This window comes from Limanda limanda, chromosome 14 (genome assembly GCF_963576545.1).
Source record: "Limanda limanda chromosome 14, fLimLim1.1, whole genome shotgun sequence".
Lineage (NCBI taxonomy): Eukaryota > Metazoa > Chordata > Actinopteri > Pleuronectiformes > Pleuronectidae > Limanda > Limanda limanda.
This window is the reverse complement of record NC_083649.1, coordinates 25365125-25509303: the sequence shown is the minus strand read 5'-3', so window position 1 is coordinate 25509303 and position 144179 is coordinate 25365125. Positions and strand designations below refer to the sequence as shown.

General features: G+C 39.5%; 1 protein-coding gene across 1 annotated transcript; it reads left to right on the top strand.

The window, feature by feature from the left end:
- The first annotated feature begins 37477 nt into the window (after nt 1-37477).
- On the top strand, nt 37478-142859 carry ntm (neurotrimin). Its single transcript, XM_061086189.1, has 8 exons — nt 37478-37650; nt 107078-107310; nt 122879-123004; nt 135478-135606; nt 136820-136940; nt 137403-137554; nt 140066-140101; nt 142759-142859. Exons 1-8 carry the CDS (start codon nt 37478-37480, stop codon nt 142857-142859), a joined length of 1071 nt encoding a protein of 356 aa, XP_060942172.1.
- Nucleotides 142860-144179: the final 1320 nt, after the last annotated feature.

Below are 144179 nucleotides of genomic sequence, written 5' to 3'. Positions count from 1 at the left end.
GTGATGGGACATACAAATGAGCGATAGACACCCCTTGCCGCCCCGGCATTCTGTCCATTTTGCCCATAGCTAGATCCACTATAATGTGCTCTCCTCTCTCATCCAGCTTAACCTATATGGTTTCACCATGTGTGTGTGTGTGTGTGTGTGTGTTTGTGTGTGTGTGTGTGTGTGTGTGTGTGTGTGTGTGTGTGTGTGTGTGTGTGTGTGTGTGTGTGTGTGTGTGTGTGTGTGTGTGAGTGATAACTCTGCCTCACTCTTAGACACAGATAGAAACTGCAAAACTCATTTAATGTCGGCGACATACTTGTGTAAATAAACACTTATGTAAAGACAGGCCTTACCGCCACTGCTTAATGCATGTAGGCATTTCTATTTCAGTATTGTCAAATCCATCCTTATTTTTAGCCTCAACAGGTCAAGCAATGTTTTGCCCTGCTTACCCTGCTGGCCCACTACTGGCATAGTGTCATATCATATCCCGAAAGATCACAATGAACACCAAGTTATTCTAAATGTAAACATTTTACAACCTCTAAACAAATTCTTATCAAAAATTAGGTATAGAACTCGATTTGTGTCCTCATGTTCTGTCTTGTGTGTCTACATTGTGTGCAGAAGGGATGTGGGTCTGTGAGTATGTTGGTGCTATCTTCACACAGTATGACTCATCATCTGAGCCTTTAAACTTTCCTTGTCCCTCCTGGGTATAATATGTCCTCATCCTTGTCCCCAGACTTTTTGAGGGCAGATGATCCTCATTAATAGTGTCCGGATGGAGGGCATGTGTCTTTGCAGCCTCTTCAGCCTTGACTCTGAGAAGCCCGATCCGACAAATCCTCTTATAAAGAAATCATTCTCCTGCCATCCCATCCCCGTCCCTGTTCTCATCAGACATCAACAGCTGATTTGTCCTCCCTTATTTGCACACGGCATTGATCAGGTGAAAGCAGCGGGGAAACTAGGACAGGCGGTGTGCAGGAGTTGTAATAAATGATGAATATCCATCGCCAGGCATTTTAGCTGGGACCTGACACATGAGGTATGGCAATCACAGTTGATATCGCCTCACCGGCATGCAAATGAAGGGTCAAGTTGCCATCCCATCAACTACAATAATTGAACTGTCATCGAAAAACGTCTGTATTCCCCCAGTTCGCTTCTTGTATTCCCCCTTCTCATATATTTCATGAAATTCTCATCAGCTCCAACAGGGTTTTATTTCCTGTCTTCATTTACTGAAATAGCTTAAATGCTGTTGAACACTTTGCTGACATCGAACAAGATCTACAGCCATGTTATATCAGATGAAAGAGTAAAGGCTCTCAACCGTAGACTGTGAGCAAATGACAGCACCTCGGGTTATTTTTACTTCCAAATGTTCAAACCTGACTCTGCTGAGTTACTCAGTTACTGATGCCTCATACAGTTCACAGCTGTTTTTTACACTGTTGGTTCAGAGTCCAGGTTAAACCTCAAGGTAAGAGATAAGCTGCAGCTGCGGTAGATACTTTTAGAACGATAACATCATGATGCCAAGGCAGAATCTGAATTCCGTTGCAAAAAATATCCAGTGTCAAAGAGTTTTATTCTTATGTATTACATGTTGTATCCTTTGATAAACACATTTCTAATGGTGTGTTTGTGAAACTGTGGATTGCTGGAGGGTCTAATCATTTGCAGGAACAAAATGCATGCCCTCCGGTGAGCCAACACAATTAGTTTGGTTCAGTTGTTTCTCCATGCAGCCATTTCTTTGTCACACAAAAAACAACAACATTGTGACTTTTGACATTTTCTGAACAAATCTCTGGTGCAATATGTGCTGAGGTCAGTGGTGTAAGGTGTTGCCACTTGTTTCTATTTCCCAGCTGTGTATGGAATCAAATCGTCTTTCACTGGAAGTTGACTCGAAAAAAAAACAAAAGAGCAATTGAGAAAACAAGAACTAAAATCCTTCAGGTGACCAGAATACTAAAAACCTTGAATTTGAACATAATCAGAGAACATGAATATCATTTGATCCTTTCTTAATTGTATTTTTTTTAGGGAAATTGGAATCAAAAAGCTTCTGAAGTTATTGAAAGTAAATGAACATTTCAATTGTTTTGTATGACATATAACCTTTCAATTTATATCATCAGTTCAAAACTATTTAGGTCACGTACAATATCAAAAATTGGAATATCATTGATAAATTTAAAACAACGCAACTTCATATTACAACATTGCAACTCAGTGTAGGTGACATTAAAAGATTTGAGCAACACATTGAATCATCTTTCGGTGGATATCTACATACAATATCTTTGTACTCAATAAAATGCATACCCCTGTACATGCATGCATACTATTTGATGTACTACGAGTTAAACCTAGTAGTAAAACATTAGGAGTACTTCTGCAGTGATATGTACGTGTCCCAGAAAAGAGGTTGAAAGATCTTTTATGTGCACAAAATGAAGTTCAGTTGAAGGGATTATAATTCATCTATGTGCATATTCACTGAAAACTTAAGAAAGAAAGAGCGACAGGAAAGAAAGAAAAAACAACGTTAACTTCAAAACCCCTATTTCCCCCCGATGTTCTGTCATGAGAATAAACCTTGGAATTTGACTTCATGAAACAGATTTATAAACCCCGGATGTTTTGGATGGTAAGCTATGTTTGAGTGCTCCTATTCATCTTGAAACAGTTCACTTCTCTGCGCTCTTTGATACCTACATCTCTACTGGGTTATAGAAAATTCATTCTTTATCACAGTCTCATAGAAACCATGCAAATGGAGCCACTCACTTTGTGCACCATGTAGAATAAGAACTGCAATATCCAAACCATTGGATATCAGATAGTCAAAAAACAACTCTGGGAGTTAAAATAAATGCCCCATGCGAAAGATGAACAGCGAGACAGAGGGGCATCAGGTAAACACTCACAAGGAGAGCTCTCAACATCAGAGTGTGTTTGAGAGGTGCAGTATCTCCTCACTGGATTCCATCACAGTTACAGGTCACGTAGCTGACAATGGGCAGATTTCCACAGAGAGAAGGAGAGGGAGCAATAATTAAACAGAAAGAAATATGCCTTCAAATTATCATGTAATAAGTAAGTTTAATGTCCACAGGCAGCAGTTTTCTTACCATTCCCATGTGCTCTTGGTATTTTCATTAATCCTGGGGCCTCAGTCTAAAAATATAGGATAATTCAGCTGTCATTTACTCTGAATAGTTAACAAAACGCCAACAAACTGTTGTTAAATGATGCCTTTTATGATTATAATGGGAGGCTCTAATTGTTGCTATAGAAAGCCCCTCTGGTAGAATCAGTCCCATTCCTCTTCCCTGTCTTTTTTAAGTAACTACTATGTTTTTGTCTTCACTCTCTTCTCTACTATTTTCTTTCGAGTGCACTTCACAAGATAAGTCTCAAATGTAGGCAAGTTTCCCTACCGAGCCCTTCAGCTCTCCCTTTTGCTCTTAGATCATCTGCCACAGTTTAACAATACTTATCTACCACTGCTTTTCTTGTTGTAGTTCTCTCATAGGTCGTCTGAACAGCAAGAATTGGGGTCAGTTTGTTTTACTTCCTAGTATAGATGCTGATGTGTAGAAGTAGATAATACACTTCTGTCAGAGGGGAATATACTGCAAGGACTACGCTCAGGAGAAACGTCAGCGTGATAGATGGCCACAGTCCATCATTAAAAGACATGAAAACTTGGAGGGGTCTGGAGGCTTGGCCATGTGTCTCCATGGCACCCTGCAGAGCTGCCTGCATTACCTCAGCAACAAGTCAGGGTGGAAGATGGATGCGAGTGTCATTGTCGCACAGAGCATACCAGTTGACCAAGGAGGAGTGTGTGTAGGGGGGGTTCAGTCCAGGTCTGGGCTGCCCACAGCTTTTTGTATGTCTGTCTCATTTCACAATTCATCAGCCGAGCGTGACTGTCAGGCAAGCCTTCAGCTCTAGCTATCCATCAGGCCCTGTCACCCAGCCATCACAACTGAGAGATGAGGTCCCAGCATTCGAATTCCATTAGCCCCATCAACCCAGGCTATACCGCCAGGCAGCCCAGTCAGCCAGCCAGCACCTTGTTCAGGACTCAAAAGATAATAAAACCGTATCAGCGAATCAGAAACAGCCCGTCTCCTTCCAATACTGCTGCCACTCCCTCCGACTCTTCCATGGGATCTCTACTTTATTAAAGCCACATTGATTGACATTTCTTTTTGTTTTTGTTCCTTATTTCTCTCCTCAATGAAATATTTCTGCCTCTCTCAATTATTTTCTCATCCACATCAACCCAGACACGTTTCCCTGGATCTGTGAAAAAATACAGCTTTAAAGGTCCAGTTTGTAAGACTGAGTTGAAATAGATTGAATCTATTGGAATAAATTGAACATAACATCATCCTACTGATGCTTTCACAAGTGTGTATCATCTGAATTGTACAAATTGTTGTTTTCTTTACCCAAGAATGGGCCCTTTAAATTTTAATACTTTATATTCACATCAGGAGAAGGTCCTCTCTACGGAGGCCTTCATGTTTTTTACAGTAGCTCAGACTGGACAAACCAAACGCCTTTTGAGTTTTTATGACAACTGAAGTTTACCAAAGGTTCTTTCTCATGAGTGGAAGGGTAGGGGGAGGTGAGGGGTATTCAGCTGCAACATTTAACTTTACCACTAGATGTCACAAAATTCTACACAATGCACATTTATATTTGTTATCATTTGGTTGCACAGTCATTAAACATTTTATGATTAATATTGTTAATCATTTATAATTATTTTAATCAGGTAAATAAGCGGGTAGGCCGGGTGAAGAAGAAGAACACATTCTGAAAAATAAAATAAAACTATCATTCTGAGGACAATCAACTCACAATTAGAAAAGTCACTTTGTCTTATTTGTGACCTTGTTCCACTTGCCACTGTGTTCTATGTTCAATTGTGCATTGACAGGGCATTGATCCGAGTGACTACTCCCCCTCCATTTTACCAACAATACCCAGAGTGACAGGATTATGTCCGGTCACACTGCCTTCTCTTTCTTTAGCCAAAGTATTTTCAGTGCACCCTGGATTTTTTCATAGGTGGAGAAGATGAGCAATGTTGTCTCATCTCCAGCATTGGCATCATTGCCTTTCTCCTTAATCCTTCAGGCAGTCAATTTGCAGCCAGCGAAGTGTGAAGCTCTATAATGATGGGTTATTGACCCGTTTGCTGTTTGGCAACGAGGACTGAGGCAAGCTGAAAGGATAGTTCCTGTTTTTCCATGTGATATTTAGATGGCTCTGGTTTGAGGCTAATGTAACTGAAACTGATAGTGTGGATGTGTGATAATGGCAATGCAAACATCAGCAATTGTTTGTCAGTGCTAATGCTTGATGAATTGTACGCATTTCCGTCTTTTTCTAAAATAAATTGGGGTTAAATTGTTCTAGTAATGCAGGCCACGTTGATTTAGGGCTTGTTCTGTTAACTTTGGATTAGTTTATTCTTCTCACCACCCTGTATCATAAAGCCAACCTAAACAGTTGTAAACACAAAAAAAAAATGCAGCAGTTATCCATGTTATGTGTTTGCAATCATTCTGTGATCAAATTAGCTGGTCAAGAATGATGAGTAGTGTAGAGTAGCTGAGAATGCATGGCAACATCAGAAAGAGACACTGCATTCCAGTCCCATTAGAAAAATCAGTTGAATAAAACAAATAAATTTACAAAAGTAAAAGTGAGTCTTGTTGAAAAAATTCAGCAACCTGTGATGTAATCATCAGATTTTAAGAGTATCAGGAAAACTGTTTACAACCTTCACTGCATTTCTCTCCATTAGGCTTTCTCATTCTCTTATACAATTAAAGGTTTATTTATGTTGCAAGGAAAATATTTCAAAAACACAGTCAAGGACATACTGACAGCGACTAAAAATAACCCATTGACTGTTGCCATCACTTAAAAATATCAGGTGATGCAAATAAAGATTTCTTATCAACAGTATGTCCATCTTCACTCCAAAATCCAAGCAGATCAAATAATTTAAAAAATATTCATTTGAGCCATGCAATTGTATCAAGAACAAATAACATAATCTAGCCATCCTAGAGAGCAAGTTTTTTGTGGCACGTTTTTTTACAGTCTGCTTTTCTCTCTGTCTCTCTGTCTCTGTCTCTCTGTCTCTCTGTCTCTGTCTCTCTCTCTCTCTCTCTCTCTCTCTCTCTCTCTCTCTCTCTCTCTCTCTCTCTCTCTCTCTCTCTCTCTCTGTCTCTCTCTCTCTCTCTCTCTCTCTCTCTCTCTCTCTCTCTCTCTCTCTCTCCATCTCTCTGCTTCACATGAGGTTCTTGTGGTTATTTATCTTGACACGAGGGAGGGGAAGCCTCAGGGTGGGACTTGACAGGGATTCCTCTTCATGATTCCTGGCATCTCTCTCCATTCCCCTGCTGTCACTGGAGGGGAATATAAGGGAGTCATAAAAGAACACTGTCATGTTGCTGTCTCAGACACTGTATGGTTCTGAGACGTCCAGCAACAATGCTGTCTGTGAGCTGCAGAAATGTGTTACGTGTGTATGTGTGTGTCTGTGTTGTACATATTTCTTAGATGTGGTTTGTGTGAAGACAAATTGTATTTCTGTGTTTACCTTCCAGTTTGAGTTTTCTAAATAAGTTGTCATAATAGACTGGGCATCAAATTAAATGCTAAATAAATACTGGTTGAATTCAACTTGTTTAATTCACATATATTGGGTGATTATTTGTAGTACTCATGTATCACACATGTATGTATCAGAGCCCAATACACAATTACTGTATAGTGATTATAATACAGGGAAATATATTGTGTTTCATTAATATTAAATTAAAACAGGTGATGGTCAAAAATTGAATTGCACATCGAGTGGTCATCAAGACTAGAAACGCTGAATATAATTACAGACCATAAAAGCACCTAATGTTAAAAACTTGAGTCGGGGTTCTGCCCACGGGAATCAACTGGAGTGTATCAGGTCTGTCAGACATGTGTGAGACAAATCAGTACTATGCATGGCTTGCTGCGCTCAGTGTCGTTACTTTACACCTCATTACAGAATAGTGATAATAATTCCCAAACTCGCTCTTTTGACGTTGGACACAAATTCGAAGCTTCAGATCAAACATGGATGAATTTCAGAGGGGTACAAAACTAAATCAAGCTAGTAGTTTAGCAAGATAATTTCAATTTGTCTCTCTGTGAGTATAATTAAAAGGTTGGTAATAATCGCCACAGAAGAACTGTATGCACACAACTACGATCAGTTCAATTCTACCACTGGCTTACCTTTCCTCCTCCATGTTTCTTCTGGCTAATGTTATCATTTGTTTAAAACCTGTCTGACCACCTGAGTGCCCATGCTTCTTGCTTTTCTTGAAGAAAAAATAAAAATCCATCACTATTAATGTTGGATAGTGACTTTTTTAGTACAATGCTTCCAAAAAAAGAAAGAGTAGAGAAGAAAAAGTATTAGACTCAAGATGTGATAAACCGGAGCTGAGCTATAATACTCCAAATATTGGTAGTCAACTGTTAAAAAGTCTTTGGCAATATCTTAATTCAGACTTGGTTAAAGAAAAAAAATATACAAGCTGCATCACTGCTAAGACTTATTAAAAAGATCCTGTCCTAATGGTCAATAATTATTTGACAGCTTCATATTAACATAGGTTAAGGTAAGCCACCTATAACTCAGATCAAACCAAGTAGCCTGTAGTGGGCCGCTTGACCTTGAGGATTCATGAATACGGACAGACCGCAGCCCACTGAGTCAGATGGCGTGTATCTGTCCATAATAACATATTTGCTTGATATCAAATGCAAAGCATTACATGCTACAGGATATTTATGGATCCCATGAATTCTTCTCTGTAGAGATTAGGAATTTCTGATTTACACTTATATAAATGTTGAACAAGAGCACCAAGCTTTTCTTTCATGTATCAACATGGCTTTACAGACTGGTTTTTATTAACTACTAATGAACAGTGGAACACAATTATCCCTAATTGGTATAAAAAAAGGAAAAAAGCAATATTTATATGTTAATCTAGTACTATTAGGAAGTAAAATTACAACATATATTTGGTTTGAAAGTTACTCACGGTGCACGAGTGTACTGTTTTATATTAATGTCACTAGCAGCTTTTAATATTCAAAGATGTATTACAATGGGCAGACCTCTGCTTTAGGAAATTGCATGAGATTGCCGTGTTTCACAGTTTCTCCTCACTCATAATTAAACCTTTTTAACTGCTACCATTTTTGAACTGTAAGTCTCTTCTTTTCCTTCAGGGTCTAACTCTGCTTATTTTAAAGCAATAAACTCCAGCATCACATCCATTGGTCCTTACATTTGTGCACTTAGTCCGAGTGACCTTTACAGCTCCTGGAGTTGTTACTTAGTGCAGGTGACTTTCCTCAGCAGGACTGCATTCAGTGATCTGCAGCAACAACTCCAACTGCCCCTGATGACTGTCTGACATCCAAGAAGTTCTGCATCTGCCAAATGGCCCGCCTTTGTTGCTACGCACCTTGAATTTGTAATTCTATATCTGTCGCCTTGACAAAACCATCTTAATTCTGTCGATTGTCTAATAAGCGCTGTTTTATGTAAATAGTCTCTTAGCTTAAAAGGCTGGGATGGTCTCTTTCAGCAGCGGCAAACCCTTACTAGGTCAGGAATATCAAAATCAATTAGCGACTGAGCCAGCTGCTGTGATGTTGGGATGTGTCTGGAGGGGACAAATGTTCATCTCAGCCCCTGTGATCCATCAGGAATCCAAGGCTTACCGTGCTCAACCACCCTGCAACCTTTTACGGTCCACATCTCTCATTCTGATGGCATATTTTTCTTTGATCTCTTCAAAGAATCCCTCAATACACCCAACTATGCAACAGAATTCAAATCATTTTCAGAAGTGTATAGTCAGAGGTCTGGCCCAGCAAAACACTTTCCAAGAAAGTGGAAATTAAGAAAATATGCTCAAACAGAAGGTTAAATGAGTTCTAATGTAATACTGTGGAAGATATTGGCTTGTTTAACAGTTGTCAACAATGGATATTGACAGTGCTGTCAAGCATCGTGCGTGAGCAGTGGCTTGGAAGGTTCTGTGATCAACTCAGAAAAGACCAGCATGATTATGAAACACAGCTGGGGGGTGTTGGACGTCACCTTGGTCTGACTTTGTTTATGGATCGATTGCAGGGAGATTGCACATGACTTCATATTTTTAATTGAGCACCGTTGTAACCTCATTCACCCAACTGTAAATGCCAGGAGCCAGCAAAGCAGGGAAAAGGGATTAATTGGGCCAAGGTTATGGGAAAAGGCAGCATGTATTTATTGTATTGAGAATGTTGAGGGGGAAAAATGGGAAAAGAGAAAGTGTTCGTCTTCTCAGTGACTGCAAGCATGAAAGATAGATGCTATTTGTGTGATGCCATTGAGTTCTGACAGCCAAAGCTGGTTTCCTTGTCAAACAAGGATGGCAGTGTCTTTTTCTTCTCTACAGCTGCAAATAAAAAAAAAGCACAGTGCTGGGTTTCATTTGCAGCATCTAGAGTCTAGATGAACTGTGGTTTATGCATTATTACTGCCAGGGACAGCGAGGAGGGCTTGTTATCTCAGCAACAAGTGTAACCTCCTCCAGGAAATTCACCTTGTAATGACTACTGATTATGTGTTTGTATGGGATGTTGAAACACATCCTTGATAGTCCACCGCATGTATGCCAAATTATGGATGGACTAAATCCATCCCCCCTCTTTCTCTCCCTCATTTAATGCATAATGGGATGAGCTTATTAGTTTCAGATTAATTTGAAGTCCTCAGTAATGTTTGTAGCTTTAAATACATTTTGTGTGGATGACTAAAGCAATTTCATAATTAGATTTTTCCTTGGTTATCTTCAAGAGAATCATATTTCCATATGGTCCGTGGTCCCTGAATTATAACAGATACCTGAAGTTCATTGCAAAATCCTTGTATATGCACTTGAACTTTGCCATTTGTCCTTGTCAGGTTGATAATATCATCGGCCATGATGCTGGATATGCTCTTGGTTACAACCATTATACAGTAAAATGGCTCATTTGGCTGTCATCATTTCCCATCTATAAGATGAAGTGGTTACCCTATGCAGTAAAATTTATATTTGTTAGCCGTGTAGTAAAAAAAACTGGCATATTGTGTCCCATGCTGGCTGAATTATGAAGAGGATTGGGTTTACAATAAAATATGAATTATGTTGTTGACTCCTCCTGTTGTGTACTGGGGTTGTTACTATTCTCTGCCGTGTTTAAGTAATATGGGGATTTCACTTAATGCACTGCAAGGGCATAGACATATCTTCTAATATGGATTATCAGCCTGCAGAGTTTACAATAGATCCTACACAATAAACTGTTGAGTTCTGCTGAAAATCATTTTCTATGAATCAACTTAACATAGAAAGATCGTTCTAACAGCTATTTCCAAATGGCACATCATGTTGCAGAGGGCTATTAAACAGTGTTAATTCATTGCACCATTATCAGGCTTCCTCACAGCTTTAATTATGGGGACAGGTCCACAGAATGAAACTGAAGAAGAATGGACATTCAGGGACCGAATGTGGCCCCATGCAGAGCTGACTGAATGAAAACTGAAACGCATACAATGAAATGACGCAAGGCAGACATTCTACAGCTGTACATTTGAGGGGAAATGTAATTAACAAGTCAAAATATCAAGGGCTTGTTAGGTACAATTCTTCATATAGAGCAATCTTGCATACTCACCAACGCACTACCCTGAGTAACTCACTTTCTAATGTGCACCAACATGCTGTGTGAGACCATACCATTGGACATTGTGCCCCAGCTGGGGCCCAGGTAAATCTGGGTGAGGATAGTCCATATTATATGGCTCTACCTACATCTTCTTGAAGGATCCTGTTTCGGTTAATAATTCCTTTTAATTTAATGTTTTTTGTATATTTATTTTATATTGTAATTGTGTTTAAGTGGTGAATTATGAAAGTGCTTCCATTGTAATTTTAGTATTAGTTCAGTATCTACTTTAGTATCACTTTAAGGTTTTATAACCAACAATTATGTCCAGTATTAACAGCTCTGATAGTTATCCTCTGAGCCCAATTTAAAATAATAAAATGATGTCTGTTGTGCAACAAACCTTACATGGAAAAGGAGGGCCTTACATTTAAAAGGGATAGTTCGCTGAAAAAACAAAATTCACTCCTCATCTACTCACCACTATGGAGGGGTGTGTGAAGTGTTTGAGTCCACAAAACACTTCTGGAGTTTCAGAGGTAAACTTTGCTGCAGCAGAATCCGACAACACAACTGAAGTCAATCGTGTCCTCTTCTTCAGATGTAATAAAACAGCAGAAAAAAAAAACATGCCGCCATACTGCTTTTATGGTGTCATCCAAGTGTCCGCAAGCCCCGACATTCATATTTGACTCAAAACAAGCAGTAAGGAGGCATGTTGTGTTTTTGATGTTGTTTTATTACGTCTGAAGAAGGACTCACCATTTACTTCAATTGTATGTGATTCTGCTGCAATGCTGTTTACCCCTCTGGACACAAACACTTGACCCACCCCTCCATTGACATAGTGGTGAGAAGATCATTTGTGAGTTTTCATTTTCATTATAGTGAACTATCCCTTTAATGCTTTTTTTGTATATTCCCTTTAATAAAATACTTATTAACTATCAAACCTGCTGTTGTTATTTAATTAACAGTTTCAGCTTTAAAGAACTTCAGGGGTAATAATAAAACTATGAGTATTAGGGGTCATTAGGGGCCCAACAGCTAATTGTTTTCCCAAGGACCTGTTTGGAGGTAGAATCAGCTATAATGAGCAGCTGCATTTTCTCTTGTTGAGATTACGTATGCTGGTGTCAGGGGAATGCTCAATGATTACGGATATATTGGCCAAAATATGTTTGCTGTAGGCTTTATTAAAACACTTCCTCATAATAATAATAAAAGCTGTGCGGACATTACATTACATTATTATTATGATTCTATCAGAGAGAGATCAGTGTTGCCGGATTTGACCACAGGAAACCGTCTGATCATAGCTTCAAACCCAACCTATCCCAGCAGTAAAACAACTGTAAGAACCTAACCTTAAAACTAAATATGGAACTTAGCATTTGACCTGTTCATCTGTTCTGTTTCCCAAAGCTGTAGCTGACTGCACACTAAGGAAGGGTTGACTCTTTCAATGAGGAATAGTTATACAAGTAGTAGAATAAGCCAGAAATTGGCCTGAGAAGAATCGGAGGAACTTTAGAACCTCATTGACTGAATGATCTTAAATTCTTAACCACTGAAATGATTCCCAAAACAAACATTTCTGCAACACTGAGTCAATATTCCCTCTATGTCATGATTAAACGCTTTTAGGTCAGTCCGATCACATAACTTCTGAAAAACTCATTTTGTCCATAAGCAGCCTCTCAACTGTGACTGATGGATTCACCCCATCTGCTGAGGGTTTTAGCCTGTTCATCCTTTGTACATCTTGGGCCGACATCAGACATATTGTCAGAGCGAGAATGGCTATGCACCAGGTTTCGCTGGCCATCCCCTGCCTCTGTGTCCATATCTGAGGGCGGATAGCTGGAAGAGCACTCTGGAATTGTTGTCCTCGCTGGCTGGCCACATCTTTTATTATCTTGTGTGTGTGTGTGTGTGTGTGTGTGTGTGTGTGTGTGTAAATGTGAGACACAGTTACCACCAAGTAGGGCCAGCTTCAATGTGTTTGTTTGCCAAATACTTCAGAATTATTCCTTTTCAGCATGGGGCAATTATGAAGCAAGTGTATTTACAATAAAGCTGTGGCCCTCCAGCTCCAAAAGGCTGAACAAAAAAATTATTCTCCAGACAGTCAGATGAGAGGAAGGCAGCGTTCCTATGTAATGTTTCTACATTAATGTCTAATGTTATTATTCTGCTGATGGTGACACCATGGTACTATTGCCTTAACAATTGTTTTACTAAAAGAAACAATAGACTGAGTGATATCAAATTGCGTAGAGCATTCGTTTCAGTACCTGTGTTGGGAAATAGTCGACGAAGGACTCACACTTAATGTTACCAATAACGGCAAAAGGAGAAGGAGTGGGTGAGAGAAGCTGCACACAGACTCTCTCCTCTAAATTGACTTCAGTGAGTCTTCCCAAGGACGCTGCGGACCTGTAACCTGCAGAGTATGCAGGTATTAATCTTGTATTGCCCCCCCCCCACCACCACCACCACCACCATATTTCTGTTTTCTCCTTTAACCCATTAGTTACCCTTAAACCCAATGGGTAGGTGGAGAAGCAAAAGCAAAGTCAAATAGAGCAAGATTCGTTCTGACTTCTGCATATCTTCTTTCTATCTGTGGATGCAAACGTCAATCTGCTCCACATTAGATATCAAAGCAGTGCTCACCCCTCATCCCGGTTTGCCTCTGAGACAAGAAGTCCCTGGCCGGTAGCAGGAAGAAAGCACAGCTCCCTCTGAGAGCACAGGTGTCACGCGATGGGAAACCACACAGATGCCCCTGGGGACAGCCACGGCTTTTTCCTATCTGACACAGACCTAATTCCTCTTCTGCTTAACGAGCCACTTGATCATCCTGCCAACTTGTGCCGCCAGATCAATCGGAGCAGTAGCAGGAAAAAGCACGGGTAACATTTCTTCCTGCTGGAGATATCTGCGGCTGCTTATCAACAACGGGCAACAGAGCAAGACAGGCACTGCTGACCCCAGTGCCCCTTGTTTAATATGGTGGACTGGAGTATGAAACAATAGCTTGTTACTAGTAGGATAGGGGAAATTGAGATTTTTTAGCAGAGATGGATGACAAACGCCATTTTGCTGTAATGCATGAAAAACACTTTCTGTAGCAAATGCGTTTTGTACAGGATCTGACTTAAATACACAAGAGGAAGTACAGATATTCTCACAATATTGTTTTTTGGCCAACTTTGCTCCACTCAGTCACTGTATTTTTTGAAGCATTCAGCTTTTCATGCATTTTCAACACAACAAATGCACAATGTTGTGCCTGCTTTTATGCATTCAGAGTTGAGGCCTTGAATGCCCTCATATTCAGCTAGAAACCATTATGCTATTGAGTGAAAATATACAGCCTTGACCCGAGCTGTCCATAAGCACATCAGCACATCTCAGCATTTACCTTCTGTTGTGCAAAACCAAGGTTAGCATTTCATTGGGAAGCTCTGTAATTTATCAGTGTAGTCAGATCTACAGGGGGGTCAGTTGGATGCTTCGTTTGAACTTTAAAGCTAGAGATATACATTAAGGTTTACCCGCTCGCTGCTTTCCAGGGATCTAAGTATGGTCTCCAGAGATGCTACTTTGACACAAGACCTGGAAAGCCATTTCTAACCAAGATTGATTTGGCCTGCTCTTCTATCCAGCACTTTGCTTTCAGTTCAGGTGGCTTAAGTCGTGCATGTTTGCAAGTCCTTGTTATTGGCATTTAAGTAAGATGCTGTGTGTGACTTGTCAATTCTTGTTTGCTGAGATAATTAATATGAGAATGGAGAAGCACAGGGATTATTTGCGTTCTGTTTTCATTACAAAACAGAAACACAATCTCTAGACCACAATTCTGAGCAAATATAGAGCACATGCTGACTTTATAAGCATTTATTCAGCTGCATTCAGAAACAGCCAAATGCAGCACAATGGAGTTTTCTTACATTGCAACACACATTTTCAAATTAGAAGTGAGGGCAGATCAACCTCCCTTTAAACAATTTGTATCCTCCAATATTTTTGTCCTTGTTACTTACCCATAATATTTAAGGTTATTTTTTTCTATACATTCCTCCTGCAGCTGTTATGTCCACAGAGGAATCAATTTACAGGCCGCAACAGGTAGCAGTGAATGTTTTTCGTTGTTGTGTTACTTCTAAGGCTATCCACTACATGGGCTGCTCTACCTGTGTATACAGAAAGACCTGCAGAGACTACTCAGGTCTGGAGAAATGGCAGTGCCATTTATTCCAGGTAAAAACACACAGTTGATAGCATCCCATAGCAAACCAGGAAGCAGTCTAATGCAGCAGAACTGAAATATATAATCCCCCTGAAAGTAACAGCTTCAGTTTGTCATTTTGTGTTAAAACAGTTTTAGAGATGCGCTGATTCAACTGCATGTTTGTTTTTGAAGATGTGAAACTCTATTACACAGAGAAGAGTGATTTATTCCACCTTAACTGATACCGCCACAAGCTGCAGCCTCCAAAATCATTATATGTGACTGCATTGGTTTTGGTTCATAGTATTCTTCAAATCACTGTGTGTGCATGAGAGCATGTGCGTGCGTGTGACATCTCAAGATCCAAACTTTGAATAGAACTTCTTACATTTGGGAGATGAAGTAGACGACTGCTCTTCAATAGCAATGGCGGATCCTATATCGTGCTGGCACCTGATAGTGGTGATGGACCACAATGGAGGTGGCGGCTGATGGTGGATCCTGACGGCGGCAGTGGATCATGACTGTGGATTATGGTGGCATCGGATCGTGATGGTGGATCATGATTGTGGTGGCCTATGATTATAACAAGACTGCTTGATATACAATATGACTCCTCAGATACTCGACCATTACTGACAATATGTATGTTTTCTAATCAATGCTGTAAATACTCTTATCTTTCTGATGTTCTCCATTACACGTGGCACCTATTGCTCTTCTGTCCATCTTGGGAGAGGGATCCCTCACATGTGGCTCATTGAGGGTTAAGGGCAGAGGATGTCACACCTTGTTAAAGCCATATGAGACAAATTGTGATTTGTGAATATTGGCTACACGAACACAATTTGATTGATTAATTGACTGAATACCAGACAGATTATATTGGCTGGCTTTAGCTTGAATCACACAGCTTGGAATATGTTGATACGTGAATAACTGCGTCGATTTTATATGCTGTTTTATAATCCATTCTCTGTGTGTAACCTGAAACAACGCCTCCTCTCTGCAGGTCAGAGTGATTTTGTGACAATGTCTTCTCTAATTTGTTATTCATGTTTAGGGTGGCCTAACTCTTCCCAATGATGGCAACCTCATTTTCCATCTCAACATGCTTATATGACAGCAATGTCCCAAGGGAACATTGCACCTTCAAACCTTCATACCAAGGTCTTTTATAGGGGGCTGCAGTGATATCTGACCAGCCCTCATTAGCCTGGCCTTATTTCTTAGACTAATGCCACTTTACTGCTTTTAGTTATTTTCCTTCAACCCCTGAAAAGGACCATTGCTTGAGGGAAACTTTCAAAATCTGTACTTAGTAACTGGCCATATAAACGGTGTCAGTCTCTGTTCTTCCTCAAACGTTTGACCTATTTAAATGAGTGTTATGACAGATCACATGACTCCAGCTCTGCTTTTCTGTCAGCGGAACGCCACTGTCACAAATTTCTGAGTGGAGCGTTTGTTTGTGCCTTTGCAGCAGTCAGTCATGTTCACAAGGACTACTGTCCTCTGTCAAGATACCTCGCTTTCTCTGCTCTCCAATCCTTGATCGGCACATGAGCAGCACACTGTTTCAAAAAGGGGAGCTTTAATTGGTCCGACAACTATCAGCAGTTGTTGCGTAATTTTTATGGTTGCCTCCCACCAAAGTATCTAGTTGTTACGATAATTAGATTATACTGTATAAGATTGGCATCCCTCTGATAAGGCTCATTTGTAACAGTTTATGAGATGCAAGTAATGACTTTTTTTCATAAAACGATTGTCACCTGTCAGCCATCCATAAGAAAAACCGGCCTACACACCCTTTACAAATGTTGCCTGATCAAGAGACCATGAGGTTTGGTATTTCTCACAAAAAGTCTGTATTTTCATTGTGAAAATGCTATGCAATGCTCTTTAAAACTGTTACTGCTAAGACATCATCAATTGTTTATATGTAAATGTCCTCAGATGAGATGTGATTGGAGACAAATGCTAAGTTCACGTTCTGTTTGGAGAGAACTGGATCAATAAAGTGATGACACAAAATTGATAATAGCTCTGTTGTTGAACCAGTAATTATGTGTTTAACTTTAGGGAGATAATTTAAAAGTGGAGGGGTGGCTTTTTTGGACATGGTTTCATGTCTGCTGCCAATTAAAGCCTTTATAAAATAATAATAGATATCATGTCACTTAAATAAGCTGTTTATTTTGGTTTAGGTGGCCACAAATGACATTTGAAAAATGTAATTCATCACTTAGCCTACTGTAAACAAACAAGATAATTGTTATAACTGAAGCTTCATAGCCACTTGCCTTCCTTTGCTATAAGCAGAATGTTTAGCCCTTTTCCATCAAGGGCCATTTGAACTTTTAGAAGATCCCACAAGGGCCATACTGAATGATCAAATTACTATATCGCAGTATCCTCTTTCATGTGATGGTTGGGACTGTTTCTCTTTGGTGAGGTGTCTGATGTCAGATTGTACTGATGATGATGAGGAGTAGGATGATGCAGGTATCAAAAGATATTGCCTCTTTCGTGGGAGTGATTTGGACAGGGACCAAAGTAAAAAGTCAAAGTACAAATACTTTTTTCATTCTAGATAGTTGTTATTACACTAATGAATGTCAAAGTGCGAATGTTTGTGTGGTTGTAATAAAAAATAGGTCATGATTGGAGGCTGAGGCAGACTCACCATTGATCATGAATGATTCCAAATGCACAAGATGGAAGCATTCATGTCTAGAATATTTTGGCTTCATTTCTGGATAGTGGGAAGAAATGAAGACACATCATTCATCTTTAAACACAGTATAGCTATTACGTGGAGCATGTCCAATGCACCACAACAAACATACTTGTCTTCAGTAAAACGTCAGCCCACATAGCTCTGTAGGTTGCTGAGACAAAATATCTGCAAACAATATAACAATCTGGTTGTTGTGGTGCTTGTAGATAATGTTAATATGTATATAGGTAGAGCATTGTTTTTAACATTAAGTTACTGCAGTTTATATGTGATGTGCCTTAGGTTACCTCTTCAAGTTGGTGGTTTTCTTCTTAGTGGTTTTGTAGCTTCAGAGATTCTCTCCTGACAATACTACATTTACTTTTTGTCTCTGTAGTGTTATTTTTTAAGTTGGTTTGTTTGTTGCCATCATGTTCATTCCTTTCACTGCATGTTATGCCATCTCATACAGCCTGTGCGTTTAAGCGCAGTTAGGTCCAGTTGTCTGTGTATTCAATGTTGCATGGCTGATGATTCAAATGCACAGGAAGACATATGCAGTGCAGCCATTTAAAGGATATTAAGATTATGTTATTGTTTGAAAATTCACAAAATTAACCCTAAATAGAATGCAAACTGCCAGATTCATTGGAAGACAACAAAACAAAACAAAATTCCAGCCTTAAAATTAAACATAAAGGTAAGGGTCAGGTTTAGGTTTTAAAAAAGCAAAACATAAAGAATGACAACTTAAAGCTTTAAATGTTTTAGGACATGCTAGATGATTGTGTATCTGGTTGAAAGCAAGATAAAATGTAAGACAATAGGATAAGAGATTTAAGTGACATCTACCTTAACCAGAAGTAGTCTGTTCCAAATAAGCCTATTTGGAAGGAGCTTTTTGTTTGGCCTATGTTGTAATGCTGGTTCCAGCTTTCTTCCTGAAAAATTAAAAGTTAACTGTTTTAATTGAGCCATAGCAACTAATGACCCGGGGCCTCATGTATAAAGCACTGCGTAGGATTCATACTAAAAATACATTTGTGCACAAATGTCGAAAAATGGCTCACGCACATTGCACATTCTCCCGTCAAGTTTGGTTTTATATATCCCAATGTTTGCGGGAGAAGCAGCGTACGTACAAGTTTTAGACCCCGTTTTTTGCGTACGCAAAGCCTCTCCAAATTGCATAAATTCAGTAAGATACCCCCTTGAACCCTTAAAGACACACAAACAAGTGTTCTTGATGCAAGCCACATACAGACAGACAGAGATCTCTGGAAGTTTTAAATAGATGTAGTGTTTTATATAGTCCAATAAATAATGAAAATAGGTCAGGTAGATACTGAAGCCTTGAATATGTTACGTTTTTCTCTGCGGAGACGAGTTAGTATGCAAGTTTTCAAATTGCAGCTTTTAATGGGTTGATTTTATTCCATGATTCTATGATGGCAAACCTATTGTTTTTTCCACATGTGAAATTTGTGTGGGCACGACACTATTTCAGAAATGATGTGGCCCTCTGTTGCAAATCTCCTGAATCAAGGGTATTTGATTGGAATATATCTGTAATGAGCATATGCCTATGAATTATGCATCTCTGAATTATAATGAATCCCATAGTCATTGACAATGGCAACAATCGCTCATTGTTTTGTTGATTACTGCTGCTGCTGCTGCTTCCCCTGTATCTTTGGTGGAAAACCTCACACTCATTTAAGCATTCAGTTTGCTTGAGCAAACTGAGGCAAAACACATTTTAATCAATGCCATCAATTACACACTCCAGGATGACTCCTGAAGGTTTTCTGATGGAGATTCTTTCCCATTTTGCTCAGTTCATTTAATTAATATGACTTTTATTCTTGGTTTTCTCAAACGATCAAGGTTATGAACACGATTCAAACTGCGGTCGCATTTTGTGATTTTGGTAACGATCAGGGTTGGATATCAGTGGTTTTCATCCAGTCAGAGAATGTGTAAAGCCAATAATCCAGAATGTATCTCAGCTCCTTATAGACTTATTATCCCATAACCACAAATCAGTTCCTTTGCAACATCTTGACTTTTCATGATGTGCACTGAGTGGCCTGTGAATGCAACTGAACTCGTTTGTGTGGAGAAAGTGGGTTAGGCATTTTTAGGTTCTGCCTGGCTGGGGGGCCTCCAGAATTTTAGGTGGGGGGGCCTCATGTCCTTTAGATAGTTTTAATATAGAGGCTGGGCCTTTTGAGACCAACTCAGTGCATGTGTGTATCAATAAAATGTAGATCAAAGTGATGGATTGACTGCAACAAGAGCTTAAATATTTAATATAGTGTCTTTATAGTCTCAGAATTCCCAGAGTGGAGTGAAGACACTTTTATTGTGAAATCGACTGTGCAGCTTTATTTGACCTCCACATGTTATTGCTTAGGGACCAGGAGACGCCAGCAGTCTTAGATGCTCAAATTCAGATTGTATCAACTTGACCAACAGAGAAATCAATATTCTTACAGGTCTCGTGATGTACAGTTATGAATACAGTGTGGAATTATTCTCTTGTAAGCAGCTAATAGATCAGAGTCCAAGGACAGCTCTGTGCAGCGATTGAACACACTGATGAAAAGAAGATATCCCTGAATCACAGCTGCAGCAAAACACTGGATTTCCTAAACCAAACAAGTTGTTCCAAGCCGTATGTAATTCACCCCACAGATGATGGGTTTTACAGCCTTTTTCGCCTGTATTCTATCCGGAGGGGATCTGTAAATCTGTCAGGGAGTGAGTCAATTCCATTCCCCCTGCTGTAATCTCATTTGCCTCTGGTGCCAATGGCGCATCAAATGTCGTCACTGGCTCCTGTGGTTGGGTGCAGTGCCTGCCCGCCTGCCACGCTGCCGAGTCAAGCCTGGGAGTAAATCCCACCTGTCTCACATGAGGTGCTCCATCAACCACAAAAACCCATTATCCTAGAATGTTTTAAGGGGCTAATGGAATCCTTATCTTTATTTTGCACTGGAGGTATTTAATTACATGCTGTAGTAGAAGTCTCCCCCCCCCCCCCCCCCCCAGCTCTACATTTATATCTGTTCCTTGTAAGGTCCCAGACTGTTTGTAAAGATGTTCTACGGTTGACATCTGTGTTTTGCCAATCACAGGATGTAATCAATTAACAATTCAATTATACATGTATATATATGTGAATATGTATCTATATATAATAAGTGACTATGTAGGTTATATCTGCAGAATTATGGGTGCTATGAATAACCACATTGTAATACAGACTCAATAAATAGCATTTGGCATTTCCCTGCAAATATGTGGTGGGGTACATTCATGCACAAGCTTTCAACCGCTTATTCAGTTGTGTGTGTGTGTGTGTGTGTGTGTGTGTGTGTGTGTGTGTGAATGTGATAGAGAGAGAGAGAGAGAGAGAGAGAGAGAGAGAGAGAGAGAGAGAGCGAGAGAGAGAGAGACAGAGAGAGAGAGAGAGAGAGAGAGAGAGAGAGAGAGAGAGAGAGAGACAGAGAGAGAGAGACAGAGAGAGAGAGAGAGAGAGAGAGAGAGAGAGAGAGAGAGAGAGAGAGAGAGAGAGAGAGAGAGGGGGGGGGGGTGACATTAACAATTAAGTAAGATAAAGACAGATATGGGATGTAAATGAAAAGTTAGAATTACTGATGTTGTCTCCAAATGTTTCCAAATTGTCCAAGAGAACATGTTTGATTTCAAGCTCTTCACAGTCAGAAGCTGCAAATGTTGTGTCTGGAGCTTAGTTAAGCTCCCTGCTCCACTGTTGAGGAGAGAGGAGTAGTTGCTGGAAGTTAGTGTGATATAATAATCACGATGAATGTGACCTAATAATTATGTATGTGAGAGGTTGTGTGGGTTATGATAAAAATGCTTGTTTTATTTCCCATGTATGTTGAACATAGTTACACAGTAAATATATGTGAAATCTATTACAAATCTTTGCCTCCAGCAGAGGGATCCCTCACATGTGGCTCTCTCAAAGGTTTTTTCCCCCCCGATAATGTTTTTTTTTCAGTAGTTTTCCTTACTCTTGTTGAGTGTTAATGGCAGAACATGTGGCACCTTGTTAAGCTCTATGAGACAAATTTGGATTTGTATATTTGGGCAATATAAATAAAATATGATTGATTGATTGATGAGAAAATGCTTACATTAAATCAACTGAGCCAAACGCTGACATTCATTTGCTGTATGCCTTCTGTGTAAAAATTAGGCATCTTGCATTGTCACTCAACATTTTTGTTGGATGTACATCATGCAATGCACAATGAGAATGTAATTAATTCGGGGAAATTGGCTTGATTATTCAGATTTTCCTTCCACCTTCACACAGTGATCTAGCCCAAATGAGCAGTTTGGGCTGACAGTAAACATTTTTTCTTCCTTATGCAACTTTGTGTTATTGCTTTGTTTTCTGCAGACATTGTCACATAGCTTTCTCTATTTTAACAAGCAAGACACAAGCTAGATACAAGGATATTTCTCTTTTTCATGTGCACAAATACTGCAACCAGGGCAGATAGGGAGAGCTATGTGGAGAACATAGGGCCAGTGTGGGCGCAGGTATCAATAGAATTTTAAACAGTGTAGACGCTACTTCAGGCACTATACTGTATGTTGGAGCTTGAGAACGGTCTTCTTGCACAGCCTCATATCTTGCTGGATGAGGAACCACACCAATAATTTACTCACTGTACACTGACTCACCTGACGGGGGCATTCAAATTATGGGCCAAAGATCACATTTGTTAACTCCTTGTCCGCAGTGGGACTTCATTGGGAATCATTTCCAGGGTTTGAGGTATTTGCTGTCACCTTGTTAAGGAAATAATTTAAGCTGTGAAGGAGTCGAAGAGTAACAGTTGGATAAGCCGGTGCTGATTTCTCCTCTTCTGTTTTTCTCTTCAATTAGATGTCATTTGTAGTAGACTTTGTGATTTCACACAGATGGTGTGTGAACACCCAAGGACACCACACAACACAGATAAATTTAGACCCCATTAAAGATGACTAAAGGGAATACATTTAAAGGGGCTGGGAACACTTAGATAGCTGCCACTGCTAACCAGTAATCTCTATTGTGTCAGAAGTAGAGAAGTCAATCAGTGGTAGAGTAGCAGGAAATTACTGTAATCTAGCTCTTTTTTTTATTATTGAAGATTGGTCTTGCAAGAAAAAATGGCAATACAAAGTCAGAGCATGTCTTAATACATGTATATTTGTTATTTACTTTTTAACTTAAGATAACCAGTGTATTCAGCTTACATTCTGTTTTCTTATGCACAAATATGTTTTGAAATGTGATAAAACCTTTGGTAAAGTAGTAAGGAACAATTATGCAATACATATCGTACCAGAATTAACTGCTGTGAAGACGGGAGAAAAATAAACATGTTGTATTTTCTAAGGCCTTGTCATAGAATATACAGCTCTTACCATCAAAATGTAATCTTTGTCCGAGGAGTTTTCCCCTGAAAGATATAACCTTCCAGTAAAAATATGTCTATTCATATTTACTTGCTGATATTGGGGTATTGTTTGGATTTCCATGGCTGTGGCTCTCACCTTTGACCTTTTCAAGAGTGGTTTCGAATGAGTGATAATCGAGAAATTGAAGATGTTTTGGAGAAGCACCATTTAAAATCTACCCATCGTAATACAATCTCCACAGCTTCTTTCGGTACAGTAAAGTGGGCTACTGTACTTTGGTGTAAAAAATTAACCATGTTATCATAAAAAGGAAAACAATCAATGAGCCACAAAGAGTGAGAACGTGAACAAACATTGGAATCATTTGGATAAAGTGCTTAAAAATTGCTTAATGAGATGCAAAACATTCAAACTGATTTTTGTTTTCCAGGTGTCAGTTCACCTACTTAAGAGAATTAGCTCTCATGTGCTTTTAATGACTGCACCATTAGCAGTGACTGGTCCCCACTGGAATCAATTTTGAGTAGTTTGAAAGGAAATGTCAGTGTTCCATGCACTGCCCTGTCTCTTGTTTTAGCTCAATTCATAACAACTGCCTGCATTGAAACTGCACTTTCAGTTTTACAATCTAAATGTCATCCAAGCTGAAGGTTATTGTTTTAAATTGAAACACTAATCTTCTTATTGGATGTTCTGCTGATGGAGCAACAGATGCAAAGGTTACTTTGCAATATGGTTTAAAAATATATATTCAGTCTGAGTTTAAATATAGCATTATTAAAGTGGCCATTTTTATCCATGCACACAAACATGTTTTGGGAAGGATGAAATGAAATAATGAAATTGCTCCTTAATGCATAGAAAACAAAAATGCCTTAAACAAATGTAAACATTCTCAGATTTCTGATGTAATTTGTCCAAAACTTTAGGAAACGACAAAACACATGCAAAAGTAAGACTGTGCCCCAGATTTCTAATCTACTGTCAAATGATGCTATTTAGTCTTGTCACAGTTCAGTACAGTATAAGCTACACTACGCTGTAGACCTGAAGTATCCCCCTATCTGTGCACTCAGTGGACTCAGCCCAGACACGTTATTAAAAAAAGAAGAAATTCTAGACTTTCGAATTTGTGGTTGCAAATGAGATTTAATGACTGTGAGAATATATTGCAACAGGACTGATTAAAGGTGCCTGTTGATTTAAAGCCTCTTAACCTGAACAGTCCCACTTTAATGAACCACTTAATCCCTCTGGGCACCGCCGTCCAGCGCTGCTGAAGAGTCCAATGTGATGAAGGCAGATCCAGCCTGACTCCTACCTGCAAAGCCATAGTATGTACATGCTGGCAGGCTGAGGGGATGTGACACACTTTGGCTCCTGTTTCAGCACAATCCCTCACTCCCCCACTGCTTTGACAAGCAACATCAACTTAAAGTTCGGTCGGAGGTTGGCATTTAATCTCAATGACTCCTCTGCCATGGCACAAGATGCAGGTAACGCTGCAGCTGTATCATCTTTAGATAAGAGAGCGGAATTGATGGGTTACCTAGAACTGTCCAGATTTTGTGAGTGAATGAGTGAGTGTGTGTTGCTGGGTAGGTGGGTGTGGGTGTGTGGTTTAGCACTGCTGACATGCTCCTACTATCATGCTCTTCTCACAGTTTTACTTGGCTCCTGCTTATATTCTTTACATCAGATGCACATAGAGATACGTAGAGTTTGGGCACATGCAGCCAACGTATTTCTTTTTGTCCAGTTGTCTAACAGAAATAACTGGTTCAGATGGATCAGCATAGTCAGTGAGGAGAGCTGAGCCAAGCCAAGTGGAATTTAATTGATTTGTTTTTCTTCATCATGCTTAAATCCAACTTTACCAGTTCACTAAAAAAAAAGACCAGTACAGACTAGTTGTCACTCGACCAGTGACGAGACAACATGGTGTTCTGGTGAAAGTGCACTGCAGTTCATAGATGCATTCCTTTATTGGTATGATGAATGCAATGCAATGATAAAATGATGTGAAGAAAATCTGCATGCAAGGGTAGTTTCAGTTCCCTTTGCAGATTTACCGTAAGAGCCTGAATGTGCAGTTTCATTTGCATACTGTGCTCTGTCAGTGCTTATTAAAGCAAAGGTGACTTCATGAGACTCTATGCTGACGTTTGTATCGTCTGACAGTAAATAGGGCAGCTGTGTTTCTTTATATTGCTTTGTGTTTTGGTAGCATGTTGCATTTATTGTTCATCATTTCTACTGCAACTGGGCAGTAAGTACCAGGGACGCTGACTGGGGCCTAAGTGTGTTGCTGCGAAATATAAACAATCGGATTGGATCATGTGGGAGGGAGGCTTTAATAGCAAACATGGTGTTACATGGTCCGCAGTCAAGGTCAAACACAAAACACTGCATGAGCGTCACAGCACACAGTACGTTCTCCAACTCAGGGAAACCTGGTAGAAAAAACTGACCCTTAGATCAGATAAGGTTGTCTCATTTGATTTAACCAAACACCCCACGACACAATGTACTTACAACACAGTGGTTACTATACCTTGTATGAAACATCCACAATTGGTTTGTGTTACAACATCATAACAAATCATATGTCAATCCATATTGATGATATTGATACAAACTATAAAAAACCTGCTCTACGTGTGTACTCACAACAACTTAATATTTTACAAGATACTGATACATTTTCATGAGCCAATACAACCCTATCTCAAACAAGCTGAAGTGTTAGTCACATTATGTTCTCAGAACATAATGTGTTCAGAAATTACATAAAAACATCAATAAAAAGTGCAGGGAAACACATCAGTTTGATATGTAAATAAGTGTTTGTGAAGCGCTTATTTCAAACTGATTGTAGAGTGTCGGTTCTCTCTTTACCCAGAGGTACAGTTCCGCACTGCACATTACTGTAGACTTAAGTTTGCATTTTTTTTTCACATACAAATAAATTATATTTTCCTCTTGAATATGCATGAAAGTCCTCTGCCTACAAACAATAGGGGGGGAATCAACCATTTTGGGTGGCCATGAGGCTTTGCATTTTTCTTTGGTTAATGTATTATTAGTCACAGTAAGCTCCTTTCTCCCATTCCCACAGGAAAGCTGGAGAAGGCTTGATTTTGTCAACAAAAAGAATATAACCTCATAATAATTAGACGTGGGCACTGTGCACCTTCCCGCCTTAAGCTGACTATTTATAAAGCTTTACTGTAAGAAAAAAGTCCATAGTGCAGCAAAAAATGTGTTTATTAAAGTGCCTTTTCTCAAGGGAAGTATGTTTATGTGTGTGAGCGTGTGTTTGTGGGTGTGAGTGTGTGTGTGTGTGTGTGTGTGTGTGTGTGTGTGTGTGTGTGTGTGTGTGTGTGTGTGTGTGTGTGTGTGTGTGTGTGTGTGTAGTGCAGCTCTCTTTTAAAACAGTTGTATGAGTATAAGTCTGGATAAAAATGTGGAGATTAATAAACAAACAAGCCCACACTATTGCCATTAATAATTACTGAGCTGCTCCCCAGCTCTCCAGATTATTAAGACATTGTAGATAAAGTGCTTCCTTCATATTGTGTGTTTATGCCTAATATTGCGTTGACCTGTGTGATTTAGGGAGTCCTTCGCACTGAAGCCTGACTTGTTCTGTTTTTTTGCTCCGGGCGACCATATCTACTTGTTTACATTGACATGTTGCAGCGTGATATATGGCCTCCAATCCATTTCCCTGAGCCACACAGCTCTCTATATGGAAGCAAACGACAAAATGAGATGCTTGCGAAAATGCTGCTTCCTCTGTGGCAAGGCGTGGGTGAATGGAATGTGTTTTTCCACCTTCCCAGGCGAGGATGCTGATAGCTGGGGCCATGACACTGCAAAAGTGCACTTAACGTGCCTTGCAGTCCGGCGGCCATTGCTAAAGGGTGATGAAGACTACTTCCCCGGCATCAATCTCTTTATTAGAAAGTAATGGTCACTTCCACTCAGTGATGTCTAACACCTAAGGGCCACTTGGGTATTGATTGCTTGAGCCCCCCACCCCCACCCCCCGCGATTAAGATCTTGGCGAATGCTTGCTCTTGGTGAGTGCTGGGGATGAAAGGGTGGAACAGAGCGCGAGCCTCCAGGCACGATTGTCCTCTGATTCAAAGCCAATTGGAAACCTCTCCCTGACCACAAGCAGCTGTCTTCACAGCCACTCAACCACAGAGCCTCTCCCACAGCTGTTATCGCTACTGTTTGTTGACTCTTAATTATTGTTTTTCTCTAAGAGCCCAAACCCCTAGTCAAGTGCTGCCTGTCCGCACATCTGCAAGTGCTCCAGCACAATTACTTAGACATGCAATCACTTGCATACAATGGCGAAACCTCACAAAAACACATTCTCCCCCCCCCCCCCCCCCCCCCCCACTCTCACTACAGCTCTCTGGAGATCCAATTATTCTATAAGCTTAATTCCACACTGGGAGAAATATGTGTGAATATGTGTGATTAATGTGTGAACAATTTGTCAGGCATTGTACATCATTGAGATTTTCCAGGTATTTTTGGCGTTTGATCACAAACAGTGGGTCAAGGTGTCCGGCTGACTCCCTCACTGAGATCCTCACACCGGTCTGCAAAGTGATATTTCATTAATGCCAGTGACCAAGACCTCATTACCTGAGCTTCCCTTGTGGACAGAGAGAGTCTTAAAGATGGAGGACGGCCATCTGGAAGTCATCAAGAGAGATCACAGTGCAGAGCAGCAGAGATAATGGTTTAACTCGCTGTCCAGAATGCCAGTGTGATCCATTTCATGCACATCTGGCCCGTGGCTCACAAATGTGCTGTGAAAGGTATCGCCTGCTGTGGCCAAACTGCCGTACAGGTGTGATGCATTGACTACATGTGTACATTGACTACAATACATGTATTTCTTTCTAGACATTATAAGAACTCCTTCCATGTTACATCCGTGGATGACAATGCCATCTTTGCTGATTTAGTTCCCTATGATACCATGGTATTTGAAGAAATTCCAAAGCACCTATTATCCAAACCCCTATTATGAACCTGGAGTGCCACTGAATATAAATAGGACATTTGTTTTATAAAATCCTAATTGATGGGTTAGCAGGGGAAATTAGATAGAACAATTAAAAAAGAAAGCATGCGGCTGTCTAAAGTGCCACAGATTAATTAGACCGGCACTTACAAGAGCAAATATACATGTTCTCAGGAGAAAGCACATTGTAGAGAGAAGGATAAAAAGACAGACGGTCCTTAACTATCAGTTTACATTACATAAAGGTAGACGGTGCTTGTTTTTATGCCTTCTAAAGATGGTACCTATATACTTTTTCAATTGCTTCGTCAAATACAAAATAAACAATGCAATGTTTCAAATGATTGAAAAAAAATATTAATGCTTTTATTTTATCTGCCAAGTTGTTCTCACAGCATTTGAATTATGGCAAGTGAAAGGTAGAGAAAGATTGCTGTCTGGGTTTGAATGTCAAAATGCCAACAGTGACTGGAAGCATTTGAGAAGATGGATATTCAAATTTAATTGCAACCTTTATGATGTGAAACCTGGAGCTGCGAGCTTTGCATCAAACCATCCACCTGGACGCACACACCCTGTAACTTTCACACAGGACAAACACAACTTCCCTACAACTTTATTGGCAAAACAACTTAGTGGCATGTGGTTCCTAGAGATGGTGTTGTGTGGCAGATGTTAGAGGCTTATATTTCAAAGACACTGAATCAGTCTCTGGACTTTTCTCCTGGATTACTAATCCTTGATGGTGATGGCTCAGGCTATTAGTGAATAAAAAGGAAAACATTGTCAAACTAACATCCAAGCATTTGGGTCAAAGTCACTGACCAAGATTTAATTTTGACAGATTGATGAGGACGCATCTTTTAACCCATGACAGCAACTGATCTCCATGAGAACAACAATCCTGACTGCTAATCGAGACTAAGGGATGCTTTTTGAAACCACTTTGCAGATAAGATTGTTCAAAACTAAAATTTCCAAGGTGAAGGATGTGTGTCAAACTGCAAGCCCAATTTGTTTCAGAGTGGACTTTGACCGGACTCAACGAAACACTGAGCTCAGTGGACGCTGCAGGTTAGTTGATGCTGCGATTTGAACTTTGCATAGAATCTCAGTTGCAAATAGCTGCAGATCAGGTCATTGTTCTGTTTGTTGTACTTTATGTTTTTTAATCTCTGATGACTGTTGGGCAAGGCTAGTCAGGGCAAGTTTATTTTACAGCACATTTCCATAAGGTAATTCAAAGTGCTTATCATTTACGACAAAAAGCAAATGTGAGGCAAATCAAAAAAAGAAGGATTTAAAATGAACTTAAAAGAGGTACCTAGAGAATAAAAGTCAATAAATAAATGAAGAAATAAATGTTTCACTGCATTTTATTTGCCAAAATATAAATTAATTACAAATCACACTGTTAAACCAGAGCTGATTCACGGATTTGTGCCAGCCCCATGTTAGCCTAATGTCCACTTCCTGTCAAACAGTTAATGCCCTTGTAATTGCTAATAACAAAAAAAGAAGAAGAACAATCGGAATAACTTTGTCATCTCAACTGTACCTGACAGCAGGTCGAATGCTTCATCTATCTTCTAATTCCACAAACGTCCGTCTCTCTGTATGTGAAACGCACATATCACAAACCAGTCATCTAATCAGTTTGACACTTGAGTGTGTATTCTTCGTGTTCCTAGGAAGAGCAGTGTCAAATTTGATATGATTCAAAGTGAATGAACAGGTGGCCAGTGTTCTGTGATAAACTATAGTCAGCATGTGGGTCGAACTGCAGGGGTTTTTTTTTTAGATGAGAGAGACACAGACAGTCATGGGAGTCGCTGCTGATCTCCATTATGGCAACAGCATTCACATAATCCTTTCCTGTTTAGTCTTCAGAATAAAAGCAGCTTTTGCTGCACCTGAATTACAGATCCAAAGATTATGACAGTATCTTAACAGACCTTGGAGATAGCTGAAATGCAATATATGCAAAAAAAATAACAATAGTTTCTGAAAATACATTGAGGTAAACAAGCACTGCACTAGTGTCCTTTAATCAACCTTGACTAAAGTGGTTCTATTTTCATCTGTGTTAGATCTTTTTGGCTTGATTATCTGCAGGATAAAGCGAAACGTACCAACCAGATGTTCACCTTACTTGGAGGAAGGATGGAGCATTGGCCAGGGAAGAAGGCATGTTGGTGTGGAACTTGTTAGAGGGGCAAATGCAGGTCTTTTTTTTAATATCTTGCCATTACATGGTGGGAATTGTGTTTGCTCCTGATTAATAATGTTTGGATCTGAATGTAACACTAGACATATTTATGATGTTAGGATGTTTGACCTCAGTTGGCAGACCATTTTTCCTTTTGTTACTCTATAATTAAGTTATTAAGATAGATATGTGCAGCGTTATTTGGCCTTGTCAGCTGTCTACTCAGAGCCATTTTAATTTAAAAATAAAATTCATATCCATTAAACCCCTGGCCACACTGCTTTTATTTTGAAAAGTGTAGCCTTCAATAGTTGCAAACATTTATGTGACATATTCGACAGAGAAACATTGAAACTGCGGTGGGAGACATGTTCTCTGGCTCTATTCTGCGTTGATCCGCGCACAGAACACAGAGAAAACCATGGAAACCTCTAGAAGAGCAGCATGGCTCCCGCCGCTGAACCGCAGCCGGTGTGGCATCTCTTAACTGTTAACATAGACGTGGAAATCAAAAGAAAGCAGTTCCGCAGCCGTTCTCTGGCCATTCTGCAGCCGGTGTAGCCCGGGCATAATGCACATAAAAAACGGGATCTGTATATGTCTATGACTGGCAGCCTTTTTGCTTTGGCAGCATTCTTGCAATGGGAGCACCTGTGTGCATATCAGCAGTGCTAGAGTACAGATGAATACTGGGAAATGCTGAAAAGCAACTGCTGAACCCATCACTTGTTCTCTGCTGAAATGACTCTGTAAAATGCTCTTCTAGTCCCCAGCCCAGCATGATTGGCATGTGTGGAGGAGTGGTCATTAATCTGATATTGATGAATAGCAGTCAGTCTAATGGAAGGCTGATGAGCAGAGACATCATGACACACTAAACACTGACGGCATTCATCTGTCAGTCTCTCTGACGAGCCCTCTCCATGTCTCTCTTTTTCACTCTGTCATTCATTACAATTAACAACAGATATATGCTCAGTTGTTGCCTTCAGGCACACTGGGAATATTGGTCTTTCTCAGGGGCACCGAATCTCTTTCACCAATCGAATGTCAGTTTAGCTCGTCGTGGCAAAGGGCATGCGGCTGTGCTGAGGAAATGTGTTTTTACACACTGCTTCACACGAGGTCAGGCCAGGAATCTGTCCAGTCTGCTCCAGTGGAGTCGCTGGAGGCTAATCACTATACTCAAGGACATAATCACGTTTTTTCAAAGTACGTGAAGGAGAGTGCCATTTACTTTCCTCAACCGGCTTCTCCCTGTCAACCTCTGATTCAAACCAACCAATTAAACCTGTGTGATTACCTTTCATTGAGCCAGGCATCATCAACATCGTTGATAGGGTGTGCTTCTGTGGCCTTTCTCATATTGTTGTCTTTGGAGAACAGCTAATATATATAAATATATATATATACAATACTAAACATGATGGGACATTCATTTAATTAAATGTTCCATTTTCATGTTATAAACATGCAATTCAGGGTCCCATGTATTGTTATTTTTAGACAACTAAAACACCTCATCTTATTTAGAAATAGGTCATGGCTTAGTTTAGATGTTAAAAAAGTCAGTCAATGAGTTTTATTGGCAGACACTATGATATCACAACACAGAAATGCCAATGTATAAACACACAAATCTGTAAGAGAAATGTTTAAAAAGTTGCATGTTTTTTCCAGCATTCGGTCCAGTATTCCATCTTTAGCTCTGGTTTTGGTCTCCATATCCAGCTCCGACTGTCTGCTGGTTGCTGCTAGGCGGAGGACTGTGTGTTACACCTTTTTTTATGTTTTCTTTCGTACAAAAAATATCTCCCTGCTGCAGGCCCACATGTGGGTGAGCTTGACGACTTTAAAACCCAGAACAATGAGCTAACACTCTGTAGAACTGTGTACACAAATGTATATCATAGGCACAATCGTGTAGTTTGTCCCATATTCTGCAACTGTTTTGAAATTAGGTTACCCCCCCCCCCCTCTCATCCCCCAGAAACACGCATACAAACACAATAATTGCATTCAATGAAAAAAAGCAGTTTCTATTAATTTGCTCAGGTGACAGCCATCCCCTAATTTATCAACTCAGCATGCACTGATCCTAATAGCGTTAGTGACCGATTGACAACATGCGTGTTTCAGTTGGGGAACATTAGATGTCACCACATGAGGCCGAATCTTGCTCATCCTTTTACCTAATAACTTCAATCAGGTGCCATGAGAAGTGGTGAGGAGCAGTGGTATTTCCAGCATGTGTGGAGGTGCAGCCTGGAGTGTGAGCTGCAGCACTTTGATGTGACTGCATGGCTTCCTGGGAATGTGCTGCCTGGAGGCTTGTTGTTCTGGATGGTGACATCTCATTCTATCCTTTTCAAGATCTGGACTATAAAATACCTCAGATGATGTCACGCCTGGAGCACACCCACTTCCTCCTGCTCATAACATACTGCTTAGTGTTGGAGGGGTGGAATTTTGATAACACTATAGTATCTATAGTATCCAAATGATGTCCCTACAAAGTAAAAATGACATGTTATTACATTTGGAGTCTCTAATTAAGAGACCACACAATTGTAGTCTACTCAATAATGCTCGGGAGAGAAGTTGTCCAAGCGTTTTGGAGTCAGAAAAGGTTTTGGGTTTCACGTGGTAATGAATGCAGGTTGTCATATTCATGTCTGTGATGGATTTTGACACTTATTGGCCAGGCAAAGCTTCTACAGGCCTTTTAGGCAGAAAAAGGAGTCAAACAAATAGCAATTATTTTAATTCCCACCATGTGGAGTTCAAATTGTAAATAACAATGGCATAGCCCAAGAAAAGGTCAAGTTGTATGTTCAGCATTAACATGGTGACATTTGCAGGTCTTGTAATTCACATGAGTATGACTTCATTACATTTACTTGACAGTGTGATAAGTTGAGGTATAAAGTGCTGACAGGCAATATAGTGGGTATTGAAGTCCAGGTGAATGCTGGGATTAAATGTGTGAGAGCGGTAGCAGTTGTGAGTCCAGGACTGAAAGGTTTCACGACTTTCTTTTTGTCTCAGTAGGATATTCTTGTGTCACGTTATTACTGGGACAAGGCAGAGGAGGCTGCTAGGAGGCTGCTGACAGACAGACATACTCCAGTAATTTGGTATTAAGAGAAGCAGTTTACCTTTCCACATTTTATTCCTACAGGCATTGTAAGTGTAGATCAATCATAGACACATCACTTCCTTGACCATGTTGTTTATTTGATGTATCTAATGATATAACAGAAGCAACGTTTAGTGTTAAAGGTATGAAATCAGTGATGTTTTAAATGGTGGTCTTTAAATGGGAAAATATATATTGTGTGATTTTGTGCTTTAACACAATATAAATAATACTAAACATGCTGATAACAGCTATGTAAAGCTCAGACTTCAAGACAAAACATGAAAAAACTGTGATTTAGTATTTTGGTTTTGTGAAGTTTGCTTGGGCTTTCCAATTTACTCGCTTGTTCTTTTAGTATTTCCATGGGCCTTGGGCAGAACTTTATTAGAAACAGTAGAGAAAAGTTACAGGGAAATGAGAGAGAAAAATACAATGATGGCTTCTCACCAGGTTTGAGGGCTTAATGTTGCGGTTCACGTAAGTATCTTAACCTCTTTAAGATATGCAGCCCAGTCAGAGACTTCTCCTATGGCATCAAGACCATTCAATTGGTCAGATTTGACAAGTATGTTTTCCTTTACACTTTAATATACAATGTTACATGATAGTTACCTGTCACACACCTTTTTTTCAAGGCTTCAGCACACATTGCTCATGCGAACCAGTCTAATCCTTCAGGCTGGTGCAGTTACTTATAGATTAAAGTGGCATTGTGGAAATGTATGGGTATGAGACAAGGAAGCTAATTATAGAACGTGACTCACTGTTTTAAAAATAGTTTGTTGAGTTCACCAGCATTATGGTCCATACATTGCAGTCTCTTTCACACTGTGTCCTCAGCCACTTACATCAAGCATCGCTGTGGAGGTTACTTACTTTGTTAATATAATGTAGAAATGAAACATGTCACCTCAATTACTCTGTGCTGTTCGCAAGGGCTGCCATGGAAACCATTTGGCCTTTTGTCCTTTTTTTTGTTTCAATGTCACATTGATGAACAGCTTGTACCTGTTCAGATGATGGGTTGTTAACGTGGGTATATGTATCCATGTCCTTTCATTCACAGTAGGGACTTCCTGCTGTTGGCTTGTTGCTGTGTAGTGTGACGCATAGTTTTGTTCACTGTAGTTATGGGAGAATTAACACAGGCTTCTGGAGTCTAAACCTAAAAATGTGACACTCATGATTCTTACCCTTTTTAACCATCAATATTTCCATGGCTTACATCATGAACTTGATGAAGTGATTCCACAGACAACAGTCAAATAAATTAATAATCAAGCATTGAAGCTCTGATAAATGGGCTCAGAATTAGCTTCACAAATATTAAACACTCGTGAATGGATCTTCAAAAATAATTATAAATGGTTTGTGGCTATAAACCAACCCCTGTATATTCTGCCTTTATTTTTTTCCTCCCCTCACCTGTGCAGATGTTCACAGTTTCTTTGTGGAAACTCACCACTCATCACCGTCATTATCTCACAGACTTTATTCACAGTCTCTTTTTTCTCCTCGAACAAATCTGAACTGCAAACTTGGATTCGTGCGGTTTGATTTTACAGTTTAACAAAGGTTGATTTACAGCTACAAACTTTGTTTACAAGCTCAAAATCTTTATGATCCTAATTTGAGCCCATACTTATGCATACAGCATAACAACTGGCAGAAATAAAAGGATGCACATCACAAATTTGAACTGTAAATGTTGAGCTCAGGCTTACAACTGCAGAATCCTTAGCCAACATACGTATATAATCCTCTCCGGCTAGCAGCTGTTCCTGTCACAAGTATGGCTTCAGGAAACGAGTAATGAATGGCTCTAAGTGACACAAAGGTGCAGAATTGCAGGCACTCAATGTTCAGGTTTATTTCTGTATACATCTTGTCTTTATCACTGTAATTTGTTGTCCAATAATGAAATAGAGATTTGATTTGACAATATGGAGATGTAATGGAAATGTCCCCTGCACCACTGCAGCCAGGTTCATGTACTGTAGCTTTGACAGATGCTTTGTTTTTTAGCTCTCAACTGATAAATACTTTTGTTTACGTTTTATCTCTGGAATAGAAAGCTATCTTCCGATGCCATATTCAATGTACAGTATTTAACTATATCTAGACTACCTCTGCATGCTCTTGATAGTGTTTTTCGCCATTGTCAGTGACATGCATAGAGAAAGACATATTCACGCTAAATGGAATATCATTGATTTTTTTACCTGCCCCTTTTCAGAATATCTGAAGGTAAAATGTGCATTCACACTTATACATGAGCATATTTATGTTTGACAGCACTGTGGTGGGCAGGTGGCAGGTGTGTTTACAATGTTTGTGTGTCTGAAAGACGTGTTGGTGTGGAAAAGAGGGAAACATTATTGTTTACATCACTGCCTGGAGCCGGAGACATTTGAATATATAAATGTGGGCGGAGTCATAGGTCTCACATGAAGGTGCACACTACCACAGAGGGAGGTGCTTATCTCCTCATGATGCCATTACTCCACATATATTTACTTAGAAACGCTTGCATATCCTTTAAAACAACAGCCCCTGAGTGAGACTTTGTGATGTTTGCGAAAAACATACAGCAGCATGTAGAGTCTTAAGATGTACTGGGTGAGTTAAGCCCATGGTATACTAAAAATAAATGTGTATTTACTCTAAAGCGCTTCTGCATTGGTATTTGCATGTATATGGATGTGCTCCACACAGCAGCAGTTGGCATGTTCCTATTTGCTGTGTATGTGATACACCTATACATTACGGGTGTGGGTTTGGGCTTATAGCCTCCATAGGGTGTAGTGGTGCCTATATCTTGTGAATTTGAGTCATCACAGTGACTGTAGCTTTCTCACAACACACCAAACATCCAAAATATCCAGACTGAATCATTTTTTTCGCAGAGTTTGTTTTTCAAACGCGTGATATCTCTTCTTGTCGGTTCTGAGGTTTACAGATAAAGCATTTCAGATGTTTTCCACAAAAAACATGAATCAGCTGCGGTTTTGATCAGTTAATTATGTGTTTGAAACAAATGACAAAATATCTCAATTCCAGCTCTTTCAATAGGAATTTTTGCTTTTTTTCTTGATCTGTGACACAACACTGAAATTATTTTTTAAATTATATTTAAATTTGATTAACACGGGGTTATGGAAGTTGTTTTGATCTATTTTCTTAAATTGTAATGATTGAGAAAATAATCATTGAGTGGTGTAAATATCGGCTACAGCAATACATTTTAGGACAAATCAATTATGGCAGGCGATCTGTGTTTGCAGAATCATTAGATTATATTAAAACATAATAATATAAAGGCTAAAAAGGGTCTGTTTCACTAGCACAAGTGATTTTTAAGATATAAACTCTTAAACCATTATATTTGCCTCCTTCTCTCGCGGGGTGAGTGTTGAGCATGTGAATCATGTCGCTCCCACCACTGCCCCTGCTGTGCGCTTCTTACGTACGAACACGTGCTCATGCTGTGGATACAGAACAAGTCACTGACCGATGCAAACTTCTTTTAGTTGTCCGCCTGCTCTTTACGCACATATGCGCTAATACTGTTCATGTGAGACACAAACTTGCTGCAGGAGCAGGGACGCCCGTCAGCTGTCCCGCCGACACGGAGGCATGCTTCAGTTTTTTTCCTCGTCCTTTTTTGAACAGTAAACAGCGGATGTGTTTTGCACAGTGCAGACACACTGGGTGCTGTGTCTCTCCTCCCTGGAGCTCCGCGGCTACCTGGACACACAATCTGGATTAAGACTAATGAACTGGGGCTGAATAATCTCCCCGGGAGCGTGTACGCGACTCGTTGTCTCGCTGTGGGGTTTGTTATCTCCACCAGGCTGAAGACGATGTCTGTTCGAGGACACTTGGTCGCTTTGTACAAATGCTCACTTCTGCTGTCTCTGAGGATGTTGCTTCTTGTGCCTGCAGGGTTGCCGGTCCGCAGCCAAGGGGACTCTCCGTCCGACAACAAAGTCATGGACAATATCACCGTCCGACAGGGAGAGACGGTCTCTCTCAGGTGAGTTCAAACCTTCCTCACTGTCTTTCTTTCCGCTCTTTTTGATTTTCCTCTGCGTTTTCTTTCCTCTCGCTCCTGCTTTTGAATCCTATTTCCAAAGTTGAGCGACGCCTGGGGGCTTTAGCAACTCCAGTATTAAGTGGAGGGGAGCGAGGAACACGGCTGGAGCCTTGTCTGTTTTATCATTAGAGAGACGGGTGGAGGGTGGGAGGGCTGTTCGGGGGATTAGTCTCTGTAAAACACTCAATTGAGAAGCCATACTCCTGCTAATCTCCAGCAGCTGTTAACCACAGATTGAGCGGGTTTAATTGTTGTGTGATGGTGCAGAACTAAAGGTGGAGGGGAAAGGTGTGTGTTCTAGGTGGGAGAGGAGACCGTGTTCAATGTGTCTGCTGAGACACACACACACACACACACACACACACACACACACACACACCGAACACACACACACACAGACACACACACTGAAACTGTAAACGGTGCAGTCATGGGAATGTGTTGACCAGCAACTCTTAAAGATGGGTGACTGTCTGCGTTGACCTTTCCCCTCCTCTGCGCCCTCAGAGGCTTACAGAGGATGGAGGGATTTGTGCTGCTTTCAAGTGCTGTCGGGAATGTCCAGTGTGTCATCACGGACAGCAATCACACTTAGCTGAGAGGGGAGGGGGTTGTGTGAGATGTGTGGAAGGTGGAGGGCATGGGAGCAGATGGTGGAGCAGCACTGCGTGGATGGAAGGGAGTGCACGGATGAGTTGGAAAGAAGTGACAGGGAGGTGTGTTTGAGTCTTAACTCTGCCATTGACATATTTTAGCCAAACTCTAGCCAGACTTGAGGAAAGGATGTAAAAACAGTACCCCACTGATGAGCATTAGCATAAAGGTAACGCGGTTACAAAAGCTGCTTCATTAGAAATCCTATATTTTAATGACTTTTTCTCCCAAATCTTTTTTTACTTGAGCTCGCTACACTTCACTTGTTGGTAATTTAGAAATGATTGGCTCAACTTCACGCATTCAATTAAATAAAACCATTTCCTTGAAAACAAGATGATAACAGGATGATAAATTTAACAATTTATCATCCTCAACACTCATGTCTGTTAAAATGAACAAATAAGCCACAAAGAGTTATTGAACACAGGGTCAGACCAAATATACTGGATAATGTTGATTCTTGCATTAATTCGTCCTTGATTTGTTGCTGTATGCTGACTCACAAACTGGTCTCTAGGGTGGCCCTGGGGTTCGTTTGGTTCCAGCAGGTCACCAGTGAGGTGAGCAGGACCTCAACCTGGCTGTGGCTTCATTGTCTGTGAACTCACACGCTGAGGACAGGAGGCTGCTCAAGATTGTAACAATAGTACAGCAAGACAAACCAACACTGTGGTTTTGTGCTTCTCTGGGTTCTTTTATATGTAATACTTTAAGAGTCCCTGTTCAACACCATGCTGACCTGCGTCTGGTTGACGGGGGACCATTTCAATTCATAAAAGTTTTATCACTGCAATGTCCTGCATTGGTTTTCAGTTTAGACATTGTGATGGGCCTGGGGTAAAATGAATCAATAATAATCCAGCGGCTTTTGCAGACCTTAACTGATAAATCCTAATGTCCTTTGAAGTGGCCTTAATAGACCCTGCAAATGATGCAATAAGCTGACGTAGTTGGGGAAGGGGGGGGGGGGGGGTGGCAGGGGGGCAATGATGATGGAAAGGGGCGGAAGGTGGCTTCACCTGCAGTGTTGTTTGCATTATGGTCTGCATGATTGTTTGTATTAAGCAGGAGCTAAAATATTACGTAAAATAAACTTGTTTGATAACAATCAATAGAAACATCCACATCCTGAAATCCACACACATAAGGAACCACAGGCTCTTGTTGAAATGCTGGACAGTTCCAGTCGAGTGCTCTACTGTCCTGACTGTCAGCTCTCACTGCTGAGCCCCTTCAGCACCATGGACAGCACTCTGCCATGTCAGTGATTACAGGCTGCTAACCATCATGACGTGAACAAGTTGGCAGAAACTCTGTGTTCCTGCTGCAAACGCTCATTCATTCTTCTCTGCTCATTAACATAATGTTAGGCCTAAACCAGCCTGCTCAATATGGACAATTGTTGTAGATAAAAACGCATTGTATCTTGAAATTGGCATTATTATAACTGCACAGTTCAGCCCTACACAGGTCAATTGCAGTGGCAAGGCTGAACATTCTATGATTAACATCAGTCCCCCAGGGTGAGCGGTAACAGCTGTTTCATTCTTAAATTATGTGTATCGCTTTCATGTCGTTGCTGAGTGCCCACGCATACAGTCTCAGAGAGGCATTCGAATCTAAACCACATGCTGTTACGAGGCGGCCTGCTTGACTTGCAGCCCTGTCCAGTTGTCCACATCTGAATGAGTTCAGTTTCTGCAACTCATCGTTTGTTCCTGAGATCGGGCTTCTTTTATTTTCAAAGCTGTACAGGATCTAGATAACTTCAGTTGTTGAGCAAGCAGAGGATTGTTTTGCCTGATCCGTGCCTTTACTGAGGTCTGTATCTAATTTAATATGTCAGCAGTAGAACAAATCTGTTATATATGAGTTCTTTCAGCAGGGTACACTGATGATTTTTTAAATTCCATCTGGTCGAAGGTTTGTTCTCTTTTTTTCTTTTATTATTATATATGCCCTAGAGACAGTCTAAAGCCAGATTTTTTAAGTGGGACAATGGACCACTTTGTAGGTGTGAACTAGGGATGCACCGATCCGCTTTTTTCACCTCCGATACCGATACCGATATCTGAGGTTTAGTATCGGCCGATACCGATCCGATACCGATACTAATTAAACAGTCGGATTCCCCTGGTCCGCACCAGATCTAAGTCACCCGCGGGCGAGTTCACCACCATTGCAGCTCCGCCGGTTCCGTTCAAACTGAGCAGGGCGGGAGACCCGTCCGGCACCGGGCCGGCGGAGGGACCGGGAGCCGGACCGGGAGCGGGAGCCGGACCGGAACCCGGACCGGGAGCCGGACCGGGAGCGGGACCCGGAGCGGGACCCGGAGCGGGACCCGGAGCGGGACCCGGACCGGGACCCGGACCGGGAGCCGGACCGGGAGCCGGACCCGGACCGGGGTTCACAGACGCCCGGGGGAAGCTAGCGGCGGCGGCGTGCGGAGTGGGCAAAGTTCCGGGTCCCGGTCCGGGTCCCGCTCCGGGTCCCGGTACCGGGGCAGCAGCACCAGCAGCCGGCAGCCCGGCTCCGGGGAGCACCGCGGCCCCGGTGGAGGCGGCTCAGCTCGCACCGGGAACCGGGGGAGAGGCGCCGGGCACTGTCGGCTCCGCACGGCGTGTTGCTTGCGTATGACGTCACTCACAGCGCACAGCATAGAATTACACAGAATAGATCAGCCGATATGGATCGGCCCATTGTCACCGATACCCGATCTAGAAATTTCTTCAATATCGGTACCGATACCGATACAAATATCGGATCGGTGCATCCCTAGTGTGAACAGTCTGCCTGCCAGCCAGTCAAGACTGGCTTCTTTTCCAGCTCCCACCAGGACAGTTTATAACAAGCTCTACCGCAACATCGACTTCGGACTCCTTCTCACTCTGTACCTATATACTCAACACATACTGGGTGATACAATGATCTGCAGTATTTAACTATTGCTTAAACAAAAAACAAAAAAACAATACTTTATCAGTGATGGGCTTACATTACTACAAAAATATTCAACAGCACATTCAAGACTCTTCTATCTTAGATGAGAAGCACAAAGTATTACCAGTATTATACATAATGAAAGGCCACCCTCCATCAGCTAGCTGAGCCAATTTGTATTACCTTTATAGTTCCTGAGAAATTTGGATTTGTTGCGCTCCTCTGGCACAAATGATGTTGTAGACGTTGGACTCACCACCCCTGCGGTGCTCTATGCTAACAAGCTCCCCATTGCCCTTTCTGACAACTGCCAAAACTGAGGGTGGTATCACATTTTAAATTAACGAAAGTTAGAGCTGCCATTTTCCTTTGTGTTGTTGTCAGCGTTGTTGCCTAATTTGTGGATACAGTATAAGTAACACTAATTGTCAGTTTCTCTCATTGTTTTCTGAGCCCCTCAGTTTTGCCGCTGCTGAAAACTCCTGGGGATAGGGGAATTCAGTATTTCAGAATCACAAATTATAGGCTCACAATGTATATAAATCAATTCTTGTACAACAATGTGTTTCGTTTTAAACATTAAAATGTCCTTGTTTCTAGTTTAAAATGAGAAAATGTGCAAACCTGCAGCTCTGTGTCTTCTTGTTGATTAGATGAATACATAACCAGAGGCAGAGCATGATTTTTGCCAAATTGTGATGCAGTTTGATTGCATCCAGAGCTGGATGATGGGGGAGTCTCTGTCTGATTGGCCGAGCTGAGCTTGCCTCACAAATACTGTCTCCCCACTGCAAAAGCAAACCATAAACTATATTCAATCAGTGACCATAAGTCTGTATCAAATCCCTTTAATAAAGTGCCTCCTTTTTGCTCTGAGAGCTGTAGAGCAGCAGACTATAGCACCTTATGCCACAATGTGGGAACATTTAGCTAAAATAAAATAACAAATGGAAGTAAATTAAATTGCTGCAAAATAAAACCAGTCCAGAAAGGGAAGTCCATGTTGTACTCGTATCAATTTCTTATTTATAGCCATATGTGTATCGCCTCAAAATGAAATACAGTAAGTGTGCTACTATCTTGTTTTACCTGATTCCCCTTGCTGTTGAAACAGCCCAGTGGAATAAAACCTTTGAAAGCATAACGATAACAGGAAATATGAAAAAGCATATGGAAGAAGCTGCCCTCTGTGTCGTCACTTTATTGAATTTGTATTTTCTTCCTACTCTTTTCATGACGCTCTGTTGATTGGCTGCTGTTGGCTCAAGGTTTTTTTTGTTTCTCCTTATGTGCAACAAGCTGTTAAATCTCTCTGTGGTATATGAGGATTGCAGTTTTATGCACAGATATTGTGTACAATCAAAGTTTTCTGGACAAGCGCGAGACTGAAGGGTTGAACTACAGGCTTTTTGTCAGACTGTACACACATCTGTTTATTGGTAGCACTGTGCTTTACATTTAACGAACAATACCCCAACTAAATAAGGAGCACATTAATTCCCCAAGGCTCTGGCCACTCAAAAGGACTTAAAATGAGACGGGCATCCTCCTGAGAGTGCGATTAATAAATGTCACCGCAGTGGCCGAGGTGGGCCGTCATCCTCCTGAGACGCTTATCTACCTGCACAGACCACTCTGGTCTTAGAACCACATCATGTTGACATTTATTCCCTTCTCGAGCTGCCTGATGAACACATCTGTGATTCAGGTTAAATAATTCACGTATGAGGCTCCATTCAAAACAGGGCTCTGCTTTTAAGTGCCTTGATATTTAATTTGCATGTAGAAATGTTTGCTTGACACATGCATGTGTTTGTTTTCTTCCACGTTGCTTTCAGCTTGTTCAGTGTATTGTTGCTGTGACTGGAACTTGAGCAGTGTGCACAAAGCCTTGCTGTCAGCTATGAAGATATTTCCATCCTGTACATGTGAGGAGCTAAAGCAGCCCGCTTGTTAGGATGACATTCATTTTATTCTTCATATGCCACGGGCCAAGATCAGAAAGCTGATAATTTGATTTCACAGAGGGATGCTAACGATTCCCACTGTAATTCCATTTTCTTTCACCTCGCATCGTCTAGGCAGGCTGCCATCCATCAGCACCACGTTTTCACTTATTGTCTTCTCCGTTATTGTCCCAGAAAATACCATCAAAATAAAATGGCACCAGAATGGGATCGCTCTACAATTTCATCAGTTAACAAGATTTTATAGATCCGTTTCTAATAGAGTTGTAATATAGCTGAAAGCATTTTTCCTCATTTAATTAAGGGCTCCGAGATGAATTTTTGTGCCTCTCCTCTCAGTGTTTATCGCCCAGTATAAGTGGAAAAGAATGACGTCTATGTTGTCAGTGAAATGACTGCATACTGTGAACATGCCCATTCTGTAAATCCTAAATTCCTTGTCTGTGTTGTTTGAATCATTCAGTGTCAGGGGATTTATGCAGAGTATAGTTGGGTTATTGTCACTCTTTGTGGAAGCACATGGATTTCATGAGTTCTCTGTGGTGCTGAAATCTTCCTGACTATTTTGGAATGCAAAGATCCTCCATGTTATGTGACCAGCAAAATGTTACAAATCTATTTTCCCATGCATAATAAACAGTTTCCCTGAGATCATTTTATCCAGGTTTCATATATATTTGTCATAACACAGACAAAGAAATAAAATTATTGACTAATCTGGTTAAAATAGCAGTAAATAGAACCTTAAACTCTCAGATTTGTTTTGCCTCATGGGGGCAGTTGAAACAAGTTACAATATATAATAAATATCATCATCTTTTAAACAACATTTTATCCATCAGTTACATTCCATAAATGGGAAGGTCTGGTCCAACTGATGAGATTTCTTCAACATTCACATGCTCTATTTTGTGAAACCCATACATGTAGTCTTTTGGAAGATTTCCTCCAGCATCAAATGAATAATTGAGGTCTTGAAGTTGTCAAAAGCCGACTGTAACCTGATGATGACTTGGTTTGCAGTACAGCTGATGGCTTAAAATTATATTATATGAAATAAAAGAATACTAGTAAACATCATAATGCACAATTGGAAAAAAATATGTTTTGATTAAATAGCAGCAGAACTGTTACTGATCCTTGCGGGACACATTTATCACACATAAAACTTGATTTGACACTGATGGAATAGCACATACAAAATCACAAATTATATGACTTCACATGTGATTCACTATTTGGGGATGGAAGTATAAGCTCTTGTTGATTAATAATTGGCAAGAAATACATTTATAACTCTTTTTTTCCTGAAAAGCCCCATTGAAATGGCTTTTTATATCATCTTGCTTCTTTAGTTTGATGACTTCCACGTTGACACAGGATAATATGATAGCACAGCCTTAATGGGAACATATGGGTAGTGCCCCAGGATTTTGAGAGTATACTTAGGTTAAAATGGTTTACAATGGAGCCAACAATAAAGATACAGCACGTTGAAATTGTCTTTAATTTCTGAATGAATTGAGGTTCCATCGGGCATCCAAAGAAAGTGTAGTTCTTAACATATTTAGCCATTAAGTCACACATTTATTTAGTAAGATTTGTATCTTAATCACGAACAGAATAGATTGTGTCTGGTGTTGGATTTCATGACATTAAGTCATGAGGATGCTCTGGGAAACAGCTTGGCCTATTTTTAATACAATGGATTACAGTCAGGACTTGCTCAACAGTGGAACAACAGTGGTTCATCGTCAGTAATTTCGGGAAGTTGTCTTTTTTTCTCTCAGTGTCCCCTCTCACACTTGTCTCCCTTTGAAGTGATTTAATTTCGCCTTGAATGCTGTCCAGGAAATTACAAAGCCACTGTAATGAAGTGCGGCTGATTGGACGAGTGCACTTGTGTGAACATTCATTTTCCGGCTATCCAGGAATTTTGAAATGAGTAGGCTACTGAGCAGGTTGGAGCGGGCAGATTGATTTTTAAAGCCATAACCCCCAGCAATGTGAAACTTTCAATTTTGCAAAGTTGATAATCTGATCGGATTGTTGCCCAAGGAACCAAACTGAAGCTGGTGTTTAGTTCTATCAAACGACTTAAGCATGCAAATAAACTACTCTATGTAAAACCTTAACCACTGTTTCAGAAGTTCGAGGTTAATCATGTTGTTACATGAGGAGGCTGTGGCTTAGGAGTTAGAGCAGGTCGTCCCCTAATCTAAATATGAACGGTTCGATCGTCGTCTTTCCCATTCGACATGCCAAAGTGTCCTGGGGCTTGGTACTGAACCCCAAAATTGTCCCTGATGACTGTGCCTTCACGATTTAAAACATGATCTGTAATTATTTAATTCATACTGTACTGCAATTAAATTATGAACATGAAAATATGGTCAATAATTTATTTAAATTTTTTGGAGCTGATTAAACCCCTTGAAGTCACAAAGTATCCTCAAGGCCTCAAAATGGCTTGCATGCTAATCTCCACCTGATCACAGATGCTTTCGCAGTTATATTAATTGTATGTCTCACCCAAAGGTTGATGGGATCACATTGTAGGAATAAGACATACTGTAGTAGAAACAATTAGCTATGGCATTGACTGCTTAATTCACTTATTTTATATATATGTGTATATATATATTTATACAATTGAGACATGGTAACAAGATTGTCTTTTAACACGAACTGTTAAAGAGGTGTGTTTAACAGTTCAATATAATATTACATTATATACTTTTTGTTTCATATCAGTATACAGTATATTAAGTTGGTATTGAACATGTGGGTCCTGTCTGGGTATTAGAAGGGGAATTAAGTGGAAGAGAAGGGGAGTGCTCTGGATTATGTGCTTAAAAGATTCTCAGCTTCACCTCCCTTTTAGCACAAAGATATCAATACTACAGGACCCCATCCTCACGCCCATCCTCACGCACGCCAGCACGCACGCACACACACACACACACACACACTCACACGCTGTCTTCGACCACAAGGATTAGTTTTGGATATACCTCTCCGTGGCTTTGGATGACCAAACACAGGCACGGTGTTTTACACAGAACTCCCACAGAGGTCATAACATTTGCAAAGGTATGAAGCATAATTGGGTAAAAAATCAATAAGTTATACAGTAATGACAAACAAAACGGTTCTTCTGGGTAGAAGTAAAGGGTTTGAGCAACAAACAGACAAGAATGCAGAGAATAGAATCTGCTTTAAACATTTCCGACAGTTTGGTCTTCAAGTAGGGAAATCAAAGAAACTGAATGGAGGCATCATTTTTGGCTTCGGGAATTGTCACATTTTCTCTTATTTTTTGAGAATCTCTGTGGATCTGTATCTATTAATCGAAAAAAAATTATTATAATGATTATAGTAAACAATAGTTGGAGCACAATACAGTCTTCAAATAAAGCTTTCGTTTTATATAACTCACAATCAGTGTTGGATTTGGAGCGATACATTTACACGAGCAGCTGAACAGTCTGATATTCAAAGCAAACCTGCTCATACTCTTAGCCTTGTTTACTTATTCAAACTACACTGTACATGTATGCATCTGTGAGTGGCTCTATACACCAGTGGTAAACAGACACTGTAGCTCCAGTATCTGGTATCTTCTGCCCTTGGAACGATTAGTGAGAACAAATGACGGATAGAATGGGCTTGTCCGATCAGTGGTGCTCACCTCACCTCTTCTTCCACTCAGGCAGCTGGCATTCAGGTGTAAAACAAGCTGCTTTATGTAGTTTTCAGCCATAACAAATCTAACAATCTTCTTCTCTGGCTGACATAAGTTTTGAGTGACTTCGCACTTCAAAGTGGAGAGACAAGGAGAGTGGGGTTAGAACAGGTAGGGCTCCGGGCTGAAGCTCTATCACTCCCTTCATGGCTGATCAGAAAGTGCCTGCCTGCGTGTGCGTGTGCCTGCGTGTGCGTGCATGTGTGTGTGTGTGTGTGCACTTGTCTTTGTTAACTCTTTAGCAAAGCACAAACAGTGACTTTGTCAGGACCAGTGGACCTCAAGGGGACCAAAGCCCTGTATGTGTGCTAGTTGTTTATCTCTTTCCTTATACAACAAGAACTTGGGTGAGGATTAACAGGAACAGGTAAAATATACTGAGCTCCTATGTCATGGTAACAATAAATATTAAGCATCAGTGAACTTTTGTAATGGCAAGTTGTCAAATGTATCACATAGCAGTATTATACATAGCTTACTGGGTAGCTCCCTCGCCCTTCCCTAATATCTGAGTGTTTGTTTGTACGTGTCATATACAAAACCGTACCCCCCATACTCACCCTGCCAGGGCTGAAGTGTCCACTTATAAGGTTTCAATCAGGGAGGGAAAGTTGCTATACGTGAAAATATTCTGCTGCAATAAGTGTCCTTCTTGTTTTAATTTAGCCTCAGAGGTCAGCAGGGACATTGGATGTGATCAAGTCTCTGCGCTCTGAGGGTTATGGTTGTTGGGAAGATTGCAAAGGAGTGTATGTGTCGTGGAGGAGGAGAGGGCAAGGTCAACAACAGGCACCTAGTGTTAAATTCCATAAAATAGCTAGATTTATTTGACAGGCAATTTAACTATGAGTGCATCAACATGTAATGCACTCAGTGTAGTAAATCATAGTTATTCAGGTGTGGGAGGGATGGAAAACATGCCTGTGGGGGTTTAACCTCTATCAGACAAAGGTTTCCCCCACTGCTCGTGGTTGTGCCACAATGTATCTGTCATTCTGTGTTACTCTGGTTCAGAGCAAGTATCTTGACATCTTCTGGCCACAGCCTGCAGATATCCATTCATAATCCCCATGACATTGTGTCGCATGCCCTCATCAGCTGAAAACTCTGCACCAACTCTATAGACCCATATCAAGATATGAAGTGCATCTGTATTCCTGTCCTCACTTCAGTTATTTTCCTCTATCCTTAGTCCTTTAATGCTGGTGCATCAGGAATGGAATTAAAAAGTGTGTTCTGTTTTCATTCTGCTTACAGAATAATAACTGTGTGCTGAATAGTAATATATCATTTACATTATAATGAAAAAAACAGATGAGGATTCCTAGTCACTTTTCACTCTTTCAAAACGAAATGAAAGCATTGAAATGTCCGCCAGGACGAGGTAAAAATGTCTTATTTCCAGGTCAAGTTAGGGTCAAGGCGTGAGTCACGGTTCAATAAGGAACTTGGGATGTAACAGTGGACGCTCATGGTCACCCAAGGAATACTCAAGAGTGTTTTTGTGACTCTTGACTTTTTCTTTAGTACCACCATCAGACCAATGCAAGAAGTCTCTGTGTTCAAGAGGCAGATTTCCGTGGAATTTACTGAGCATACAAATACATGTTTCCTGGAACAATTGCAGTTTGTGTGGGTGACACACAGGTCATTATTACAACTGGGAAAAGATGAGTAGAAAATTTACCAAACACAAGATTAGAAGGGTTATAATGCTGAACAGCTTCATGATCAAGCATTTGCTATTTTGATTGAATGATTTTTTGTTTCTGCAAATATACGATTCTTTATCTGTTCATCATAATAAAGATATAACCATGGAGAGCATTATAAAAATTGAGAAGAATAATCCCGTCGTGTAAACTACTTGATTAAAAGATTTCACTCTGCAGAGTAGAACAGAGTGTAATTGAAGCTTGTGTTTTGTGTTAGACCTAAATTGTAAAATTTACATCAATCTCTTTTGTCTTGAATTGATTGTTCCCAAATGCAGAGCTTGTTCCAGATGGTACCTGTACGTGCACAAATACCATTAAAGTAAAATGCCCACCGGCCTTTTAATATTTAGGACAGTTGATAAGTCAGTTATCATCAGTCTGCAATGAGGATGCTTAGGTTCTATTCCTGTGTATCGCTGCTCCATTAACCAAAAAGAGATGCGATGCACTGCTGGGAGTCATCTTCAGGATAAAGTGAAATCAGGTGGTATTCGAGGCAGATTAACTTCCCTTGAGCAGCAGTTCACCTCACTTACCTAAAGCACTCCGATATCTGATTCTATAGTGGGAGCAGAGATCCACTATACTAGAGATTAGGGAATTCTTCATGCACCAATTTTTTAATGCACCGGGGAGCTTTACAGAGAAGGTAAGGCGGGGATGTTTCTAGTCACCACTACTTTTGTTCAAAGACTCTTTCACGTCTGAGAGGGTCTGTGTTACAGTGCAACGCAATATACGGATGCAGGTGTAGAGCTGCAGTATTTGTGTGTTCATTCAGAGAGAAATACACTCCTGGTGTTTCTATTTATCCCTCTAATACAGTATGAAATGAGACACAGTCCCAGAGTACAGCATTTACTTCAGCTTGCTTTCTTGAAAAGTATCTTTCTTCGTTTTCTTCTTTGAAAACCAGTAAAAATTGTGCAACAATGAACAGGTTATTTCAGCTTGATAAAGGATGCACTGAGCTCTGTGATTGCCGAACAAACACATGCTTGGTATTCTGCTTCAGTCTTTGTGAAGCACATAATTTAAAATAGATTTTTTTCCCTCTACAAATCTTTATATAAGCATCTTTTCAAATCTTTATACAAACATCTTTTCAAATCTTTGGACAAACATGCTGCTTCTAGAGGAAGACAAATCAGTCAAATAATAGTAATAAGCCAACAGCCTTTATTGAATTTGAATGCTGTTCCGATTCTGCAAATCAAAGGTATCCCCTTTCAGATCTATTCGAAGTTAGTTGCAGTCTATGAATTAATTTATGTTTCATTATTCAATACAGTAAGACAGCTTGTAATATGTTATGTATCGTAATAACACACTGACACAAATCAAACTAAATAAACTGTAACTTCTAATGGACAAATTAAAAAGTAAGTCATCATGCTGGTCACAGAACCAGATGCAGTGTAGCACAGGTGGGGGGCCTAGTTTTAACAGTCGGCACAAATGCTCGTCACAAAAGATTTTACACCAACATGATGATGGAGTTATATGGCTAAGCAGAGGTTGTGTCATTTTGCTAAATTTGATGAAGTGTATCCTAACTTTGGAAAACGTACATCATCTGATTTATTTGTCTACTAACTTGTTGAAGAATAACTGCTCTAGTGTCAGATAGAGGCTATAGAAACTGATCAGAGAAGGTGGATGGATTTGTTGTAGCAGCGTTTCAGCTCAGAACTCTCACTTTGATCTTTTACGCTAAATCTCGCTGTGGGCAGCCTCATTCCTCTGCTGCACATGAAGATATGTGTGTGTGTGTGTGTGTGTGTGGATAAGAAGTTTTACCTCACGATGCTGCAAACTTCATCAGTCAAAGTTTACATATTAATGTCATCAGGTTTCCGTTTTGCATTAATTGACATTTGAGCGTTTGTTTCTAACTTTGACACCAAACCCTTCATCTTGTTCGTTGTCTCTCCCCTCGTCATGTGACAAAACTCTGCTGCTCTGTGATTCTATCACTTCATAGAGCAGACACTTTCAGTTCATGACTGCAGCCTCAGACTCAGTATTGATAACTAATAGCTCAGAGTAGAGTAGAGTTTTTAATTTGATAAATGAGGGTGCTGCCGCTGATACACGAAAACATGAAATAGAGGCTGGCAGATTATGTAATCAGTGTCTACCTGAACACTGTGTAAAGACAGTAATGCTGATGTAGCGTTAAGATGGATTTCCACTCGTTGTAAAAAGGGGCTCCAGCTCCTATGTATAGAGTTTAATTAATAATCAGTCTCAAATCATTAAGTCATGAATTCTTGATTGACTGGATCTCCATTCTCTACTTCAAAAGAACACGCAATGAAACAATAGATACATAACTGTATGAAATGTAATAACTACGATGAAGGGAATATTTACTTTATCCTGCAAAAAGAGTTCAGGTTCAACCGTCCCTGTGTTGTCTTTGTGTCCAATCTGTATTGCATCTAGGGCTGAACGATTTGGGAAAATTGTCAAGGTTTGGATGGAGAGATGGACCCAGATGCAGAGATTTCAAATGAAAGGGTAATTTAATTAAATAAGTACTTTAAACAAACAAACAAAACATCAACACTAACACTAACAGGTAACAAACAAAACAAAAGGAAGCTTACACGAGGCTCAGGAGATCAGGAACGCAGGAATGGAAAAACAGGACCAACAAACACCGCAGGAAAAACAGACAATCCGACACAGGACAAAGGGAAGACAGAGGGTTAAATACACAGGGGAGGCAGGGGCAATAGAACACAGGTGTAACACACGAGGGCAGAGGAAGACAATCACCGACAGGAAGTGAAGACAGAAACAACACACAAGGAACAGACTACAAAATAAAACAGGAAACAGAAACAGAGTGCAAACATGAAAACTCAAAACAACAGAGAACTCCCAAACAGAAAATACTTTTACAATTAACTAAAACCTGCACTAAAGTGCCAGATCCTGACAAAAATAATCTAAGTGCGATTTTTTTCCCCAAATATTGCGATTGCGATTTAATATGCAATTTTTTTATTGTATCCTCTTATTCCCCCCCAACAAAACGTAATGAATGATTTAAATATGACCAACACAATATTAGATAGATTTAATGTAAAATATTCTTTCCGACATTTACATTTTTATTTAACTGCTCATTACAGAAACAAGAACAAAAAATCGGTGGCTTTGCCACTGTGCATTTAAGTAATTTAAACAAAGTCATTGTAAGTATAAACACAAGGCATGCACTTTTTAAACACTGTCTGAAAAATTGACCATCTTAAGAAAAAAATTATTAAAATTATAGGTGTCTTACTGCTCCCAAGTCAGTAACATTTCACACAACTGAAACATAGAATTTCCCTCTACTTTGAAAATATTTTGTAAAATCAAAGTAAATAAAGTTATAAATAAAAAAACGGAGAAATGCACAGGCCACAGAGTCAAACAGTACAACTGCATGTATGAACAGTTTCCTGAAGCTAATGAAATGGTCCCACTCCTCAGACTTTGATTTTGAACCCTTTCGAACACAATTAGTCACGTAACAGACAGAGTGTGTGTGGAGCCACAACACAGCAGACATGAGGCGGTGTAAAGACCTCGAGCATCCCGTTCATGTCCGGGTGGTCGTGCAGCGGTACGGAGGCGCCGGGCCTCAGCAGGAACACCCCCATGCTGAACACCTTTGTCTCGCAGATGTGCATGTAGGTGACCGGGGGGCTCTGGAGCCCCGCCGCCCCGGAGCTCGGCTTGCTTTTCCGGGGAGCGTTTTTCAGGTCCGCCGGCCGTTGTTGTTGGCCGAAGACTTGAGGAACCTGTACGTGATGCAGGCCTGCTTCACTGTCTTCTGGATCTGAGGAGTTTTGTTGTCCCTCTGCATTCTGGCTGCGGATGAGATTTTATCGCAGATGCAATTAATCGTTCAGCCCTAATTGCATCCATATGAATATTGTCAAGGAAAGCACTGTATATGCTTTATATTGCAAGTGAAACCTTTCTTTACAAATATATACAGATGGAAACTAATGTATAGAAATAACAACACATCACAGAATACAATCCTTTAAGATGTTGTGTAGTCGATTTTAAAAGCTGTGTTTTATTATTTTTCCGTTATGATCACACAACAGGAGTCAATAGTAAGTCCATCCATCCATCAGTAAGGAGATTGTTTTTCCACACCAATACTAAAAAATAATAATTATGCAGCGACTGTTAATGATGTTCCTGAGTTTCTGAGACAACTGACATAAATAGGATGATGATGATTGCTCTATATTCTGTTCTTCACCACGTACATTGTCTGTGTTTTTCTTGGGATTTTCTGGCTGTAGAGTGTGATAATGGACCACTTCTGGTATCTACAGGCTGTGAGTGGTTTATTTAGGTGTTGTTGCTTCTCGTCTTGAGCCTGAACACTATTTGGCATATTTTCAGTTCAGTGCCACAGGGTTGAATGTCTCCTTGCTAATGTCCAAGGGGGCAGTAGGAGACAGAGTAAGTATTGATGTGTACGTCTGGGATTCCTGCTCCTCCAATATGAAATTTTTTCTCTTCTTCACTGTGTACAGCAGAGTCCAAGAAAGCCAAGTTGCTTTGAATGTCCTCTTTTGTAAACTTGTTAAAGCTTTTACTTCCAAAGTTTGCTTCTATTCCATGTGTCATCAAATATCCCTTATCCTATCTTAGGCCCTGCTTCAATGTCGAGGTGGGCCACCATGCCTTTTGTCTGTAAAACGACCCGTTTGCACTGAAAATAGAAATAGCAAAAGCATCAGCTAAAATAAATAACTAAAGCTATGGACAGCTTCATTGCAACTGGCCTTCGGCCATTTTCTGTAGCCTAAAGCAAGAGCTTTAGAAAGCCGCTTGCAGTGGAGCTGGAGTTGAAATAAGAAGAACCATCAAGGAAACTAAAAACCTTTTCAGTGTAGTCAAACCAAATCACTACAGAGAAACAAGATGGGATGTGGTGGAAGGCTTGAAGGCAGCGACCTGCATTTGGCTAACAACAGACAGGTGGACTACTTGTGCTACACTGACTGAGCTATATCAAAGTAACAGTATACACGGGAGATGGAGAGGATCATAAATTCAGCCATTGCAGAAGTTCATAAAGCAGCTGCAGGATAATGGGAGCTAAATATTTCTGTTGTGACAGACAACACAAGAAACACTGTCAATGTAGGGAGCTGTAGTTGTTTTGGACTTGTACTACAGCAATTGGCAGTAATATTTGATTTGAGGGATTTAAGACTTTCAGTGCCTCATGTTAAGTGCTTTTGTTTTTATCACAGATTATATTACGTAAACTTCATTTATTTAGCATTTTATTTTATTCTCTGCTATTGTTATTATTATTATTATTATTATTATTATTATTATTATTAAAAACAGTCTGCTATCCCCAATAGGGTTGGATCTAAACTTTTTTTTTCTCCACAAGAAATTCAGACTTTACAGACATTGTTGGTGTTTCCATTAAATATTGTTGTTCCCCCCCCCCCCATTTTTCACTTAAATAGTTGAACTAGTTTTTTTAAACTATTTATCATTCCTCATAAGGAGAATGATGAGAGGAAACAAAGAAACATTCCTGTCACAATTGATTTTATAGCCTAAGTATGTCAAGAATAAAGGATCTCTAGTTCTTTAAATATGTCTTTTCTCTCCAAGAAATATGCTAAGTAGATCCAAGGTTTGATAAGCAGAGTCAGGCTTGATCAAATTGAAACGATAGCCAGCCTTAGTTTCAAACCCCATGTGACTCATTCAGACTGTCTTTGACCAGACAGCTGCAATTTTGATTTCACTTCTCAATGCCCCAGTTACCTTAATTTTAATCAAAATAGATATGTTACTTTAAGCAATGAGCACAGTGTGCCTTAGGTGTTACAAACCTCTTCTTCCTGCTTAGATTTGAAAAGAAAAGGCACAAAAGGTGACTGTGATTTAGATATATTCACGGATATGAAATCAAAAAGAGCAGGTGAACTGTGGAATGCAGGTCTTTATATTCAGAATTAATAGAGACTAATATGTGATATATTGTCCATAGAGTCAATCAGGGACCAGTTCAATGAGTCCCTAAGTGCTATTTCCCATAATGCATTCTCATTCACCAGTTTTGCATGCTGGGCTGATAGCAGGAGGGGTCTTTCAGTCCCTGCTTACAGTTTGACAAACTGTCGTTGTCAGTGGAGTGGAAGCAGGGCTGTGATGGCTGCAGGAGTCAGTCTGTGTGTGTGTTCATGTATGTGTGTGTGTCTAAGTGACAGAAAGAGAGAGAGAGAGACAGAGAGAGCCTCAAGAAGGCTAACTTTCAAATATTGCCGTTATTATTTAGCTATTATTTACTACCATGAAACTTGGGGGAGGGATGTGATATGTGTCAGGCAAGAAACTGTTACATTTTTGTCTGGATCTGAATCCTAGAAAAAAATTGGGCATTTTTATATACGTTTTCCTAGGAAAGAATTCACCGATGTTGATAACAAAAATCCGAGAAAATTAGGGATGAATGTGTGAAATTTGGAGCAGCTTGATTAAATTTAAGGGGACGATTGGGCCTTGCGGCTTTATGTGTTCTACTAAGTGCTATTCTATTTTTAAATGTTTTGCACTATGGACAATTTCTGTGTTGCTGTTACACTCCTGTAGTAAAATTCTATACATCTCCATCTTGTTTATCCATCTTGGTTTTAAGTGTTACTGGATGCTTTATATTCTGCTACACTGGAGTTGCTGTCAAGTCAGGAGAATATACATTTGAGGAAAAAGTACAATCTTGTGGAGATAATTTTTTATCTTGTGTTGTGGTGGTAGTGGATAAATAGTTAAATAATATTTTTAACTGTTATCAGCATTTAAACCATTACAATATCACCTCACTGTTCTTTTATGTCTCTCCCTCACTCTTAAGAACAAACTGCAGATCACCGCATGTGTGCATGTGTGTGTGATATTGGACACATAAAAAATCCTTATAATACACAGTATAGCCAGTAAAAATAAATCATATGCGGTACCACACCACATGTTGAAACACTTTTCTGCTCTTATTTACATGGTACATATTGAATTAATCCCATCAGATATGCTTCGGCACTTTCACTCACTGTATGGTAAAACAACGTAACAGCCATAATAATCAGTATTTTCAGTAAGTTCTTTCTATCAACAGCTTGTTTTTACCTGTTTTATGTACAAATAATGTGATCTAATGTGAAAATGTTTTCTATTTCAAGTACAAGTTCTTGGAAGTCAGTAGAGTCTGTGAAGTGAAGGGCACATCAGATGAACTTAATAACAATTGGTTTAGTGAATCTGTATTGACACTGTGCAAATGAGGTCCTCAGATCTAAGAATCATGCAAATCTTCTGTTGACTCAAGCGACTTCCAAGGTGGCAGTAAAAAGGGAGAGTTGACAAGTGGAAAATCAATCAAGGCATTTCCACATCACACATGCTCTTGAGACAGCAGCTAAACACAGCGGGTCTAATGAAGATAATGACCACGGCCTCAGCATTGAACAACAAGGGACGGCACAGAATGCATCAAGCAGAGAGGTGCGGCAGTGATTAGAGGCCTTCTGTCCCGCTCCTTATTATTTTGGGATAAAAGGCCGTCTTTGTTTTCTCATTGTCGTCAGAGCATCTCACATCCACAAACTTCTGACCCTGCTGTATTTCTGTCCCTTATGATCACAGATATATAATGAAAATTCCCAAAAGACAATCAGAACACATATGATCTGAAGAGCTTCAGTAAGATAAGCAGCATAAACTGATCGGGTCCCCCTGTTATTACAGAGAGGGGCAGGAGCAGAATGTCTTTCATCAGATTAAAGAACACAGCTCATAATTCCTCTGGAGATAGCTGCTACTAATCCAGGACCAGATCTTATGTTGTGGTCAGATGTTAGTGTGTCGTATTCACTGGGAGGATGAAAGTTTATTTAGGAAAAAAAAAGGCTTAGATATACAGAACAGAGTGAGAGTAACAACCCAGTGGAGGGGGACTTTAGAGGTTTCTGTTCTGTCCCTGTTAACTGGATTGAATGTAAGAGGGCGTAGCGTAAAGCAGGCAGTGAACAACATTACTGACCCATCAGCCATTTCCAGTGAATGTCAGTGGGATAGAGGGCGAGTGACAGCACCAAGTCCTCCAACACAAATAAACATTCCGTTATGACAGATGGGATTGTACCAGCGGCAGGCCAAGCTGACACGTCAACACAGTGATACAAATACAACTCGTTGGAGCATACCTGCTTCTTGTATATCGCACCTTTTGCTGGCATGGTAACATTGATAAACACTCCGTTTTATTGTACATTTTGTTAGGCCTCGACCTTACTGTGTAAAGTGCCTTGAGATAATTAATTTTATGATGGGGGGGTGGCTATACAAATACAATTGAATTGAAAGTTATAGTGAATACAAATCATGGTTGAGGTCATGGAGAAATTGGTGGTGGTCTCCTCCTGGGTTCATACATCCACCTGACCTGCTCATAGTGCTGACTTTGCTGCTCTGTAAATTACACTCACTGAATTCCTCCTCCGCTCATCGAACAGCATGCACCTCTGGGTCGTAATAAGCTGCCTTACCTTTTCTGTTTTAAGCTAGAGGACAGTTGGGTGACTGGGGCGAAGAGAGAATCAGAACACTATTGACCTGTGATGTTTTGGGCAGTAATGCAGCACTTTAGTTGGTGTGATCTCTGGCTGTCGTGCTCAGTAATGCTGTGTTTAAGGCTACAGGTGCTTTTGTATCACAGATGGAATGTTTATCAGATCTTTCATCCTAACGTCAAACTGGATCAATGCAGTAGAATGTCTTTGCAGGTTAATATACAACTTGGCAGTGTGCATCTTTGTACTCTTCTGAGAAATACTGTTTTGTTTGTTGCCTCTCTGCAACCACTCCTCTGCACTCTGCATGTATGATTTTCTAAATGTTTTCTGAGCGGGGGCCTCGTATTACTGGGTATCGCTTGGAATCCAGCAGAGGGCCGGCTCTCACCTCTTGTTCTCTTTGTTCTACGTGTGTTTAAATATGTATAAGGCATCTGTCTTCCCTCTTCTTCGACAAGGTGCAGTGGGCACTTCTTTATGTTGCAGCCATTTATCAGTTGAATAGTGTAATTCAGGCAGGCAAGCTACATCTGGAAACCCAGTGAGAATCATTTATCGTCAGCAGGGCCATGGTCGGCAGGCAACAAAGTCAAGAATGTCACCATTTCACCATTTCTATATGAGCAATGCCTTATCTTATTCTCAAGGTCAAGTGCTAGCTTCATGTCAAGTATTGTGGTTTTTTTTCTGCAAGATGTGTTCTGGTGACTTTTTCCCACAACACCCATCAAACAGACAAATAATAGAGAAAATACTTCTGACATGACACTTGGTGAGGAGATAAAGAGCCTCAGGCTTTTGCCAAGGAATATGAAACTTTTTTATGTACTTTCATTTAGCATCCTTCAAGAATTGCTCAATGAAGCTAATACACCTTTATAATTGGTACAAAATAATCATGTGAAAATGTTACTCGTATACTTCTCACATTTATTAACTTGATGAGGGAAATATGTAAATCTTAAATGCCATATATAGCACAGCTCATGTATAGTCACATAACACTGTAGTGTGTTAAAGCTAAACCTGAGGAATACACCACCCTGTGATCATTTAGACTCAAATATTTATAATGGAAACTGTGTCTTTGCCTTTGAGACTGCTTTGACAGAGCAAATGTTTCTCCCCTAACTCTCCCTGAGATGACTTCAGTAGCATATCCATCAGTGTTCAATGCCAGTGTCTCCATGGGCATGTATGGCAGAAGTACAGTTCGAATAAAGAGTATCCACACATCACTTTCCAAAAATAAGAGATCACCTACTGACCGGAGGAGGGCTGTGACGGTTTTACATTTTGACATTATGATAACCATCACAGAAATTATATTCGACAATTATTGTTACTTCAGTTACAGTAATCTTTAAATGAAGGAGAAAAGTAGTATTGTTTTGGATAAACATATTAGTTTGCATAATTGCGACACTGATGGAGGAAGTATACACATCCCTCGTTCACCCCCCCTTACTTTGGAGCAAAAACACCTATCATTGAAATCTCAAATTAAAATCGCTGTAGTTTCTGGCTACTGTCACGCTGCTGACATTGTCTGTTTGTTAGATTTGTTTTCAATTCCAGTAATAACTAATATGTACATATTATTATAACCAGTTCTGGCAGTACACGGTAGAGTTCAAATCACTGAACAAGAGAAAGCTGGAACGAAGAGGAAATTTAAGCTGGTTAGTCGTTAATGTTTGTTGAGAATGTTTATATGTGAAATGTAGTTATATTTTGAAAAAAGAAGAAAAGGTGAAATTCAAACTACATCTTTTTATTTATTTTTTCAAAAATTAAGCCTTTTACTTTAAGAGAACTTTTTCAAAGGCTCTTTATTGTGTATGTAAACCTTATTTAACTTGAAATGAGAAAATATTGATTTTTATTATTAGAGTACACAACTGTGTTGAAATATATCGAATTCAATATGTTGAATTATACTAAACTTGACTTGACTGGAATAATGATTTGCAGTGCATACTTTGTTTCTGTCGGATTTGTTTGTATTTAAGAGAAGATTGTTAAATAAATATTATTGTCACAAGTATTTACATTTTTGTTTTAAATCCATTATTATATAAATCTAGTAATACAAAATAATTGTTAGATTAATCAAAAGAACAATCGTTAGATTAATCGATAAAAGAAGAATCGATAGCTGCAGCCCTAGTGACAACACACTGAACATCAGTCCAGATATTCTCTGTAAACTTTGAGATTTTCTGTAACACCTTGTTCATTCCATATCAGCTAATTTCTAACTTTACTCTAATTTCATCTAAATCTAATTGGGCAGTCTTTAAATGCACTACTGCAAGAAGTTATGTGTCAGGCAAATTGGAGCTTAATGATGTTTTGGGTATTTAAACACTTCACCAATGTTTTCACTTCTCTGCTGAGGATGCTTTTGGGTGGTTGTTTTCCAAGATACATTGGTGATGTAAAAAATAGCAAATGATTTAAAGTGCGAGACCAGTTTCCTTATTTTTCTTATATTTTTTTCTTATTGTCAACAAATTCCATGGAAAAGCAAAAGCAACAACTTCTTAGTTTGTCTCTGTACTAACATCTCTACCTTGTCTGTGTCCTTGGCACCGGTTCACTTTAGAAATGGCTCACAAAAGGCTCTCTAATTTAATTTAACAGGTTTTGGCAATTGTTCAGAGATGCCTTCTCTGGTGAATGCTTTCAGCAGTGGATTATTACACATCCAGTATTGTGCTGGGTATTTCAGGCAGCAGGGTGATGTATGTATGATGTCTAACAGTAAACCACAGTGGCTAGGTACATGAGGAGGAACCTGCCAGGGTTTTAAGTTCGTTTTTTTGGGTTGTTTAAATATTTTCATTACACATGTTATTCTTTCTCCCATGCTGTTTGTCTGATTTAGTCATTTTCATTTGATTTATCATTGTGTTTGGAATGAATGCGACTAATTAAGTTGTTCTGAATCTGCAACAGCAGGCTCAGGAGTATCTTTTTCTCACAGCCATCATCCAGCTGAATTCTCCTCCTGCACAAAATACTGACAAATCAGACATACACACACACACACACACATGCAATTTCACACATTTAGTCACTCATAATCTCATTGCACACTGCATTCTTCTTCACTTTCTCATCATTTTCATTATCTTGTTTGTATGTATCATCTCAAATATTCTGCTCTCTATATTTACATATTTATTACAAATATTCACAAGTATTCATATGTTGCCATCTTAAATATTCTGTAATAAGCCTACGCAAACTGATGTTATATAACTGAACACTGGTCCATGCTAGTAATATATATTTATAAACTTGCAAAATGCAGGAATTTTTAGGACATAAGGTGCAAAACAGTTGAGCAAGAATATTAATTGTACTGCTCTTCCTGCAAAGGTGTCATTGATGTGCATTTGAAAAAAAATGAAGGTTATCCCATACAGCCATGTCTGTCAGCACCAGAGGCTTCAACGGAATAGAGCACAGACAGTTTTATAATCTGTATCAGCACAGATGGAGCAGGAATGTCTGCATACTAATTCATCTGCTCCTGCTGTTTGGGTTGCATCACAAGACATCAGTCTGATATGTGCAAACCGCTGCATAGCTTGCATTACCTGATGGAAGGAAGGGACAGACTGGCGCCACACACCGTTTAGTCGACCTCGCCTTTCTTTACCAGAGATGATACGTGGTGGAAATTGAGAGCATGCATCAGTGGCCCGACCTATTTTCTCCTGTGTCCACATTTATTTCATGTGAGTATTAAACTCAACTTGAGGTAGTGACGGTCCTCTGAGCAGTACTGTCTTCACTCTACAACACTAATAAAGAAGATGTTATCTACACTATTTATTTCAGAAATACTGTTTTTAAACTAAATTTCGTGATTAATACTTACTAAAAATCCTTAAAATAAAAAAGTAATAACTATTTGAAATACAAGATTGTATCTTATTTTTTCAACATTGCAATAAACTTTATCAGTTTTATGATCTGCTCTTCTGACTCTGTTGCTTTGTGATTCCTGCCTGTTGTAATTTAGCTGCTTAAAGCACTTGGTAACATAGGTTTTGAAAAGTGCTTGTTAGTGTTTGTCTTTATAGGAGCACAGTTTTTCAAATTAGTCATGAAGCAATAGTCAATAACTTTTTTATTTATATTGCTGAACTCAGTCATGCTGTAGTGTCCATTTCAGTCTTTTTACAGAATCTCCTATTTTCGTAACTTAAGATCATGACCCTCATGATTTAGTTGAGCCAAATAGCTGAAGCATCTTGTTTATGTCCAATACATTTTGGAAAGTAATTGGAAAGCTGTATTACTGTTGCTGGTATTGCTGCTTACCTACAGAGGTGAGCTATTTTCCTTGCAACTACTCAAGTTGATTTCACTGATAAGCGCACATTTAACTATAAACCTGCCTACAGATTAAATGCAAATATGTGCTGTCATTGATTTAAAATGTATCTGTGTTGATGTGTAAAGTCAAAGTAAATATTCAGCACAGTACTCTTGAATATCACAGATGAGTAAAGATACCAAATTGTAAATGATTATTTCATGCAAAATGTATTTCTACCTTTTTCCATATTAGCGTGGCTTTTTGGCGTGGCCGAGGGAGTGGCTTGCATTCCAAACACAAGGGTGAATCTATCAAATCTGATGGTAATCTCTCAAAGATGGCTACTGACAGTTCAGCTTTATTTGACTATGTGTAATAGACCTTTTCTAAATAGATAACAAAGGAATTGAGGCAGCGATAAACCGACCTCAACTAGCCCATAGCTTAACATCTGTAATTTGTCTGCAGAGGTTTCTTATTTAGGCAATAGCATTGAATCAGTGTTAATTTGGACCTGGGAGGTCTGGCTCTCTGACACACTGCATGTTTTATCTATCTCTGGTTTGCAAATGCTGATGCTAACTGTAAGTTTGTTTAAATGGGGGCAGCAGACCTAGTGAGTGCCTAAAGCAGCATTGTAAGGTTTATGTTAAAGTAACAGCTTCAAATTCATTTTGATGATACACTGATTTCTAATTGTTAGAATAATGAAGTATTAAATGAAGAAAAGCTCCCCATCGCGTCTGAAAACAATCATTGCAATGATCAAGAGCTTTTGTACATTCGATTTCAATGAATAGAAGAAAGTCTTTCAAATTTGTTTTTTACCTTAAAACTTCTTCTCAACTTCCATCCCTGTGTGATGCCATGTAAGTGTTTGACAAACAGGTATTGTCATATTCTCAGAATGCTTCAAACTCTATGTCATAGGTGAAGAGGGTTTGAGGGATAGAAGTGAAGAAAGACAAAACATTTGCACGACGTACTGTCTTTGAATAAGAGTCTACAAATAGAGAGCCTCAGCTCAGACAGTTGTTTTTTCTTTCTTTCTTTTCTTAGTTTTGGATGTCATTCCAGGTGACATTTTGAAAAATTGAGTGCTTTGTTGCTCTGGCTTTCTCATGAGAGGTGTTGTTAGTTGGAAAGGGGTCGACTACTCTAGGAATTAACTTAGTATTATTCTATCAACATTACATTTTTTTCTTCTGTTTTTGAAGTTATTTAGGGCATGCATATGTTCAAATGTAAGCTGTTATGATATGTTCAGGGATATCTTGTCATCCTATTGTCTGCTCAGTAGAATTTGTATAGAATTATCGTCTAGATTTCCCAAATTTCTGGTGCTCTTTGTTCTTTGTTTGTGGTCAACCTGCAAGTAAGTCACACTGTGGTATAAGCATATAACAGACATGTGAAAATCTGAATTATACACAACACAGTCTGTATCAAAATTACAATATGTCAAAATAATGTGGAAGCTTTGTGTGTTTATGAGTGTAATGCAGCCTGAGGTTTTTGAAGTCTTTATTTGGGTGAGACAGTAGATTCTTCAGGGTAGACTTAAAATAACAGAGGAAGAGTGGGTGACACTTTGACAGCGAGCACATCCGCCTCACAAATATGGAAAGAATGCAGGAACAGTAAGCTGAGGTTGATTGTTTTTTACTTGAGGCTAAAGAAAGTCTTCATTTGACATCGTTATTCCAGCTTGTGTCTCTGCTGTAAGGTTTTCTTTTTTTTCTTTTTCTTTTCAGTGAACAAAGAACAGGCCAAATCTTTTGTATGTCCCAGCGGCATGATCATTTATACTGTGATGTAGTCCACCGTTGTCTACTGTTAAAAAGGGATTTCAATTATTAGTTAACCCATGGTGATAATTTCATCTGTGTGCGTGTGTGTTTTTACTTTGCTGACTGAGTAACTAGTTGGTTCAAGTCAGCATAAAGTAGCAGCTAGGGATGGCTTCTAGCAGTTGCCAGGCAGTGTGCATTCATATAGTCGTAGCTTTGACAAGAGGTAACCTGCTCTTGCTATCTTTTCCAGGATTATCAACCCAAGCATTAAACATGACTAAAAGATGACATTGTGGGGACATTGAAGTCCTGAGCTTTCTTAGTGATGTTTAATAAAACCATTAAAGTTTGTTTAATGACAGGGCTTTGAAAAACTTGCATCAACCAAAGCTAAAAGGAGATGGACATCTCTACCCTTCTCTGAGGACTAACCAATATTTTGGTTTAAAAGCAAAGACAACTGCTTACTTGATCAAAGATGCAGTGCATATATACACAGCTCTGCAGAGTGCTTTAATTTGAATAGTTTGATGCATGAAGTGTAGTCGAGTTGTCTTTTGCAGCTACAGCCCAAGGCAAGAGGGACAGTGGAATAGAAAGGTAGATTAAACATTGAATTAGATATATTTATACTTCCTATTGATATTTAATCCAACTGCCAGCATACTATCTGTGTGTACCTCCCATGTGCCTGGACTGCTCACGGAGATGGGATGGTCGCTAGGCTGTAGAACTTGGTGAAAATTCATTTAGCAACATTTAGTTCAATGTACTGCAATGTTGGGACTTCAGAATAGAGGAATATGTCATGGTTTGTCAGTCCAAATTGCTAAAAGCTTCATCTAATTTTTTTTGTTTCAGCATGAGCTGTTTTCATTGTTTGTTAGCAGACTTTATCTGCCCACTGCACATGAAAACATGTTTCAAGTTTAGTCTGCCAACCAACATATTTTGTTCATTTAAAATCCAGCAGTGGTTGAATTGGTTGTACGAGTGTTCCAGCAGGAGAAACTCCCACACAAGACTCCTGCGTTCATGTCAGTTGTTAATCATCATGCATAAATGCATAAGGTTATGGAAACTTATCCACATACTATATTGAAAAGCCCATATAATGATACATGCACATATAATCAAAAACACAACTGCAAAGCTCTGACATGAACTACTCTAACCTTTTACACACACTAATGTAAAGCTTCCGCAAATACTTGTAAACAGAGCTCATATACACAACTGCAACATTTAACTCACACACATGAAACCACCTCATTCCCATGCTATACCTAAAACACTAGTGAAGAAAATTCACACAGACAAACCATATGCTCACATACACAACTCAAAAGCTCTCGTAAGAACAAGTGAGCTTTTTTATATACTAATGAAAATAATTTACATATACTGGTAACATGGGCTCCTGAACACAGCTGAAATGGTGTAGTCTAGCAGGATGATGACAATAACAAAACACTGCTTCTTTGAATCCCTGAGTTTGCGTTCCGGCCGCGGCCATCTTGTCTTTTTGATGCCAGAACTTACCATATTGAGATGAGAGTTTGGAGTTGGTGGTTCTGATTGAGAATAAATCCAAGGTCGCTATGCATGTCCGCCTACACCAGGCTAACTCAGACAAAATATCTCATAAGGACTTAACATTTATTTACACACACATGTATAAGGTCACACAAAGTACCCTCTATTGCAATAACATTAAATGGTTACGCTTCATGTACGCAACTAACTAATAGTCCCAACTTATATGTTATGACCTCAATTGAATGGAGCTGACTTTATTGGTAATAGCATGGCAGCAGATGGGCAGGCGTAGTGTCATCAGGTTGGTCTTTATTCAAATCCTTTCCTTGCTCCGCCACAGCGCCACCCATTTGTCTAAATATTGTCACTTCTAGCTTCAATGTATTCAGCCCATTTTAAAAGTGCCATGATGATACTGGTAACCATGACAGTTTTGGTGAATATAATGACAATCAAACATTGACTTTCTTTATTTTTTTTTTGATAAAAGTTCCTATGTGATTTTAAGTGTTAGTGTTATCATGATCCCTGACGGTTGTTATGGAAATTATCTAACGCAGAGCTAGTTAATCTGAACAACTGCCCTAACCCAAAAGCCCAGTCACTGCCTTAAGTCGATGGTTGTCTATTTGAGTTACAGTACAGTTGCTTAAGAGCCCCAAAAAAACAATTGTATCATAACATCCTAAATCCCCTGTGGTTTAATACCTGCGTTATAGGCGGACGCTAACATGAGCAGTAACACATGTCACAGTATAGCTACTATAGACATATCCAGACCATCGTAGAATGAATCACATTATCAGTCATAATCTGAACAATTGCCACCTCTACAGCTTCGGCTTCAGGGTGAGACAAGGCAGAGCGGCTGCTGCAAGATCCTGTAAAGCAGGAATGAGCAATAAATCTGTCACGTAAGTGCAGGAGAACACAAAACTTAATGTGAATGAGTGTTGATTTAGAATAATTGTAATTATTTTCAGCAAAAAAATAAATGGATGGTATAGGGACTTCTTGAAAACAAACATGACTGAGGTAGGGCCTAATAAATTGAATGACGCGCTGATCCAAAAACACTCGAATCTGTAAAAATGCGTTTAAACTTCTATTGAAGAAAAAATAAGATCCATTTGATTGTCCATGCACCAACTCATAGATTAAATCTGTCAAACAGAAAATAGCAGGTTGCATAACACAGTTAAGCAGTCAACCAAAAATGCAGCGTCCCCACTCACCCTCTTTACTTCCTACATCGGTGAACTGGAGCTTAAATCAACTATGCCCCCCCCCCCCCCCCCCCCCCCGTCCTGATGACCTATTTCCAGTCAAATTAATAGGATCACAAGTAAACAATAAATAACAAATTAACCAAATAACACACCCAAAATACAAACCTATTACATATTATATCATACCCAACAAAATAATAATATCTTTCTCTAACTTATTCACAGGTCCTGCAGATGGAATAAGGTGACAATTGTCTGTAAAATGATTTATGGCATGACAGAGGATTTCATATGTACCCAGTAATACCATGCTTTCTCTGAAGTCCTACATTTTGTTTTTAGTATATTGAGAAAAAGAAAGGGGTCAATTAAAGAGGTTATTGATGGTCATTGATATACTGGTTGTTCACTGGTCTGTTATCGGAGTCCGCAAGCATGTGCAGCCGACAAATCTGCAGAAAGTTGTGATGCAGTGTGAAAACAAGTTTCAGACATGAGGCATCAACACTATGATTAACTGGGTCTGAGCCAATACCCAAGAATGGTGCAGTGTTCTTAATAAACTGATTAAAGAGGGCAAGTCACATGCTTAACCTCAGATATGGCATACAGGGACAGACGAGCAGCAGGGGTACCAGACCTTTGTGGTCGTACTAACCATAATAAAGGTGGCTAAGTCTGTTTTGGCACGAGTACTTCTTGGTTATGCCTCGTAAAAGATTGTGGTTTGGAACATTCATGGATGAAGGAAAATAAGAGCAGTCTCATGTGTCAAAGTCCTGTGTCTTCCATCCAGCTCAAAGACTTTATCATTCTTTTTAGCACATCACCTAACTTCCTCCTTTGCTCCCGTTACAATTACAATGACCACTAGAGGTCACCTAACAATAAAATCTAACTATGTGTCGTTATACGCTGCTGCACAGACGACCTCTGGGGTCGTATTTTACAGGACAGTCTTGTCTTTACTACTACTGTACCTTCCCAATCAGACAAGTGCTCATTCTTTTTTCGGTGCCCAAACTTCCTGTGCCTGAAATCAGAATGTGTCCCACTTTACAAAACATCTTAAAAAATTCCAAATTGCTCCAGTAAGCCAATGTCAAGACACCGGAGTTGGCCAGCCAAAATAAATTGCCAAACAAAAAAAAAGCAAAATAATTATGCATAAAGGTTGTGACATTCCATTCCATGTGGTTTCACATCATGACACAATACAGTTTTCGAAGTTTGTGAATCCCAGAGCAGCTTCTGGAGTTTCAGGCCATGGTTTCAACTGGAAATTGCATTATTACACAAGTTTGTTGAACGTGATGTTTCTAAGGTAACACACAGTTCAAATTACAGAGGAATTCACAAAGACCTCAAAAGAGTTTATTTTTGTTTTGATAATAAAATGTGTTACTTATGTGTGGGAGGAGAGAGGCATGAGTCCTTTCTTTCGAGGAAGATAAATTATAAAATATATAACCTGATTTAACCAGTCATTTTTTTTTAATACACAAGCAAGTGCAAACAATTAAAGACAGCATTTTAACTGTACCGATGTAAGGTCAAAACTCTGACATGATATCTTCTGTTGCCTCCACTGTTGCAATCCTCTTTTTTAAGGACTGAAATAGATTTTTCAAAGTATCTTATATCTATCATTACTCTTATGTTGACCTCCGGGACATCCTGCACAAAAATACTGTAAGACATTCTCATATATTTGGAAGGACACATCGTGAAAACAAATTGTTTTTGATGTTGGTTAGACTGTTCATAATTTTCTCCTGATTACCCGGAATTGGGGGGAACAATTTGCAAAAGCCAAAAACCTTGTTCATTATTGTTCTCTTGTTATTTGAGTGAATTCTGTCCAATTCAATGTCCGTTTAATTTGTTTGTCTGTCTTTATGGTCATATAACTATATTCATGGGACATAACTTCAGTATACATATTCTGAAAGCCCTTGCTGTCCTGAAAAAAAAGATGGGTATAATTTTATTGTACATTACTTGGTTGAGGTCATATACAAGCATTATTACTTCTATGGTTTCAGTCTGTCTCAGTATGTCCCACACTGACTCTTGTCTCTGGTGACTGTCTGTGTGTCTAGACCCGTTGTCCTCCTGCAGAGTGACTCAAGGACAGATCAGACTTCTCTACAAGTGTTGATGAATGTGAACTTGTGAACATCTAGTGCCTAACCGTTTTCTACACTGTAAATCCAATTTGAACTTACGCACATTAAACAAACCACCCTTTAAAACAAGAAATTATATATTATAATACAGTATAATGTGTCTTCAACAATGTAGATCTTTCAATTATTTCAGCCGCCAACATGTGAATTTATCTGCACTTGACAGAAGAAAAAGGAGAAACTTGATAAAAGGTGTTTATTCAGACAAGTTGTCTTCCTGCTGCAACTGACAAGCCGAGGTCGGAGCCATTTTTCAAACAGACAGCCCCAAACACTGGATTCCTCCAACTGGAACCTTACACAGCACCTCATTTATAGCTCCTGATTAAGAACCTTTGTACAGGTTATTGCTAAGGTGAGATTATTACTGTTTTTTAGTTTTTTCAGGAAAGGCTGTGCTGGTGCTACGTATGCATTTCGAAAAAAATGCACACTTAATGCCTACGCTGGAGTCTGAAAGTATTAAAATCTACCTTCCTCTAAAAGGATTGACACTTCCTTTGAATTGCATTATTCTGAAGTGCAGCGTGACAACAGCAGCTTTCTTGCTTCCTTCAGTGACTCAACCTCAAAGCACACTCCCTGTGTGACATTTCAGACTCCAGCAGGCAAGGGGATGAAAGTATATTTCTCAGCATCACAAGAATTAAAATAAATGACTATTGATATTGTTATCGAGCTTTGGTGTCTGCTTGAGTATGAAGGACGCTTGAATCACATTATTTTTAGAACATTATCATTAATGGGACATCAGCTTTCTACCACCTCTCTGAAATCCATGCGGCTGTGTAAAGCCCCAGCGGTGCATAACACTGAAGCATGATGAAGCAGCCAGAGAGATAATCAAATAATTATAAATGAGAAACGTTATGCTTCGTTAGGCTTCCCTTTGATAAATGCACTGCCTCATCTTTTCCATGACAAATGAAGATTACTTTCTATCAGAGACTACAGGTTGTTTCATGTATATTTAGCTGTGATTAACACTGTGCTGGTGACGGTACACAAGTTTACAATTTAATTTCCTGCACAGACATGAGCCACTGTTTTGGTTCGTATCGGGACACGTATCTTGCCGGGATAAAGAAGAGGATTTCTCAGTGGGGTATCCATATTTGCTATTGACCACTGACACTGACAACAGATCAGTATCTCCGAAGTCTACTCCTCTACTGAGGTTCTGCACTTGGATCTGGCAGATGAGAAACAGCCCTTTTAAAGAATTAATTCAATTTAAATGTTGGTGTATTTTTTTAATATAACATATGACTTTAAATAGAGTAAAGGCTCACAGTAAATTTTTGTTGCAGTATCATGCAAAACATATTTGCCAGTCCCACACCGTCCCATAATACACAGGAATACAACAGTAGAAACTTTGTCTACATTCTTTATATATGTGTGTGTGTGTGTTTATTTTACATCTGCTATTGCAGATTTCATGAATTAAAAAAGTATTATTAGATTCATAAGTACCATTAAATCTCCTGATGACTGCTGTGGTGAGTGACACTAGTGTTAGCAGGTGCTCAGTGTCTAGCTCCAGCGACGTGGGCTGTAACAATGGGGCACACAGTCAGCTTACACGTTTACATATTGTAGTTTGGTGACTGTAAGACTCCTCACTCTCTTGTAGTACCTTGTGCATAATGAAAATAATTTACAGCGATCAATGTCAATAAAGCCAACATTGGATTAATGCCAGCAGATTGCATCAGCCTGGGGTGGGTCACATATTGCGAAGGCAGTTTCAGCCGGCTGCTGACAGGCTCCACAGAGACACCGGTAGTGGCTGGAGCTGCTCACTCTGGTGCACAAACGTTGTAACCTCACCCATGGTGTCAGTGGTAGTACCAGAGTGATAAGAAGGTCATCTGGGACTCAGCTGCATGTCTGGGTCTCCATTATCATACTTTAATAACGTGATACCTTCGCGTTCAATTATATAGGAGGAAGATAAGGCCTTTTTCATTAACCTTCATTCGCTCTTACATGGAAAAGAAGCTTTGGAGCGGTCACGCAAAATTGCAAAAATTATTTCTGATAGCTGCCATGTGCAATTTCTACCTGGAGCTGATGAGTACAGATTTTTAAAGCACAGCTATCTGAAATACTGTGGCCTGTAGTGTTTTATCTTTGGTGTCTAATGAAAACACATTGCTGTGCTTCTTTTCACTTGAGGGGCCATGCATGAAATGCACATGCACCCATTACAAATAATTCTGTTAGCTGCCTCCCGAGCAACTTGTCACTTTGTGTTTGTCTTTTTTTTTTCTGTTCGTAATTTTCCCCGTAACACACCTGTCACGCTGTGCTGGAGGCCAAGTTTCCGGTTTACTGCAATTCATAAATTATAGTTTTTTAATGAGCTCAAGCTAACTTACCTCAGTGCTCTATTCAAAATAAATGTCACAGCACAAAAAAAGGGATTGCTCATGTTAATATACAGTTCATTGAATTATTGATGGAAACACTGCTGAAGGTCACCAAAGCTAATAGGGCTTTTGTTGTTGATATTTTTACCACCTGAGCTCAATTTTAATGTTGATCTGGCCTTTGAAACATCCACTGAATAGCAATACTTACAACAGGAACCATTATCATCATATTCCATGATAATAATGACAGGTAATTATTCTGCCCTTATCACCCTTTCACGGGATGACAGCATTTTGTTTTGGGTCTGTGCACAAAGGCGGACAGTGACTGTGCATGGGAACTGCAACAGGGGTGAAAACTGCTTTACAATGATACCATACTGTTCAAAAGCCTCCTCCGACTGATTGTCCAATTAAGATGGACACAGTCAAGATTTTTAAAACTTAAAATAAATGTGAGCACAGCGTAAAAGGTCCAAATAGACACAGGAAACGAGGCTATTAATTTACTGTTGAGCATTATCACTGTTTACAAAGAGCCCTGAAGTCAGACATAATTATCTGGAATGGAACAATTACAGTGTTTTTTTAATCTGCAGAACATGATAAATAGGACAAAAAGAGTTATATTTATGGCAGAATGATAAGAATAGACAATGTGCTGACTTTGTAAAGAATATGCAAACTTTGATACTAAGTGGGACCAATAACATGTGAACTTAGAAACTAGAAACGCTGCAGTTTAGTTTGTGAACTTAACTTTGACTACAACTGAAGACTGTTACGTTTACTCAGGAACTGAATCAGAAAGACAAACCCAGCTCGGTTTTGTCTCAGCGAACAGATGGAACCTCTAGAAAACAAAGGTATTGATGAAACATTTGTTTGTGTACTTATTACTCTTGAGGAATACCTGTCCCGACTTGGTTGAGATATCCTGCTTTTCTATTTTTGTTCTTTTCTGACTGTTAGAACATCAGAGAAGCAACAGTGCAAATAGGAAACGGCCCAAATTTAAGTACTGCACCGTCTCACCATTTTCTGCTCCATCTGGTTACATATATCGGGTAACATAAATTTTGAATGAATGAAGCCCTACACTTTATTAACAGAAGCTAAGTAACCAGGAGTCACTAGTAGTAGTTGTCAGATGTAAAGAGCTCAGCTGTCACACCAGAGACAGATGTTAGTGGTTTTGTTGAAATGTAAATATAGTTGATTATTTTTTAAGTCCTTGCGAACTTTTCTGTATTAAACCAAACCAGGATCTGAGCATCTGAATAGAACCATAAAACCCTTAAATGAAGCTGGAGTCACTACAAGTTGAGATTGGGCTGCAACATCAGATCATCAACTGGAAAACAAAAATGTCTGTGGATATTTCGTTGATGTGCATCAGCGTCAACATATTGTAATACGTACATTAATAACTTGTCCTTGTCGTTTAAATTGTGTTCAGTAGTCTATTTGAAGTAAAATTTTTCCGCCAGAAATTATCATTATGCACAGAAGGTGGTTTGTGGATCATGGAGAAAGTAGAAAAAGGGGATATAGGTGTAGCCACAGAGCAGGTGTGTTATGTACAAAAAGAAGGCTGTCAAATGCCTGGGAGCCATTTGTTTGTTTACTTGGAAGTTATTACATTTTAGTAACTGCATGTAAATTGTTGTCAACATTTTGGAAGGACCAGGTTGTGTGCAAATAAATACACTAAAGTATGGCTATACGCACATAACACTGTGAATTATTGAGGTGACGTGATACAAAGGCGATGCATCACTTAGCAAAGTACCGTAGAGCAACCTTTCAATGGCTTGTAAGTAGGTTTTGGTTTTGGTTTTGCTAAGTCAGTAAGACATTATGTTAATAGAAAAACTTTGCATAATGCATAGCTACAAAACATATTTAGTGTTAGAGTTTAGATGATTAGAAATGTTTTTTCACGAGATATATTGGCCTCAGAGGTAATTACTCACTATTTCCAGTGTTTCTCGTGTTTTGGCCATTTGCATCTCCATTTTTACACCCATTTATTTGCATTGGATGGAGGAACAGTTTGAATGAAGCTGAGATGATGCTCAACGTAAAAACGATATGTTCAGACATATCTCTGCAGCTTCTACATGTCAAACTTGGTGCAAGTTTAATTAAAATGGAGCCAAATCCCTCGAGAGTGTGGTGGTGTCATCCACAGGTAAAGATGCTGGAGCCAGTTATTGAGTGATGGAATCGAAGTGGAGTTCACCTCTGGTTCTGTCCTCAAACACACACTATGTGCCTCAGCACCTTCTGCTTTGATATTGCTGTTGTTTGATGTCCCCCCCCCCCCCCCACTCATTTCTCTTCCCATTGTTGAGCCCTATCATTTCTTCTGTAAAAGCATGTGCTGCTGTTTTAATTTCAAGCTTATTAAAAAGAGGGATGAACTGAGGGAGAAGTATTAAAGGGTAGAATTAGCATGTGGAGACAATCCTCTGTGAAATTGCTGCAGATGGGGGCAGCTGAAGTTACCTTCGTATGCGCACCGTGTCAAGCAGATTCGCTGTTTACCTGTTTCCCCGGAGCCTTAATTAACCCATCACTCACTTCTGAGCCCCTCGTGATCAATGCAAAATCAGACAAGCCATCATCAGTGCCCACGTGTAAATGTGAAGTCTCCACATTTGCCACGGAAGTTTATTTTCAGAAGAGTCACGGGGCATAACATGATTTGTATAATTTTTAAATGGAGGTTGGGCAGCTGTGCTTGCAAAGGCAGCAGGTGAGCTGCTTCAGTCGAGCTGGGCCTCAGCGCCCAGGCTATACTGTCAGGAGGGTGAGAGGAGGAACGAGATAGATACACATGCTTATTATGTGACGCGCACATGAGATAAGATCATATTCTAAAGCTACCTGATAATATACATATATATATATAATATTTGTATTCTTCTCGTTCTTATTTTTTGTATTTCCTGTCTCCATGTCCTACTTTCGATGTCAAGTAAAGGAAAAATCACAAGACTATAAATAATCAGGCCTCAGACGCCTCATTTGGAAGGCTCCAACTATCTCTTTGGTGAAACCTCAATGTGTTTTTTATTTTTTTCACTGCAGACTTTTGTAAATCCTTGGTGATGGTGTCAGGTTGCATCACATCAGTCATCACATCCTTATGCACATTGTCAAGATTAAGACTAAACACCGTTCTCTGTGTCAAACATTATTAAATTTAATGTGATAAGAAATTTCAAAATTACATGAATACATTAAGAACATCTTTGGAGGTCTTTTAATATGTATACAATTCCCTTTTGCCTTAAATTATTTACTTTAAAAACCCACCGGAATTTACCATAACTGTGTCGTGCACGCAATTTTTTTGCCAAAAAATATCTGACACTTGTAGCTTCAGCCACTGCTGAGAATGCGCGGTATGTCACTAAATGATAATCATCAGAGACATCTACAACACAATGCTGATAACTGTCTTGCCATTAAGGTGGCTTTTAGAAGTCCCACACGTCATTACGAGTCACAGTCACAGATGACACTGCACACTGAACTGCATGGGATTTTATCTGCTGCAGCGCTGTAATTCCTGGCTTGTTGGAAATGCTTGGATCATCAGACGTAATTGGATGAGACATGAAACATTTGGGAAATAATAGAGACGCACTGTTAAATCAATACTGACCTTTTACGTGTGTTTCCCTGAATACAGGCTGACCATATAACCCTCCATTCTCCCACAGTTGTTTCAGAGACTCAAGTGTTTATTTTCAGTTTTGTGTACCCGCCAAAATAGTATTTTGATGCTTTTGCAATGTTGTTTCATTTTAAACTTTTATGCCAATAAAGCACATTTGAATAGGAATCAAAAAGAATACATTCAAATGCTGAGAGACAGACAGCAGACTGTGGTTGATGTCAAAAGGAAAAGTCTTTACTGAAGCTTAAGCAGGTCACACTCCGGCAATCAGACCAAACAGGAGCAGATAGGGCGTAGGCAGAAATCCAGAAAAGAAGTAAAAGTGAGAGAACAAACAAAAGTCAGAAACTGTGGAATCAAACAATGTGAAGGGAAACTAGAGAGCAACGCACACAGGAGGCAACAAAGACAATCTGGCAAGGCAAAGGGCTAATATAGGCAGTGAGTTGAAAGACAGGAACACAAGGGACAGATATGAAATTGGAGGTTTGAGACACACAAGGGTAGGAACAGAAACAATCAGACAGGAAAGTATTTCAGTATAAAACAAAATAATGAATGAAACAGACAAAAGTTAATGTGGACGAATACTTTTTTTTGACAATTTCCTGACCTTTTCTAAGATCACATTTAGTCAAGAAGAAGAGTCCTCATCATTAACAACTTCAACATGAAATACGGTAAAACATTAAAACCACAGCAGTGAAGCGAGGAGAAGTACTGTTATGAAAAAAAAGTAGTATGAAACATAAAGAAATAATTTTCTGCTGAAAAGAAAATAAACAAAAAATACATATATTTTTTAAAACTACCTGGCGTCCTCCACTCTCTTATTTTATATCTAGATTGAGATCATTTCAGCCACATATATTTTCCATGGGAAAAGGTAGAAATAAATCCTACACATAAATGTATACATACATATGTGGTCATTTAATTGTGTTTATTGTGTAGATAACCTGCTACATAAACGGTACACCAATAGTCAAGTGTTATTCCATGATACAGTATATGATACTTCATAAAGTACATTATATTGCAAATACACTAAAGACATTTTTAAATTGTCATTGTTTACTTACCTTCTCATATTTTAAACCATAGTAGCACATCAGTCTGCATTATCCTTAACGTCAGCATGTTGTACTATGGAGACGTCCCAAGGTTCCCTGACAGATGCGCATTGGGCCGATATCTCCATCACATGAGGACAGTGAGATATTACAAGGAGGACAACGCAGTCCCTCATTTCAATGAAAATGTCTCATGTCAGATGCCTCATATAGGCCAGTGAGGAGTGAGGTTTAATAATAAACTCCTTTAAATAGAGATGTGTGCTTATGTTTGCACGTATTCTTTTAACATTTTTACCAGATCTTTTTTCATAACCTAATCTAATCATAACAGAATGCAAAATGAGTTGTAGTTATTACACATTTTATACAGTGTTAAAAAACTGGGCACTGTCAGTTCAGTGTCAACATGGTTGCCTGACACACTGACTTCAGACCAGTTAGCGCTGCTCTTCACCCTGTGGTCTGTGTTTGAAGCAATGGTGACATTAAAAAAAGTAAATACAGATTTACTGCCCTGGATTCTGGTATTGGGATCGTGGTTAAGCTATGTGTTTTATCATCAGCAGGGACACAGCAGACAGTAACAGCACTTTCACCAGGATCTAGTCAAAACAATACCCGCTTGAGAGGAACTACTTCTCCTTCCACCTGTCATAGTCATATGCAAACTGCAGTTATTGAAATACAAAAGCCGCTGAACATGGGTTGACAGTGATGATGTCTGACCTTAGACGCAGTCATGTGTGGAACTTTTCAGTTCTCAGAACAGTGACTACGCTGTATGTGATGTGTGTGGGAGGACTGTGATGTGAGGTCCTGTGGCAACACCACAAATGTTGTCAGGCGTCTGAGATTTACTCACAATACAAAACATGATGAGGTGATGTTGCTGTTGTCTGAGGAAGAGGTGTTCATAGTCGAACAGCTGGAGCTCCTCACGTTCTTAAAATCACAGAATGGCATTCCATCAAAACTGATATGAATAAATATCCCAGCTGAATGAATAAATGCAGTCATGGACTAAGTAATGAAATAAATGTGTGCAACAATAAATACCTTTAAAAAGATCAGGGCTATAACTTTTCTGCAAAATGTGTCTTCTTGCATGAATTTAATGTTATTCGATTGACGTGAGGAAATATGACCATTTCTCTATATTTTCATTGCCCAGGATCCGGAAATGGCTCCTTAAGACATACTCTGGAGACAAACAACCGAATTTCACTAAATGTATGCCTAAAGTGATGTTTTCTGTTTTGATGTCATGTATTACATGTCATTCTATATAAAACAGGGTTCACCTGTTTAAGGGTTAGTGTTACAGGTTCAGTTCAAACACGGTTCTTTGTGGCATGTCTTCCCTGCTCTCTCTCCCCCTTTCACGCTTAACTGACCTGTGAAATAAAGGCTTGAAGACCCCTAGAAGAACATACATACAAGTACATTTTGTGAACACGATGAGCTTTTGAAAGAAGGGATTTTTTTCTGTCCTAATCTCAGTGATGGAAGACCTGATTTTACTTTGTATCAGATCAGAAAAGAAATCAGTGGCCTGGCCCATTGTTAATCGTAGTAGTAATAGTGAGGTAGTACAGGCAGTGCTTTGTTTAATTGATTTGAATATGTTGATAGGGATGTTAGTCTGGTAGGATGATGACATAGTGCTTTCACTGGTATACTGTTAATACTGGCATATTTCACAGCTATATAAGACAGCTTGTATATAGAAAATATTGAATATATATACACACACAAAGGTGAATGAATCAGATAGTGTATATATTATATCAAATTACCCCAAAATATATGTTTAATTAATATTTAGCTTTATTTTAGAAACATATGTCAATATCAATATACAAATATATCTTAATTAAATACATTAGTATAGAAAAACATGCTGTAGGCACATACTGAACATCCTCAACAGGTTTAGTATGTTAAGTTGGAAACCTGTATAATTCAAGCCACGTGCCAATCACATGATTTAGAAAGTTCAAAGCTTTGTATCTTGTAAGCTTTTAATCTGAAAAAAAGTGAGAGGCCTTTTTTTAATCTTAAAAAATGTATTAAAATAAAATAATAGGTGTCGCAGTAATACAAGCTTGGAGCAGGGTATTTTAATCACAACAGTGCACTGAAATAGGAAAGCTCTAATCTGGCACAATTACACTTGCTTTGTTCATAATAGGGGAGTTTATTCATGTGTTTAAAAGAATCCTGAAGCTCATAATTTACAGTCCAATAATAATAACCGAATTTGAGAAGAAACATGTTAAATGTTAAACACTTTATTCTCATCATTAAATATTGAGAAGAGGAGCCAAGTCCAGTTAGATTTTACAACTACGTCCATCTCTTCATCTAGACTTGACAAGATCTCAGCCCATTTGAGGTGCATTGGTTTGGACAGTGAATCATTTTTTCAATATAAGGAAATTAATATCTCATCGAAGTAGTAGACTCTTTTAAAATGCTGCGGAGGATCCCTGAGGGACAGTGAGCAAAACATCGATGCTCAGTTCATCCTTTGTGCTAATAAAGATCATCAAATGAAAGCTGACAGCATCACCTCACAGTCTCTCTTTTATACAGCTTTCAAAGTCGTGCTTTTACTGAAGCAGAATATCGAACTTTTAATAGTTTCTTTAATGCAAGTCCCTTGCATTACAGATGTGCATTCAAGGGCTTTGGCAGCTAGGTTAATTACATCAACTGTGTACAACATCTTCGCAACTCAAAAGAATCTGAACATTGATCATCCATTACAACGTTAAGAAATGATTTCAGGAGGCATTTCAGGAAGCTTTGCAGACAACTGATTTATTCTGAAGTCTCTTTAGTTAACCTGCTGCTGTCACTTTTATTGTAAACAATTAGAAGGTTGTAAGTCAACATTTTGAGGGCTACGTCTTCACGAAAACATTTTAGATTTAAAACAATAATTTATGCTGTGTTAAGATGTGTGAAGAGGCCCCTAGTAAATTACCTCTATCTTAGTGCAAGTGCCAACCACTTTAGGAATAAAGGCTGGGTTACGATGAAGACCCATACTCAGACCATCAGGTACAAAATGCCACAGACAGAGCCTAAATTTCCCCCACCCTTTTTGCTGTGGTTAGGCCGATCAGAAATCTGTTTTTTAAAGTCACCATCTTCACATCCACTCACCCAAGGGGTTCAAATGGTGCTTCTAGGACAATCTGCAGATCCCATGATGGTGCTGTGGACCTCACTATAGGTAACTTTCTACCTGCCCCCTTCATAAACCGGAAAGGGAATTAATCAACGCGAACAGATTCCACATCCATTTATTCCTCTTCAGACTATACCTTGAATAAAAAAATAAAAAATAAAAATAAAAAAATTACTAACAATTTTGGAAACTAACAATTTAGTAGCACTTAAATGGCACTTACTTATAGCATTTTGTAGTTTTGCTTTAGTTTTGAAGAATTTGTACTTTCTTGATTCTTGTTGTTCTTGGTTTGTACCCTCGGGGTTGAATGCACTTATTATAAGTCGCTTTGGATAAAAGCGTCAGCTAAATGAAATGTAATGTAATGTAATTCCCTGAATGAAGGTATCCAGGTGCTGAAAAATGGCAGCTGAATAAACCTCTATGGTGGAAAACGATTAGCCTTTTTCCAATTAGTTCAACAAGAATAACAAAATGGTCAGTACACAAACTTCAATGTATAAAATTCTGCACAATCATCTCCAGACATAACAGCTAAGCACCCGAACACATCTCTGAGAGCAGCACAACTTTAAATGTTAATCACAGAATTGAAGGAAAACCTTCCTCTGTGATATTTATTAAGAGTTTGTCAGTCACTGTGTGGGTGTGCTGTGATCACATTTGAAGCCAGTGACCCCACAACTGCCATCACATTTAAAATTCAAATGTCGCTACTGTAAATCGAGATTGAATACAAGACATTCACCGACAGATTCCAAACGGCCTGTACAGCTGTTTTCATTCAAATCAATTCAGTTATATTTGAATAGCACCAAATCACAACATCATCTCAAGGCACTTTACATGGTCAGGTCAAGACAGATAAATCAGTATTCAAGCACCATTTTAATGATATGATATAATCTTTTTATCTATTATGAATTTGTTTTGGGTGCCTGTTTCCTCTGCATGCCACATTTGTCCTGACCATAAATTAGAAATTATCCCAATATATATATTGTCTGAAAACAGGTCTGTGTGATGATACCAAAATCTCATGAAGTAAAAATATCATATTTAATCATATCCCCCTCTGACTCAACACATTCTGTGTCATGCTGTCTCTCCCCATTTGTATTGCCTTCATACACATGGCCTGCCTGTATCTGTTTGGAAGAACCCACCATGATGTCTATCGGATGATAGACATCACAATGTAAATACAGTGATCTGTGACAAAACAAAATAAATGGTAAAGGCTGTAAATAATATTGACTTATGTGAACCAATAAACATTTTCTTATCAATATTAATATGGTTACATTGCACAGCCCAATAAATAGATTATAGCCTATTACCAAAATAATATGGCTAATATTGATATTGGAATGCAGAGGGAGTTAAAGTGCTAAATAGCTAGTGTGGAATTATGAGACGAAAGTTAAAACACTGTGCAGGACCTCTCAGGAAGCTTTTATTTGGCAGCATGAGCTTCTGATTTATTTGCTGTTGGCATATAACATGAATTAGTGTTGCTGTTGATGCACAGTCCTAATAAAAAATCAATCAATATGTTTATTATACTAATTTAGAGTCACTCTGTTGGGGATAAGCAGAACTGACAAAGCTCAGGAAATAGTTTACTGGGAGTGCTCATGCTAGTCCGGTAAGGTTGGTCACTCCTCTTAGGTGTCTTGCCAATCACAGAATAGTCGTATTGAAAAGTTTGCAGTGGCGAACTGAACTGAAACAGAAAGACACGCAGCAGCAGGGACACCTCGGCTCACACCACAGGACACATAACTTCCAAGCTGTGAACTGGTTGTACGATCGAATCAGCAAACAACACTTTTAAATGCAAATGCAATGTGTTTAATCAGAGGCAAAATGATGCAAATGTTAAAATCACTTGTCAGTATAAATGCTTCCTTAATATCTCAATATATTAACGTACTATATCTAAAAGACTGAGTCCAGGTAGCTTTCCACAAGGGGCACTGGAATTCCACTTGAAGCAAGACACATCACTCTTAAATGCTTCTTGTGGAAAAAAAGACTTAATTGCAGACAAGTGAAAGCACTCAGCAGTGCTATCACTCTCTGTGGCTGCATGAGCATGTTTTGCTGAGGTTTGTGAGTTTAGTACACCGGCAATCACAATTTAATTATGTCTTAATTTAATCCCACAATCAGGCAATGGCAAGGAGGGTGTAGCAGAATGAATGTCAGAGCTGTGTTTCCCCACAGGCAGATGAACCATGCACATGACAAAAGGGTAGCAATTCAATTATGACCATAGTGAGGGAGCCGGATGATAGAAGCTATCCAGGAGCTCATGAACATGACAATTTAAGAGCCTCGTTTCCATCTTCCTTAATGTTAACCACTGCCTGTGAAACTGAAAAAACACTGCTTAGCTCATACAACAGCTTCTGGCAGCAGCTTTGTTTTGCATCATTACAACTCACCTGGAATACAGCGGCAGATAGCTACATGCACCGGGGAACAGGAGCCACTTTGTAAAATTGTGCAGTTATAGAACACAGCGGGGCGATGGTTCAGAGCAGCAAATCCTTGGCTGGCAGTGGGAGGTCAAAGAGAGGAAGAGTTAACACACTCTGTGCCGCTCTACAGAGGGAATGAAGTAGGCCCCGTATTGCATATCAATAAGGTCATCGGTAATGCAATATTTTAAGTGCAAGTATTTCTTTGGCTGTGTCTACCCACACGTTCTCCCCTCCCTCTCTTCATCTTATTTTACAGCTGCTGTCAGCCTCTTTGCTGTAGTTACACAACCACCTCATAAAAAATATAAAGTAGGCTCTTCTCATATAACCAGAGCGGCGCAGGAATATCAGTGTCAAACAAGTTTACATGGGCACCTGAGCTATACACTGCAGTTTACCTGATGTCTCACTAAATCAGTATCGTATTCTATACATTTTATTTTGAAAGAAATCTAGCTGCGCATGTTAGTTTGGGCAGAGTTGAATACATTTTATAAATTTGTACAGAGCTTTTAGAAAAGCATTGTTAATTAATAAGATTCTCCCAAATATTTTCCAATTTTGATGAATGTTCAGTGCAATATGATTATATCTTGCTCTTTCACATGAGCTCCCAGCTCGTGGTTCAGTAGTTTTTTTTCCAGTGAGAGGTTTGGTTTTCCTGATTGACTCCTCCTGGTGGTTGCCATGAGCCACTGGCTGGCTGCACAGCATGTTGAAGGAATACTTTATGGTTGCTGCCAATAGAACACATGACTGAAGCTACCAGAATTTCAGACCCTCTGTGTGTTAAAGAAGTTCTCTGACCTCCTGGGGTTATAAAAACCTTCACAAACCCACTGGATTGACTGAAAAATTCATGGTTGTCAAGCTGTCAAGACTGCTTTCTGCCAGTTCCTGAAAAATTGTCATGTGTGGACATATGAGGATTTCCTCCAGCAGCGGTGAATGTAAATTTGTTGGTGCCTTGTCTGAGAGGGTTTAATAACATTCATTCATTTCGGTGACGGGGCAATGCTGATTTAATTTAAATTTTTTTCAAAGAGCCTTGTTCAGATAGCATGAGAACTTTGATCGGTGTGATGTGGATTCATATACGATCAGGAAAATAGAACAAGACATCATAACCTCCATTTTAATTTGTGGTTGTTGTGAAAAGCCATTGATTCAGATGTGCCCAGCTGCTGCTGCACCGTGCCTTAGTCCTGGGGAAGTGATCAAATCTGACATCTTTATGTTTATATTGCTGATAAATCGAAACATTGTAACAACAGTGTTTACTAGCGGTTCTAAATCGTGAGCTGCTTGTCCTTTTTTTTTTGCTTCCACAGGATGAATCTGCCCGCCTACTTCTCCCCACTCCCACTCCCTCCCCCACCTGCAGCACCATGATGTGGAAAGTAGTGCATACACCATTACCTTTCTAATTTACGTAGAGGCAGATTATGTTCCTTGAATAGAGAGGAAAGTAGCAGTGCCTGTTTTATATATTGCTCCCTCACAGAAAAGATATTGCTATAATTGTCCATTGTGTGTTATACTTCAGGTTCATATGTTATATTAAAGACCAAATATTACTCAGTGAATGACAATTTGAAGGCCAAGTTAAGTTACGTCTTTGATCCAGCTGCAATATATCAATGCATATCTTTTACAGTAATCTTGTTACCATAGAAAAAACACAAACTGAATTTAGCCATGGCTAAGTGAAGAGTTTGACTTGTTTAAACAACACACTGGTTAAAATCTGTGACTGCACTGTATCAAAATCACAGCATACTTGTGAACTGGAACGCTTTGTCATCTCTGAGTTGTTAGGAAGACTACTTTCTGCATGTTCCGCATTTAGCAAAGCTAGGTGTCTCATAAAGCTGAACTTGGTTTGTTTTTTCTGGCTGAAAATGAAAGAAAGTGAAGGATTCTGCATCACTTACCAAAGGATGTAACCAATAGTGCTGCTGAAGCTCGGAAATCAGATCATGAGAAGCCTGAGGATTTGTGAATTATGCCCCCAGGATTTAATTAATGTTTTATTTTAAAGGAGCACACTTGGAGTACAAAGCAAATGTTTAGGCACATAAGTGAGGATACTTTCAAAATGAATTGAGAATGTCCGCAGAATTGGTTCTGGACTTTACCCGAGGTTTGCTATTCACATATGAAATACACAGCAGCAGGACATTCTCCAATCAGACAAGTTCACGATAAAACAGAGATCTATTTCTGCAGCATTCAGGTGAGGGGTGGTGCAGCAGGCAGACGTAGGACCTGACATATCAATTGAGCTGCAGAGATCACAGGTTTTTGTTAACAGCACATCGACACAGGCCTCAAACCTTATCACCAAAAGCCCAAACTCTTTGGTGTCTTCTAAGTGTATGGCACCACTTTCTCATTGGGAGATATTTGTTTGTCTTTGTCTTTGTCAATATTTCATCAGCACCCCTACTTGCTTGTGGTGAATCCTCCTAAGAATATTGTGTTGTTTTCTAATATGGTCTAATATTCCTGAGTTTTGGCCCCTGCTGAAAATATCAGGAGATTCTCTGGAGTTGAGTGCTTGTCTGCATGCAGCTCGAGCGAACTTGTCTCTTTTCTGCTGCGGATTTAGTTTCAGTGTCTTCTGTGTGTGCATTTGATCGCATTCTGACTCCTTGATCTAGAGTTCAGGGCTCTTTGGGGGCCACATGGTCTGCTGCAGGACTCTTTGTTCTTGTCCTAGCAGACAGTTCTCTGGTTGTATGATTTTACTTGCCCTGCAGACTATTGGGCTGATCATGGTCGTGCAAAATGATGTAAATTACTTCCTAAAACCAACACTGAACATCTTACTTGTTTATAACTGGTTTTAGGTCTAAAACTGATTGGAGTTAAGGGACTCCATGTTTTGTAAATGCACCTGAATCGAGGACTGCACATCCAATTTCACCGTAAAAAACAGTCACTGTCGCTCAACATTGTGTAACTTCATTCAAAAGAAACCAATGTGGATGGCATTCATCAGCTGTTGGTGACATAATTCAGTGCTTTTAAATTACTTAAACCTGGACAAAGAAAGCAAATACACTGTACAAATGCTCACTGGAGGGGGCTGTGCAGATGAAGGAAAAACATTTAAATAACTAATACTGTTGATAAATGGGGAACTGTTATGATAGTTGTTAAACTTTATGTGTGTGTAGCGTGTGCAGGAGAGCAGCAAACCATCAACGTGACGGCATCTGTTCACTGAGCTTCTGCTTCTCAGAAAACAAATGCCACAGGCAGAGTTCCCAACTTTTGTTTAGCAGCAGTTGAATAGTGACGAGGATTAACCGCAAACTCAAAGCTGCAGTCTCAGTCATGAAACAGTGGAGAGAGTCTTTGCTGTGTTTGCCCGACACAGTCTTTAGGCAGAAGCAGGAACAATAAACAGCACTACAGCAGTCTCTTCCATGAGCTAGTCACATATCAGTGCATATTCAAAACAGCCCACAGATGGAATGAACGGAAGCTGTAGGGTGGTATTTGCCATATGAATTATTTGTGTTGTCAACAAATGGGGAAAATTAATAGTTTTTTACTTGAAGGGCTTTCAAGAATTGAATAGGCTTATAAATTATACTCTAAATTATAGTAATGCAATCAAAGGGAGCATCATTGGCAGGCTTCATGTGTGATTTATAATGTGAGCCATGAGGTCAGGTTCGGCATCAACTGGAAGATCTTTCAACACATAAATAACAGCAGGGAGCATGCTTGTGTCCTGGTAACACCTTCTTGTCTCGGAAAGGCTTTGTTTTTAATGCTCCGGGTTTAAAGCTACTGGCTTTGTTGACTCATCCTCTGTTTAAAACATGCAATATATTGAGAGTACACTATTTGGTATCAGAAGTTGGTGTTACCGTTTTCTTTCATCCAACATTTAGAAATACTTCTAGGTGTCATAGAAGATTTAGTTGTCTGACGACTTCATTTTTTTCCTTCTGTCACCTCGCTCTGGTGCACATTATCGGCTGTCTGCACACTTTGGCCCTCTAGACCATCTCTGTCTCCAATCTCAATGACCAGAACAACAGCTTTCTCCTTATGGGTGGATCCAATGACCCGCAGGCACTAAGTGTAACTTGCCGCCATAACATAATCAATCCTTCACTGTGATTGCCCCAGGACACACAGGATGTGGAGTTTATAAATGTTGGCTTTTTCTTTGCAGGAGAAAAAAAACTAAAAAAACAGTACCTTCTCAAAAGGTAAAGCTTTAGCATATTGAAAACAGATCAAGAAATTCATGTTTACAATATAAACGGTGCTGCCAATTGTCAAGCTCCTTCCTGCCAAATTGATTCATGAAGGAACAGCTGCTACTCTGCTGCTCCGGCTAAATGAGTAAGACCAGCAATCACACGGCCTATGAGTGCTGCAGTGATTGCATGAAACTGTAGGTTTCATCAAACTGCTGAACATGGTCCATGTCCATATTTTGTTTGCCAAAAGTGGGTCAACATCTGCAAGGAGTCATTTCCTGCCTAAAGAATGTTTACGTTGACGAGGGGTATGAAGGCCAATCGGTGGCTTCTACATCCAAATGACATTAATTTTGTTACCAAGCAAGGATCCATGTTGACATTCAGCCAAATATTTGAGGCCACAAGGGCTGTCCACACCATGAGATGGCATGCAACAAGTAAACGCAATGCACATTGTGTTGACTGTAACAATATTCCTTTTATTTCCTGCAACCCTGTCCCTTATAAATTAGGCCTATATAAAATATATCACAACAGCCTGTTTTGTAAAAAATGTAATAGTGACCTTGGGGGCACAGAGGTTTCAAAGAGCACCTCCACCTGGACCAGAGGATTAATCAGTGCAGCGGAGAGCTGTTAGCTGATTTATTCTCTGCTGCAAAAGGCAGAAGCAGAGCTGCCGAAGGGAACACACACACACACACACACACACACACACACACACACACACACACACACACACACACACACACACACACACACACACACACACTCACACACACAAGGGACACACAGTGGACGCACATGGGAGACACGAACAGAGAAACAAGAAACACAGGGCAAGAGAGACACTCATGAAGAAAGAGACTGAAGAGAGCTGCCATGCCAGCAGAGATTGCTGGCACTTTGGCTTTAACTTTACCAATGTTAAGTTATTTAAATTAATGTTTGCCCCTGTGGTCTCTAAATAAAATGCAGATAAGCTAATGGTTTGTCTCTGGTTGCTGTGGGGACACCCTGATGGCATCGACATGTACCACAGACCTGATTTATTTTATCAACATTATCAACATAATGGAGATATATTTTTTATCTACCTACGGGGGGGGGGGGGGGGGGTGTAACAGAACCCTGTCTTTCATCCAGCAATGCAGCCATTGTCAATTGCATCTAAGATTTCTGCCTCCTATACTGAAAACAATATATGTACTTTTATGCTGCTCACAGCATTGTAAATTGAAAAAGTGGGACAAAAAATAACAAACAGCTTTGTAGAAACAAAGCTGGCTAGTCCCAAAAAAATATTTGTTAAGAGTTTTTCTAGGTGATATTTCATACTCAGAAAGTAGTTCCAATGAAATCAGAAGAGCTGTGGATTATAACTGGGACAGTGTTTTAGAAAGGTTTTTTTTTATTTTTAAGTTCTGCAGTTGCAATGATTTCTCAAATAAAAATAAAACGAGACGCATACTTGTGTTGGATACATTACGCATGTTTTTAATTGAGCCATTCTTTATTTATGAAGCACTACCACCTTGAGGCAAATAGTAATCTCTTTATTAATAAAACACCTTTAGTGGCACCTTTAGTGAGCAGTGATGTGGCACAACTGACTGTCAGTTGATCTACAGGCTTGGTGAGCTTCACTCATGGTATTACTTGCTCCCATTGTGTGTCTCCCATGTCATTCTGGCTTCTACCACTGACATGCTCAGATTGCCACTGCATTTGTATGCATCTTATTCTGATATGGTAACAAGTACAATTCATTTGAATGTACAAAAAAAAAACAAATAACCTAAACAATGCCACCCACTTCTGTGTGTCTGCTGTGGCCGAGAAATCGTCCAGCTGCCCATCCCCGCAGCCGTCTGCTTTCCTTTTGATTCTTGTAATACTTGAAGACGCTGGTGTAAGACGGATAAATACAGAGTTTCTTCCTGTCCTCCAATGTTTATTCTTGAGCAGTTTGGTTTACCCGCCCCAGATACCATTGCTTTTCTCCCTCGGCTTTTAGGTCCACTTAAGTCTGAATCGATGTTCATCAGCTGAGGCCAGGGGTGACTGTAAAGACCTGACAATTGTGCTCTATTGATCAGCATCCACCCAGACTAATTTAAACTGCACATGGCATTATCAATACCTGCTGCTGACCCAGATTCAGTATTACTATTCAGGAAGCGTTCGTCAGGGTAGCGGATGGGCGGAGCAGCATGTGAGAGGCAGCTGAATGCTGGGTAATTACAAAGGAGACTTGTGGAATCCCTGACGATACGATGTGCCAGCAGAACTTTTGTGTGCTTGTTTGCCTGTTTATTTGAAGTCTTCCTCCATCATGGACCACTGTGTAATGAGACCATGATGTAAAACATGATGACGAATGCAGACCAGCTGCTTTTCTTTTTGTCCCCACAAGGTTGTCCTCAGGCTTCTTTAGTTCACAAAACCCTCAATATCTGCCCTTCCTGACAGTATTGTTTTTCTGTTTTTCCTCTGTTTGACATTATTTGGGATTTATTTAAAAGGATGTTCTATTGTTGGTACGATTGTTGAGAAAAACACTGCTCTCTGGAGGCTTTGAGGCCATTTTAGGACTACATCTCCTCTCTTCAATGTGAAGTGTTGATCAGAGCTGAAGGCTTGACAGCAGTCTGAATGTGATCACAGTTTTAGATCCACACTGTTCACATAGCACATAATCATCTTTAAATGTTTGACTACCACTTATATGTGCTAGGCCATGACATAACCTTGAATGCCTCATCTTCTTTTCTTTGTGACAAGTTTTTCTGGCTGATCTGCAGTTGGAAAGGTGAAAGACATTTTTACGAAGCCACAGAGATAATAAGTGAAGGATAATCACTTCTTAGGTGACACCACCATTAAGCCCTATTGTATTTGTAATAGCCTGTATTCTAATTTGCTCTCAATGGTCTTCTGATAATATTGTATATTTATTTTTATATTACTATAATTACATATTTCTTTTAAGTAGACTGTCAGACCTCAATGCCAATGTGATTGTAACTTGCATTTATACTATAATCTGCAGACAACCAAACCATACAAAACCAATGAAGCTAAAGTTTAGACCTGCGTATTCCTTGCACAGACATTCACAAGAGCATGTTGCACACACCGTGTGGAAAAGTCCCAGGTCTTACTCTCCACATTTGGAGAGATCTGAATGTAGACGGCATGTCATTGACCCACAACTGTCAGACTCCTTTAGTATTCCGCGACCAATGTCCAGGGTTTTTCAAAATTGTAAACTTGCAGACGGGTAGCTCGGACTGTTAGAAAGGAACTGAGACATGCAGTACAATCTTGATTAACTTTTGTGACATATCTCTATATCTAGCTGTATAGAGAATAACCCTTTAACAGCCAAGTTTCCCCTTTATTTTGTCACCTTCTTAGAAGAGTAGCAGGGCTTTTGGTGCCACCGGCACAATATATTGTAGATATGATAATATATGCAGCATGGCAAGCAGGCAGGGTGGAGATCAGGATTAGAAGGCAAATTTAAGGAGGTCACCAGTTGCAAAGAAGCTGAGTTTCATTCGAGTTACCGCCTTGGTAGTTTGTCCTGGCGACGGGTAAAAGAGACACCAGCATAGATGTTCCTGCTGCTGATTGCAATCTGATGTGCTGATGGAAGCCAGGGGGGTGAGGAAACACAGAGAGGGAGAAGAGGGAAGCTCCCCTGCAGGTCTTAACAAGTAAGAAGTCATAATTAATAGGAAAAAAAAAGATGATCAGTTTCACACAGGAAAACATACAACGGCCTTCTATGTGAAAGTGTTTTATCAACACATATTTTACTCGTTTAACTATATGAAAAACTAATTATTATATACTATATACAAAACTATAAAGAAAGCTTTCCCCTCTCTCTGATACAGATTAGCGATTAAATAATGTTAATATTCTACTTTCTTGCCCCCTTGTGAAGGACACACACTGCGGTACTTAAGATGGCTATGCAGCCTTTGCCCTTCTCTCTCCTCAACCCCAGTCATTTCCAAATGGAAATCAGCAGAAGTCCAATAGATTTGTGCAAAGGCCTCTGACAGTGACACCTGACCTGTGTGAGCAAATTAAGACGTCAGATCTACAAAAACCCTAAAGGTGCAAATCATCCAACCAATTTAATGAAAGTCAGTCAGTGATAATGTGAAGGGCTTTTCCTTTTGTTTCTCCAGATGCATTGAGCCTGAACTGCCCATGTTAGAGTCTTCAGTCTTCACTCTAAAATACACTTTGTTCACGCATGGTAGTTTTTTCTGAAGCCAAGAAACTTTCCAAGGCCAGAGATTTAGCTGTGGAGTTAGTTAACCTTGTCCAGAGTCAGTCATTCCCCCACTTCCACACTGGCCTTAAGTGATGGGCCTCTCATAGCAGCCAATTAGGCTGTGTCATTCCTCGTAGTGTACAGGCCCCCAGTTTGATTGATCATGCACCAGAAGCATGTGGAGGGGAAAGGCAGCCAAGCACGGTCTTAGGTCAGCTTCATTCAACATGCACCACTCCACCACCCTCCCCCACTATCAGTCAGCCAAGGCTATGTGATCAATGGGGAGGAAACTGTGTAGCTATTATTTATAGAATCACCAGGCCATTAGACCCAACTATCCACTTAGCCTTTGCCACTGACTGTTTATGTGTGCCAGACTAGAGAGAATTGAAGATTGAGGATGGAAAGACAGCCCATATTGTAGAAACTATTCTTTTCATTTATCTCCATCAACACTAAATTTACAGTAAGCTGCATTGCCTGTTACAGCCAACTCACCTTACTTTTGATGTTGCAAACCATTCTCAGACCACACTCAGTGATGTAGAACCAACTTGTCTTGCACAGCTAAGATGATGGACCCATGTACACCATGCTAGCCTCCTTTACTTCAATGCTGTGTTTAAAAAGTTTGTGAGGCAAAGTCAAAGAAAGTTGGCAGAGGTAAGAACAAATGTGTGAGTATTTGTGTCTTAGTGCTGAAAAAATAAATTACTAAAAACTGCTCCCATTTCCCAGGGAAATACCTGTGGGAACCCTCAGCCCCTCTAGGGGGCACTTTAGGCTTCAGATGAGCCAGCCTTCTCTGCACATCCTTTAGAAGGATTGTTTATTGTAAGCGGATGCAGCATCCCCCTTCTGTGTTTCTGCTTCCACCCTTTTAATTATTTATGACTGAATCCAAGCTGCACTCTCAACTTGAGCTCATATCCAGTAATTTCCTTTGTCTTTGCTGCTCAGGCCACCAGAGAGATCAGTAAGACTTTGGAGAGCATCTAAAGTGCAACATGATGTCACACAAAGGACTAACGTTGGCTTTGGGCTGCATCTCTCTGTATATCTGATTCTGTGGGTGTGAGAGCTGACTAAAACTGTCCAATTATATAGTTAGCTCTTTCTTTCTAGCTCATTTGCCTCCAACATGTAGGTTCACGGCTTGAATTAGTTGGTGTTGGTGTTCAGCCTGGTTTAAGCTGCATTCATGCTTGAAGGACTGGTCGTTGCAACAACTGTGAGATCAACATGACACCTTTTCCTTCTTTACTCACGCTTGAGGCACGAGTAACTCGGTGCAGTCTCCTCTGATATGCCTCAGAGAAAAATATAACAGCACTGCCACAATGATGAATAAAAACAACCAGAACAATCTTGAAATTGTTTTTTTTTTTCACCCAGGAGCATCGCTTCAGGCTTGTGTGCACTACTTTGCCAAGACAAACGGGTCGCAGAGTTTTTCTCTTAGTTTTCTGCAGAATGTCTTGAAACAGTATACCTGCAATGTCCCTTCAGGAACCCTTTGCTTATGTCCATGCTCCCTCAGACTCAGCAAAGAGATGAAGGGTGTAAATATCCAGTTTCATCACATATGATATTTAATCTTTAGACAATGATTCAATATTTGCCGATATAAGCAAAGTCATGATTCCATTCATGGACCTGTTAATAATATGGAACAATTGTTATATGCCCATTTTGCACAGTAACATCTTATGACTCACACAAAGCAACTAAGACGGAAGGAACAGAACAGTTTTGACTTTAACTGCTCTGGCGTGTTTAGGGTTTTAGGGGACTGTCTGGCCTTTAGAATGGCTGAGTGCATACCACTACAGTTTGTTTATGAATTTCTTTCTCAACAATATTACAAGCAACTACTAAACTGATTTATGTATGTGGTGGGGGGATGTATGGGCCTGGGGAGAACCCATTAAATTGAGTGAATATGAATTAAGGGATGGAACACCTTTAAATATGTACCTCAGCTAAGGAGGTTAAGTTATTATCACATGCAGAAACTGTTCAACCGAAATTTGGTGGAGGGGTCGGGCTTGACGCAAAGAAGAAAACTTTGGGGTGGATCCAGAAAAAACAGGCAAATACAGGAATATGTCTCACTGTCTTTAACATGGCAAGACCGGGCATTGACAGAGGTATGTAGTCTAGTTTGTTTGATTGGTAGCAGGATTATGCAAAAAGTATTTGATTGATTACCACAAAACCTCGTGGAAGGATGTGGTATGGGTCAAAAAAGAACCCAGTAGTTATTGGTGCGGCTCTGGATCAAGCGATGGATCCTGGAATCTTTTACACTTTCTTGTGAGATAGGGCATGATACCACATTTTCATAGTTTCTCAGAAGATAATTCATGATCCTAGACTGATATTTACGAGTATGTGCAATTTCATGCAGATCCAAGTAAAAATCTGAATCCATAGTGAATGTAATTGTCGTCTCATAAGGGGACTGCTGGGCCTTGCCGTAGGAATGCTCTCTGAATGCCATTCTATTTTGTACATAGTAATAGCCTTTTACCCTCCTGCACATTAACATATTGATGTTCAAGGTGAATTTGTTGCAGAATTTAGATTTTAAAAAATGCTTTCTGATTCATGTAAAGTAGAAACGAGGTTATTACAATCCCCAAACAGTTTGTAGGCATTGAGCTCTCATGTCAAGCTATTTCTATTTCTGTTCTATTTCTCATACATAATCCCCTATCCAAGGATTTCATGCAAGTCATGTCACTAAAATGCTCCAGCATGACAAGGGAGCTACACCATTTCCCATCTTTCCAGTCCCTCAACTCTCTTTGAACTCTGTGGCTTCATAAGCTAATGAAAGGCCAGTGGGTATTATTTGCAAACGCGCCACTTTCATTTGTGCGTCTGTTCAGCAGTCCAATGATATGGAGTTGAAGCAGAATTTGGATGTGACTTCTGTGATCATCAGTCACAGTTCATTCATGTACTTTCTACTCCCAATCAGCGCTTTCTATTTATACCTGCCCGTTTCTACTCGTTCCCTGCATGATTATTTACCTTGCTTTCAGGCCTTCCTTGCCTGCCTTGTTTTGACTACCTGCCTGATTTTGGAATATGCCTTTGCCTCCTCCCCTTGACTGTCACTTGGTGGATATGCCTGCCTGTTGCTGAATAATGGCCCACGCCAGGACTCTACTCACTGTTTCCCATTGCCATTTGTGTCATTGAGTCCTGCTAAAGCTGAACCTCTACCGTCTTCATGGATTTTATTTACCTCTTATTGTAACTAGTTCATTGCTTGTCAATCAGGAGCATGGACTTTAATGTCATTAAAGGGTTGTGTCTCAATTCAAATGTAGTTTGTAGTATTCAATTAGAAGGGCCCTGAGAGAGCGCATACATCCACCAAAGCCCAACAGTCCACTTATGAAACTACATTTAAATTCACTACATTTCCAGATTTGTATTTGTGATTGCACTCATAAAATGATTATAGGGAAAACACACACACTATCTTGCAATCTTTAGTGAACAAAATTTCAATTCACTAAACACCCAACAAAAGTGAGAAATCATGTTTTGTGTGTTTTTACTCCGATCACAGTGTAGGCTGTTCAGTAAGTATATGTGAACATTTTTGCCCAAAGCCATAATCCAAAGAACAAAGCGCTCTCTTTTTCTGTGTTATTATCAAAAGGCAAAAGTTGCACTATACAGAGTCAGAGTTGTTAATGCCCATGAATGCACAGGGGTTCTTTTAGAAGTTACAAAATGCTATTGAGCATTTTCTACTGTATATTCTATTAACTGCCTCTGCAGCAGCAGGATGTTTTTCTTGATGACATTGTGAGACCTTTGTCTCATGTCTCACATTTTTTAAAGTTATATTCGCTTCCATCAGACAAGACCAAACTATCTGAGAGATAAGTATCACAGCTTATAATGAATTTTGGCCAGAGTGGGCTGATGAATGAACCAAATGATTGCTGCAAATAGGCCGGCTACTCGCTGACTCTCCCAAGACTGAAAAATGTCTGATATTATCTTTCTATTAGCAAAATTTTATACTTTGAATCTTTAATTTTTGATAGTTTTGTTGCAGGGGGATGGAAGCCGAAAACAGCTCTGCTCTATGGCATCTGATTTATTGTAATTACTGTATGATGTGCAAAAACGTTTATGCAAGACAAGTAGAAGTGAGTGCCATAGCAAATTTGGCCTGATGGGTCGAGCAGTGAGAGTGCTAATATTATTCAGAGGGGCACTTTTATCAGGGACTTTGCTTTGCGTCCAGCTGAATTAAGCAAAGCTCACACACTTTCTCAGACGCTGAGACTCGATTATCATCAGAGACGCTCCTGGCCAGCTTGTGTCCTCTTCCTCTCAGCTTTCTGAAAAAAGAGGATGGGAGACTGGTATTGAGGTGGTGGGGTTCGCACTTCTTTTCCCATTTGTCAGTTTGGGACACACCGCACATGGGAGAAGTACACATTTGAGGCTTTCTACCAGAACACCCTTGTGTGTTGTTAACTTTGTGAAAGGGTCTATGTTGATCGAAACCTTGATTTTTTTCCTGAACCTAAGCAAGTGGTATTGGTGCCTAAACATAACCAAACTGCAATTTATACTGAAGCCAAGAGCTTTCCTGTCAGTACGTTTTTTCTGGCAGAAAACCCCTGAAGGCAAACTTCTCCCAACAGCGAGAACACACTGTGTGTGGATATTTCTTGGCGATGTAAATTGCTCTGAGCCTGCTAGAAGTTCTTCTGGGACAAATCTTACGCTCCCCAAACAAGTGTTTCCTCTTATATTTTAAGGGTCCCCTTAAGGACAAGAACAAGCAGAATATGATTGCCACATGGCCCACGAGTGACCTTCAAGCTAGGGGGAGATAAACTGGAGCAGTGATGTGGTAATGGGTGAATCATGAAACAATAGGCCCCTGGGCATGAGTGAATGGCTAAAATGCAAGTCCTAACCTCCCATCATGAGGGGCCCTACTCAGCCTTTCAAAACAGTTTTAGAACTGAATATTGAGCTACTGTTTCAATCATAATTCCCTGTGAACAGCTCCTAAGCAGTTGTACAATAAACGTAAGACCTTCAATGCATTTCTTTGCTAGACGGATGTGAAGCTTTATGGTAGCTAATTTTCTAAGGGGGGGGGGGGGTTAATGTATCAACAACAGACTCTTTGTGTCTTCTGTCTAAGGTTCTTGCTCACCCCAGGCAAGTACATATTTTCTCCAAACCTTACCAAGTAGTTGTTGTGCCTGAACTCAATTGAAGTGTAACCTTTCCACAACGGTAGCTGCATGTTTGTCATGCATGAGGATGAAGGTCGTGGCTGACTCTCCTATGGGTTCTATCCAAGTACAAGGACAGGAGGCCTACATGGTTGTTGTAGTTGGACGTGTTGACTGCTGCCAAGACAAAGAGCCTATTGCAGATTGACACTTATTAGGTGGCATTCAAATGGTGAATAGTGTGTATTTATATATCACTTCTCCAGACCTGATGACAACTAAAAGTGCTTTACAGTACAGTGTGGTCTTTTCGGGTTCATTTATATGTATTACACAAAATCAGACACTGCCAATGTTTTCCAAGACCACTTACATTTAAGTTGTTCTAAATAACAGAACAAACAGAACAAAACACCTTAACCATGGCTGTACTGCCTCAAGACTTTCCCCAGTTGACTTCAGTCATCACCTTCTGTCTATCTTGTATTTTAATATCTGCACAGTTGAGGCCATAATAAACAATACAAAATTGAACTTGATCAATGACGTCTTGCTCAAAGCAATAGTTCCTTTTACATTCTGCTTCTTTGCTCAATCACTGCTTAGACTGAGTTGACACATCCAAATAACAACAAATGTGTGGTGAGTGGCAAGACGGAGCAGCACTGCCGTCGTACAAACAGCTCAGCAGTTCCTCTAAGGATGCACTGCTGCAATAAAGAGTTGACTTTTTGTGAGACTAATTCTTCCTGGAAGATGTCCAAGCTCATATATTACAACTATTTATTACGCTGGTGTCACTGCTCTTAATTACTCCTGCCTAGACGATATAAGTATATGAAAGCGTAGACTTCTCGCTTGCAAGGCAGCCCTCAGCTGCTTTGGAATTACCACTCAGTTTAAGAGTTCACATATGCTATTCCTGTGGGCCAGGATGGTTGAGTTAATAATTTTTGACACATTAAGATGCCATAATATATCACAGAAATGCAGTGTTGAATGCTGCTCTTGGATATGAGGGTGAGGGTGTTGGCTAAGAATGTAAAAAAAAACACCAGAGAAAGGCTATTAGTTAGTTTTTGTTTTTGCTTAATTTATCTGTAATTTCTGTTTTTTTTTTAATTGTCCCGCTGCATTAAACATAATATTTTACTTATAAAACAGATCTCTTGAACTTGCAGTATAGGTTGAAAGTTTCTATAAATCATCAACATAGATTAGCAATCCAGGAACTAAAACCTATGAAAATGTAGGTGATGAATTAATAAGCAGAAAGATGTGAAACAAAAGTTGAGTCATCTCTCTGGCTCAGGGAAATGCTGGGTTTAAGTTGCAGACATTAATTGTTTTCTTATTATCTTTTTTTTATTTAAATGTCTTCTAACTAGTAGATACAAATGTTTTTCATTGCACCGTTTTATGCTTTATTTATTTTTTTATATTATTTATATTTTGTACCTTGAGAATTGCTGCTAATTTCTTTGTACACTGTGCAATGACAATAAAAGTATTCTCTATTATTCTATAAAGCGACCTCTACCCTGACCGACACAAAAGACTGCCATCGATTGTCATTTTTCATTCCCTTCACCTCAACCATGACTTGGCAGTTCTGCCCGCAGTCTAAACATAAAGCATCCTCATTCGTTCCTCGAACCAATGTTCAGGTAAAAAAACACTGGCAATAATCCAGGGACAATGTAGGCAATCTGTTTGATGGATCTCACACTGCATGACCTTCACACAGTGTGACCATACAATTCGTTTTAGCTGAGCTGCTTTACACAATATGGAATATTATCTCATTACTGTAAGTGATGCTTCATTTTGCTTCAGGTTTAATGGTGGATTAAAAGCCTCTGCTCTGTCCTACAAATGATACAAAATAAAAGCATTTTGCAGTTGTAAAAACAATGATAAATGTTCCCACTCTAATGTAAACATGCAACCCAATGTGCAAGGCCAATGCAAAGGATTTACACAGGTCACTGAGCATGGAAAGGTAGAGTTCACCATTCTATATTTTAACTTTCTCTGTGTTGGACATTTGTGGCCACAGAGGCCCTTGTCTGAATATAGAAGCTGTAGTTTTGAGTGAGAGAGAAATGTGGGGACATAGAGACAGGAAGAAGGGGTGAAGTGCTCAGTGCATGATGGGAGCTCCCCCAGCATTCTAGACCTCTAGCAGCCTAACTAAGGGATGGTTCAGGACTTACCTGATCAAGCCCGAACTATAAGCTTCATCAGAGTTTGAAGTCTAACCTTATATGTAGAGATGGTGTCTGCCTCCTGAACTGAGCTGGTTCCTGTTCTAATCTTACAGGCTCTAGGAATCACACGAGAGGCTGTATTCCTCTAATAAGTGATCTATTGGGACAATACAGTGTTATGCGCTCTTTGACATATGAAGGGGTTGGATTGGTGATGGATTTGTATGTGAGGAGCATGATCTTGAATTATATTGAGATTTTTAGCAGCCAATGCAGAGAAGCTAAGACAGCAGTAATGTGACTGATAAACACAGACTTCAATAGAATATCTGTCCAGAGTCAATATAGTTAATAAATGTAAATTAAAATGGAATGTAAAAAATGGTCAGACAGAATAGGGTTTCGGGAAATGTTATGACACTTCCAATGTCTGTGCCATATGTCAGACCAAGATCAAGAGTGTGATTGAAACAGTTAGTGGGTTTATTTACATGTTGAGTCTATTAATGAATTAAAAGCTGAAATAAGACTGTCATTGGCAACATCTAAATGATGTCATAAAGGGAAGAGTCCAAATTAAAGTGTAGTGAAAATATCACAGTCCTACCTAAGAGCGCAGATTTATTCCACCCTCTATGTGGAGACAAGTATGTTGACACAGAAATGTGTCCTAATGAATGCATGGTTTGGGTTAATTAATGGCCCCATCAGCATAACTGGTGAGGCTTAATATATCACTGTGATTATGGCGGGACATTAGGAGACTCAAGTGGTTGTTTTTGCATCAGGTCACGACAGCGCTTGTTTTTCCGCTTTGTTCAACACAGAGACGGAAATCATGAATACTGACTCATAGCACAGGGTCCCATACCTGGAGACAACACACTAACAGCAGTGTTTTTTATTAAAAGCAACTATAAAAAAACAGATTGTGTCTGTGTCAGCCACAATACGCAACACATTGCTTGATTAATTTCAGATTTACATATTGCCTTGACCTATTTCCATTGATATCTGCATCACTTGATGACAAAATGGGTGAGTTTTAGCCAGAACATTTGTATGACCTCTGTTGACTAAGCAATTGAGGAAGGAAGCTCTCAGGCTTTACATGCTGAACAAGGAATGTGTCATGAATACAAGATTTCATCAATTGAGATGCATAATATTCAGAATCAAGGAACGTTGTTGTGTGATGGACAGATGACCTATATGGTCTTTTCTTTTGAAATATATATATATCAGTAAGATTCTATAGGTCTATTTTCCCCTAAAGACATGTTGACATGCAATATTAGGACAAGTACAGAAATTGACAAATGAAACTTAAAGAAAACCTAGGATTATCCAACCTTGTATTGAGCATCATGTATGAGTTATTAGGCACACCTCATACCTTTTTGAGTTATGGCTCACAAGAAATTACCTTAAAATTTTATAAATCTGGAAAAAGCTTTGCTTCCTTTAACACTTCTAAAAGCTCAGAAAACTTTCTGACATGCATTGACAGGTCATTGGAATGGAAACAGACTATGATGTGTCTGACAGCTTTATGACACCCGTACCACAGTTTTGGGTTGAGTTGCAACCAGCAACTTCACAACACAGACTGCAGGGTTTGAGGAACTGACTGCTGAGGTAATTTCACTGACAGAGCAGTAGGTCTATAAAGCACTTCTTCATTAGATGGGAACAATAAAACCGGCAGGACTGTCCTACAACTTTTCTGAGGTGCTTTTACACATAGTTTGAGCACAGGAGGCACTCAGCCAAGTCATAGGCCCTGTCCCAATTCCTCTTCCTTGGACCTAAACACTAGACATGAAGTGCCCTTGCTGTGGGAGTGCCCCCCCTCCAAACGGAGTCACAAGGAAGAGGGCTAGGACATACTATACTGACATGTCCAGCAGAAATGTTATAACATGTGCAGGGAAGTTAGCAAAATTTGCAGCTTAAACATTTTTCAAACTTCATATACAGGACACGGGAGTGATGATTGTTATTTGTTTTTCTCACTCAGACTGTTCACATGCTTGTTTAGCAATTTTCCTGAAACAAATGTGATTGATTGATTGAAAAACATATTAAGCTGGATCATGGTTATTTTGCAATATTTAATTTATGGCCATTTTACCCACAGCGGTCACCATGTTGTTCCACTTTGTCTGCTCGTAAACCATTCAGAAATTTAAATCCACCCCTTCGTTTTAGGGGGGTCCTGAATCATTTTAGTGGGATCAGTTAAAACTCAAAATCGTCCATATATTTGTTAAGTAGTTAATGCATCTCAAATCTCCATTGTTCTGAGAAGGGTTCAGTCATTCGCTCAGATTAGAGCAGTGGGGTACCATCACTTCAAAGTCAGACAATAAAAATGTGAAGTGATTTTGTCAGGACTTGATTTCTCACTTATTCACAACCTGTGTGATAACAATTTAAAAACTACAAGCATTCATTTAATTTCTGAATATCTCTAAAGGTTTTTTTGTTGCACCTTTCCCTTTTTCAAAACATATTTAATTGCAAAGAAAGGGAAAACGGTCTTTTGGATGCTGCTACTGAACTAGAAATGTTGTCTTCTGAGGTTTGGTAACATTAGCTTACCAAGGACCCCTACTGAAGGTAGTAAAAAGATCACACAATTCCTTTTAAATGGGATGAGTTATTAGTTTATATTTTTTAGAGAAATAAACATTAATACAAGCTGCATGCGTACAGTTCAGCTCAGAGTACATCTTCTCACACTAAGCTCCCAGAACAACTTATGTGAGTCTCCTGTTTTACCGTGTAAGTCTCGCATTAAAGCATTTGATGGACATCTGTAAAAACATCCGATTTCAATTCACACAACAAAAAGAGTGTCTTGGTTATAGGTCATTTAAAAAATCTTAAAGCACTATGGAGTATCCTGTCAGACAAAGATACAAATGTAGGTTGAAGAACTGCTGATAGTTTACAGTAGCTGGGCCGTTCATCTTCCCGATAAACAGAAGCTCTAGTTTGGACGATCGACCCTCAGATACAAGCCATATAAGTGGACTTGCAGGCACACTGGACCTTTATATTCATACTAACAATAGTTGTAATGAATGTAGTTTGGATAAATCTAGGCATAGAAATTACTAGCAAAACATTGAGGTTTAGAAAGAAGTTCTTTGTTAGTCTTTATACACTATACACCTGACGTTCTTTGTGCTTTTATCACAATAAGAACAACAAACAAATTACGGGTCATAATATGCTGCTGCACTGATGACCCATGTGTTAATTTACCTCAGGATGGTCTCATTAAGCACAGCACCATCTTGTCTCAGGCAGGAATTGGATTGTTACCATGGCTTGCTCTATTTATATCTTTACCTGCACAGGATGTGGCTACACATGAGGGTTCATGCACAGTATTAGGTTGTATATCATCTGCATTTAGGAAGAGCTCAGAGCATTATACACAATCACTGTTTTTAAGTGCAGAGTAAAAGAGACCTAAAGTATAAAGAGTAAAATTTTGTCCGTACCCCTTTCAAGCTTCACAGGTTTTAACCCCAAAGGTTTAACGCCAATCTTGAATCCCTTTTGTTTTTCATGCGATCCAGCAGAGGACACTTCATTTCACACGTTGTATTGTAGCTTTTGGCTAGGGATCTGTGGTGCTCTGTGTAGAATTCTTGGACTTACTTTCCAGTGGATCCAGCGTTATGCCTTTTGGCCTATCTGTCATTGCATAAGGACCCAAAGGGCCAATCGTGCAAAAAGTTGAATGAAATGGACATCAGACATCCCATCGCAGATTGTGGCCCCAGAAAAACGTAGTCACTAAGGAATAATATATATATTTCATTGTGAAATATGACAACCTTTTATCAGCAGCACAGATTTCACCGACTCACATTACTGATTGATCTGTAATTTCATACTAGTCTCATTGAGGATTGCTGTAATGTACAGTGAATGATTTATTATTGTTGGTGTGTAGCTGTGTGTGTTGTATTATAAAAACCAAAAGATCTCAAGAAAAGTATTCAAAAACATAGAGAGCCGTTGTGCCAGTGTAGAAAGCTGGACTGATTAAAATAAAATTGCAGCTGTCAGACATGTGCAAGACAGATGACTGGAAATTGCAGCAGAAATGCAGCAGACTTGCAACAGCAAATATGTTTTGTATGTCACACAATGGTTGGATTATGTTAAAGGCAGTTTTCACAATAAATAAAGCCTTATATTTAGAAGCACTTGGGACTGATGAAGATGAGTGAGAATGGAAGTCTCCCTGTGTACTGATTGAATGCTCACACATAAATACTAGATTATGAATCTACCTAGGTGGTTGAGAAGTTGGCTACAAGCTAGCTGTGAACCAATAGGGCATTTATTCTCAATTTTCTTTCAAGAGGAATCTAATCTTTAGACCCTAAATACACACATTGTACTTATCTATCATATTAAGGAATTTTTGAAGACACATACACATTTTCCCATTACTGGACCAAGCCAACATTGGGCCGTGACAAGAGACAAACCCTTAAAGAATCATGCATGGACACAAAAGTATTGCCAAGGGTAGCAGTTATTGCCCTCCTTCTAATTCATCTTTGTTACAACTGCTGAACAGAAAGAATATCAGGTTGTTTGTGTTGTTGCACAATCTTCCACATGTGTAGTGGAAGTACAATTATTTGTATCCTTTTGTGGGGCAATGTCCTGAAACTTTTTAAGCTGTTTTCATCATATTCAGCTTGGGATTTTATGAAATTGAAGTTGTTGCTTGATCCATTTATTTTGATAGGGTTATTAAATAAAAGCCTCAGCGCATCGACAACATGGCTGCTGCCTGGGGAGGCTCACTGTTACTGTAGATGTTGTAGGAAGCACCAGTTCAGGCGCATGTGAGTCATTAGAAAGTAATGCTAATCTCTTCAGTGACAGAATGTTGACAGGGATGAAGGTTGTATTCCTGAAAGCAAAGCTACTGATGACATTGCAGTAAATATTAGCTCAACGTATCCACAGTGCAAACATATTCCCCTGGTGACATCTAATTGCAGGGAAACAAGTATCATGTATTTTTATGTTCTGCACATTACTGTCAGAAAACATGGGAGGTGGAGAGAGGAGAAGCTGTTTGCTTACGGATGCACTTTCATCGCCCAATCTGACAAATGTCTTCTTCCCTTCCTCGTCTCCAGCTTTTGAGAAGACTGACATTGTATTTTGATTTTATTTTCCTTTTTTTGCCATCTGTGCAGAGGTGATAAAAAAGAATAACTGGTATGTCAAATATTTATCCCTCTGTCTTTCTCCTTGTTGCTCTCTGGAGGGATGACGCTAGTGAGGCTTACAGTTTCTTTAATATCCGGAGTCTAACCAGATTTTCTGTTCACTACAACACATTTTGAATATATATATATTTTTTGAGGGTTAATCCTGCTTTTACCATCACACCGGATGGTAAAAGAAAAAGTATTAAAATCCCCACAGACATGTCAATGAGAATTTCTGCATATAAAGACTGAGAAACTTTACCTTTGCACTGCAAACCAGAGGCAGTGGATCTTTACTATCTCTTTCGTCCTCATTTAATGACCATCGGGAGACCAGCAACTGCAATTTTATATCTTAATGACTTGTTTTGTACTCTTTCATCGCGCTCAAAGAGGCAGCACTCCCACTCACTCAACACGACTGCACAGAGTTTCTCCTGAATTGTAAATTGGAAGACGGTGTAAACACGGTGCCAGGATACCCTTAACTGTGTCACTGACCCTCTCAAATTAAACAGGAACCCCTGAGGGCTGCGTTTCTGTAGGAGGCACTGACCATGGCCTTGACTTTGAAGACTGAAAAGTAAACAGGAGTTCTTTAAAATTCATACAATCGTGATTTTCTTTTTTTAAAGGTTTCCCAGGTTCCGTTGCCAGCAGCTCTTGTCAGATGTGCACCTATCTGAGTAGTTGAAATGAGTTGACCTCAGGAGACATTTTATAGTTTACAGTATAGTCTTGAAAATGGCTTCAATGTGGTGCTGGTGTTATCAGACCTATAACATTTTGAGAAGTTGCCATGGTCAAACTGAGCACTTATTTGCTTCCTAATACCTTAGGCTCGGTTTGGAGGAAGAAGAGGAAAGAAAGAAAATACAAAATAAATCATATTATTTTATGTATAATTCATCTATACTTTAAGTTTGAATATCAATGTGATGTGGTATTGGATAAGCTAGAAGTCCATATGTCTGACAGATGAACTGACAGACCTCTCTTCACATAGCACCAAAGCAATCATTTATTAAACAGCCTTTTTCAAACTTGTTGAAACATAGTAGTTTCTCTGAGACTGCGAGTGGAAGTCCTTGTCCATTCATATATATTTTGAGGTGGAAATGTTTTTTCACATTTCATACATTTGTGAGCAGAATGTCTAAAAGTCAGAGCCACAATAGACATCATGCAACAGTATTTTTTGTACCACGTAGGGCTAACTAATATGATGAACTTCACACGAACCTGTGCCTCTTCACTTAAACAGCTGTGTTTTAAATGAATAATGAAAGATAAGTAATTGCAATAAATGCAATGGCCATATGTTACATCATGAAACATGTCCATAAAGTAACGAAACCCCATGGCCTACACAGTCCATTAAAGCATTCATGCATCAAAGTGCTCACAGTCTGTCGGCTGCAGAGAGACAGCTGAAATCCTGACTTTGTGGCTGTGTAAGGCTCCAAAATGGAAACCTGTGTTTCACTGAGCTCTCGGATTGAAACCACAGTCGACTGTGGTGTCACAATGTACTAAAACGTTGCAGTGCACTTCCACATCCCTGCAGGTGTTAAAGCACTCAAAGGCACATCTCCCCACACTGTAAAATATAATATAAAATAGATATAATAGGTTGGACTGACTTTGTACTGACTATTCAAACGCAAAGCCTCTAAACATAATGATGAGTCAAAGTAAATTGTTTGTTTGCTTTTAACAACATGAGCACTTGGCATATTTTAGTGTAGTCTATTTAAATAAAGTGGGAAGAAACTCAATAAAGCAGAGTTGCATGAACTTAATTTATTGTGCTGTGCCTGTAAGAAAATGAAAACTGTTCAACTCATAGTAAATGGTAATACTAAAATTGACTTTGCTTAACAATTCCAGGGTCTACTCAGGTTAGAACTACAGCGCAGCGATCATTTCATGAGAAGCTGTATTTTCAGTGGGTAAACACTGTTGTAGGGTCCATGAGCTCATAACTACCGAACCTGAGGGATGTTACGATCCATTCTGCACTACAATACAAATTAATTAAGTTTGTTCAAAATGGATTTCATCAAGTTATTTTTACACATTCAACTTTTGGGAAAAAACAATCCTGTAAAATTGTAGTATTTTTTTAAAGCTGGTTAACTGTTTTCTTTTGTAAGTGTGAATAGTGAGGCTGTGTTCTATTAAGCGAGATCTTACAATGTCATGCACCACAGCGTTTATAATAATAACACGTTAATACATTTGAAGAATTAGGGTAAATATAATTTTTTGTTGTGCTTGAAATGGAGAACTCTTGATTTGTCGTGTTTAATTGGATCCTGTTTCCTGTGTGTTAGCACAAAGGTGGGGAAATGATAAGTGCTTCCACAAGAATCCTAGACGGTTTCTCTTTATGTATTTATGAAAACACGTCTCTTCAGGTAATGGCCTAACAAGGACACAGAGGCTGACAGAGTAGCTGTGCCACTCACCAAAGAGCCTGTTTGTTGGATCTCCTCCAAGAAATGTTTCATCCTTCAATTTGTAAATGCAAGCATTTGTCCTTAAAAGTCTGCGGGTGACCTTAAAATTATCATTACATATCAAGTCTTTCAGACATATCCGAGGTAAAATTTTCATTTGAAAGCAAAGTTACAGGGAAAGCACCCCTGCTGTTGTTGGTGTTATTTATAAAGGTTAACATTTATCAGTGTGGCTGCTCTGCTAAATACATTTACAGCTCAGAAATGAATTTACTGTTGCCATAAAAAAGGAAAACACCACTTTGAAATGACTTTATCATAGAATATTGATAACCTTACCATATTGCAAACACTTTGATCCATTTTATCTGAAAGCCATTGCCCCTGTGTATTGATTTCACACACACACACACGCACACACGCACACACGCACACACACACACACACACACACACACACACACACACACACACACACACACACACACACACACACACACACACAGCTTCTGTCCTCTTTCCCCACCATAGCACCACAAATGCCCCAAGGATGCCATTGACCCTACTGCGGCTGCTGAAGTGGAAGTGACTGATGCTGTAACAAAAGCTGTGACAGCGTAAATGGAGCTGAGAGTCTTTCAGCTCCAGAGCGTTGATCTTACATTGCCACCACTCTAAACTGTTTAGATGTAGAAATCCCGTGTGCTTTTGCCCACTGGTAGATTAGCCTACCGAAGGTTAAATAAACCCAGATGATAAACACCACCCAAAAAGTACACAGTTGTACAAAGTATGAATTTCTTCCTCTACTGGCACATCGCTTGTAAGTTATGCCTTTTTTGTATGATATTTTATTTATACGTTTTTCTTCCTGCTGCCCTGGTGGTACATTCTTAGTGGAATCTAAAGATTTTTGTGGAAATAACATATAGCAGTTGTGTTGCTCCGTGGAATCAGTCAAAGATCTGTGACCCAGCTTGTGAAGCGAAAGCTGCATTCTGTGACTGCTGACACCAATATGTTGTGATGCACCAAGCATAGCAGCGCAGTTTCAGCTCATTGTCTCACTTAGTTTGGAACATGTGTGCGGGCAGATGAACGAAAAAAAAACAACAGATGACTGATCGAGAGCCATAATTGTTGAGTGTACCTGTTTACTGTCCTCACTGACAGCATTTCAAGCAAGACGTTAACATGACTGATTAATGTTCAAATGCCACTAGTATTCCCTTTGTAATGCTGTATAGCATAATGTCAATGTGCATTAAATGTTGCTCTTTTTTATAAAAAAACCCCCACAGAAGTACAGTTTTGCTTTCAGTAATATATAATGTCTTTAAAAAAGTAATGGTGGTGAGGTACCTGATAATGTCCCTAGGCTGTGGGAGGTGAAAATGACCTAGGGCCAGTTCTCTACACTGCCCTCTGTCACACCTTTGGCCTGTCTAAGTGTGGGTGAGGTTTTAGAGCAGCGGTGGAAACCATGTGCAGTGAAAAAACAAACACTTCATCCACTGGTTTACCTAATTAGTTTCTCCTATCTGGTTGAAGGTTTGCTCATCAGTGAGATGAGTGTCCACCACCGCCGGAGAGAAAATAAATAAATCACTCAGGAGTATGCGATGAATAATAAAGAGTCCTTGTGTCCACCCAGCTGTCACTTAAATAGGAACACTTTAGTGCTTTTTAAACCACCCCTACCATATAAATGAGCCGGACTGAATAAAAGTAACACCTGTCTATTTAACACAATAAGGTTCAACTGCACCAGAAGCATTCCCTGAAATGTCCATGCATTTCAGTCAACACCGATCTGAGAATTTCTAGACAAACAGAACATTACATCCTCCATGAAGGATGCTTTACTGCAGGAGAGCTGTTAGACTGCATTATGTTTAGCTAGGTGTTCCTAATAAACTGAATGGTAAAGTGTGCATGTGTAATGGAGGAGGAATAGTAAATATTATGTTTTGAAAAACATTTGAATATTCTACTTTGCCTGTTTCTATACATTTTATCAAACACATAATGTACATTTCTGTCACATCTATATGTACCTCATGTAGTTTTAAATAAAAAGGCCAACTTTCAACATTATTTTCATTCCTTCACAGGTGTGCACAGGGGGACGTTGTCACACACACAGCATGGCTTAACCGGTCGAGTATACTGTACGCTGGGGAAGACAAATGGTCTGTGGATCCCCGGGTGAGCCTGGTGACCCTTAATCAAGAGGAGTTTACCATCAAGATTGAAAACGTGGATATGACGGATGAGGGGCAGTATGTGTGCGCAGTCCAGACAAGCAGTCGACCAAGAACCACCTCAGTGCATGTCCTCGTCCAAGGTAACTCATACGCTTCTCTCCTTCATAATACATTTAACAAAAGATTGGTTAAATTCAGTCTCAGCTGGGCCCGTTGTCTAATAAAACATCCTCTGATCACACTGAGATAGTACTCTATTTATGCACATGTATATTCTATACAGTATGGTTTTATATCACGCTGATTTCCACTGCATGATTGATGACTGTTGTTCCTGAGCACCAGCACATGAGGGCATAAGTGAACAAACCCGAGAGGAAAGACAGGCTGTCTTTCTGGAATCTCATCTCTTCATTCATTGCTCCACTGGAGCAATTAGAGGGTAAATGCCTTGCTCAAGGAGAGGGGGGGGGGGGTTAGTGCGTTCTTCATTGACTACGTTAGAGGAGGTTCATGGGGGAATACCATATGGTAAGATGCTGTATGAAATGATGTGTGGATTAGTAATAGTGTCCTCGTAGAGATGCAGGGCACAGAGGCTCATGTCTGCAGGCTCCGAGTGCTTTGCTGAAGAGCGAGACTGGCTGGTGCAGACACTCGGGTCACTGCTGGTCAAAACTAAGCCTTGACCTGCGGCTCAACCTTTCTCTTCATTAGAGGAGGCTACTAACAGTGTTTTAAGGCTAAAGACCGTCTAATAGTGTTAATAATACTCCTACAAAGCCTTGAAGTACTGAAGTCTTTATTCTACTCCCAAGTTATTATTTAAAAAATAAATAAACAGCACATGTTGAATCTGACCAAAGTAATTGTCATTTCTATTCCATCGATCATGTTTTATATACATGACATTTTGATTTTCAAGGTACCACATATTGCATGGACAAAAATATTGGGTTCGCTTACTTTCCATTTTATTTTATGACATTAACTGCAATCAGGTACTTTTGGGAGCTGATTGCAGTTAATCTCGTCAGCTTCTAGATTCAAGATAATTACAATAACAATTGTGTCATATCTTCTGTTGTGTGTTTCTCTGGGTGTAATGTTCTACACAGTTTGCTGAATATTGCATTTTGTTTGTGAGAGAGTGAGTTGTAGGAATTATTTACTGCATTGGTCCATTTTCTGGGCAAACAGTTCAATGCAGGTTTGATGGCGTCTTCTGCATTAATATCAGGATGCATATCAGGCAACTTAAGAACTGTCCAATGTTTTCTTCACATCCACGCTTTGCTGCTTTTAAATGTATGTTGTGCATCATCCTCTTATATTAGTGTAGACAGATATTTATAATTCTGCTCCCTGTGCCACTTGCAGCCCTTTAACATAACATGTTTCTTAGTGTACTCTCTTCTTTCAGGGCTACTTCTCCTCTGTGAAAAAGAGCTGATGTGACTTTATCAAAAAGATCTCTGTTTTTTTTTCTCATTTGTCCAAACGACATTCTCCCAGAAGCACTGTGGCTTGTGGCTCCTCGATCGGGCCTTCTTCCATAGAGCCCACTTTGATTCAGAAAGCAGTGTATGATGTTACTAGACACTGTTGTACCTAGATCTTGGAGGTCACCTTGAGTCTTTTTTGAAGATTTTCTTGGTTCTTTTCTCACCATTCTACCCGTCCTTCTTTTCAGGACTGACTCTGTCATGTGGACCTTGAACGTCTCAATAATATAAATAGCTGTAGTCACATGAACATCAAGCTGCTGAGTGAGGGTTTTGTTGCCTTTACCTTGACGATGCCTGGCAACTATTTTCTTCTTTATCTCCAATAGCTCTCTTTTCTCACATTTCATTGTTTCTTGTGCTGCACACGATACTGAGCGCTTTTCTTTATTAAAATAGGCGGATTTGAATGTTGAATCCACCTCCGATGCTAAATAAAGAATTAGAATGTTGAAAACACCTCTGATGCTAAATGAAGACAACAGTTTGCTTGTGAACAACATCCACTTACTTATCCCCACTTCTAAGGGCAACCAATCACTTTAGACCATTTTCAATCTTTCTAGAACAACAAGGATTCAGCTCTTTCCTTCGAAGCATGTATGCATGATGCATTTAATTTCCTTTGTTGTTGGTTTCAGGACTTGGTCTTTATAGTTTTATCTCTTAAGTCCTGTAAGAACGCTGACGAAATGTCTTCATCACTATTAGCTTATGAAAAACCTCACTGATGGATGGTGGCACTTGAACTGTAAATTCATATATTTAACCTGGAATAATGTCATGCCATTATTTGCAGTAATTTATCAGACATTTGTGGTTTGAGTCTAGTCATTCAGCTGGCATTCTATCTGATAAAAGAAAGTAAGAGGGAATTCATCAAAGTTTTACATATTTTTACATTGTATAGCAAAATTCTTTGAAATATAATCTATGCATGCATTTGAGTAACTGAGAATAAACTTTGTCAATATACTGTAACTGCCATTAGTCATGTGGCAATTTACCAAAATTTCCAGGAACAAAACAATCACTGTCATTTAGTTGCTGTTATAGTGAAGCACTGTGTATGCAGGGAGATTTAATTATCTTCAGACTCTAACAAAATCACTGTATTTATATATGAATAGTCATGTTAAGCCATAAGTAAGTTGTGCCACTTCTGCAGGTTTTTTTTGCTGTTGAAGAGTGTAAATTAATCGACTGCTCTAATTAAAATACCTGCGAAACTGGCTTCATATGAAGGACAACGATGTCAGGTTTGGTGAAGGGGATCGGCACCCCAGGGTGTTGGATGTGGTTTGAGCTGATGTCAAACGGCAGCATCAGATATTAAGTCCCTAGATCTTCATGCAAGTCAACATTAAACATCCATTTGAGTTTATCCATGGAATATAACCCCACTGGCAATGGCAGGTATAGGTTTTACACTCTGAAATTGCTCTGCTATCCTATTAAGTTTGGTACATATAACAGCATCCACAGGATATATCCCAGTGACTGTAACAGCAGGTCAGAGCATTCATGCAAGTGTATTTCCCATTGTGTTTCATAGACCATCATTGTTTTGCCTCCATTGACAAGATACGATTAAGGTCACTTTCATTTTCAGGCTCTGTTACAGATCATCTCCTTAGATTGCACTGACGATAAACTGATGTCTGTTGGTTTCTTGTCTGTAAAATCAGATGCTGTATGTTTCGGCTGCATGCACACTTCCCTCACATGATCTTACATTATTATACATTAAACTTTTTAATGTCACCCAAATATACGCAAAGCTTAAGTAGTTTTATAAAATGTGTGAAATCTAAAACTAGTATATACTGTTTAAAAACACATTTGAAACAAATCCATCTATGTTTCTTTTCTCACCTTGTGACAATTTTGCATTACTCTTAAATCATGAGCACTTTTTATTTCTAGTAAAAATAACAGTATATCACAATTATCCAGATACATTTTTACTAGACTGGTAGATAGTTCCCGTAAAACAAAAGCCTTAATATTGTTTTCCTTGACTGAAACACATAATTAATTCAAAGTGTAACAGTTTCATGAAACTTCAGAGAGTATGAGCCAGCCATTGTTGAAAGTGACACATTCCTATGCTAATTTAGGAGAATTTGCACTAGATGCAGTGTGAAATCATGAGAGATATGTTTTTGTCCAGTGATGAATCCTCTTTTCGTCTCAGCCACAGCATGCTCATTAATTCTGCTGCTGTAAAATGGAAGCAAAAAGTTCACACGGTGATGTCTGGACAAATCCTGATCCATGTTAACTCTATAGAATTCAACTTTACTGTAAATGTGTAATATTCAATCACCCCCTATAGGGAAAAGAATGTTTAGTTCACCCCCTCTGTAGGAGGTCGGCGGTCAGGGTCTGCTACAGACTTGCTGCAAACCTTAGCAAAGGGTGAGGATGAAAGAACAATACTCAAGTGGTATAACTCTGATACCTCTGACCTCATCACAACAAGCTGTTTTGTCTTATAGGAAAATGAAAATGTAGTCTTATCTGAGTATTGAGTAACTAAGATTATGATAATAATCTTAATACATTTTCACCACTTTCTAACTTTCTGCAAATTTTGGTAAGAATTTGAGCATGGTAAAGCCCTCAAAAAGCCAATTAATTTGCCTGAATAATAATAATCATAATAATTATAATAATCCTTACAATTTCAATAGGGCCTCACCTGACTTTTGATGTCAGTGCTCAGGCCCTAATAATAATACTTTATTTGTATAGCAGTTATCTAAATGAGGTTACAAAGTGCTTCACGAAAAGGCCATGGTAAATGAAGAATGGATTGTAAAAACAGTTCAGTCCAATTTAAGAGCCGATTAACAGCATTATTAGTTGGATTAGTTGGCTCATGGGGGGAAACAGTTCCCCCCATGAGCAGCACTTTGGCGACTGCGGAGAGAAAACACGGACTCTGTAACTGGGAGAAACCTCTTAGAGATCCAGACTAAATGTGGGCGGACATCTGCCTCGACCGGTTGGGGTGAGCAGAGAAAATGGCGAAGAGAGGAGATGGGTGGCGTAGAGGGAGTAATAAACAGAGAGAGAGATGGGGGTGGGTGGTGGGAGATCAGGAACATCACACTTGAACGCTATAAGACTGATTGTTAAGTCACGTGTTAGAAATGCTTTCCTGTAAAAAAAAGTTTTGAGAAAGGATTTAAGGATCTGTAATGAGTTGGCGAGCCTAATCTCATCAGGCAGGGAGTTCCAGAGCCTCGGAGCCCCTGTAAATTTAAGTAGCCAGCCTTGACCAGGTAACGACCAGGATTATAGGGAGTCAATTTGGGCCAGTGTGGATGTGGGCTTTCTGTTTCAACTGTCGTTTACCTTAGTTTCTCCAGATTCTCCTCATAAACACTAAACTTCTTAGATGTTGTTTTTTGGGAATATATACCCTGCTCTTAGTTGAAATTTCCTGGTACAAAACAAGTCTTTGTAATATGCAGATTAGTTTCAGTCATGGTGAAGTAATGGTAATGTTTGCAAAGCAGACAATGAGAAGCGTTATCATTTTCTAGCCTCAATCTAGTATTCATTCCCCTTTTAGTGCTGCCCTGGTTTCAATCCACTCCTTTGAAAACTTGATAAAGACAATTCTATCTAGTTTTGGAAATTTCAGCCCGATTTTGCCAGTCACTGACAAGTTTCAGAAAAAAGCCCCATGATTGGCACTTGAGCGACGAGCCGAACAAGGTGTATGAACTCTTCAAAGGTGTAAGAGGGCTGCCGACGCGTCACAGACTGATCTGATTCCCAACCTTCTAGTTGGAGTTGATGACAATTTCAGCCAATAAGAGCTAAGGTACATGTAGTGGTCAGGTGCCCCCTGCACATGTCTGTAATCTGGGAAATCATGGGTGTGAGGGACAGGGTAACAATGTTTGGGGACCAATTTTCCTGGTGAAAGATCATGTAGTGTGAGACCCCTTGCTACCAGTCAGTTGAGTAGTATAAAATCACAATGACTGCAAAACACCAAATTATAAGTAAGTAAGTCAAGAAGTGTGAAATCATTTTAAGATTGTCTTGTTATCTTTGAAAATAATTGAAAATAAGATACATTACAAATAGGTATTCCAAAGGGATTTTATATTGTATATTATATAGTTTTTAATTTACTATTTATAAAACTTCGCTTCACAAATGGCAAACTGAATTTAGCACTCATGTGCTGTTATTATAGGCATTAGATTGAAACAGTTACCAGTGTTTAAGTAACATCACTGGCAAACAAACTACGCAGCCTCTACCCAGGCCACCTGATTATTATCTGAAGCACACGTAAGACAATTTCAATATACCAGTAATTATTTATTACGATTTAGTCTCAAACAATTCAAATTAATTCAGATTAGTAGCTGGGTTGTGGGAGATGGTCCTGGTCTGTGGAGTAATAAATATAATTTTATTTTCTCAAGATTTTACATGTATTATACATTTGCATGCACATTCACTAAATGATTTAATACAAGCATAATACTGTTATTCAAAAACAAAATTGATTCCCCAAATCAAAGTAAAAGACAAGAACATTAATAAATTCTGACACTCTCCTATGTCTATTTACATGCAGATACTTATTAATGAAACACAATTGTACATCAAAATGTTTGTTTTCTAGAAATACTCCTACCTTGGGATTTAAATGAACTGAAATCACTATTGAAAATAAGATTCTAAAATCCATATGGTGGATGAAATATGATACAATACAGCCTGCTAGATGACCTGGGGCAGTTTTTGAAGCAATGCAGTACTTTCTCCGAGACGATGAGAGGTATCACCTCTATTAAAAGGAAATTTGACATGCTTTGGGTGAGATTGGGGCCACACAAAACCAATCTGATGGCTCAGCAACACACATTCACACAAAGAGTTGTCTGTGCACAAACATTAAGAAAACAGATAGGAAAGGAATGGGAAAACTCATTGCCCACTAACCCTGAAGAATATAAAGATGCAAAGGAAAATGGCAAAATAGGTTTCGTTTCAAAGCATTTAGCTCTAGTTTAAAGCTCACAGTACACAGCCTGCATCTGCATACACACGTTTGTCAGTCTTCCATCCATCCGTTTTCAGTGCCACTTATCCATTAAGGGTGGCGGAGGGCTGCACCCCTCGGGGGCTACACCCTGGACAGGTTGCCAGATAAAGACAACAATCACACTCAAATTCACAGTTACCGTCAATTTAGAGTCTCCAATTAACCTAAGCCCAGTCGAAATGTCTTTGGACTGCGGAAGGAAGTACCCTGAGAAAACCAAAAGCCCAAAACTGTCTTGCTTTGAGGACACAATGCTGCAAATTTGCTTGATTTGATTTTTGGATACATTTTCTTTTCCAAGCATGGAAGCACTTGTTATGTCTTTGTATTTTGTTGGACATATATGACTTGAAACCATCAACACTGGCGGCAGGTACAGGTGTTATAATTCCACTTTTTTACCAACAGAGATTTTATTGTAATAAGAAATATTCCTGACAGTTTGTATTCAATAAATCTAAAACATTGTTTTTATTTCATGAACAGAGGTTCTGTCCTGGCCTCTGGTTCCACAGCTAAGTAGAAGCAATGCTGACACAATTGCTGTATGCTTTTGTCATTGGTGAAGGGTAAATGGGGATCAAGCTGACATCCAATCAATTATACATGGAGATTTTGTCTAACAAACAAGTCTGACGGAAAAGCTAAAACAAGAGAAAAAGCAGCGGTTACACTGTTGATACGCTTTAAGTTGATCATCCTGAAATGTTAAAATAGAGATCTGTCCTTGTTACTTTGAAATGGAAATGACAAAAAGATTGCCTGGACAGATCTGTTAAAGATAGATCAAAAAAACGAAAATAATATTCATCGAGAAGAAGCTTTAATAAGTGAGTTTTCTATAAATGAAAAAAAATAAAACATTATCATTGTACTCAGCCATCACCTGAATCTTCAGATGTTTTAATGTCTCACACATTCAGAGGTTGTTTTATAATATGAGCGGTGTTTGATTGTGAACATTAACACACCAAGTAACACAGCTATCATTTATACAGTATGTGCCAATAAAGGTAAGGATGTACGATAAGGACATTCATTGAATTGTAACGTCTTCTCTCTTCTCTGCATTAGAGTAATTTGAGTAAAAGTAGCTGTTCAACATGATCTGCTCAAGCAAGCATGTAATCTGCTCCTCCTGTGTGGGATTACTTTTAGTCTGCAACATGTTCTTAAGTGATGTGGCACAGTTAAGTTCAACCTCAAAATGTTTTGTAGGATCTAAACTTTTCGGTAATTGGCTGAGCTGAGCTGTCAAACTGGGGATTGCTCTCGCTGGTGTGGAGTGGGGTGGGGTTGGGGGGCTGGTGCTGTATCTTTGGGTCTTGTTCAGGAGTGAGGGTAGGATGGAGCACGACATTAACAGGTGAGAGGTGTGGCATCAGCATGAATGGAAGTGTTATACTGATAATTTGTGGTGAAGAAGAACTGAGCTAGAAGGAAAAGCTTTCAATTTACCAGTTGATCTACGTTCCGACCCTCACCTATGGCCACGGGCTTTGAGAAGGGAAGGGAAGCATTAAATCCGGATAGAATAGGTAGTCTCGGCTCAGCCTTATAGATAGACAGAGTAGAGGGTGGTAGATATGCTGCTACTTTGTATTGAAAAGAGCCAGTTGGGGTTTAATTGGGATGCCTCATTGGCACCTTCCATTGGACCTTTTTGGGACCCTGGGGTGGTTGCAGGATTTGCTGGAGGGATTATGTATCCCATCTGGTTGGGGGACACCTTGTGATCCCAGAGGAGCGTTGCTTGGTAGAGGGAGGTCTAGAACTCCAAGCTCACTTCCACAGTATGTCTAACACTACATTGATGTCATGGAGGTAAAATGTGCAATGTATCAACAATCAAAATTCACAAAATCACAGAAAGGACGAGTAGTATATTTTCAAAACAAGAAGGTTAAGGCAGGAACTGAGGTAATTGACACAAGCATCATTGAGGGATAAGTAAAATGAGGGCATTTCTCCATTTACATAATGGAGAAAAAAGACAGTCAGGTATTTCTTTATCTTTTTCTTTCTCCGTGGAGTCGAACCAGAGACGAACCAGAGACCTTTTCTGCCCATAGTCCAAGTTTCTGCCACTAGTCCACCGCCTCTCCTATATTAACTAGGATCCATATACAAATAAAAAGTAATAGATACAGGTGCAAGAAAATATACCGCTGATCAAATTTACTCAAATTTAGGGAAATAAATATAATAATTTATTTTATTACTGTAAGAAACTCCGTTGTTTGTATTTTTTTTATGCCTCCGCTTGGTAGCCCAAGGTTAAAGGTCAAGGCCACAGGGCCTTCACAAAGTATATTTATGTTTTTCTTGAACATGATTTCTTAACATCAGCTTGGGCGATGTCATAAAATTTTGTACAAACTTTCACTTGGACTCAAAGATGAACTGATTCCATTTTTGCTCCTGGATGTCAAATGTCGATGTGACATTTTAGAACTGTCCCTAGGAAATTTCATTACATCTGACACAATTCACTAGGACCAACTGATAAATTGATTAGATTTCAGTGGTCAAAGGTCAAGATCCCAATGGCTTCAAATAACGTGTTTTTAACCTTTTTAAAGTAATATCTCAAGACTGCTTGAGGGAATTTCTTCAACTTTTGATCAGTTGTCACTTATACTGAAAGATAAAGTGATTATGTTTTAGTTGTCAAAGCTAAATACTACAGTGACCTTTATATGAATCTGGAAAAAAGTAGGGTAGAAATATATAGACAGAAATGGCACTGGTTCTAGTTTTATGTGTATTTGTGTTCACTTATGCATTGGCTCATTAGCCATATCATATTGATGACACAGCTTGTATTAATTTTAAATATTGATCATGGATATTGATTCCAATTGATTCAATGCTGGAGAGTAACATATAATCGTTATTATTTGTTCCTTTTTGCAGGTGCAATATGATGGTATAAATTTGTCCCTTTATCCATGTAGGTTTTTCAGAGAATCACTTTCCATGACTTTTGAATGATCCATAATGGTAGAAAGGGCATCATAACACAACAGGTTAACACTTCTGATTATGAACATCTGTCTTCAGCTTGGAGCTGTGCTCTCAAAGGAGCTGCTAAATCTGCCCTGAACAGTGCTCTGTATTATCTTTCATTTTCTTGTTCAGAAGCAATTTTCTCTGAACTGCATTAAAATTGCTGTATGGTGTTTCAAGGAGATAGTTTAAATACAGTTAGGCATCTTTAATTGAAATAACCTTCAAATTTTCAATTATTTGTTGTCTTAAAACAGGATTTTATTTATGTCGAATGATTAAGAAAAAATGTATCTCGTTTTGCTTGGTTAGTGCTGCATATTACATTATTAAAATTTTTATTCCAGAGTTGTATTAAACAGACCTTGGTGAATCCCTGTAAGATTTTGTCTTCAAACTACATCGTTTTATGTATCAAGATACCTGCAGTGTCTGCCTCAGAGGACCTTTGTCTAATAGTTAATTTCAGTTTTCCTTGAGAGTGGTAGCCATAAAATTGTCAGGCAGGCCTAAAAAAAATCAATACAATTTGGAGCAGGTTTATAAAGCAGTGCAAGCACAACAGAACTCAACCTGCTTTAAGATTCTGAATCAATGAACTATAGTGGAGGAGTAATCCTCTGTCAAGTGACACTACATTGGGAATCTCACCAGATTCAGAGAATCTCTGTGTTTGTTTGAAGGAATCAAGATTGTCAGATCTATAGAGCATTCTTATCATCACAGCGCAATGACATGTGCTGTGAATATATTGTTCACACGCTCTGAATAGGATTCCATGGGCGACAGTATGGTTCTGGATATAGTTCACAAACCCTAATCTGGGTCCTGTACAATGTGACATTAAGATGACACTGACAGAGATTTTTTTCTCTTGGGAAAACTTACTCTATAATATGAATACAGCAGCAGAAATGTATTGCCATGAGAAGGATTTGACTCTTTCCATTAACATCTGAAATTATTCTGGACACCCTGAAGATTTTGCAAGCATCCTGTTTTCTTTTCATAATACATGCATTCAAATCTCCATAACCATATGCCTTTAAATACCACTATAGTGCCATATGTACATTGAAAGTCGACTTAAAAATGTGGTCTTTTTAAAATAATTTTTAATGTTTCACTTAACAGATTCAATTAAATGCATGTAGATGGTGTTGTTTTAGGAATGTTTATATGTGTGACTCCACCTATGACTAATATATATGTGGTCAGGGCAGGCAGGTGGTGAAAGATCTTCTGAATCTCTCCTTCTACTAGGCAGCATCACATGTCATCAAATTACCAAACTGGCTGAGACAATGACGTAACCTCAATGAAAACGTGAGAGTTCGCAGTACTCTTGATTATGCTAATTGAAGCTATACTATCAGGGTTAAGTTTTTCTAAGAAGCTATGAAGCTAAAACAATATTTTGCTGTTGAATCACCATTCTCGTGCAATCATCCTGTACGACACTTTACTGAAATAGTTATTTACAGTAGAAACAAAAACAATTCTGTTGTGAAAGGTGTATATTGTATACACATTCTATATATTCTAGACTTTTTTTGTATTTTTATTCTCTTGTCTACCTCATGCTGACTTGTCTGCTGCTGTAACAAGGGGATTTCCCCGGTGTGTGATCAGTAAAGTTGTATCTTATCTTATCTTAAACCAAGAAACAGAAAATGTAAACACCTTAAAACTTATAGCCATGCCAGTATACAATTCATAGGGGGAATGGTGTGCTGTTCCTTTTAAAACAAGTACAGCATGAGAATACTGTGTGTGCAGAAAGAACATTTGTATGTGAACATCCCACGCTAGTGCTGCTAACTAAATCTCTCTAATAACTCTCTCTCTCTCTCTCTCTCTCTCTCTCTCTCTCTCTCTCTCTCTCTCTCTCTCTCTCTCTCTCTCTCTCTCTCTCTCTCTCTCTCTCCTCTCCCCCCCCCCCCCCCCCCTACACAAACACACTGAATTTCTGTCACAGTCAGATTGATCAGCTGCAATGGGATAAATGCTGCTGGAATTGATGGCCGCTGGACAGTAGACACTGCTTTCACCTTGCACGTTTAGTTCTTTACTACAGGTGTGCCACCACCGCACAAAACTGACCAATTTTGCTCCAAAGGTTTATTATCTGGAGATACACTCTCAAATGCCATTCACACCAAGTTTGGTGAAAATCTCTACATGCATTGTTGAGTTATTCTGCTCGCATGAACACACTCACACACATACACACAGACAGGGGTGAAAACAATACACACAGCTCGCAGGGTAATGAAGCATGGATAAGCACCAGAGTCGACAAACAATTCCCCCAGTTTAAAAATCCATCTATGCACAGTGTTAATCTTTAGACATCTAGTTACAACAGCAAATTATAACAACTTATCTTAACTGACTGGGGGGTTAAACTTATTCCTACTGATTTATAACTACAGAAAAAATGGAAATAGCTAAAGTTGGGGGTATAGTATAACAGGCTACAACCACAATACATACATTATCACCATTTATGTTGATATGACAAACTGGTAGCAGTTACAGCGCAGCATGATCATTCATTAGTAGTTTGCTTATGGCTAGCTGATTAAATTTTGGTCTGTACCAACTCATGAGGGAAATATCTGGTGTGCCTTCCTGTGTAGTGTTCACCAGCCAATCTCTTGCTGCTGTGTGCTGCTGTGAAAACCAGACAAGTCATGTTGCCGACCGGAGAGCCACTGTGACCAGGAGCGACTCTGTTTGCCGTAAACACTGGTTTCACATTTTGATTTAATACATTGTAATTTTGAAAAAAATGATTATAGCCATTTCAAGAACCACAACAGTGGTTATGTAAAATAGCTTCCAGGACAAAGCATCCCAATGCAGAGTTCACATAGTAGAATATATGATAATAATATACTGCCTCAAAGAATATGAAGTTACATCTTTGTTTTGTGCAGCTCATGTTTGTTTTGAAACCTTTCCTTTGTTTTATATGAGCACAGAAATAAACAGCTGAAGCAGACTTTTTCTTTGATGTAACAGAAAGGGAAAGTACCATATAGCCAATGGATTTATATAATAATGTTCAGATGTGGTTAACAGAAACATGAGATATAATTATTTTTTTTAAATATCTAAAAGACAATAGCAATGACAGGAAAAGGAACCATAAGATTGGCAAAATCTATGATGTAAATGAGCTGTCCGTTTCATCAGACCTTAAATATTCAGACAGATTCTTTAATTGGTGGGATCAGACAAACAAAAAGTTGCTTCATTTTGCTTAGTTTTGATTTTAAGAAGATTAAAGTAGTCCCAGATGACCTGAGGGGTCTGGATGCATCACAACTAACAAGCAGATCAGAGTTGTATTTGGGTCAGAGACCATTTAGTGCTTCATATGCTAGTAATAGGATTTTAAAATCCTTTGACACACATGGAGCTGGTGCAGTGACTTAAGAACCAGCATGATGTGCTCTACTTTCTTAGTGTTAGTGAAGCCTCTGGATGAGCTGCAGCTTACTGGTTGATTTTCACTAAAACCTGTTAAGACACTGTTACAAAATTCTCACCTGCTGATCTGTATATTTTTTAGACAGACATTCTGTAACGTTCGCATTAGGGAGATTTTGTCCTTATGTGGCTTGTTACATTTATGTCAAAGCCCATAACTAAGCCAAGGTTTCTGACTTGATTAGTAGATTTTAGTGTGTAGTCAAGGTGAGCACTGATTTTAACACTGATGTTTAGTTGTAGAAACTAAACAGAATCACAGAACATCTTGTGTGCTGCCAGGGCCAACAAGGCAAACAGTGATTGATCTGTTCAAGCTAAAGATGGTCAACAATTAGACAATGATAGGTGTGTTTCGGGACAACATTCTGACCCAACAAGGGTCTGATTTTGTAATTTACTGCCCACTTGTGGTGACAGTCTATTGTTTTCAGTCTATTTCTGAAGGTTGACTGACTACAGCTAGCTACAGACCAGTGTGCTTGTCATACTGTGTTTGACTCTGCTTCCATTGTTCTGAGAACAGTTCATCATTATACACATACACAGATGCGTGTGGGGTTTTAAAATTACTTCTTCAGTATTTTCTTCCTAGGTGTTAAGATGCAGCAGCAGCAGCAGGTAAACAAGGACATTAAACTGGTTCATCATCTCTCTCTCATAAAATCTGCAGTAATTTTGAGAAGTTTAACAGAGAATATTTTTACACAATTTGAGGAGCTGCTGGAAGAGATAGTCTGTCAGTCATGTGTGTATTAAAGTAAGAAAGAGAAAGAGTGTGTTATGCTGTGGCTGGAGCAGAGTTAGGGCAGCAGTATAGTTGTGCAATGTGCAATAAAACAGTGCAATGTGCATTTAGACTATTTACCAGTAAATAAATGCTGCTACGGCTCAGGACCCAAACAGAGTTTGCTGCCACTGTTTAAGGATGAGAGGATGCGATACCTCTGTCGTTAACACTCCCAGATGCTGGTCCACCTCACAATGATTTCATACAATAGCCGGGTGTGTGTAGACATAATGACACCACCTAGGTGTTTCATGTTTATTGCACTCACGAAGCTCTGTTAGCTTTGTTTGACTATTTGTAAAAGTCACCGTTGCCCTTTATTGCAGAATTTACATTGTGCTTAGTCACACAATCCTTAGTTATAGTGCGGAATCACATAATAATGCCAATTATCTCAAAGTACTTTTCATAGTATGGTGATGTTACCCAACATTTCCCACAATGAGCAAGCAGAAAGCAGTCTTGGGACCATCAGCAAGGTTACTGTAACTCTGTGGACTGTACTCTGCTCCGAGTGTCTCTTCCATTCTCTTGTGACCTAATCCACAGATGTCTGCATGTGGTAGACGTGCCCCTTTTTTTCACCCCTGCTCCCTCGAAGGTCTGTACAAACCACTGAGCTTCATGGTAGCCAGTCATGAATGACAAGCAGTGCTGGTTAACCATTCATGGAGTTCATTTCCACCGGAGTAAGGCAGGAAAGAACACACTGTATCTTACTCTGTCTGTGCCTGCTGCATTCAAAGCTCAGTAACACATCTTTACTTGTCCATAGACAATCACAACCTTCTGTCATGAGTGAATTAAACCTGACAGCCATTCAATTCCCAAATAAACATAATTTCCCCCTTTATTGATTTATGGGCTCCAAAAAGAGGTTATTACGTTTTTGTGATTTAAATCTTTTGTTGTATCTTTTATCTGCTCTGTTGTAACTGAAGAGCATATCTTTAAGTTCAGGAACAACTGCTCTGGTGAGGTGCTTCCGTTATTCATCAGAAACTGCTTTGCACTAGTCAGTGAAGGGTGGGGCGGGAATATTCTGACAAATGAACACTTTTTTCTCACTGTACAAAGTTTTACACACCACCAAAATATAATTCACACCCCCTCTAAACGTCACATATGTACACTCATACACTGTTCCTCCTGAAAACATTTAAAACAATTAGAAATTACAACATATTATAAAGTATAAGTACAAATCATTCAAACATGATAAAAATCAGCAGTGATAGCAAATGAAGACAGTTGTCAAATCAAATGACCAAATGATACTAGAAGCAAGGGATCAAATGAAGCTCATGATCCAACACACATGGTGCATGCACGATTAGGGTCTGTGCATCTCAGCTTCATAAAAAAGTCCCCAGAGATATTGCTCAAAGGGTTGCATTTTGTCTCCCAATTATTTATGTGTTTTGGTGTTATATGTCATAAATAGATCAGAGTGTCAGCTCTTATTCCCTTTGAGCTAGCTGTGTTTACACCTACACACAACTGTGTCAGTCTGGAACTAGCAAAGACACTTGCATTGCGCTTGTTACTCAGTGGATATAAGACAGAGAGTAGGTCCAGTGTAAGAGATGCCATGCCTGCAGTACAATATACATTCTAAATAATCTACCATGAGGATATGAACATATGAAAAAAAGTTGATACGCATATTTTTATTAGTGTTGTCGCTAATTACCTGTCCAAGAAATCTAACACTTTTTAACAGATGCAGAGATAATCTTATTCATTGTTTAAATTTCTAACCTGTCATGTCTGTCAAACTCCACGCATTAGATTCACCTGTTGTTGTTTTTTTCATTTTCTTTCAGTACCACCGAAAATCATCAACCTGTCAAGAGACCTTGTGGTGAATGAAGGCTCCAACGTCACCCTTCTGTGCCAAGCCAGCGGTAAACCAGAACCTTCCATCAGCTGGAAACTCGTCTCCTCATCAGGTGACTTGCTTGTCTTTAAATAAGTGCATTACCTACTCTGTATTTCCCCCATAGATGTATCATTTTTCCCGTGCTTCCTGTTTAATTTCTCTTTTTCTTCACCATCCTTCTCTCTGCCTCACTCTGTTTTCCCATCACCCCTCTGTGTTTATCGCCCCATCTTTGACCTCTGGTGGATTTCTCGCTTCACTTATTTCCCATCATTACCTGTTTTCCAGATCATCATTACGACGTAATTGTTCACAGGAAAATAAACTGGCCCTGTTGTAATTGGACTAATTAATTAGGATAATTAGATGGATGTAAATGTTGTGGAGGCACTTTGAATGACAGGATTAATGCAGAGGACATTAACACTGTGTGAAGCATTATGCAAGGACAAGCGAGTCCTCTGCAAGTGGGACCAAAATCAGGTTCGTCACATTGTTTATGATAAGAGTATTTATTCTCGTATTCCTTCATGGAGACAGAAGGAAATCAAGTGTTAGTTGCTATTTATGTTCCCCTGAGTCAAAGCTTCACTTATCAAGCCAAGATGCCTGCATGCGTAACGAGCTGCATTTAAAAGCCAGAGCTTTCATTTGTGCTGTCTTAATTGTTGAAGCAGGGATCTGGGAATTGAAGTGTTAATACAACACAAGTGTGTCGGAGCTATAATCTGTGAGGAGATAGACATCGTTAAACAGCTCCCATTGTCAATTACTACAGGTTTCTGCATACATTACTTTTCAGGCCTTATACAGTTGACTGAAGAAGCTACAGCTAGTGTTGCTGGAGCTCTTTGCTTTCTTTCTTTTGTTACTGAGTAGATATGGTGGCTGTCTGCTACAAGTCTAACTCTTTGGGTTAAGGAGTCAATAGTCTGGGGACTTTGATATCTACAATGACTGTGACACCAACAAGGTAGTTGTTGTAGAGACTGGAGTATTTTCTTGTTGACTCGTGTTGTCGTTCTGTGATGCGGGTCCCGGGAGCTTCTCTGTCATCTGTGCAGAATTTATTAGTAACAGAACCCCACAGCCTCTGCATGAACAACAGAAACCCTGAGTGAGCCTCACATCCTGCTGGATCTTGCTCAAGGCTGGACTCACAGTGTGACCGTTGTTGTTGTACATCGTGCACTCTTGGTGCTCAACAAGTTAATGATATTGCTCATTCTGGATTGAGTGACATACTGACCAATTAAAAGTTTATGTTTAATTAATGAGTACTGGAGCCTATTGTTCAGCTCTGTCCCGGCTCTCTATGTAGACTGCTGCTGTATGCCGATCATACAGTTTGCAGTAAGCTGCTTGTATATTGTCTGTAGACTGGAGGAAAAGCTGCTGCACTGAGGTTAGTGAATCTTCAGCTGCTTGCAGACATGCACTCAACTGTAGAATTTCTCCGGAGGACTTGTATGTGTGAACGCAAATGTCCGAGTGAGCGCTCCTGGAGTTTCTCTGGACTTTCTCGTCCCCCTAGTATTAGTAAGTCTGCAGAATGTCCGGAGGAGCCTCTGTTAAAAGACAGCAAGAGAACCCCCGCAGAATTCACTGCGAGCGGGCAGGGGTTGACAACCTTTCTATCAAGCAACATACGGATTAAGAACAAGATGAACAAAATGAATGGCTCAGGATGAAAATCAGGGCCACAAACATACAGTAGAAGGTACTGACAAAGATGCTAAGATACTTTGTGGTGATAAGAGTTTCGCTTGGCTCAAAACAATACACGATCTCTGCAGTGGAATCAATATGTCACGCCCTGCCTCTGCCTGCTGGACCACCTTTCACCTGAATCCTGATATGAACATGTGTGTGAAGAGAATTTCACACTGCGTCATGCATGTGTGAAAGGAAAACTTCACAGAAAGTCCCGACCCAATTCTCCAGAGTTCCTGCACAGGATATGTGTGAAAACAGCTCAGCAGGGAGGATACCAGCGGAAAACAGCACCTGGAGTCTGAAGACTTCGCACAATTACTAAGCACAGTGATAAGACTCCCATATGTTTTATAGCATAAACATTCAGTTCACTTTTAGGACATTTTCATAAATCACTCAAGCTTCTCCAATATTGGTGTTGGCCCACAAAGACTACGCATTGCTGCACAATATTATGTGTTACATACTCTCTTGTGACCTTGAAACAATATAAGTATACTCCATTCAACATCTTAGTCCCAACAATGTATGGCATCCCCTGTTTTGCTTATTTTGAACCTAGATCCTGTTTTCTGTCTTTCATACTGCTTATCCTTCTGTCCCAAAAGAAAGATCCTGCAAAACCATAAACGGCTGTTTCTGTGCTTTGTCCTCTCAGTCAGGGATACACCACTAACCACTGCTTCTTCCACTAGGCTGTGGATCTTCCATCCTGGGCTCATAGCTCACAGACACCTGCTCATTGTCCTGTCATATCATGAAAACATTTAATTATTAATGGCTTATCCAGAAACATGTTCTGGGGAGGTGAAGACGTCTAACCTAGTTTCTCCTGCGTTGCTTGGGATGATTTTAAATTCCCATACGTGTGCACTGTTTTGAAGGGCAAGCTTCAAAAGGAAAGGCTAATTAGTAACCATGTCCGCCCTCACCCCCCAGCAGCCCAAGAAGAGTTCAGTGACAACAGTCTCTTTATTCATTATGAGCAAATGTGACTGCATCTGCCTCTGCTGATTCCAGTGGACTGTGGAGGCTGGAGAGCCAAGAGATCATGTCAGTTGGGACCACGGACGATGGGTCTATTCTGGAGCTCTGTTTTCCTTCTTTTTTTCTTCCAGTCAGTTTTACTAGAGTTTAGCTGATCTGTTGGAACAAGAACCCACTGTCATACTTTGACTTGGAGAGATTGTCAGCTCAACACTGCAGTCGTTTCTGTACTTTGGCAACACAGCAGCCACAACTCACACTGAGAATGTGGCAATTTAAAGATGATGGTGGCTATGTCATTCAAGCCTGTGGTGACTTATGGCAGACTTCTATCGTCAATCACTGTATGTCAGCTTGTAAGACAAATCTGCCAAGTCCAGCTGCAGACAGTTAAAGGGTATTTTTGTCTGCGTGACACAAACAACCTGATTAACTACATATGTGCTATGGTGAAATGGCGCAATATGCTACTGATTCTTAGTAACATTAAGACATTTGATTGGATACTCAAACAGCAGCGGTGAGAATAGGATATCAGTAGTGGCGATAGAGAGTTTACCAGCAGGGAGTCATACAGCATCTTAATGCCTTTCTCCCCACAACTTCCTAATGTTGGCACAGGGAGATTAGGTCCAACAGTTTATATGACAGAAACTAAGAAGCCAATGTTAATGCCCACTTCAAACACTGATTGGTTGGTAATGCACAGGTGAGAAAGTAAGAGGAGTTTAAGTCACTTTTTGTTTGTATAAACAAGGGCAGCACTATGAATGCATATAAGGAAAGACTGATAGTGAATGCACACATTTACATTTCAGCTAGAGGAATCAGATTCACTGAACTTTGACTGACACGTGTATCTCTCAAGGATCTATTCAATGAACTAAGAACTGGGTCAGTGATTCCAGTGACTGTATCAACTCTATTTTACTGCTGTCAGTAAGGTTTTCCCAGTTTTGCAAAATTACAATGCATCATGAAATAAATATCAGAGAGCGGAATATAAGTGGTTCATATGTTTTCAAAACAAATTGCTGACAAAATGGTCTTGCAATTCAACAGAATTCACAGATGTTGGAATATCTATTGGAGTCAAGCATCAAGGCTATGGAAAAATGACACATGGATCCCAGTTTAATGACTATACGAAGAGTAAAAAACGTAGAACAATGTCTAATTAGGAAAAGCTGTCTCATTAGCGTTTACTCCTGAACAGCCAATCAAAAGCGTTGTAGTTTTTATTCTTAATTAGGGCACAATGAATTAGTGAGTTGGACAGAGGAGACAAAGGTCTGACAGGGTTGATTGCTGGGCCAGTGCCGGGGGCCTCGGGTGACACGTGTTTCTGACGCGTGGGACTAAACCACTCAGCTATCTCTGGGAACTATTGCTGTGAAATCTCATTAACTGGATCCAACAGCTCGTTTCACTGCTGCCTTAACTTCCTGCTCTGATGTGAACAACAGAGCTGTTTTCTCCTCAGTCCCCATAAAGGTGCCGTCTATTATAATTGCCTATAAATACATTGGGATGTGGGACTGAGGAAGCTGAGTCATCTACCGGCCAAATTATACAGTTTTATTTCCGTTCTCCAATCTGAGCTAAAAAGTGGTATTTTCACACATGTCAACTCTGTGTAACATGGATACTATTTCTTTTTTTAAGAGCTCTGGCTGCTGTATTTGTTTTTTTCATAATACCTCAGCCAGAGCTCTTCCAAAAACTTGAAAGTATCAACACATCACCCCCATTCTCGACTCATTGCACTGGCTACCTGTTACGCTCACAATTGATTTGAAAATGTTTATTGCTAGTTGTTCAATGTATGAGCGACATTGCCCCCTCTCATATCACTGACCTTCTTATCGCATACACACCTGCTTGTGATCTGCAGATCAAGTGATGCCTTTTTTAGTGTAATGTGTAAAACTGAGGGCTGTGGAGCGTTTCCAGTAAGGGCTCCACGACTATACAATAACCTTCCACTGGGAATCAGACAGGCTACCTCGGTGTCCTCTTTAAGTTGTCATTTAACAACTAATTTGTATTATATGGCTTCTACCTACATTTCTTATGTCTTTGCGTATGTCATTTTTCTGTTTCAAACTTTTTTTTGAAAAGCACTATGTAAATAAACAAATTATGATCAGATTATGTATATCTTTATATGAATATAATTTTGAGTTATCATAAATCTCTCCTCTCTCGAGTTTTTTTCATGTTGTATTGTCCAATAAAGCAAAGGCCTTAAAACTATCTTTAATGCAGTCAGTTTCGATCACAAACCCTGATCTCCGCCGTGCTTGTGTGCACTCTAAGATATTTGTGTGTGTATGTGTGTGTGTGTGTGTGTGTGTGTGTGTGTGTCTGTGTGTGTGTGTGTGTGTGTGTGTGTGTGTGTGTCTGTGTGTGTGTGTGTGTCTGTGTGTGTGTGTGTGTGTGTGTGTGTGTGTGTGTGTGTGTGTGTGTGTGTGTGTGTGTGTGTGTGCGCGTGCGCGTGCGCGTGTGCGTGTGCGAGTGCTTTTGTGAAACACTGAGCTGATTGAGAATCTTTATGTAAAACAAGCCATTTTTCAGAGCGGCAGCCCCGTTCAAAGGCATTCTCTATTCTGTGCTCATCTCAGCACTCTTCATGATCAAAATGGATGCAGTGACTGGTTGATTATGTTTATTTATCCGTTTTATCTGTATTTTTGCGCAGGCACCAACAAAACTTCATTTCAGGGACGTCTATTGGCTTTGAGTTTCGTGTGGGATGCAAATGTAAATACTAGTGTTGGCCCGAGAAGCTGTCATTTTGATTTTCCTCCTGCAGGATTAAAAAAGAAACATTGATTCAACCTTTTTTGTTTGTTTTTTACTTGTTTTACCTCAAATGGTTCACTTTCAATGTGCTGAATTATAGCTCCTATTCTTCTTACCTTTTCCATGTCAGTTTCATGGGCAGTACTCAACAGAAGAATGTATAAGGAATGTTCGGATATACACAGAGTCAAACTACACAGTTGTCGTCCTGACTCAGAGAGAGAGAGAGGGAGAGAGAGAGCGAGAGAGAGCTGCAGCGCAGAAAAGGTCCCAGTACTTGGTGAAATCCAAACTTATGTTCCAGTATCTCCCAGCTGCAGAGCAACTCTGCTCCAGCCCGGGGCCATTCAATGTGTGTCCAGCTATTGCAAGCACTCTGGGGTGTTAAAAGAGTGAATTAAATAAATAAAGATCCTGTGTGAGGGTGGCTGTGTGCGTGTGCCTGTGCATGTGCGTGTGTGTGTGTTTGTGTGTGTGTGTGTGTGTGTGTTCGTGTGTGTGTGTGTGTGTGTGTGTGTGTGCATAAAGATTGATGATTTCAGGCTGTGGCAGGGGCTCTCACACAGCCGTGACCCAACTCCCCCTCACCTTTGATAGATAGATGGCTTAAGGGGGCTTGTGGCGGATCAGAAGTGATCTTTGGTATCTTCCACAGACCTCACAGTCTGACTGCAAAGTTTGTCAGCCCAGGCGGCCAGCTGACGCCCCGGTGCATTAGGGCAGGTGAAATGAACATGCGCATGATTGAATCTGGGTTCAGAGCAATTCAAGTTTCCCAGATTAGCATAGGTCCAGTTGGTTGGAAAGATTAATGGGAAGTTGGAGATGATGGAGTCAGTGGTCTCAGTAGAATGGGGAAAGAAAGTGGTCCTTTAAGATTTATTTTTATGTCTCGACATTGTGATGTAATTTCATATGTCTGTGTCTTCAAAGCATTTTGCGGCTAAAGCTGTCATCCTCTATGATGTGAAGCATTACCATGTTGAGACGTATTGTTCTTTTAAGCAGAATTTTATAACAGACTGTAACTCACACAGTGTCTGTGTCAATTGACTCTGCAGTAGCACAACAGACTGACACTCCTTTCTAATTACCATCCCTAGACTTTGCTGTTTCCACAGAGTTGCTCACTTCTCTGTTATTCTTGCTCACTTGTCATTACGGCAGCCGCCACCACTCTAAACTGCATAAGGGCCTGATTTTTCAGAGGCTGGATTCTGTCACTTTTTTTCCATTAAAATATCCTTCACTGTTTGTGTTTAGCTGCTTAAACCTTGGAAACCTTAACAAAGGGTTTTGCCTTACTCACCATCTAGGGGAAGTTGTACACGGTTGAAAAAGATGTTTGACTGAAAGTAACATCTGCGTTACCTCCACAGCCCCTGTTCATGTTGTATTATCATTAACTTGTACCCTTTGGTAAATGTGGGCAGGCTGTCTGCATGTTTTTGTGTTTTGTCCCAGCTGTTGTGTTGACGTCTCATCTCATTTGCAGGGGGACCGTTGAATGTTATTGTTTACTTACTAAGAACTGGTTACATTAACTAACATTGCTGGCAGAAAAATAAAAATAACTTACTAACTAAAATACTAGATGTTACTTATTAGTGCCACAAGCAGCTTATGAGAGCTCTGATTTAGAAAAAGGATATTTTGGGGCAATGAGGACAGTTCAGTTGCCACAATGAATTCCTTAAATACCTGTAGGTATATTATATATATATATACAGTGGATATAAAAAGTCTAAATCCCAAAAAAATTTGACCAAGATAAATAATGTCAGAACTTTTCCACCATTAATGTGACATTTTACATGAACGATTCAATTCAAAAAACAGACTGAAATCTTTTAGGGGGAAACAATGTATAAATATATACAGTATATATATATAATAATGTGGTTGAATAAGTGTGCACACAATCTTATAACTGGGGATGTGGCTGTGTTCAGAATCACATTCAAACTCATTTTAAATAGTAATCAGTACACTCCAGCCATAATTTACAGTGACTCCAAAAGAAGTTCAGCTGTTCTAGTAGGATTTTCTTGTTCTTGTTCCTTTTACTGGCTTAACAACCACAACACCAACATGACACTGCCCTATGAACTCAGATCAGTGGAAGTTGTTGTTACTTGAAGCTTGTTGTGTCGGAGTCCAAGGAGCTAACACAGAATCCACTCAGGTTCTACTGAAGGCGGCTGAAGAACTACCTAATGAAACAACCTTGTCAGGCTCTTAACCGACCACTTGCACTGGTGGACCGTGAACACCAGGGGCTCGTACATTCAGCAATAGCAGCAACTGCAATAATACAATGTTCATGATACTGTGCCTACGAACATTGGTCATCTGTCCCAAGATCTATGGACACCATTAGACATGGATTATTAAGCACTGAGCTGCTTGGTAGAAATTGGATTTTCTTTTCTTCTTCTTTTTCCACTTCTTGTTGAAAGTGCTTTGATGCTTTGTGGCAGATTTAGGTGTCAGTTACGTCATGTGCTTTCCAGAGGTGAACAGACACTAACACTTAAGTTAATGCAAATAACATTTTCAGTAGTTCTTTTTTATGACAGACGTGTCTTAAATGATTCATAGACCAATCTGTGTTTCACTGAATGGTTTGAGTCATCAACAGTTCTTTTTTCATTTTTCATTGAAGCGGATTGAAAATGCTCAATACTCAAGGGGAATCTACTCTTCATCTCTACATTTGTCTTCACCTCAAATAATGTATCCGTCTTTTACACAGCCACTTCCCATACACTGTAACCTCCATACAAAAGGACTTGTGGCCGGAGAGATTAGTAGCAGCCCTGGTTTTCATGCTTCTTTGTATGCCCAAAAGTATGCATGCTATTGACTGGTCCAATCTAAACTGCATTGTCACAACAGATTACCTTTGCTGGCAAACCACTTCAATATAACAAGCTGCCTTATTTCAATATGTAAAACATCGAGCTATAGTGTGTTTATGCGATTCTTTTTCTGCTCATCCCTTTTTATGTTTGATGGTGAGTCAAATGAGGCCTGGCACATCAAGAAATTCCCGAAGGCTGATAGTCGGTGGAAAAGTAACTATCAATACATTTCCCTCTTGGGGCGGCAGCAGCAGAGGCAAAGATTAAGACTCAAACTGCAGTATAAGTCGCCGTCAGTCATTGTCTTCTTGGACACCTTATAAATGCCTCTTCTTTCTCATTTTCTGTCTGAGCCACAAAAGCAGTGTTGTTTTTCTTTTAACACATTTCACTCTGACTACCTTTCCCTCAAGACAATAGTAGTAGCATATCCAATCCCACTCTCTCTTGTGTGTTTCTCTGTCTGTTAACAGCTCCTATCTGGGATTGTGTTTCTATTCCTTTCTCGGTCCCATGTTTGGATTCGTAAAATCAAATTCCAGCTCACCACATCCCCTTGGCCTCCTCTCCTTAAAAGCATATATCCCTCATGCATCTGCTCTCCCTGTTTTTTTTTTCTGTTCAGTTGTTGCTCCCCTTGCCCTGCACACAAAAAACTTTCCCTTTTTCCATTTTCTTCTTTGCCCCTGAGTTTCAGACTTGGAATTTCAGGGACACACCAAGGGCACATATTCTCCCTCTGGCCTCTCCTATGTTTTCCTGGCTCTCTTTGCATTCTCCTCCTGACTACCTTCTCTTGTGAGGTCTCCCTGGCGTCTTGCCATGTCACTTTGATGGCAGCGCAGGACACAACACTGTCTCACTAATGACTCACGAACTGAGATGTTGTCTCCAACAAAGACTCAGAAATGACTTTGAACCTCCTCCACTTGTGGAGTTATGGAAAATGCTCTGCCCTCAGGTGGAAAACTGTAAAATATTGGTAGTCACTTTCTTGTTCTCTATGAAGAAGACTCTAATGAGGATTTCTGTGTGTGCTTTTCAGAACTTGGGTAGTGCTGGGCAGTGGTTAATAAAGTGTCCTGTGAACTCTTTGTTTCTGCTAAGACAACATTTGCTCTCTCTCTAGTGCAGAGAGAGGGAAACTTCTTTGGCACATGCTGTTGGTCTTTGGACGAGCAGAGCAACTGACAGCAGCAGCACATGAAGAGACTCAGCAGTGTAACCACAAGAGGACGGATAAACAACATACTACTGATTCATCACTTCATCTTTAATGGGGCATAATTTGGCAAAAACAACCCTGGCGCTGGCTCAAACTCTAAAGGGTTGTGACAGTCACTGCGGTTACATGTGTCCGATTGAAACCAGATTTCTGGTGTTGTCGGGTTTCAATCGAAGATCCATGTCATGTAACTCCACAAATCTAGATTTCTTGTGTCCGACTGAAGTCGGATAACCACCCCCAGATAAGTAGATCGGATTTGGCTGTATATCGGACAACGCGCGCATGTAACTCTGGAAGCTAGACAACAACTGGAGATGACGTCTTTGCGCATGCTTGAGATCCTGCCCCCCCCCCTCCCTCCCTGGCCGTGACCCGGCAGCGTCTTCTCGCCATTACCATTCTAATCAAATGCGCCGTTCGCATTCGCAGTACTCCTAGAGTAAACATGCACAACATCATATAGAGGGACGTAGCTTCACCTTGCTCTCCGTTCGTCATCTTTCTCGCATGCTGAGTTGAAGGCTGATGTTGTTTTTTGTTGGTAGTCACCACTAGCTGTAATGAAAACAGCGCCACCTATCGTAGCGGGGTATGAAATGCTTTCGGACATGAGTCGGATTTCTCAGTGCCATGTACCCTGAGATAGAGCAATTAACCCCCCATGGATAGAGAAACCGGGCTTCAGCCGAAATCGGGTTTATGCCATCATGTAAACGTAGTGACTGAGGCAGATGAGACTGTGGGTGCTGGTGAAGGTGGAGGAGCAATCTTTGCACTTGGACAAAACAGTGTGATAGTAGAATGTAGGTCAGACAGGGAGGTCAGACCTCAGGAAAGAAATGCAAATGTTGACATTGGTGATATGACGGGTGTAACCATGAAGAAAGAGGAAAATCTACTGACTCGTTTATGAATACTTCTACAAAAAGCATCTCTCTCTGTCTCTCTCACACACACGCACATGCACACACAAACACACGTACATTTGAAATAAAGTGGATAGGAACTTAAGAAAACTACTCTTCTCTGACTGAGTGTCAACATTTTTGAAGACCAATCCACCAATCAAATCTCGGTCAACTCTTCTTAACGAGTTATGTTTGGGCAATTGTTATTATAATCATTAAAGGTAGTAATGATGACTTTATGCTATAATTCTAAATTTGAAATAAAAGACACATAAAACTAAATAAATAAAATCATTATTTACAATCCCAGACAACCACTGATGTAGCTCATCAAACAGTTAAAAGTAATGGTGAAAAATAAGGATAAAGGAAACATAGTTATAGCTACTAGAGTTCCTCAGGTGAGGTATTCCGGAGGCCTTGGTCTTCAGCCTTGACAGGGGAATATCTAACATGGCCTCACTCAGAGTCACCCTAGAACATAGTATACCTATGTGTGCAGTGGGTGGGCAGACAACGGCTTTAATAATTATATATTCTAAACTTTCTATTATGTTATTGTGTTTTATAGATTTTAATTTTTTGTTGCAGGTCAGACAAGTATCGACTTATATTAGACAAAACAGATTGTAAGTTAGTGAGTCTTAAAGCTTTGTTGCAGCACTTCAACATCAACATCAACATCAAGTTTTGGTTTTACCTCCATAACTGATGGAAACACATTGATTCCATGTGTCAGTCTGGAGGACAGCTGCTTCTGCGCCAGCAGCCATACAGATGTACTTTGGGAATGTGCATCAGCTGGCAACCTTGTCTTGATTAAGTCTCACAGGGGAGGATCACAGCGTGGCTTAAACTGACACTGCGTCTCTATTGGCGAGACGCACTCTCTCTTGAGAGGACGCCAGTAAGAAAAGCAGACGCACGGCTGAGTGAGAGAATGTGGCCTGGAACCTGCGCTCGTCCTCCTGATACTCCTCGTCAGGTGATCAGTGTGTCAATGAGGACTTCTCTCCATAACAATCTTCCCTAAGAAGCCCAAACCCAGCAAAGTGCATCCATGTGCAATTTATTAGTGTCACCTATCAGCATCTTGGGAAGAGGCTTGAAGTCAATTATGTCTTTTGTTCTGTATGTTGAGTGCTGTATTAAGTGTCTCTGTCAAGTGTGTCGGATTGATGGAAGAAGAAGAAGCGGGGGTTGGCATTTCCCCCCACTCATATTCTCTTATCTCTGCAGTGGTCTGGGTTTGCTTGCAGGCAGGCTTGAGAGACGCACAAAAAAGCGAGACGACATATGAAAGTTCCGACAGACGAGTGATAATGAGTGGGGGCAGAACAAGCACTAATCACCGAGTGTTGTAGCATCTGCCGAAAAATGTCAGGAGGCTCAAGAACCGGGTTTGTAAATGTTGAAAGAAACAAGAGAGGCACACTGGAGAGAGCGAGGCAGAATCCAGCATGTCATAATATTTATTGGTGTAAGCTTTGACACACGTTTAGCTTAGTGAATCTTGCCTGTCATGTCAGATCAGGTTACAAGACCTGACAGGCTCTGTGGTTGACATTGCTCCTGAACTTAGATCATTGATTTCGGTGTTGTAGTTCGATCTGAATGTCTTCCTTGTTTGGTGAATATCAAAATAAGCTTTCTTTTCAGATGCTAGAAATAATTTGCAGAATGTTTTGGCTCTTTCTTCATAGGTAATCCTTTCAAAACAAAGTAATATAAAATCAACTGCTACATATTCTTCACCAAAAGTTACAGCGCTTATTGCCTGAGCAAGCTTAACATTTTAACTATCGAAACCATATTTAACCCTATTCATAGTTTTTTATAAGTAATAGTTATGGCAAATGTCTGTAATCAACACCTCCCACTCCCATGCACTAGAGTGATTATGACTTTCCCACAGGTCACACAGTGAGGGACACAGGGTGTGAAAATATCTCTCAAGGCCACAGCTGTTGAGTCATCGCATTAACTGCGAATGACCATCTCACGAATCATGTTGTGTGTGTGTGATTTTTCACAGGGGACCTGGCATCAGACGACGAGTACCTGGAAATCCCATCCATCAGCAGACAGAGAGCAGGGACGTACGAATGCTCGGCTGTCAACGAAATTGACACAGATGTTCAGACTGTAGACATCACCGTCAACTGTGAGTCTGCGGCTGAATTAAAGAAACACATTGTTTATGAATTAGCTGATTAGTCTATTTGTCAATTAGTCTATGGGCATTCGTCAATACACTAGCTATGTTTTAATGGGCATGTTGTTATTTAAAGGATTATCATGCAAAAGGTTTCCGCCACTTTGACATGAACTGTGGTGCCTTACTTATTATGAGTGCAGTGCTGTTCAAAATAAATTCAATTGTATTTGTATAGATTTGCATTATGTCAGGGCAGTTTACATAGAACGAAGAGACATACAATATTATAGAGAAATCCAGCAGTTCCCACAAAGAGCATCAATTTGGCAAACGTGGAGAGAAAAAACTGGAAGAGAGAGAAAGAGGAGAAAGAGAGCGGGAACAGTTGTGTTATAATGAAATCAATAAGAGTCATATTTATAGATGCAGAGATGTTATCAATGATAGCAGCAAAAGTTTATATACTACTAATAGTAATAATAATAATTGTGGTTATTGTCTAAATCTTGCAGCGAGAGAGAAAAACAGGGGTTTTGAATGAATCATATGAGACTGACAACATTTTGTTTTTATTTACCAAAAAATGTATTTAATAATAATAAGAATGATTATTATTTATAAACAATAAATGAATATAAAGAAAAACTAGTCGTAGCCCTACAATTACGAAAGGAAAATTTGTGAATATTGGAATGTATCACTCTAGAAAAGATAAACCACCGCCTTTAATTATAATACACTATACTACTTCATGGATTTACTTTATATTCGTATTCACAGTGAAACAAAATCTGTTGAAGAAGAAATGCAAGTCATGGGCTGCAAAGTGACCGTTTTTTGTTTTTTTTTAATTCCAGTTTTTCGGGCTCACAAGGGTTTTATATTTCAGTCTACTTTTTAAGGCTTTGTTCAAACAGGAAAAAAAAATCTGTTCAATAATCAGCAGTTTCTTTGCTGCAGGAGAAGGAGAAAGTACTGCATCACATTAGAACCTGAACACTCGCCTCCAACTCATCATATCCTGACACATGCACTTTCACCGCTGTAATAAATATTGTACATTATTTGACCTCATAATTCCTGTTGACCTGCAGTCGTGGTGCAGATCACAGCCATGAATCAAAACTGTAGCGGAGGAGGAGAACATGCTGTGACCCCTCTCCTGATTTCCTTGACTCGTGCTGCCTCGTAGCCCTGATCACCGTGCTCCTGTGTGCAGATGCTCCGACTGTGTCAGAGGGCAGAGATGTTGGAGTGACTCTGGGACAGAGAGGAGTGCTGGAGTGTGAAGCCGATGCAGTGCCGGAGGCCGACTTTGAGTGGTATAAAGATGACCGAAGGTGAGGGATTTGATATGAGCATCGTGTGTGTGTGTGTGTGTGTGTGTGTGTGTGTGTGTGTGTGTGTGTGTGTGTGTGTGTGTGTGTGTGTGTGTGTGTGTGTGTGTGTGTGAGCTTGCTTACTAATTAGTTTTCAGTCACTGATGCTCATCGATCAGCTGCCAGCTACACAGGTATCAAGATAATTACATTAATGCAAAAACTCCTTGCTTGTTGATTAAATTGTTATTATTTCGTACCTGGGTCTTGAAGTAATTTGGCGAGACTTATGGAGCACTCACGTGTACGCATAAGAGGCTTTACTGGAAATGCTGTTCATTCACTTTGACTGATGTGTTGATGTCATGCATTGCCAAACTGCATTGTGGTTGTGCTGCTTTGCTTCACTTGCAACATGCAACACGTTCTGACATTGTTATTTGTATTCACTGCTTGTCAATGCACATCTTTTCTCCTATCTAGAATCTTCAATGGCTTTGATGGTCTGGAGATTGTGAAGACTGCATCGCTGTCGAAGCTGGTGTTTTTTAATGTTTCTGACGGAGATTACAGCAACTACACCTGTGTTGCCCTCAACAAACTTGGGAGCTCAAACACTAGCTTCCTTTTGTATGGTGAGTACTGTATAGTTATTTCTGTTCTTAGTCTATGGGTGAGTCACTGTCCATTCTGTTTGTGCAGGTTAAGTTATTAAAGTAATATCAATTATGATAGGAAACTAGATTAAAATAGATACAAAGAAATATTGTTTTCAAGCCGTGGACCATGGAGTATTTGGTGCTAGGCTTCAAGATAGTGTCTTATTCATTCTGATTTGACAAAAAAGTTTCATCAGGCTCATGTTTTGAGTTTTTTTTGGCTTTGCGAGTTATGAGAATTTCTGGCTGCGCTGCGGTATCCTGCTGGCTCCCCACTCAGATAAAAAGGCCCCAAAAAGCCCCTTTCAGATACTCACCTCTGCACAAAATACCATGGCAATATAACATTTTAGTTTCCTTGGGGGTGCAGCAGCAGCAGCCTCACACACATTTGTTTGGGAAAAACTTGTGGCACACACATGAAATGTAGTAGCATGAGTTGGCAGTGAATTGTAACAAACTTGCCCAACAACATGGAATTGTATTTCATTATTGTTCATGGTCATGTTGAATTGGCATTCTGACCATTTCATCCAAAAACCAAAAAGTCTGGTCCCATTTCCCACTAAAACAGAACTTCAAAAGCTGCTCTCATCCCCATCCCTCACCCTGAATACTGGTCCCTGCTCCAAGTAACTGGTGAGCAGGTCTTATCTCCGGTGAGGGGTGTGTAGCTGTCTGATAGTCACAGCTGAAATGGTCCCAATCCGGCCCCCTGGTATTTCAAGAGTAATGCTAAAGAGTTCATCAATTTAAAAAAAGCTGTGTTATTATCAAATATTCAGGGAAACTCGAAATATAAAGAATTGTAAATGGAGTTCAGTGGATTTGTTACAGCGGCAGCTCTTCTGGTCAAGAATGCTGGAGATCATGGGTAAAATCCACTGTTCACTTGTGTCTCAGTTCAGTGGGTGAGACTACACAGTCAGAGCTCTGGTCTATAGAATTGGCTTTTGTTGTAAAGCACGTGGTTGCTCTGGATCAGATCCATTAGGAATGACTCACACCTGTGGCTGCAGAGTGCTGCTGCTCAGTAAAATTCACAGAGTGTTGTGCAAGTGCAAATCGTGACAACATCTGTGTGCACAACGCCGTCCGTTAAAGGAGATTTCAGTGGTTCCAAACAAAAGTGGTGAAAGTATGGGCTGCTTCACTAAGAGCACCAAGTTTTCTGAGAAATCTTAACGGAACCTGTTCAAGGACCAGGAGTAAGAGTGCATTGTCACACTCACCTCTCTGAATGTAAATTGCTAGGGAATTGCATTAGAATAGCACTTCTTCAGTCTTATCATCCACTCAATGTGCTTTCAAGTACCAGTCCCATTCACCCACTCACCCACATATTCATACAGCTGCACTTTTACCATCACACTGCATACACACACTGCTGGCTCAGCCTTCAGGCACACTTTGGCGTTCAATATCTTGCCCAAGGACACTAAGGGGAGCCGGTTATTGAACCACTGACCTAAGCCAAAGCCACCTGAACATCCAGCAGGAAAAACACGTATGCATAAATGCTGTGAGCTGCACAGAGCAGCAGCAAACCTGCAAGCTAGAAAATATTTTGGCTCATGTGCTAGGGGAGCAATATTCATTCAAGCGAATGGGCGCCATCCTGAAGTCCAGTATCCTTAAATAACTCGATGACGTAGACGTTCCGAAGAGAACGCAAAGGTCACAGCTGGAAGGGTAAATTATGTCAGTGATTTATTATGGTGCTGTTGTTTTTCCTAGGAAAAGATAATGCTTATTTTAAAGGTGCAGTGTGTAAGATTTAGGTGAAAGGGATCTATTGACAGACATTGAATATAAAATAATCCTAGTGTTGATTTCACTGTCAATTGTTGTTTTCTTTACCCAATAATGTGCACTTTACATTTAAATACGTCATATATATATCAGGACCAGGTCCTCTCTACGGAAGCCCCAGTACAGTAGCCCAGAATGAACAAACTGATAGTGAACTGAGAATGAGAGCCTTCTCTGGACTTTAGGCTGTGTCCTCCTGTGTCTGCACACTCACCATCATCGTCTCCTTTGCTACAGATATTGATTTGACTTCTTGATTTTGGTCCATTCCCTCATCTCACTCATACTAGAGATGAAAAAACAAGACTCCAAAAATAGCCAACAACCTTTTTGACTTCTTCAACTCCTGTTAGCAAATATCAGAGCTGCTCCTGTGGGCTTGTTTCAAACCAATGAAATAACCATATATCCCTTTTTAAATCTAGAAGTGTGCAGATAATGACTTTTGTATCAATCGTGAGTGAGAATTAAGATGTTATGGATTCAAAATGGATCTTCTGCACCACCTGCTTTCTTATCAGTTTGAACTCTACACTATGAAACTATGTGGCCACCATGTAAAAGTCTATTCAAGCAGCTTAGTTTAGTTCTCATGCTTCTCACAAGTGTTGCCAGTGATGTGTTGCAGTTCTGTTTCCAACGTGTTGCTCTGTTTCATTTGTTCCCCTGGTGTAGTGGTAATTGAGCCCACTAGCTCAACGCTATTGCAAGGTTAGTATTCTGCGCCAGCATGCACTTGAGCTGTTGTAGATCGAAAGTATTAACTGCATGCTGGGACATGACTAACATTACCATTTTCACAAACTGGATGCAGTGTCACTGTATTTGTTTCTTCTGTGTTTCACAAGAAGAGACTAATCATTTCCTGGCTGTTTGATCCTTCAGAATTGTTGTGGTTTAATGACTCTTTGTTCTTTTAATGACCTGATATGTTAGCACTGCCTTGTGGCAATATTTGTATCTTTGTGAAAATGGTCAATGTAGCCCGTTCACTAATCATGTTTCATCTTTGTCCTTTGCAAACCTTACTACCTCTCCATTGGCTTCGTTTTGATTTTTGCATGCTCTTTTCATAATGTAAGTATTTTTTTTTCTTCTTTCATCATCCCCTTTTCTCCTTGTGTGACGGTTTGAACATGTTTATATTGTATTTCAATTTGAAACGTACACAGAAATCAAAACAGTTAAAGCCAACACAGAGAGCTGCAAAAACTAACTGCAATGTTTCTTGTATCTGCAAATAGTGATTGTAGATTTTAGATTTGTGGTGTCGATTATTCTTGTGAATGTTTCTAGGAGTGTCTTTTAAACGTGTAAAGCTATTGAGCAAAGAACACCTCTCCCATCTCATCATTTAATTTTTCCTTGTGAGCCATGGTTGCAGCATCTTGTAAGCAACCTGACGCCATTGACGACAGAACTGTATTAATGGCTTTGATTTTGACTGTGAGTGAACGTCATTATTCTAATTAGCCATATGCAGGATTAGGGATAATCCACTGTGACAGGGTAATTGGATAGATGCCCCAAAGGAAACTGTGGTGAACTCATGGAAATCCAAAGGAAATGAGTGCTCATTGTGTGACAAGCTTCAAAGAAAAAGTTCAAATTTGTCCTCAATCCTCGTACAATGCTTTCATTTATTCAGCCCTCGCTTCATCCCTGAAAAGAGCATGATGAAAATATCATGTTTTCACTCTTGCGTCATAAAATTCCATTGAATTTTAAAACATTGTAATACTTAGCAATACCTGAACACCACAACTGCATGAACTAGTTAAAGTGAATGAAGACTATTTTTGAATAGAAATTACAGATTTTGGATTTCATTATTGTTAAATTTTAATCTTAGATGCGTCTCCTTTATTCCTAATATTTATTCTGTTGTAATGGAAGAAATGGCAACATGCAGAAACAGTGTGTTTCCATATACTGCACTTACTTCATTTTACACTATAAATATAAAATATACTTATTATTAAATGCACTAAGAATTGGGCAAGTAAACTAATCACCAACACATTAATAACAACATGCATTTGCTGACTCCCAGTTGCAACTAGCAAAAGCAAACCTGCAATTGAAAGCGTCATTATACCTCCTGTGGGTTTTAAGACCAGTTGTCAGCCCCTTGAATGTGTAGATTACCTTCTCTCAGCAATAAATGCTGAGCAGTGCCCAGTTTTTATATCCTTTTAAAGTTCAGTACAGCATTTGATGTTGCAGACCATATCATTGATGGTCACACACAGGTACTAGCTAAGTGTACTTCACCTCCTCCCACTAATGGAAGCATTTACTGTAGCCTTTGTATCATCATCATCATTTTATGAGCACTTAATTTATAGTTTCAGGAGAATGTTTTCTTCAGATCTCAGGTACCTGCTTCCATCAACCACTATCGTCTCATAAATGCAAATGAAAACGGATTTTCAATAATTAACTGAATGTTTTACAAGCCTTCACTATAGCAATGATCAATCTGAAAGAATATATCAGACTGTGATGTCTTTATGACATCTGTCACCAATTAACATATATTATTTCACAGATATAGGCAGATTTGGCTACATTTTGAAAGCAATATGCACTAAACATAAATAATAACAAAAAAAATACCATCAATATATATTTGGGACATATGATGTAACACACCAGGGTATGTGTTCATATGGCATTAATATTAGTTTAACTAAAAATACCCAACAAACATTTTACATATTTATGTCTCATATGGTCAGTTTACCAAAATGGGGGAACATAAAGTGTGTGTCAGTGGGGGGGACATGAATTTGCTTTTCCAAATTAGTGTCCATGTAGATTTTGGGAGAAAGGTTTGATTAATCTACAAATTATGTATTCATTCCATTCCAAGTTTCAGTGATAGTGAACATATGTATTGATCTCTGTGGTGTCACATTGTTTGGCATCACAGTTCTAGAGCAGGAAGGACAGTAAGGAAAGCAGCTTATGGTTTTTATATATAATCTCATGTCACTTTACTTCCTACTTCCTTAACCAAAGCCCTAAATAAATATGTTGAACATGAATTTCAGGAAGTGCCGACACTTGAATGAAACCACACAAGTAGTATAAAAGCATGTTGTGTTTTTTTACTGTTGATTTATTATGTCTGAAGAAGAGGTTGACTTGGCTGTAACACTGTTTACCCCTGATACTCCTAAAGTGTTTTGTGGACTCAAACACTTCACTTCACAGAAGATAAAAAGTGAATTTAATTTTTCAGTGTACTATCCCTTTAAGTCAATACTAGCAGCTAGTTTATTTAACCCTCCCCCAGTAGTGATAACACTATGGTGAAACCTAACCAGGTGTCTTTTATCTTTCTTCTTTCTCCCTCCTTTCAGGACCGAGAGCAGTTCAGGATGGTAGCGGTGGTGCAATGGGAGTGCACTTACACACCTGTCTCCTCCTCCTCGTGTTCCTGCCCTTCCTGCTCAAATTTTAAAGAGGAATGGATTTGAACATAAACGTGTGTATGTGTATGTGTGTGAGTGTGTGTGTGCGTGTGAGTGCTAGTGCGTGCGTGCACGCACATTTGCACTTGTGAGTTTGTTCTTTTGGTTGTTTTTTTGTTTTCAACCAGATCCATAAACTGATGCACAGTGAGTGCATGAAGTACCAAGCTATGTTATAATGTTGACACATTAGAACATAATATAAGTACATCATCTTTTTGTGTTGATTTACTTTTTTTCTTTTAGTTTTTAAAGATGTAACAGGTGTTTCATATCTTAACTGAATTATTTTGGATATTTTTCTCACTAAATTATGGCATTCTGGATTATCTCTTTTACTCTGTAAAAAGTTTCTGTTCTTTAAATGAGGCATTTCTTATTCAAATGGAATTGTTTTAATTTTAACCACATTGCATATTCATCTCAACTCCAGGAAAAGGCAATTTTTTTGTAAAAGAGGTGAATGTTAAATACCTCAAAGTCAAACAGACAGTGAAACAGAAGGAATTGAGGCTACCCTGAGGCTGAAAGCCGGGTATTATAATATTTTAATGTATAATAATTATCATCCAGTCTGGTTGAAAGCAGAATTGTTTTTGACCTTCATGTCTTTTTGTTCTCATCATTATAGTGGTATACTTGCAGTTGTGACATGCTAATATTTAAATTTTATTTCTCTGTTTTGTTTAGTTTAAAAATGTTTGAGAAGGGAAAATAGGAAGCTGTAATTATAAGGACAAATATCCTTGTTTAACGGCTTTGTTGTATTTTTTTTTCTTTATCAGTACAGTTGTACACAATAGTTGTGTCAAGAATAATTTTGTTATAATTAAGTAGTGAAACTGAAGGGAGACACTACTCAGCTTGTGTGGAGTCAATGTCTGACTCGAGTAATGCAAATTGACTAATGCTGTCGCTACTTGTTTGAACATCATGCAATTTCTTCACAACACGGTTGTTTGAAAAAAATGTTCCTGTTCATGTTACAAACCAGCAGTGGACGATAAGAGACCACTCAGTAGGACCGTGTTAACAAAATAAACAATGCATGCATTTAGACACCAAGAACCCAAAGACTTAAGAAGTTTATACAGCATCATACATCACACATGTCTGTTTCCTTGTCTCAGCACCAAACTAAGAACTCAAACACCATGCTTCATGGTGTTCTCTTATCACAAACATGTTTTGATGTGGTTGATGGGGTTGATACCTTTTTAGCCAAAATGTAGTGTTTTGAACATGACTGTACATGGCAGTTCTAGGTTTTACTGCCAAGAGAAAGGATTGCAGCCTTGCCGCACACTATG

Coding starts and splice junctions, on each gene's coding strand:
- ntm (XM_061086189.1), top strand. CDS start 37,478: ATGTCTGTTCGAGGACACTTGGTCGCTTTGTACAAATGCTCACTTCTG. Junction 37,651..107,077: donor GGAGAGACGGTCTCTCTCAG/GTGAGTTCAAAC, acceptor ATTCCTTCACAG/GTGTGCACAGGGGGACGTTG. Junction 107,311..122,878: donor AGTGCATGTCCTCGTCCAAG/GTAACTCATACG, acceptor ATTTTCTTTCAG/TACCACCGAAAATCATCAAC.